Source organism: Coregonus clupeaformis, chromosome 20 (genome assembly GCF_020615455.1).
Source record: "Coregonus clupeaformis isolate EN_2021a chromosome 20, ASM2061545v1, whole genome shotgun sequence".
NCBI lineage: Eukaryota > Metazoa > Chordata > Actinopteri > Salmoniformes > Salmonidae > Coregonus > Coregonus clupeaformis.
Genome location: NC_059211.1, coordinates 53560134 through 53704312, shown reverse-complemented (window position 1 = coordinate 53704312; position 144179 = coordinate 53560134). Strand labels below are relative to the sequence as shown.

General features: G+C 42.9%; 3 protein-coding genes across 4 annotated transcripts; all 3 read right to left on the bottom strand.

Moving 5' to 3' along the window:
• Nucleotides 1–7963: 7963 nt before the first annotated feature.
• Nucleotides 7964–17866, bottom strand: LOC121533926 (volume-regulated anion channel subunit LRRC8D). The gene is made up of 2 exons (XM_041840289.2): nt 17123–17866; nt 7964–11024 (listed from the first exon to the last, which is right to left on the bottom strand). Coding segments are annotated over exons 1-2 (2544 nt in total). The 5' UTR covers nt 17124–17866; the 3' UTR covers nt 7964–8481.
• A 64129-nt stretch (nt 17867–81995) lies between these two features.
• On the bottom strand, nt 81996–98738 carry LOC121533927 (volume-regulated anion channel subunit LRRC8C). The gene is made up of 7 exons (XM_041840290.1): nt 98581–98738; nt 93374–93519; nt 89045–89434; nt 86157–86764; nt 85587–85908; nt 85141–85503; nt 81996–84882 (listed from the first exon to the last, which is right to left on the bottom strand). The coding sequence occupies exons 2-7, from the start codon at nt 93509–93511 to the stop codon at nt 84316–84318; spliced, it is 2388 nt and encodes a 795-aa protein (XP_041696224.1). The 5' UTR covers nt 93512–93519; nt 98581–98738; the 3' UTR covers nt 81996–84315.
• Nucleotides 98739–124535: 25797 nt separating this feature from the next.
• Nucleotides 124536–141312, bottom strand: LOC121533929 (volume-regulated anion channel subunit LRRC8C-like). Of its 2 annotated transcripts, none has more exons than XM_041840291.2 (6): nt 141173–141312; nt 136489–136872; nt 135700–136307; nt 134961–135282; nt 129438–129800; nt 124536–129228 (listed from the first exon to the last, which is right to left on the bottom strand). In XM_041840291.2, exons 1-6 carry the CDS (start codon nt 141308–141310, stop codon nt 128662–128664), a joined length of 2382 nt encoding a protein of 793 aa, XP_041696225.1. In that variant the 5' UTR covers nt 141311–141312; the 3' UTR covers nt 124536–128661. The 2 variants fall into 2 exon arrangements, with proteins under 2 accessions (XP_041696225.1, XP_041696226.1); XM_041840292.2 differs by having other exon boundaries at nt 136498–136872.
• Between the last annotated feature and the right edge of the window lie 2867 nt (nt 141313–144179).

Genomic DNA, 144179 nt, shown 5'->3' with positions numbered 1-144179 from the left:
GAGAGACATTGGATGTAAAGGCAACAAGAAGAGAAGCCATAATATCTGAAAAGTTTACTCAAAGAAATCCCACATACCATACAGGTACTTGGTGAATGGTCAGTCACACATCACTTCATGACAGCATATTCTGTAGAGATTACAAAATAATGTGTCCAGTAATATAGATTCCCTGGAACCACAAAGCAATCACACACTTATAAATATGCACTGATATAGACAACAACATTTGTGAATGTATTTATAATCAAAATTATCTTTAAAGTAACTGTACAGTGTTTCCAGATTTCTATGAAATATGACCTATAATTAATTACACAATATGAGTGAAATAGTTTTCCTTCTGATTTTTTATTGATTAAGTATGTTAAAAAGCAGCTTTTCTGTGTTGGAATGGTGTGGGCATACCCCAACAATAGGATGGTGTGGGCATATAAAAATATGAATGCGAGTAGATCGCTGATTGGCTAGCTCATCCTCCTCAGGAGGATGACATCATCCTCTATAAGGAAATAGCAAGCATTTTTGAAACGGTCTGTTTGAGATACAAGTTTGAGGTGGGGGAGTTTTCTCCAATTTATGCTTTGGCCACAAGTACGAGTATAGGGTGAGTCAACAACATCATTAGTTTAAAGAATATGAACTTTTAAAAGGGCGATTTTCACTGGACAGTTACTTTTAAGCGCATCCATACAGTGCTTGTTTTGTTTTGACAGAAACCTGAGCACAGCATACAGTAGGTGAAACATGATGTGCTCAGCCCTTATACGTCCTCCAGTTGTACCTCCTCTGCAATGTGCCGAGCCTCATCTTGATCTGGGTCTCCTTCATTGGCGCTGTTTTCCTCCTGGTCTTCACTCAACAGCTCCTCCTCCTTCCCTCACGTCAGTATCAAATGGATCCTCTCCCTGGAAATACAGCACCAATATTTTCTATGAACAGAAATTCAGCTCATACTGGTAAATGTTGTAGACCTGAAACCATTTGAGCCGAGCCCTGTTAAGTGAAGGACAACAACTGGAGTAAAGTGTAAAAAGTGAGTAGTTTATCTTCATGTATTTCTCATAACGGGCTTTTACACTGGCACTGTTGAGGATGCTGTTGGCAGCAAATACACTCTCCCTCTTCAACTGCTCTTTGTATACCTTGGAGAAAAGAGAAATAAAAAAATGAATTTCTTGTTACAGTACATTACTATCAATTCCAGTAATCTAGAAGTAGTTATGACTGCTCAAAAACATTATAAAAGGGTCAACATGTCACTAGATCACAAGGCATATGAGGTACTGTTTATAATGTGCTATATTTTATGAAAAATATTAATATTGTGCAAACGGGGGTTAAAACTAGTTATAAACTGGGTGGCTCGAGCCCTGAATGCTGATTGGCTGACAGCTGTGGTATATTAGACCGTATACCATTGGTATGACAAAACATTTTATTGCTCTAATTACGTTGGTAACCAGTTTATAATAGCAATAAGGCACCTCGGGGGTTTGTAGTATATGGCCAATATACCAAGGCTAAGGGCTGTGTCCAGGCACTCATGTTGCGTCGTGCATAAAAACAGCCATTAGCTTGGTATATTGGCCATATACCACACCTCCTCGGGCCTTATTGCTTAAACATACCACTTTGTTCTGTATGTGGCTGGAGGACTTGAGTTGGTGCTGGACAAAAGACAGGACTGCAGGGAGGTGAGTTTCACAGGCAGCACAGTGGACCATCTCGATCTTTCTCAAGTAGTCTTCCTCTGTCACCCTTTGTAGAGGCTGACTGTGATCAGAGCGACTGACTGACTGGATTGTGAATGGGGGACATTCGCCAGAGGAGGCTGGAGGGAGGAGCTATAGGAGGATGGGCTCATTGTAATGGTTGGAATGGTATTCATGGAACGGTGTTGAACACATCAAACATATGGAAACCACATGTTGACTCCGTTCCATTTATTCCATTCCAGCCATTACAATGAGCCTGTCCTCCCACCAGCCTCCTCTGGCATTCACAATCCAGGGCATTTTGGGTATTCTGAAGAAAAGCCATACCTTTCATGACTTCTTTTGGGAGCTCCTCTTTGCGAGACACTATCTTTTGAAATGTACTCAACATGAACTCCTGTGGTCAGATGACGCAGATGCTAAGCTACAGGACTGTTTTGCTAGCACAGACTGGAACATGTTCCGGGATTCTTCAGACAGCATTGAGGAGTACACCACATCAGTCACTGGCTTCATCAATAAGGGCATCGATGATGTCGTCCCCACAGTGACCGTACGTACATACCCCAACCAGAAGCCATGGATTACAGGAAACATCCGCACTGAGCTAAAGGGTAGAGCTGCCGCTTTCAAGGAACGGGACTCTAACCCGGACGCTTATAAGAAATCCCGCTATGACCTCCGACGAACCATCAAACAGGCAAAGAGTCAATACAGGTCTAAGATTGAATCATACTACACTGGCTCTGACGCTCGTCGGATGTGGCAGGGCTTGAAAACTATTACAGACTACAAAGGGAAGCACAGCCGCGAGCTGCCCAGTGACACAAGCCTACCAGACGAGCTAAACCACTTCTATGCTCGCCGAGGCAAGCAACACTGAAGCATGCATGAGAGCACCAGCTGTTCCGGACGACTATGTGATCACGCTCTCCGTAGCCGATGTGAGTAAGACTTTTAAGCAGGTCAACATTCACAAGGCCGCAGGGCCAGACGGATTACCAGGACGTGTACTCCGAGCATGTGCTGACCAACTGGCAAGTGTCTTCACTGACATTTTCAACATGTCCCTGACTGAGTCTGTAATACCAACATGTTTCAAGCAGACCACCATAGTCCCCGTGCCCAAGAACTCTAAGATAACCTGCCTAAATGACTACCGACCCGTGGCACTGACGTCTGTAGCCATGAAGTGCTTTGAAAGACTGGTCATGGCTCACATCAACAGCATAATCCCAGAAACCCTAGACCCACTCCAATTTGCATACCGCCCCAACAGATCCACAGATGATGCAATCTCTATCGCACTCCACACTGCCCTTTCCCACCTGGACAAGAGGAACACCTACGTGAGAATGCTATTCATTGACTACAGCTCAGCATTCAACACCATAGTGCCCTCAAAGCTCATCACTAAGCTAAGGATCCTGGGACTAAACACCTCCCTCTGCAACTGGATCCTGGACTTCCTGACGGGCCGCCCCCCAGGTGGTAAGGGTAGGTAACAACACATCTGCCACACTGATCCTCAACACGGGGGCCCCTCAGGGGTGCGTGCTCAGTCCCCTCCTGTACTCTCTGTTCACCCATGACTGCATGGCCAGGCACGACTCCAACACCATCATTAAGTTTGCCGACGACACAACAGTGGTAGGCCTGATCACCGACAACGATGAGACAGCCTATAGGGGAGGAGGTCAGAGATCTGGCCGTGTGGTGCCAGGACAACAACCTCTCCCTCAACGTGACCAAGACAAAGGAGATGATTGTGGACTACAGGAAAAAAAAGAGGACTGAGCACGCCCCCCATTCTCATCGACGGGGCTGTAGTGGAACAGGTTGAGAGCTTCAAGTTCCTTGGTGTCCACATCACCAACGAACTATCATGGTCCAAACACACCAAGACAGTCGTGAAGAGGGCACGACAAAGCCTATTCCCCCTCAGGAGACTAAAAAGATTTGGCATGGGTCCTCAGATCCTCAAAAAATTCTACAGCTGCACCATCGAGAGCATCCTGACTGGTTGCATCACCGCCTGGTATGGCAACTGCTTGGCCTCTGACCGCAAGGCACTACAGAGGGTAGTGCGTACGGCCCAGTACATCACAGGGGCAAAGCTCCCTGCCATCCAGGACCTCTATACCAGGCGGTGTCAGAGGAAGGCCCTCAAAATTGTCAAAGACTCCAGTCACCCTAGTCATAGACTGTTCTCTCTGCTACCGCACGGCAAGCGGTACCGGAGTGCCAAGTCTAGGTCCAAAAGACTTCTCAACAGCTTCTACCCCCAAGCCATAAGACTCCTGAACAGCTAATCATGGCTACCCGGACTATTTGCACTGCCCCCCACCCCATACTTTTTACGCTGCTGCTACTCTGTTAAGTATTTATGCATAGTCACTTTAACTCTACCCACATGTACATATTACCTCAACTACCTCAACTAGCCGGTGCCCCCGCACATTGACTATGCAACGGTACCCCCCTGTATATATAGCCTCCCTACTGTCACTTTATTCTATTGTATATATAGCCTCCCTACTGTCACTTTATTTTTACTTCTGCTCTTTTTTTCTCAACACTTTTTTGTTGTTGTTTTATTCTTACTTTTTTGTTTAAAATAAATGCTCTGTTGGTTAAGGGCTGTAAGTAAGCATTTCACTGTAATGTCTGCACCTGTTGTATTCGGCGCATGTGACCAATAAAATTTGATTTGATTTGATTTGTACAGAAAACATGAACAAAGAAATCCCCAATGAATACTAGGCCTAAGGTTGACATTCAGGTGCACAGAATTGTCAATCCAAATTCTATTCAATCGTTGGAGAACCCTGGATTTACATGCGAAAACGTAATTACTCACTCTTCATATTTGGCTTGCTTCCGGATATAGTCCAGTGTTTCATGATGAGAGGCCCCTCCAAAGTGTGTCTCAATATCTTAATAAAAAATATTTGTGTCACTATTTTTGATGACGAAATTAACTCTGTGATGATTTGAATAGTACCAGTCAAATAGCCTAACTATGATGAAACACGCTAATTGCCTAAATTAGGCTACATGCGTACCCAGCAACTGGGCTGATTGACACAACTGAACACCTGTGGGGGAGGGCGGGACCCCGCGTATTTTTGACTGCATTATTTGCTATATGGACTAAAAACAACCAATTACGTTTTATTTGAAGAGAAACATATCTAAATAACAGTAGTGTCAGTGAAGTAAGATTTTAAAAAATATTAGAAAGTTCGCGGTTTTGCCATGTAAATAGGCCTTTCTACGAGGAAATAACCTGTATTAACGTTATCTGCCCACACGGTGGCAGTCCGAGACCACTAGGCCTACGCTCCATCAGGGACTCTAATAGACTTTTCATATGTTGCATCCTCATTCCCAAGAGAAAGCAGAAGTGCACATCTGAGAACCCCATTCAAAACAGATCGATAAACGGATAATTAATTGAAATAATAAAAAGTAATATTGGTATCTACTGTAAGTGTCAAAGATAAAACAGGTCCAAAATATATTTCATTGTGTTTATTGTTCATCGAAAAAAATATCTTGCCTGTAATACATGATCTGAAAATTAAATTGACAGGTAGGCCTAACCAGGAGGAATTTGATCAGGAGTGGTTTGAAAGTGCTGCAGGGATTACATTGTTATCTTCCATCATAATGGCATTAATCGTTGTCAGGTACACAGTGTGGTTGGTATAATAATAATATTACACAATGTACAGTTGTCAACACAAATAGGATTGCATAACCTGGAATGGTCTGTTAGGAAGGAAGTATGTAGTTGTACCTAATATATTTTTGGTGGTGGTGTAGCTTGTGTTAGTTTAACAGATATAGAAGAGAAACATTAGAATATCATATGGTTAAAAGACAAAATATTATATTCAAATGTTTAAAATAATAATTTCAAAAACTAAAATGCAATTGTTGTAATTCAGCAACTGTGGAAATACTCCCTGTTTAAAACTATACAGTACTAAACAAAAACAAAAGGACAAGGGCTTCATATGAGACCCCCTTATTATATCTGTTGTTTCCAAAAAAAATCATATTATTTGTATTGGAACTTAATCAAGTAATCATTCCTTGCCAAACACACACACACACGTGCACATACACACACAAGCACGCCTAATTTACGGATTGTCAAACATTACAAGTCAGAAATCAAGCTTTGATCCCTCATTCTAACCTTTTGGTTAGACAGTCTCTCTACACATTATTCTCATGACTTTAAATATAAATACCTTGGTAAAAACATGTTCTACAAAATGATACAATATAAAACAAGGAACAAACATTTATCTTAAACAAGTTTCAAAATACAATCATGGAGAGAAAATAATAAGAATAATTTGGAAATGGTAATGTCATCACATTATGCCATATTAACATTCTTAAAATGTATTGCAGTTCATCAATAATGCATCAAATATGTTCATGCTTATATTCTATCATTCTAATCTTTCGATCGTCCACATTGTGATTGATACATTTTGATTTGGGGCTCCAATAATTGAAATCTATACTTTGCAAGTGCAATCTACTCATAACCCCATGACCTTGTCATCAAATCCATGCAAGACTTGACACAGTTGGTTTGCTTCGCAATTCCTTTATTGAGTTGCAATTGTCATACCTTAACATTCAAAATCGTTGAACTATATGAGACTGAACACTGCAGCACTTGAGATGGCAGCATTTTTCACTGGTTGAACAAAAGTTCAAATTAAAGGGAAAGTTCACCCAAAAGTCTAAGTTTGTCAGATGATTCCATGCAACAAAAAAGTGGTATTATGTTGAGGTGAATCCATATTTAACAGCATCTGTAGTGTAGATCAGCCTAAATGCATTAGGAGATATCTGCAGGTCTGAATCCCAAATTAATGGAAAAGATACGCGCCATATAACTAAAAGTGTGCCACCAATGGAATGCAGGAAAATAAGAAACTTTTGACTTATTGAAAGGTGCAAAACAATTAAAACTGACCTGGCATGGCCTGCATCACGCTCTTGTTGCATACAACCATATCAGTGGTTGTAGGCTAGTTGAAATGCTTCAAACATATTGTGAAATTCATTCGGGACATGGTTTTATTTGAGTATGAATGCGTCATAGGAGAACGAACGTGTTGAAAATGTCTGTTGAAAGAGTTAAATACTTTACTGACACATTTATGAGCATAAGACTAGGATAGTAAACATACACATGCACAGTTATTTAGTTAGCAGCCAAGGCCATATTACAGATACATAGGGGTTGTCACATCAAGGGTGCACATTTTGTTTTTTGCCCTAACACTACACAGCCAATTCAAATGATCAAAGCTTGATGATTAGTTGATTATTTGAATCAGCTGTGTAGTGCTAGGGCAAAAACCAAAACGTGAACCCCTTGGGATCCCGAGGACCGAGTTTGGGAAACCCTGCAATAGTGTTTTATAATCATCCTTGTTGATGGACTCTTCAGTCTGTTAATTGAGTGTGGTTCTGACAGTACAGTATTAACACAGTAGGGGCATAGGCAGGCTTGTTGACTGGGTTGTCGCATTTGTCGGAGAGTTTGGTTGTTCCTTTCACACAGCTGCAGGTAATATACTGTATGAAATATACATAACAAGATATCAAAGTATAAATCGTGAGAGGAATCCCTAAACTGCTACATATCGTTGCTGTCTGATGAAAACCTTTTTTTAAAAACATTTATTGAAAGCACTAACTCCCCTCAATGTACTCTGAACCTGTCATGACAAGACAATGTATTCAAAATAGCTTATGAAGTTTCATAATTGTATGTTCGTTATTGGGAAAATAGGGTCATTCTTTCTATTCCCTGAAAAGTGTGTTTTGGAGATAAGAGGTTTTCATCAGACAGCAACGATATGGACTTTCCTGGATTCAGGTAAAAAGTCGAGAAATGTTGCTATAAAACAAAAGAACACAAAGATAAAATCTCATCAGAACATATATCCCTGGCATCTATAAATTATACACCACCATTCACTGTTCCGTTATTATTAAGAGGAGCATCCATTTTCCTCAGAACATTGACTAATCATTTAGTGGTCTAACACAAACATTGTCGTCATTCTAGAACTAGCCGTCACTCTGGAACCAGACCCTCATTCTGGAACTAGCCCGATTCTGGAACCAGGGGCGTAGTCATTACGCCGATTCTGTTGCAAAACATTTCTTAAACGGAAGCAAACGGAACGAAACGGGGGAGGACCTACATTAATTGTCCAATAGAAACTCTAGTTTTAGTTGCAAAACGTTCTGTTTTGGACTAATGATTACACCCCAGTCCATCATTCTGGAACTAGCCTGTCATTCTGGAACTAGCCCATCACTCTGGAACCACCAAATCATTCTGGAACCAGCCCATCATTCTGGAACCAGACCATCACTCTTCAACCAGACCACTCTTCAACCAGACCATCACTCTTGAACCAGACCATCACTCTGGAACCAGGCCATAACTCTGGAACTAACCTACCATTCTTGTACTAGACCATAATTATGGCTTTTTCCACAGTCCCTGGAATCTTCTTTCATAATGAGTGAGCACAGTGCCATTTTCTACCAGTTTAAAACATAATCTGTTCTTTCATGATGAGTCAGCCCTGAGCAAAAACCTTTCTTTCAGTTCACATGTTGAAATTAAAAACATTGACAGTGGACAGTTGTTGTCTCATTTTTGTAATCCCACTCCTGTATGGGTAAAGTGACTGTCACTGTCCTTCCACACTCACACCCCATTAGCAAAGGGTACGTTGACTTCCTGATTGATACTCTCCTTGATCTCTAGGGGGAGTGAGTCAAACAGGTGGTCCTCCACCACCAGGCAGTTCCTGCGGAGGAGGTGACACTGGCCTAGCTGGGGCGGCAGGCGGTCCAGACAGTTTCCCTTCAGCTCCAGGTTTGTTAGCTGCACCAGATTGCTGATCTTCTCTGGAAGGATGGCGATACAGTTGTGTCCCAGACATAGTGTCCTCAGTTTGGTGCACTTAAACAGTTGCTTGGGTACTACCTCCACCTTGTTGCCTGTAATGGCAAAGTGCTGGAGGTTCTGCATGAAACCAATCTCCAGCGGAATCACCACTATGGAGTTGTGGCTAATGTCCAGATACCTCAGCTTGAGCAGGTTAAACAAGGGTACAGGCAGAGATTCAAGTTTATTGTGCGAAAGATAGAGGGACTCAAGGTTTTTGACATGGCTTATGGACAATGGAATGGTAATTATTTTATTGTGCCACAGTTTGAGGCAGATCAGCCTCTTGAGGTGCTGGAAGCTGATGACCTCCTCAATGGTGCGAATGTTGTTGGATTTCAGGTCCAGCTCCTGCAGGTTGGTCAAACTGAAAATAGCATGGGGTATCCTCTCCAGTTCACAGTTGTGAAGCTCCAGTTCAGCTAGGTTCATCATTTTCTTCAAACTGTTCAGTACCAGGAGTTTAGTACCGTCATTGTGTACCACCAGCTTGAGCAGGTGTGGAGAGAGATCTGTTATGTTGGTCGGAACCTTCGTCAAATTGCTTTTTAAATGCAGAATCTTTAGATGCCTCAGGTCTCTGAGAGATTCTAAGCCTATCATCTTGTTGTTTTCAGAATTCAGATTCCCGACCAAGTACAGCTCCCTCAGACTTTTCAACAGGTACACCCAAGTGGGGATCTCGGCTACGTCCGTAAACTTGACATGAAGGCACCGGAGGTGGTCACGAAGGAAACTGAACGCAGTCTGCTCGACTTTGGCAGGACAGTGGTAGAAGTGCAGCTCCTGAATGTTGATCATCTGGGAGATCTTAGCTGTTATCCTGGCCTCTGGGATCAGCTCCAGCTTCAGGATCTCCAGATCGGTCAGGTCAAAGACAGCGTCTGGCAGACCTGACAGCATGAAGAGATGGAGCTCCAGTTTGTCCTGAGCGTTGCGGGTTACATGCTGTCTCAGTTTCTCGAATGTCCACTCGTGATTCAAGCTGATCTCCCGCAGCTTGTTCTCACTGACTTCAGAGAGGAAGACGCCAAAACGCTTAGAGTACAGCTGGTCGTACTGATCGACCATGTGCAAGAGAAACGCAAAGTCGTTCTTCACGTCAGGAATGTCACTGAAGCTACTCTCCTCTCTGACTTTCTCAAAAGAGTACTCCTTGAGAGGTCGTCGAAAGAGCCAGAAGAGAGTGTATATACAGATGAGGCCGTATATACAGACAAGGGAAATATAGCTGACAAGCAGCTTCCTTAACATGAATGCCATGTTATGTGTGCATTGGAATTTAGTGTACCCAGTTAAATGTTTTATGTCAGGCTCACACACATGGTCAAAGTCAATGGCAGCAACAAACGTCATTGTGTAACACAAGATCAAAATGAACTTCACCGTTTTGATCACTGTTTGGGCAACGTAGAGCTTGTAGATCAAATCACTGTCTTCCACGTGGGTACGGAACTTCCTAACCTTTTCAAATAGGGCTTTGGCCTGCTCTCCATCTTTATTGTCTAGTATGTTCATGCATGGGACTTCAATGACAGGTTTATCAGCAGTGAACTTCACCCCAGACTTAGCCAGCATCGGGGTGGACTGGTTAGGACTTCCCTCTTCACTGCTGGTTGAGAAATGTTTTGGCAGGGAAGGGGCACCAGTGAGCCTTTGCTTATTCTCCTCTGAGTCCTCACACGCCGTCTCAGATAAAGCCTTGGTTGTCCAAGGAGACTCAAAACACTTCCCCAGAATCCCCACAAAATGCTCTATTTTCGAACAAGTCTTTGGATATTTGAACCAGAAGTTACTGCTGACCATGAGGACGATGGTGTGTATGAGAGCAAGGTATGGGAAGTATTTAGAATACCACGGCAGGGCGACATGGTAGCACATCTGATTGACAAAAACATACTGCTGAAAGTCCAGGTTTGTCCTGACGCCTGTTGGAGGAGGCGGCTGTCTAACACCACCAGACTGTGTAAAGTGGATCTGATGAACAACACTATCCGGTAGATCTTTAGTCATTAGTGGAGCGGCAGCTAGCGTCACCCTGCTTCCTCCGTTCCCTGACCCAGAACCAGACCCCTCCGCTGGCTGCGGTGTCGTGAAGCCGCTGGGGTCCTCTGAAGCTTGTTCCAGGATGGGAAGGCAAACCACCTGGTCTTTGGTTAACTGCATGGTTCCAGAAAATATGGCCAGCATCAGCATGACGACGCCCAGGTAGTCCATAAAGACGTCCCACCATGGTTTCAGGATCCGATAGGTTGGCTGGATGTCATTCAGGGCAGCTACCTCTGTAAGAGTAAACATCACTGCAACAGAAAGCAGACGTTTTAATTAAACAGTGGCAAACAGAATATACACATGATTTAACAAAAAAAGTGCAATTAAATACCTTCCGAAAATTAATTAAGCCCACATTCTTTATTTTTATTTTTTTTATCAGTGGGAATTACATTACATTACATGTCTTGATTAGATTATGTATCGCTATGGGTCCTAATTTGACTACATGCAATTTGGAAAATCAGTCATCACTGATCAACTCAGATTTTGGCATTAAAAATGCAGAACACACGTCATTGAAGAAAAGAACAGTACATCTTCATCAACATGTACAATTAGCCTACGTTGAATATGGCAACATGCCCTCTTCTGACTAATATTTTTATGACATAACCTCTAGGCTATCTGCCAATCATTTCTTTCATTACTACATGAACATTAGGGTTGGGAATTGCCAGGGACCTCAAAATATGATATTATCACGAAACTTAGGTGCCAATACGATATGTATTGCAATTTTCAAGATTCTATACAGTACCAGTCAAAAGTTTGGAAACACCTACTCATTCAAGGGTTTTTCTTTATTTTTAATATTTTCTACATTGTAGAATAACAGTAAAGACATCAAAACTATGAAATAACACATATGGAATCATGTAGTAACCAAAAAAGTGTTAAACACTTCAAATAGCCACCCTTTGCCTTGATGACAGCTTTGCACACCTCAACCAGCTTCATAAGGTAGTCACCTGGAATGCTTTTCCAACAGTCTTGAAGGAATTCCCACATATGCTGAGCACTTGTTGGCTGCTTTTCCTTCACTCTGCGGTCCAACTCATCCCAAACCATCTCAATTGGGTTGAGGTCGGGGACTGTGGAGGCCAGGTCATCTGATGCAGCACTCCATCACTGTCCTTCTTGGTAAAATAGCCCTTACACAGTCTGGAGGTGTGTTGGGTCATTGTCCTGTTGAAAACAAATGATGGTCCCGCTAAGCCCAAACCAGATGGGATGGCGTATCGCTGCAGAATGCTGTGGTAGGCTTGCTGGTTAAGTGTGTCTTGATTTCTAAATAATAGTGTCACCAGCAAAGCACCCCCACACCTCCTCCTCCATGCTTCACGGTGGGAACCACACATGCGGAGATCATCCGTTCACCTACTCTGCGTCTCACAAAGACATGGCAGTTGGAACCAAAAATCTCAACGGACACATTTCCACCGGTCTAATGTCCATTGCTCGTGTTTCTTGGCCCAAGCATGTCTCTTCTTCTTATTGGTGTCCTTTAGTAGTGGTTCTTTGCAGCAATTCGACCATGAAGGCCTGATTCACGCAGTCTCCTCTGAACAGTTGATGTTGAGATGTGTCTGTTACTTGAACTCTGTGAAGCATTTATTTGGGCTGCAATCTGATGTGCAGTTAATTGCCGATTTCTGAGACTGGCAACTCTAATGAACTTATCCTCTGCAGCAGAGGTAACTCTGGGTCTTCCATTCCTGTGGTGGTCCTCATGAGAGCCAGTTTCATCATAGCGCTTGATGGTTTACGACTGCACTTGAAGAAACTTTCAAAGTTCTTGACATTTTCCGGATTGACTGACCTTCATGTCTTAAAGTAATGATGGACTGTCATTTCTCTTTGCTTATTTGAGCTATTCTTGACATAATATGTACTTGGTCTTTACCAAATAGGGCTATCTTCTGTATACCACCCCTACCTTGTCACCTTGGCTCAAACGCATTAAGAAGGAAACAAATTCCACAAATTAACTTTTAACAAGGCACACCTGTTAATTGAAATGCATTCCAGGTGACTACCTCATGAAGCTGGTTGAGAGAATGCCAACAGTGTGCAAAGCTGTCATCAAGGCAAAGGGTGGCTACTTTGAAGAATCACAAATATAAAATATATTTTGATTTCTTTAACACTTTTTTGGTTACTACATGATTCCATGTCTAATTTCATAGTTTTGAAGTCGTCACTATTATTCTACAATGTAGAAAATAATAAAAAAATTAAGAAAAATCTTTGAATGAGTAGGTGTGTCCAAACTTTTGACTGGTACTGTATGTATTGCGATTCGATACTGTGATTTTATTGCAATTCGATGTGCCAAACATATTGCTCACCATACAGTGCATTCAGAAAGTATTCAGACCCCTTCACATTTTCCACATTTTGTTACGTTACAGCCTTATTCTAAAATTGATTAAATTACTTTGGTGGTGGCAGATGTTTTTCAGCGGCTAGTCAGGATCGAGGGAAAGATGAACGGAGCAAAGTACAGAGAGATCCTTGATGAAAACCTGCTCCAGAGCGCTCAGGACCTCAGACTGGGTCGAAGGTTCGACTTCCAACAGGACAACGACCCTAAGCACACAGCCAAGACAATACAGGAGTGGCTTCGGGACAAGTCTCTGAATGTCCTTGAGTGGCCCAGCCTGAGCCCGGACTTGAACCCGATCTAACATCTGTGGAGAGACCTGAAAATAGCTGTGCAGCGACGCTCCCATCCAACCTGACAGAGCTTGAGATGATCTGCAGAGAAGAATGGGAGAAACTCCCTAAATACAGGTGTGCCAACCTTGTAGCGTCATTCCCAAGAACATGCGAGGCTGTAATCGCTGCCAAAGGTGCTTTAACAAAGTACTGAGTAAAGGGTCTGAATACTTATGTAAATGTAATATTTCTTGGTTATTTTTATTTTTATTTGCTAACATTTCTAAAAACCTGTTTTTGCTTTGTCATAATGGGGTATTGTGTGTGGGTTGATCAGGGGGGAGGGAAACAATTTAATCAGTTTTAGAATAAGGCTGTAACGTAACAAAATGTGGAAAAAGTCAAGGGGTCTGAATACTTTCTGAATGCACTGTATGTCTGCTGCAGAGGGACAAGAGAGAGCCATGAAAAAACAAGTTTTGATCAGTCATGGAAATTAAAGTGCTGAAAACAAATTGGCTTCCTATTTAAAAAATAAGATGGAGAACAAGCTATGAAGAAAAAATACTGGAGTTTTGGTGCAGGTACAACCAACTAGCGCAAAAATAATATTGTTATATTGTCAAAACAATACGATAGTTTGATAAAAAATATCTTGATATGTAACTGTATCGATTTTTCCCCATCACTATCCGCAACTCTAAAACAATCTACATTTTGTGTGAGTGGAAAGACCTTGCACACCATACAGACCAGAAGAACAGCAGGGCTTTGCATATTTTCCACTTTCTAAAGCTTATCGACATGGGCTTAGTCATGACATGTTCCACCTAAAACTCTATTTTATATTATCTAATCAAAAACTGCTTAAGTCATTCCTGTCTTTGTCTTTGCTTGTCTTGATAATCTCTAGATTTATACCTACCCTTCATCATATGAAACTTATTTTGGCTTTGATGTGACTAACTCACGCGTTAAGAACAAACCCAAAGCCTTACTAAAACCTGACAGCCAGACAGAAAAGATGGCAGGGGAGTTAAGAATGTCTGCCTCTACAAAGAGAACTGCAAAAAAAACAAAGGGTGGTCCTTAATTTTGTCCTTTGAATAGAGAACTGGAAAGTGAAGTGAACAGCCAGACAATCAGTCACACGTTTGCTACAGGCAGAGTACTCTGTAGCTCATTTGTAATTATGTGCATTTAAGCTAATTGCGGCCTCAAACATCTTGTCTAATTCAAAATGATATGCATTAGGGTACATATTGTCTTCAAACAAATAAATGCTTCAATATATTCACTATATCATCTGAGATCCTTAAATTCGGATACCCTATATGATAATTCAACATTCATTCTCAAATGTCATTATTGGGTACCGTCATCTTTTAACCTTTATATATATACAGTTTAGTCTCACAGTTAAAATCTCTTTTGCAAGAGAAACCTGTCCAAGATGGCAGTAGTCTTGGAAGTGAACTGAATATACTCTCATTCATAATACTGTAGCAAACGGCAGGGCAGGAAAGCAAACACCCTACGCATCATGCTAATAAGGTTAACCCCCTTGCTGGGAATTGTAACATGGCTAATAGAGCGAGGATCGCTACACTGCCCCCTCCCAATGGGAATGCATATCCCCGTGCTTCAACTACTCAGCCCCCTCACACGTCCGGGAAGTGCGTTCCGATGGCCTCACAGCCGCCATCCCACTTCTGGGAATTGTAACATGGCCCATTTAGCAAGGATCCATATAATGCATTCCTCTGACCTGCTGTCCAGAGTGATGCACACTTGGCCCATGTTATCACCTTCAGTGGTTCATCACTCATTCATCCAGAGGGTAACCAATTGACACAGCCTACAGAAATAGCATGCAACATGTAGATGCAAACGTCCATCTTCCACATCCAAATCTGCTCAGACAAAATGCTGAAATACAATGGAAATCAACTGGTACAAGTTTCTGTATTTCAGAGGCAGTGCAAGTTGGGGATCAAGTTGCCACCCTATTCCCTACACACTACATAGGGAATAAGGTGACATTTGGGACGCAGCCCTAGCCTTGCATAACCACACTGAGGCCCAGATGTTGGCGTTGCTTTAAGATGGAACTGAACTCCTGAGTGAGCAGAAATGTAGACTTAGTAGACAGTACACTGTGTACTTGTCCCAGCTTCAAGATTTGGTGATGCATGTGTTATCGTTTACCTTTAAACATTGGTTGAGAACACTTATGTTGTTATAAATGTGCAATTAACCATTTTGCAAATAAAGCAGACATATATTCCAAGTTCAAATAAACCACTATGCCAACTCTATATTTCCAGCTATATAGCCAGCTGTGCACAAGAGGGTTAAGACTAGAACAGCAGCTGTGAGGGTTATGCCTAGTTATGTAGAATATGGCTGGCATACTGACTGAAGGCCTAAGCTAACCTCAGTATGGACCTTTTCCAAAGTAGGTCAAGTACTGAAAAGCTATGCAAGAGTCACTCTCATTTGTCAACAGATAATGATTGGCATCTAAAGCATCCAATCAGAGCACTCAGTAGACCCATGGACATAAAATTAACCATATGCTTTCCCAATGATGAGCATTATCACACAGAGGAAGGCTATGATTTGCTGGGCAGATCACTACTCTACCCAGCCTCCTGGTGTCAAGACTAGGCTACTGTGTTGTGCAACATGCCCATATTTTAAACTGAGCAAGCATATGCACTTGATTGTTGCATGTAATTGGTTTATTCGGATCCCCATTAGCTTTTGCTGAAGCATCAGCTATTCTTCCTGGGGTCCACACAAAAACATACAACACGACAAGTAACAAAACACTGATACACTGATAGACAAGAACAGTCACACAAACAAAATGAAAATCTGTTCAATGCCTGAGTAGGTGTGAGGGGAAATTGACATTTGAACTTTAGAGACAGTGAAATATTCATATTAGGCTTACCATAGATCCAATGTCTTATCCTGAATAAAAATAGAACTCCATGTCAACTCCTATTTAGTGGTAATTATAAACTGGGTGTTCGAGCCCTGAATGCTGATTGGCTGACAGCCGTGGTAAATCAGACCATTTACCACTGGTATGACAAAACATTTATTTTTACTACTCTAATTACGTTGGTAACCAGTTTATAATAGCAATAAGGCACCTCAGGGGTTTGTTGTTTATGGCCAATATACCAAGGCTAAGGGCTGTGTCCAGACACTCCGTGATGCGTTGTGCGTAAGAACAGCCCTTAGAAGTGGTATATTGGCCATATAACACACCCCCTCGTGCCTTATTGCTTAAATATAACATAGGCAGTCTAATGCTGATGTAGTTTTCAAAAATATGGGACATGCAAAGCAGTGATAGAGGTAGCCTATAGCGTTTAAACATCAGTTTGTCCCACTGTTCCAATTCCACAGCATCCCACAATCAAAAGTGGCGATGTTTGTGGTAGCTACCATGTTAGCTAGGTTTCTCAACACATCCTAGTTGAGAAAAACTCGGCTACACTACTGTAGGCTACTGTATTCACAAGCTGCTGGTCCACATGCAAGTGCAGTAGTCTGAGATTTTAAATAGGCCTTGTTTACATTGCCATATGACAGAAAAGGCTAAACACTGCGTTATATATATCAGCTAGGTTATATGGTTCCTATATTATGAAGAGCTTCGGCTACTTACTGTGTTCCAAAATGGGTTCAGTACGCCGACAACTGAAATTATATTGGCTACCCACCACATCCTCCTACATAGAACATTATGTCCACCAGTGCTACTGTAGGCTACATAGATTGAAATAAAAGTCCAGTGGCTGTATGTGCCTATGTCGATTTTAAAAAGGTTATAACACATAGCGTGGTAAAGACATCGCCGGTTTAGTCGCCCAGACTAGATACATCCCACTACATCATCGATGGCGCACTGGGCGCATGCATGGCTCAGACTGGCTGTCACGCGATGCTCGTGAGTGGCCTCCAAATGTGACACAGCATTATTCCTCTTCACTATAGCCTATTGATAGTACTGCGAATGGATGTGGTCCTATCCAGCGTCTTTTAACTATATCCAAATAGCACAGTTCAATGCACATTGTCCAAGGTATTAGGATAACATCCAAAAACTATTTCTGCGCGGATTCGTTTCCCCAAAAATCCTACAGCCCAATAGCGAATGTACGGAATTGCTCAATGCCCGCTTGGGAAATAAATCTCTTGACATTGAAAGTCCTGTTTGTGAGTGAAATGGTTAAACAACATGTGTTCTATATTACATTTCGAATTTATCATGTGTGCTTCACACGAGGTAGCCTACTGGGGATCCACTATTGCGCGCCTGAATCCGCATTGATATAATTTCGGACAGGGCGAAGACAGTCTGGCTGAAACACTTCGAAGTACAGCTCTCCTTGCCCTGTGAGACACTTGGGTCCTGCCAGCAACGTTAGCGCGGACAACGTTGCAGATAGAAATCGCTTTAGCTTACCAAAAATGGTGGAAAAATTAAGATAGTTCACTCAGTCCGTTTACCATTGAATAAAATAGTAAGTTCCGGTCTACTTAACGGGGTGGGTCTCCCATAGACATCAATGCAAAAGCAGCTAGTTCTGGTCTACATAGTAGTTCATTGACTTTAATTGAACCAGAAAAAACAGCGAGTGGAGTATCTCGCTTCCTCTTCCGTCTCTGAACCTAACACTAGAGCGTATAGGCCAGGGGTAGGCAACTACATTCAGCCGCGGGATAATATTTGTCGGAGCGGATGGTTGGGGGGCTGGAAAAATAATTTATCCAGGGGTAGGCAACTAGATTCAGACGCGGTCTGATTTTTGTCGGAGCGGATGGTTGGCGAGCCGGTGGAATACGACGATACGAGCGCATATTTCAGAGAGCGCTCCGTAAGCCACGCCCCAGTGGGCAGAGCTAGGCATGTTGGACTGGGACACCAAAGATTTGTATAACTAAACCGAGATACACCACAGCCTGACGTTTCCAATATGAACAAATGAGTCAAAGTGGGCAGAACAAGCAAGGAGGTGGGCAGAGCAAAGCACGAGCTAGCTTGATCCTATTGGCGCGATCTAGCAACATCTGCATATTTCCGTAAGGGAACGCCTTCTCTGAAGTGCGAGTGTGCAATAAATCAATTCGCCTTTGCGATTTTTCAAAACTTTTGCAAAGGGTAAAGTCTACAAAACTCTGTCCACTCTGTTCATAACAGATTTTAGTTTTAGGAACAGAAAACTGTATTGAGATCAACTGTTTCATCGATGAGAAAATGTGCAGAATGTCGGCCAAAATCCATCTCGTTCCATCTTCTGCCGGCCAGTGGACTTCCTCTCCAAGCGGATGCTTCACATTTATACATCCGGTGAAATATCTGTCTCATTGTTCTATCTGCGGGAACACGTTTTAATACAATAAAAAGGCTCTCATTTTACAGTGGATCCGCCATGGCTCTGTGTAGCCTAGTTTATTTGAGACCAGTGTATCGCAGTTAATTTCGTTTTTGACTTAATAAGTAAAATATATTTGAGTAGTAAACTGGGAAACAACGAGTCCCAGACAGTTCGCAATAGAACATACCAGAAGGTGCATCGTTTACTAGGCTACTTAAATTATTGGGATCGTCTGCTTACCACAAGTCCTTGGAATAGGGTCTTGAAGTGTGAGTACTTTCTCTATAGTTACTATGGATATTGTCTGAGCCTGCTGGCCATTAATACTGGTAATGCCCTCTCCTTATTGAAATGGGGAATAAAGGAAGACTATGCTTTCATTTTCAAAAACACATTGAAGACATTGCTAGATTGAATGTATGCTTTTATAATGTCTGTATTACAGCAAATCAAATAAAGATTAGTACAAACTGGATATGTGACTTCTTTCCCCAATGATTTCCTAAGGCTGAGGTACTTTGTCAATTATCAGTTATTCTCTACCAACGCTAGCTGAGTCTGAATGGCAACAACACCACACACAACTGCAATGCAACTAATTCATCTCATTGGTACATGACTGTTCAGTCTGTTTGAATATTTCATCAATGAAAATATGGATTTCTTGGCTGAATAAAGGTTTTTATTAAACCTTCAAAGGGGACACACATACACAATAAAGGGTGTTTATCAAATACAGTCATTGACAGGAACAGTAATTTACTGCATCACTTATAGTCACAGCCTCTCCCCTTCATTTGCTTAACTGGGGGAATGAGATGGAGAAATGGTTAACAATAGGCAGGGTGGGGCTCTTGGCTACATCGAGCCATGACTACACATCAAGTAACTCATGCAAGCAGTAAAATCAGATTAAAAAAAATACAAAAAGACACCTTATGCAACAGCAGGGACTGTGAAGAGACACACACATAGGCACAGACACATGCATACACACACACGATAACATACACATGGACTTTGTGCTGTAGATATGTGGTAGGAGAGTAGTGGCTTGAGGGCACACACTTAAAGGACAATTCCACCCTAAAACTATATTTTGGTATTTGTTTCATTAGTCCATTGTTGATATAGTCCCAAAATGTTTTGCTTGTCAGCAATCAAGATATGTAACTTTCAAAATACAGAAATATGAAATGTAATGTCATGTTTTTAATGGTTGGCAGCCATTAATGGGGATTCGTAATAAATACAAATACAACCGGCAGAATGCGTCCCAAGGGCACCCTATTCCCTATAACTTTTCCCTGTATAATGCACTACTTTTGACCAGAGCCCTGGTCAGATGGAAAGATGGCTTTTCATAAAGACCTCATGGTAAGTAATGGAATGCAAGTTTCTCTGTGTGTGTGTGTGTGGCCACACCTGTTTGACCTCGCTGTGATACTGTAGGCCTACATATGTTACTTTTCTGAGTCAATTCAGGTACCATTAAATGTCCTGTGTTATTATTTTAAAGAAACACAATTTATTTCAATCTCTAGTTGAGTAAAATGTACCCAATTAATTATGAAAAGAAATGTACTTGATAGGTCGATGTCCTCGTTGTGGTTTTACAGATGTGTTTAATACGTTTTATGTACACACTTTATTAGAATAATCTTGTCTGCTACGTGAGCTAAAGGACTGGAGACTCATTAACACTGCACATGAATCAGAGCAAATAACTACTCTGCCTGGCTTAATTTCCTCCACCCACTGCAAGGCCAACAGTATGGCCATCAGCTCCGCCGTATATACAGCCAGATGATCTGTAATACGTTTCCTGACTCCACCCCACATTCCTGCACTACAAATGCTGAACCAGTACGTCCTGTCCTTGGATCTTTTGAACCATCTGTGTAAATGGCCACAAAATCCTGATACACATTATCCAGAAGTCTCTTAAACGAATCAGATGGATCAACACTCTCCCTATCTTTCTGTAGTCTCGCCAACACTTTTAGATCAACTACTGGAGGCGGGAGTAGCCATGGTGGATTTACAGGAATAGCTACCGTTGGACTAAACTCCCTTCCATATAGTCCCATTGTCATGCCCTGGCTCTGGGGACTCTTTAATGTTGAGCCAGGGTGTGTAGGTTTATTGTTTAGTTTTCTATGTGTTTCATTCTAGATCATTTATTTCTATGTTGGCCATGGTGGTTCCCAATCAGAGACAGCTGTAGCTCGTTGTCTCTGATTGGGGTCCATACTTAGGCAGCCTTTTGGCATGTATGTTTTGTGGGATCTTGATCCGTAAGGTTTGTTTGTTGTATGACCTAGGACTTCACGTATCGTTTTGGTTCGTGTTGTGTACTTTAATAAAAGTATGTACGCATATCACGCTGCGCCTTGGTCCGCTTCATCTAACGACGATCGTGACAGAAGATCCCACCATAAAAGGACCAAGCAGCTTGCCCAGGAGGAGAAGCTGGCGATGGCTCAGGTGGGCGAATGGTGGTCATGGGAGGACATATTCGCGGGCAGAGGGCCCTGGGCAAAGGTACAGGCCCTGGCAAGAGAGGAGAAACGGCGCCAACCGTGCCGACGACGGACACGCGAGAGGCAACCCCAAGACATTTTTTTTGGGGGGGCACACGGCATGGACGACGGGGCTGCTGGAGGCAGCTACAGGGCGCATCAGCGATTTAGGAGAGGAGGCCACCAGGTTTGGGGGGCTGGAAGGGTGGTTGGCGGAGCCTGGAGGTAGAGCAGAGCCAACTCCCCGTACTCAGGCTAGGCAGCGTGAGACCAGGCAGGTTCCGAGTTATGCGGAGCCACGTACTGTGCCGCGAGTGTTCCGGCACAGTCCTGTATGTCCTGTGCTAGCACCACGCACGTGTCGTACTAAGGTGGGCATGCAGCCAGGACGGAGTGTGCCGGCTCAACGCTCGTGGCCTCCAGTACCCCTCCTCGGTCCCGGATATCCTGCGCCAGTGCCACGTGCTGTAGTGTCAGTACGAGTGCACAGCCCTGTACGTCCTGTGCTGATGCCTCACACAGAGTGTGTGGAAATAGGCATTCAGCCAGGACGGGTTGTGTCAGCTCTCCGTTCCAGACCTCCAGTCCGTCTCCACAGTCCAGCCCGGCCCGTTCCTGCTCCCCGCACCAAGCCAGTGGTGCGCGTTGTAAGCCCGGTCCGGCCTGTTCCTGTCCCTCGCACCAAGCCTGTGGTGCACGTCGCCAGCCCGGTCCGGCCTGTTCCTGTCCCTCGCACCAAACCAGTGGTGCGCGTCGCCAGCCCGGTCCGGCCTGTTCCTGCTCCCCGCACCAAGCCAGTGGTGCGCGTCGTCAGCCCGGTCCGGCCCGTTCCTGTCCCCCGCACCAAGCCTGTGGTGCGCGTCGCCAGCCCGGTCCGGTCTGTTCCTGCTCCCCGCACCAAGCCTGTGGTGCGCGTCGCCAGCCCGGTCCGGCCTGTTCCTGCTCCCCGCACCAAGCCAGTGGTGCGCGTCGTCAGCCCGGTCCGGCCCGTTCCTGCTCCCCGCACCAAGCCAGTGGTGCGTGTCGCCAGCCCGGTCCAGCCCGTTCCTGCTCCCCGCACCAAGCCAGTGGTGCGCGTCGTCAGCCCGGTCCGGCCCGTTCCTGCTCCCCGCACCAAGCCAGTGGTGCGCGTCTTCAGCCCGGTCCGGCCCGTTCCTGCTCCCCGCACCAAGCCCAGTGGTGCACGTCATCAGTCCGGCACGGCCCGTGCCTGTTCCACCGGTGCCTGAGCAATCCGCTCCACCGGTGTCCAGTCCAGCTCCGGCCAGCGGGGCCAGACCAGACCAGGGGCGCTACGGGGGGGTAGAAAGAGAGTGGTGGTCACGCCCGGAGCCGGATCCGCCGCCGAGGCGGAATGCCCACCCGGCCCCTCCCCTGTTGTGTTTGGTTGGCGCGGTCACAGTCCGCGCCTTTGGGGGGGGGGGTACTGTCACGCCCTGGCTCTGGGGACTCTTTAATGTTGAGCCAGGGTGTGTAGGTTTATTGTTTAGTTTTCTATGTGTTTCATTCTAGATCGTTTATTTCTATGTTGGCCAGGGTGGTTCCCAATCAGAGACAGCTGTAGCTCGTTGTCTCTGATTGGGGACCATACTTAGGCAGCCTTTTGGCATGTATGTTTTGTGGGATCTTGATCCGTAAGGTTTGTTTGTTGTATGACCTAGGACTTCACGTATCGTTTTGTTGTTTTGGTTTGTGTTGTGTACTTTAAGAAAAGTATGTACGCATATCACGCTGCGCCTTGGTCCGCTTCATCTAATGACGATCGTGACACCCATCTCCTTCGCCTGGGTATTACACACCCACCCAAAGCTTGTGTTCTGTCTTCGCTCATGTTCCCAGCATGCCTGTAAAATCCCTTTCGCAGGATGAGACACCCCATGTCCCTCTAGGTTGACCCAATAATTCATTGCCAGCTGCTGTCTCCTAATCTGCAATGCCATATCCCCCAGGCCCATATTTTCAAAGAAAACACAATTTAATTATATCTCTATTTGAGCAAAATAAGTAGTTTTGTTGTGTTCACAAGAACATCTTAATAATTCAGGAAAAGATCCCCACAGTCAGGCAGACAAATCTAAATGTTCTATCATAAAGTGAGAACAATTAGCTTCCCTGGCTGATATGGCTTCTACTTAGAAATACTATAAGAGTAAATTAATAGATGACATTCACTGCTGTAAACCTGTCTCCAATATAAATCGCATAATTTACACAGACCCACCGCGGACCTTTAAAAGGCGTTCCATGGTCTGTTTTGTCAACGAGCTCAATGTTTTCCAAAGACTTGTGGTAAATAGATGATCCCAATAATTTAGGTAGCCTTGTAAACGATTCCCCTCTGGTATGTTCTATTGCGAACTGTCTGGGACTCCTTGTTGTTTCCCTGTTTACTACTCAAAGATATTTTACTTATTAAGTCAAAGATGAAATTATCTGCAATACACTGGTCTCAAATATATTAGCATAACTAAGCTACACAAAACCATGGCGGACCAACTGTAAAATGTGAGGCTTTTTATCGTATTAAAATGTGTCCCGAGTGGTGCAGTGGTCTAACATGCTGACCACACCGCCCGCTTCGCGTGCGCGAGCGTTGCAAAATAAATGTACACATACATGTTATTCAAACATTGCAACCACACTGCTCGCGTGCGTCAACAATCGTTTGCGTAGCCAGATGCTAAAATAGAACTTGGTTCGCTGCAAGTCCCGTCTCTTCCATCTCCTCATTGGTTTTCAAAAGCATATACCCATGTGGGTGATCGAAAGATTAACTGAGGTCCACACTCCAGTCCAGTTGGTGGTGGTAATACACCTTAAACTTGGTTGCCAACCGCCATATAAAGTCCAAAGAAGATGAAGAAGCCTGAAGGAGGAGAGATTAGTAGAAACGAACTCGGTTTACCCTTTTATCTGTGGATTAATTGTTGGAGCAGAGGACCTTGTGCATTTCAGGTAAAATAACAACCCAATGTTTATATCCCAGGACAAATTAGCTATCAACAGCAAGCTAACTAGCGAAATTGCCATAAATGTTTAATGCTTTTCGACCTGTCCCCAAATTAATATAGTTGGTTCAGAGTTTGTTTTGAAATTGTAACCTGCGTGTACTGATCACATCTGTTATGGATGGACAAAATCAACATGCACGCAATGGTGCACGTGGAGGCACGCGCGTGCCCGGTCTAGTCAGGATGCAAGGCACTGCATGGCAGTGTTTGAGGCATCACTACAGACCCGTGTGTGACCGGGAGTCCCATAGGGCGGCGCACAATTTTGTTCTATGAGATAATATCAGTCTGTTAACATGACCTTTATGAATTATGAAGCCTTTATTTGCATGTTTTGATTAGATAAACGCTTCAAAATTCACAAAATGTGACGTTAGCTGATGAAGATTATCTCATAGAACAAAACATATGAGATCTGCTAAGCCTGTGTTTACCACAGACCTTATTTTAGGCGTTTATCCAAAAACCCTCCAAAAAACCCATTAATTTCCCCATAGGCTTTGGCCAACAAGCCATGGCGGCGTTAGTGACTACAAAAAGACGCCATAACTATTGCTCTTTGTTCGTATCACATGATTTAGCCAACAGTACAATCTTTGTAAGTAGGCCAAGATTTGCGGCTATAGGCCTATATTATATTATATAATAATAGTATTACTATATGCAATGTTACGGATATTTACACTTTGTAACATTTAATTTGGCTACTTATCCTATTTAGGCTAGGCGTAAAGCAGGCTGTGTATTCAATTCTTGATCGGTACCGTCAGTAGTCTACACCTCCAGGCAGCATCCCTTTATTTTCAGCAACAGGAATTTAACAAAGTGTGCATGTTGCCGGTTAGAAGAACTGGCAACCCTGTGTCATCACAGCATCACCACGAGTCTTTGTTAATCAAATCATCAAATCAAATGTTATTTCTCACATGCCTCGTAAACAACAGGTGTGGACTAACAGTGAAATGCTTACTTACAGGCCCTTCCCAACAATGCAGAGAGAAATAAAATAGAGAAATAATAGAAAAGTAAAACACGTAATAATAGATACACAATGAGTAACGATAACTTGGCTATATACAAGGGGTACCTGTACCGAGTCGATGTGCAGGGGTATGAGGTAATTGAGGTAGATATGTACAGTACATATACTGTAACTAGAAATAAAGTGACAGGTAGTAAACAATAGCAGCAGCGTATGTGATGAGTCAAAAAAGTTAGTGCAAAAAGGGTCAATGCAGATAGTCCGGGTAGCTATTTGGTTAACTATTTAACTAACTATTTAGCAGTCTTATGGCTTGCAGGTAGAAGCTGTTCAGGGTCCTGTTGGTTCCAGACTTGGTGCATCAGTACAGCTTGCCATGCGGTAGCAGAGAGAACAGTCTTTCAATGGTGCAGCTGTAGAACATTTTGAGGATCTGAGGGCCCATGCCAAATCTTTTCAGCTTCCGGACGGGGAAGAGGCGTTGTCGTGCCCTTTTCACAAATGTGTTGGTGTGTTTGGACCATGATAGATCCTTAGTGTAGCTCCACTACAGCCCCATCGATGTGAATGGCGGCATGCTCGCCCCTCCGTTTCCTACAGTCCACGATCAGCTCCTTTGTCTTGCTAACGTTGAGGGAGAGGTTGTTGTCCTGGCGCCTCACTGACAAGCCTCTGACCTCCTCTCTATAGGCTGTCTGACCGTTGTCGGTGATCAGGCCTACTACCATCGTGTCATCTGCAAATGTAATGATGGTGTTGGAGATGTGCACGGCCACACAGTCGTGGGTGAACAGGGAGTACAGGAGGGGACTAAGCACGCAGCCATGAGGGGCCCCCGTGTTGAGGGTCAGTGTAGTGGATGTGTTTTTACCTACCCTCACCACCTGGGGGCGTCCCGTCAGGAAGTGCAGGATCCAGTCCCAGGGTCCTTAGGTTAATGATGAGCTTAGAGGGCACTATGGTGTTGAAAGCTGAGCTGTAGTCAAAGAACAGCATTCTCATGTAGGTGTACCTTTTGTCCAAGTGGGAAAGGGCAGTGTGGAGTGCAACAGAGATTGCGTTATCTGTGGATCTGTTGGGGTGGTATGCGAGTTGGAGTGGGTCCAGGGTGTCTGGGATGATGGCATTGATCTGAGCCATGACCAGGATTTCATGGCTACAGATGTGAGTGTTACGGGGCGATAGTCATTTAGACAGGTTACCTTGTCGTTCTTGGGTGCAGGGACTATGGTGGTCTGCTTGAAACATGTAGGTATTACAGACTTGGTCAGGGAGAGGTTGAAAATATTAGTCTCGTGTAGCCTATAACCTACGAATCCAGTCATTTGTGCTGCAGGTGCATAGGTCAATCGCCAAAATTGTGCAATGCAGACGCATGTTGCTGTTTGCCCTGGCACATCATTCGAATCAGAATTGGCCTGGCTATACAAAACCATTATTTAGGCTATTCCCACGGGGGGCCAGTATAAAAAAATATATATGTATTCACTAACTGTAAGTCGCTCTGGATAAGAGCGTCTGCTAAATATGTAAAATGTAAATGTAATGTCTCTATCATAATCCATTCAAAAGCTATTGGAGTTTTTACCCTTGTAGGATGGTCAGAATTAGGATGACTAAATCAATGGAAGCCAGAGGAAAAAAGTGGTCAAATATCTTTGAAATTGCATGAGGTCAGCTAGGCTGGATTATGTGTAAGAATTAAGGCTACTGGCTACCTGACAGGCTCACTTTCCCGTTGAACTCGTCATCTTTCTTCTCAAATCCACAGGACATAAAACAATATAGAGGTAAGATGGATATCGATTTTGAGACATGACATGTAGTATTTTCATATTTTAGTTCTTTTTCAAAGATTTCTCACAAAAATAAGCGTATCTCTGTGAAATATCAACGCAGCATTGAGCATATACCAATATTTTTATTTTCAAAGCATTTTACATTTACACTGAACAAAAATACAAATGCGACATGTAAAGTGTTGGTCCCATGTTTCATGAGCTGAAATAAAAGATCCCAGACATTTCTCATATGCACAAAAATCTTATTTCTCTAAAATGTTGTGCACAAATTTGATTACATCCCTGTTAGTGAGTATTTCTCCTTTGCCAAGATAAACCATCCACCTGACCGGTGTGGAATATCAAGAAGCTGTTTAAACAGCATGATCATTACACAGGTGCAGTGTAATTCAGCACGTGTCATGCTAATTTTGCATTGTGTTACCCGCAAACAACTCTGAGGATGATGACCACAAATTGTAAAATCCTCAGAAGAGAAACCTGCACCGCTATATCAACAGAGCTCGGTGCTTATTATTGGATGTACGAAAGCCGACTTTTTGGATAGAATGTTAATATGTTTGAGAAAGACCCCAGTGAACGATTAAGACCATGAGTAATCATATTTGTCTTGCTCAAATGTATTTCATAATAATAATAAGAGCAGCGCTGCCTTTCGATCCTATCCACTGCGTAAAATAGCCTGTTTCCGAGTGTATACATGTAAGTCAGAATATCTTTAATGATAAGAAGCAGAAGCTCAGCATTAAGAAGTCAGAATAAAAACAGAGCTTGACCAGTCTTGATTAGTCGGTTCTGGAAGGTCATGAATCTTTACACATGCTAATAGACCGTAACACGTTGTCTATTGTCTATTGTCCATTGTCCCAGTTCAGCTCAGCAGGCAATCTACTACAGACATTTATTTAGTAGGTCTATAACCTAGTTCATACATTTTTTTTTTTCTTAATGATAGACTAGAAAGTTAATGGCGTCTATATTCATGCAATCATCAATTAAATATCCTTTATCAAATCAAACTTAAATTCAAACTTTATTTGAATTGCCTTTAAAATAGAAACTAACTTAAAACAATACAATGAAAAAACAAGCACGGAAATAAGAGATCAAATGTTATCGAAGAACATAAAACACAAAGGCATCATTGATTAAAGGCCAAGCTACAGTGGGGAAAAAAAGTATTTAGTCAGCCACCAATTGTGCAAGTTCTCCCACTTAAAAATATGAGAGAGGCCTGTAATTTTCATCATAGGTACACGTCAACTATGACAGACAAATTAAGAAAAAAAAAATCCAGAAAATCACACTGTAGGATTTTTAATGAATTTATTAGCAGATTATGGTGGAAAATAAGTATTTGGTCACCTACAAACAAGCAAGATTTCTGGCTCTCACAGACCTGTAACTTCTTCTTTAAGAGGCTCCTCTGTCCTCCACTCGTTACCTGTATTAATAGCACCTGTTTGAACTTGTTATCAGTATAAAAGACACCTGTCCACAACCTCAAACAGTCACACTCCAAACTCCACTATGGCCAAGACCAAAGAGCTGTCAAAGGACACCAGAAACAAAATTGTAGACCTGCACCAGGCTGGGAAGACTGAATCTGCAATAGGTGAGCAGCTTGGTTTGAAGAAATCAACTGTGGGAGCAATTATTAGGAAATGGAATACATACAAGTCCACTGATAATCTCCCTCGATCTGGGGCTCCACGCAAGATCTCACCCCGTGGGGTCAAAATGATCACAAGAACGGTGAGCAAAAATCCCAGAACCACACAGGGGGACCTAGTGAATGACCTGCAGAGAGCTGGGACCAAAGTAACAAAGCCTACCATCAGTAACACACTACGCCGCCAGGGACTCAAATCCTGCAGTTCCAGACGTGTCCCCCTGCTTAAGCCAGTACATGTCCAGGCCCGTCTGAAGTTTGCTAGAGTGCATTTGGATGATCCAGAAGAGGATTGGGAGAATGTCATATGGTCAGATGAAACCAAAATATAACTTTTTGGTAAAAACTCAACTCGTCGTGTTTGGAGGACAAAGAATGCTGAGTTGCATCCAAAGAACACCATACCTACTGTGAAGCATGGGGGTGTAAACATCATGCTTTGGGGCTGTTTTTCTGCAAAGGGACCAGGACGACTGATCCGTGTAAAGGAAAGAATGATTGGGGCCATGTATCGTGAGATTTTGAGTGAAAACCTCCTTCCATCAGCAAGGGCATTGAAGATGAAACGTGGCTGGGTCTTTCAGCATGACAATGATCCCAAACACACTGCCCGGGCAACGAAGGAGTGGCTTCGTAAGAAGCATTTCAAGGTCCTGGAGTGGCCTAGCCAGTCTCCAGATCTCAACCCCATAGAAAATCTTTGAGGGGAGTTGAAAGTCCGTGTTGCCCAGCGACAGCCCCAAAACATCACTGCTCTAGAGGAGATCTGCATGGAGGAATGGGCCAAAATAGTGTGTGAAAACCTTGTGAAGACTTACAGAAAATGTTTGACCTGTGTCATGGCCAACAAAGGGTATATAACAAAGTATTGAGAAACTTTTGTTATTGACCAAATACTTATTTTCCACCATAATTTGCAAATAAAATCATAAAAAATCCTACAATGTGATTTTCTGGATTTTTTTTTCTCATTTTGTCTGTCATAGTTGACGTGTACCTATGATGAAAATTAAAGGCCTCTCTCATCTTTTTAAGTGGGAGAACTTGCACAATTGGTGGCTGACTAAATACTTTTTTTCCCCACTGTAAAAAGGCTGGTTTACAAATGGGATTTTAACACCTCAAGCAGTTTCACAGTACAATACAAAGTTCCATATAAAAAAAATAGAATAAAATGTATAAAAAGTATGATACACTTTATTCATCATTGTTTGTGTTATTTTATAATCAAATGTTTTTTACGCTACAATTTGTCATCTCTCTCATGACCGCCTGCTAACAAGTTTCTCATATCATCAAAGTCAGTTGGCCAGACCAGGCTCTTAACCACTTGGGCAGTTAAAACGTTTCTCATTAACTGAACTGAGAGGCTGTGATTGTTGGTCTTCTGTTTACCTATAAAACCATTTGCTCGCTCAAATGGAAAGCACCAGAAACCATATACTGGACCATAGTCCAAAACACATTTCTTCAAGTGGCTATGGTAGTGCATATTTGGTGTGCAATACTGTTTTCCATACAACCTTGCAAAGCTCTCACAGAACTGTTGCAAGTGGCGATGAACCTCTCCAACTCGTTCCATTGTGATACATCTTGTACATAAGATAGTACAGGCTTTGACAAAATGGGTCCAGCAATCATAATGGGCATCCTCCACAAGTCCCTTAAGATCGAATAAGGAGTAAACGCATGTCCAACTTTTCCATTCTTGTGCATTGAAATTAGAAAACCCTGATGAGATTTTTTGTGGGTAGATGGCCTATGTCTGCAGGTGCTTTCAGTGCACCAACTTTAAGCAGAATATTTCTTAGTATTCCATCATCCAGCACATCAATATTCTCCAGATGGTAAAAACGTGTTTCGCTATCCTCAGTAAAAGATTATGAATAGGGTCCACTACAGCCATGTCTATGGGCATGAAATATGGCAATTATTTAATGCCCAGCTCAGCGTATATTGTTTTCCTCTCTGCCTTGGTCTTCGCCCGTGTCCACATACTCCCTTGCATTTTGTGAACTTTATTCTGATGTTGCAGTACATGGTTGTTATTGTCCGTCCAGTCCATGATGGAGTAATCTGCTTTTTCACCCCATTTCCAGGAAATGTCTGTAGGCATTTGTTGCAATCTGTGTGAGCTTGACCTGGATCTGTGTTGTTGAACAGATGGTGGTGAAATCCCAAATAGGCTATATTAAAAGTTAAAAACATCACACTAACAAAAAACGTTTCTAAGAAAAGTTTCACATAGAATGACTTTGAAAATAAACAGGGGCCTGAAAGGCCCGGCAATAAAGTAGCCAACTTTATAAATTGTTATAATATATTATCGATTTACACTAGTTGTAGTTGGAGAATAAGCTACTGGTGGACAGGATTATTGCTTTTACAGAGTAGAAACAAACAACGTTGTAATAATAAACACACAAGTACAGTATATTCATCCTACCAAAATAACTCCTGGGTCTGTTCTTGCTGCAATGGCAATTCCTCGGGAAAGGTGGCTGTGTCTTGCCGTTCAACTGTCCATTGATGAGTGAATTTATCATAGAACTTAGCTTTGTGTTCATAGTATGCTGTCTTTCCCAAAGTCTGTGGCAGTGGCCACACTCTTTCATGGGCCAAGTCCTGGGTTTGAGTTCATATGCTTTGCACTTTGACATGATAGCGACATTAAATCTATTCTTACAGCCAATCGTCAATAAATAATATGTGAGGCAGAGATATTCTATGTAGAATTACCGATACAGGCTTTGAGCGAAGTCTTGTTGATCTGTGCACATAGAGCCAAAGATGGTGGATAAATGAATATGTCTTACTCAGGCCGTTTACCATTGAAAACATTGTCAAGAGTTCTAGTCTACTTAAGGGGTGGCTCTCCCATAGACAACAATGCGATAGCAGCTGGGTCTGGTCTACTTGTATGTGAACCAGAAAAAGATTGCCAATGAGATGTCTCGCGTCCTCTTCAGTCTTCTTCTTTGGTATTATGGCTGTCCGCAAACAAATGCAGGTGCATGCCGCCACCTACTGTATTGGCTGTGTATCAGCCTACTATTCTGTAGTATTACTTCATTTGGCCCTGTCTGATCCTACTCCAAGCCAGCAGGCTGGGAGGACGAGACACTATCGTTCTAAACATCTTGTAACTCTTCTGCAGTAAAATATCGTACTCCTAAGTACTTCTCTGCAGCAGCCACCACAACATCTATCTTCTGTGATTTACGTTCCATTCCTGCGTTACAATTGACAACAATGGCCATGAACGCCAAAATATCTACCTTACTGAAGCACATGTTATTCTTATCACTCTCTACTGGCCTCGACCTAATCACAGGGATCCTCTTAGGATCCCTCACCCTGGACCCATCTTCCTCTACTACTCTCTTCACAGCCTCAGCATACTACACCTTCTGCACTACTCTAATTCTGGCAACCTCAACCTGACTTTCTCTCACCAGACACCTCTGATCTCCAACACCATGGGTACCACTACAGTTTACACACACAACTCTTTCCACCAATACTACACATTCCTTTGTCTCATGTCCTCCTGCACACTTCTCACATCTAGGAATCTCCCTTCTACACACTGCTGCCACATCACCATAAGCTTGACACCTAAAACACCATAATGGATTCGGGACAAAAGCTCTCACGGGATAAATTACACATCCTAAATTGATGTTTATCTGGTAAAGACTATGCATCAAAACTCAGTAGTACAGACTGTCTTCTCTGTTTCACCACGCTCTCCACCAAACGGCGGGCGTCAAAGACACAGGGAATCTTCAACTTCAGTTGATCCTCCAAAACACTTAACGCCACTCCAGTTATTACTCCTTTCAACGGCGCCCTGCTCCGGAGAGGAAAGCAAAGTCACAGTTCTTGTCCCCAGTCGCGTGTTGCGGAAGACGGCAGAAACGCAAAAAATCATCATGATTCCACTTCGAGTCACTTTCACTGACCCAACATTCCCCAACCTCTTCTCCACCCAACCTGACACCACATATAGATCAGCCAGAAGGCAAGGATCCATTCTCTCCAAATATCTCACTCACACTGGGCCAAAATCATCTTTATCACCATCGGGACGAGGCTCAAACTCGGCGGTCGTCACCGCACCAGCCACTGCAGTTAATTCATCCTCACTCTCGTCCTGTTCAATTTCCTTCTCCAGCAATCCATAATTACACTTAAAATGTTCCACTTTCTTTCTTTTTTTCCTGCCCGCATTCTTACCGACCTCTACGGGTTCCCGACTCCATCTCCAAATCCGACAACCATTTGGGCGTACCTGCCATCTTGTCCCAAACCTCATTACATTCTCCCACCAAACCTTCCTCTTCCGTCTCTGCTGGAGCGACCATTTACAGTCTTAGGGAGCGACGCACTTGTATCACAGACTTTCTGTTTTGATGGGACAGGAAGTGTATTTTCATGAAACACCAGCACAAACTTATCAGCCAATCAAATGCATGGGAATAGAAGGGCGGGTGTAGTGATTGAAAGGTAAATAATCTAATCAAATGAACAAAACCAGAAGTGAGGGTGTAACGGTTGAAAATGACCAATCAAATGAACGCGATTTGAAAACTCTGCCATAGATACACACGGCAAGGCATGACGTGACCATGCCCCTGAGTTTGGTTCAGCCGTAGGGTATTCCCTTTACTCCCATGTTAAATTGCCCATTTTACTCATAACCCGACAATGGCTGCATTCTTTTTTTTATCATTCTATAAACATTTTGGATGTCCTTGGTTGGTTGTTTTTAACATACTTCCATGTCGTCTTAATCAACAAACTACATCATACCCAAAAACACTTGGATTCTAAACGTTAAAATGTTAGCATGAACAGATACTGTCACATGGAATGTATGTCACGATTATCAGCCAAAGAGACGATTCCAATGGACTTACTTCAGCTAGCTAACGTTAGCTAACTAACCCTGATTTTATAGCTAAGATGTCGAAATGCTGTTGCATACTGTTTTGTTTGAACAATTACATTTCATCAACTGCCCAAGGACCAGGTTAGACGAACCTCATTGTTTCAGGCTATACGCCGCTATGATGATGGAAAGCTGTGAGTTCCGGTTACTCAATACATTTGTGTGTTCGAAGCATTTCATTCATGGTAAGTCACTAACTAACACTTGTTTGTATCTAACTAGCTATGTGTATTGGCTGTGTAAACCTGGAGATTCCACAAAGTAGATGTAGATATCGCCATAGGCTACTCTGGGCCATTTGGTAGGGTTGTCTGCACAGCTGGTCTCTGGCAAGTTGAAAGTACATATAGGCAAGCCAACAAGAATCAACTTTTCTAAATACCTAGACCGTTCAAGGGCAGACAAAGACTGGAAGTAGTTACGCAGCATATCTAAGACTAGCATATTAGATCGAGATGAACTTATCTCACTAGCCAGCCAGCTAACATCAGTTAACTGGCAAAACAGCTAGGGGTAAACAAACTGAGACGTATGTTAATAACACAAATGTCTGCTGCTCTCCCCAAACACAACATCAGGAGGGAGAAGCGAGGTGCAGCGGAAAAAAGGACATCTGGTAACCCAGAACAGAAAGGAGGACTGGTCTGCCTTTTATGAGGTGGAGAGCATCGATGCAAAGGTTCAACTCCTGCATTCAAACTGCACTTGATGAATGCATGCCAATCAGAAATAAGAAAACAACAACACTGGACAAGCCCTGGATGACTGAACAAATAAAGGCTGCCATCAGGAAAAGACAGAAGACTTTCAACAGATGAGGGAAACAATGAAATGGAGAAAATACAGAAACACAGTGCAAATGCTTATCAAGGAAGCAAAGAAAAACTACTATAAAACTGAAATCCAGGACCTAAAGAAGAAAAACCCCAAGGAATGGTCAGAATTCATTAACATAGGACTGGGATGAAAGAAAACATCAGGAGGGAGAATACAGGTCGAGGGAGTTGAAGACGACGACGTGCCTGATGTTTTGAATGGTTTCTTTGCTGAGGCATGGACAAGCACCACACCTCTCGCCACCTTCCCCATGCCCATGCCTACAAGGCAGGTTGGGCTGTGCAGCACTTTGACCAGACTCAGCCCATGTAAAGCATGTGGGCCTGATGGCATTCCAGCCTGGCTAATAAAAGAGCATGCAGAAGACCTAGCCCCTGTCATCACACACATAGTTAACATCTCCTACTGGCTGAGGACTGTTCCTGCTGCCTGGAAGATTGCCAATGTGTGTCCCATACCTAAAGTGTCAAACCCATGTACAATGAGTGACTGGAGGCCCATCTCTCTAACTTCATGCCTTGGAAAAATCCAGGAGAGCTTCATCATGAAGAAATTCATGCCAACAGTCCTCTCTGAGTGCACAAATCAATGTGTCTACCTCCCAAAGTCCAGCACTACTACTGCCCTTGTGAAAGCCACACACTCCTGGCTGACAGCTACAGACTCCAGAAAACCAACAATGGTGAGGGTGTTACTTGCTGACATGTCCAAAGCCTATGATCGAGTAGATCACGCAAAGCTCCTGCAACATCTGTCTGACATTGAACTGTGACCAATCCAAGGTTACTAGTCTGGCTCCACAGCTACACCACCGGAAGAAGGCAGAGGGTGGTGGCGAAAGGCACATTTAGCCGTTGTTAGAGGTGACCTCTGGTGTGCCACAAGGGGGCGTGGTCTCACCATATCTGTTTCTCCTTCACATGTCCACCCGAAAAGTTGTCTTCAGTGACACTGGGTATGCAGACGATGTAGGGCTGTTTCGAGCCAAAGAGTGGAAGCTGGAAGAGTGGGCCACATCCAACAACATGCTCCTGAATGGGAAAAAGTATGTGGAAATACGCATATGTTTTTCAAGAGACCCTCCACAACCTTCACCACTCATCCTAGGGGGACAAGAAGTACCAGTGCTAACAATGACCAAGTATCTTGGTTTTCATTTAGACCCATGACACACATGTGGAGCACAGTGAGGAAGGCCTCAAAACACCTGCACATTTTGACTGTTCTTGCCAGAAATGTCCTATCCACTGAAGATCTGGTCACAGTATACACTACACTTGTCAGGCCTTGTCTGGAATACGGTGGAGTGCTGTTAGTTGTATGCAGCAAAAAGCAGCAGGCCTGCCCAACTGGACAGGGTTCAGAGGAAGGCCCTGAGGATCAACTCCAGAGATGGAACAGTTCAATCACAGCTCCCGTCACTGAAGAGCAGGCAAGAGCTGGCTGCAGTGCACCTGGTGAAGGACATGCACACTCTTGACCACCCACTGAATGACCTGCTCCCTTCAAAAAGAGGCAACTGCACCATCAGGATCCTGAGAAACAGCCACGAAATGTGCTGTATAACTGCCTGTATGAACCGCCTCACATAGTTCTACATCTTACAATGTTCTGCCTATAACCTTGAACCTATATTTGTTATGCCTTTAACCTTGAAAGAAAAAGCGCCATCAGAATAAAAACCAGAGCAAACGTCCACATCCACTGCAGCCCTACCCAGAACATCTGATTGTGCAAAAGACCACAGACAATCACCTGCAACTTAGACTATTTTCACTGACTCTTCACACCTGCTTCTCAATACTTTTTGCACCGCCCACCCTTATATATATATACAGTGGGGGAAAAAAGTATTTAGTCAGCCACCAATTGTGCAAGTTCTCCCACTTAAAAAGACGAGAGAGGCCTGTAATTTTCATCATAGGTACACGTCAACTATGACAGACAAATTGAGGGAAAAAAATCCAGAAAATCACATTGTAGGATTTTTTATGAATTTATTTGCAAATTATGGTGGAAAATAAGTATTTGATCACCTACAAACAAGCAAGATTTCTGGCTCAAACAGACCTGTAACTTCTTCTTTAAGAGGCTCCTCTGTCCTCCACTCGTTACCTGTATTAATGGCACCTGTTTGAACTTGTTATCAGTATAAAAGACACCTGTCCACAACCTCAAACAGTCACACTCCAAACTCCACTATGGCCAAGACCAAAGAGCTGTCAAAGGACACCAGAAACAAAATTGTAGACCTGCACCAGGCTGGGAAGACTGAATCTGCAATAGGTAAGCAGCTTGGTTTCAAGAAATCAACTGTGGGAGCAATTATTAGGAAATGGAAGACATACAAGACCACTGATAATCTCCCTCGATCTGGGGCTCCACGCAAGATCTCACCCCGTGGGGTCAAAATGATCACAAGAACGGTGAGCAAAAATCCCAGAACCACACGGGGGGGACCTAGTGAATTACCTGCAGAGAGCTGGGACCAAAGTAACAAAGCCTACCATCAGTAACACACTACGCCGCCAGGGACTCAAATCCTGCAGTGCAAGACGTGTCCCCCTGCTTAAGCCAGTACATGTCCAGGCCCGTCTGAAGTTTGCTAGAGTGCATTTGGATGATCCAGAAGAGGATTGGGAGAATGTCATATGGTCAGAAGAAACCAAAATATAACTTTTTGGTAAAAACTCAACTCGTCGTGTTTGGAGGACAAAGAATGCTGAGTTGCATCCAAAGAACACCATACCTACTGTGAAGCATGGGGGTGGAAACATCATGCTTTGGGGCTGTTTTTCTGCAAAGGGACCAGGACGACTGATCCGTGTAAAGGAAAGAATGAATGGGGCCATGTATCGTGAGATTTTGAGTGAAAACCATCAGCAAGGGCATTGAAGATGAAACGTGGCTGGGTCTTTCAGCATGACAATGATCCCAAACACACCGCCCGGGCAACGAAGGAGTGGCTTCGTAAGAAGCATTTCAAGGTCCTGGAGTGGCCTAGCCAGTCTCCAGATCTCAACCCCATAGAAAATCTTTGGAGGGAGTTGAAAGTCCGTGTTGCCCAGCGACAGCCCCAAAACATCACTGCTCTAGAGGAGATCTGCATGGAGGAATGGGCCAAAATACCAGCAACAGTGTGTGAAAACCTTGTGAAGACTTACAGAAAACGTTTGACCTGTGTCATTGCCACAAAGGGTATATAACAAAGTATTGAGAAACTTTTGTTATTCACCAAATACTTATTTTCCACCATAATTTGCAAATAAATTCATAAAAAATCCTACAATGTGATTTTCTGGATATTTTTTTCTCATTTTGTCTGTCATAGTTGACGTGTACCTATGATGAAAATTACAGGCCTCTCTCATCTTTTTAAGTGGGAGAACTTGCACAATTGGTGGCTGACTAAATACTTTTTTTCCCCACTGTATATACAGTTGAAGTCGAAAGTTTACATACACTTAGGTTGGAGTCATTAAAACTCATTTTACAACCACTCCACAACATTTCTTGTTAACAAACTATAGTTTTGGCAAGTCGGTTAGGACATCTACATTGTGCATGACACAAGTAATTTTTCCAACAATTCTTTACAGACAGATTATTTCACTTATAATTCACTGTATCACAATTCCAGTGGGTCAGAAGTTTACAAACATTAAGTTTACTGTGTCTTTATAAACAGCTTGGAAAATTCCAGAAAATGATGTCATGGCTTTAGAAGCTTCTGATAGGCTAGTTGACATAATTTCAGTCAATTGGAGGTGTACCTGTGGATGTATTTCAAGGCCTACCTTCAAACTCAGTGCCTCTTTGCTTGACATCATGAGAAAATCAAAAGAAATCAGCCAAGACCTTAGTAAAAAAATTGTAGACCTCCACAAGTCTGGTTCATCCTTGGGAGCAATTTCCAAACGCCTGAAGGTACCACGTTCATCTGTACAAACAATAGTATGCAAGTATAAACACCATGGGACCACGCAGCCGTCATACCGCTCAGGAAGGAGACGCGTTCTGTCTCCTAGAGATTAACGTACTTTGGTGCGAAAAGTGCAAATCAATCCCAGAACAACAGCAAATGACCTTGTGAAGATGCTGGAGGAAACAGGTACAAACGTATCTATATCCACAGTAAAACGAGTCATATATCGACATAACCTGAAAGGCCGCTCAGCAAGGAAGAAGCCACTGCTCCAAAACCTCCATAAAAAAGCCACACTACGGTTTGCAACTGCACATGGAGACAAAGATCGTAGTTTTTGGAGAAATATCCTCTGGTCTGATGAAACAAAAATAGAACTGTTTGGCCATAATGACCATTGTTATGTTTGGAGGAAAAAGGGGGTGCTTGCACGCCGAAGAACACCATCCCAACTGTGAAGCACGGGGGTGGCAGCATCAAGCTGTGGGGGGGTCCTTTGCTGCAGGAGGGACTGGTGCACTTCATAAAATAGATGGCATCATGAGGAAGGACAATTATGTGGATATATTGAAGCAATCTCAAGACATCAGTCAGGAAGTTAAAGCTTGGTCGCAAATGGGTCTTCCAAATGGACAATGACCCCAAGCATACTTCCATTCCAAAGTTGTGGCAAAATGGCTTAAGGACAACAAAGTCAAGGTATGAGTGGCCATCACAAAGCCCTGACCTCAATCCTATAGAACATTTGTGGGCAGAACTGAAAAAGCGTGTGCGAGCAAGGAGGCCTACAAACCTGACTCAGTTACACCAGCTCTGTCAGGAGGAATGGGCCAAAATTCACCCAACTTATTGTGGGAAGCTTGTGGTAGGCTACCCGAAACGTTTGACCCAAGTTAAACAATTTAAAGGCAATGCTACCAAATACTAATTGAGTGTATTTAAACTTCTGACCCACTGGAAATGTGATTTTTTTAAAAAGCGGAAATAAATCATTCTCTTGTCACGCCCTGACTCAGGGGACTCTTATATGTTGAGTCAGGGTGTGAATATTCTATGTTAGTAGTTCTATGTTTTCATTCTAGGATTGTATGTCTATGTTTGGCCGGGTGTGATTCCCAATCAGAGACAGCTGTCGCTCGTTGTCTCTGATTGGGGATCATACTTAGGCAGCCTATTGGCACTCGTTAGTTGTGGGATCTTGTTCCGTGTATAGGTTTGTTGTGTGTTCAACCTTAGGACTTCATGTTTAGTTTGTTTATTGTTTTGTCGTGTGTTTATCATTTAAATAAACATGTACGCATTTCACGCTGCGCCTTGGTCTGACCCATCCTTAAACGAACGTGACATCTCTCTACCATTATTCTGACATTTCACATTCTTAAAATAAAGTGGTGATCCTAACTGACCTAAGACAGGGAAATTTTACTACGATTAAATGACAGGAATTGTGAAAAACTGAGTTTAAATGTATTTGGCTAAGGTGTATGTAAACTTCCAACTTCAACTGTATGTATACAGCAGTGGCTTCTTCCTTGCTGAGCGGCCTTTCAGGTTATGTCGATATAGGACTTGTTTTACTGTGGATATAGATACTTTTGTACCTGTTTCCTCTAGCATCTTCACAAGGTCCTTTGCTGTTGTGCTGGGATTGATTTGCACTTTTCGCACCAAAGTACGTTAATCTCTAGGAAACAGAACGCGTCTCCTTCCTGAGCGGTATGACGGCTGCGTGGTCCCATGGTGTTTATACAGTGGGGGAAAAAAGTATTTAGTCAGCCACCAATTGTGCAAGTTCTCCCATTTTAAAAGATGAGAGAGGCCTGTAATTTTCATGAGAAAAACAAATCCAGAAAATCACATTGTAGGATTTTTAATGAATTTATTTGCAAATTATGGTGGAAAATAAGTATTTGGTCAATAATAAAAGTTTCTCAATACTTTTTTATATACCCTTTGTTGGCAATGCAGAGGTCAAACGTTTTCTGTAAGTCTTCACAAGGTTTTCACACACTGTTGCTGGTATTTTGGCCCATTCCTCCATGCAGATCTCCTCTAGAGCAGTGATGTTTTGGGGCTGTCGCTGGGCAACACGGACTTTCAACTCCCTCCAAAGATTTTCTATGGGGTTGAGATCTGGAGACTGGCTAGGCCACTCCAGGACCTTGAAATGCTTCTTACGAAGCCACTCCTTCATTGCCCGGGCGGTGTGTTTGGGATCATTGTCATGCTGAAAGACCCAGCCACGTTTCATCTTCAATGCCCTTGCTGATGGAAGGAGGTTTTCACTCAAAATCTCACGATACATGGCCCCATTCATTCTTTCCTTTACACGGATCAGTCGTCCTGGTCCCTTTGCAGAAAAACAGCCCCAAAGCATGATGTTTCCACCCCCATGCTTCATGGTAGGTATGGTGTTCTTTGGATGCAACTCAGCATTCTTTGTCCTCCAAACACGACGAGTTGAGTTTTTACCAAAAAGTTCCATTTTGGTTTCATCTGACCATATGACATTCTCCCAATTCTCTTCTGGATCATCCAAATGCACTCTAGCAAACTTCAGATGGGCCTGGACATGTACTGGCTTAAGCAGGGGGACACGTCTGGCACTGCAGGATTTGAGTCCCTGGCGGCGTAGTGTGTTACTGATGGTAGGCTTTGTTACTTTGGTCCCAGCTCTCTGCAGGTCATTCACTAGGTCCCCTCGTGTGGTTCTGGGATTTTTGCTCACCGTTCTTGTGATCATTTTGACCCCACCTGGTGAGATCTTGCGTGGAGCCCCAGATCGAGGGAGATTATCAGTGGTCTTGTATGTCTTCCATTTCCTAATAATTGCTCCCACAGTTGATTTCTTCAAACCAAGCTGCTTACCTATTGCAGATTCAGTCTTCCCAGCCTGGTGCAGGTCTACAATTTTGTTTCTGGTGTCCTTTGACAGCTCTTTGGTCTTGGCCATAGTGGAGTTTGGAGTGTGACTGTTTGAGGTTGTGGACAGGTGTCTTTTATACTGATAACAAGTTCAAACAGGTGCCATTAATACAGGTAACAAGTGGAGGACAGAGGAGCCTCTTAAAGAAGAAGTTACAGGTCTGTGAGAGCCATAAATCTTGCTTGTTTGTAGGTGACCATATACTTATTTTCCACCATAATTTGCAAATAAATTCATAAAAAATCCTACAATGTGATTTTCTGGATTTATTTTTCTCAATTTGTCTGTCATAGTTGACGTGTACCTATGATGAAAATTACAGGCCTCTCTCATCTTTTTAAGTGGGAGAACTTGCACAATTGGTGGCTGACTAAATACTTTTTTTCCTCACTGTACTTGCGTACTATTGTTTGTACAGATAAATGTGGTACCTTCAGCCATTTTGAAATTGCTCCCAAGGATGAACCAGACTTGTGGAGGTCTACCATTTTTTTTCCTGAGGTCTTGGCTGATTCTTTTCGATTTTCCCATGATGTCAAGCAAAGAGGCACTGAATTTGAAGGTAGGCCTTGAAATACATCCACAGGTACACCTCCAATTGACTCAAATTATGTCTATTAGCCTATCAGAAGCTTCTAAAGCCATGACATAATTTTCTGGAATTTTCCAAGCTGTTTAAAGGCACAGTCAATTTAGTGTATGTAAACTTCTGACCCACTGGAATTGTGATACAGTGAATTATAAGTGAAATAATCTGTCTGTAAACAATTGTTGGGAAAATTACTTGTGTCATGCACAAAGTAACCGACTTGCCAAAACTATAGTTTGTTAACAAGACATTTGTGGAGTGGTTGAAAAACGAGTTTTCATGATTCCAACCTAAGTGTATGTAAACTTCCGACTTCAACTGTATATATTGTCAAAGTCGTGTCAATTCAAATCTGGTATTAGGAACAAAAGAGGTCAACACGACTTCTAAGATATACTAGTTATTTTAATTAATGCAAAAACCTTCAATGGTAAATATGATGTTTCGTATATACGGGCTCTCTGAGATACCTCGCAGGGCACCCCAGAGAACTAACCCATTGTTCTGGGTTCTTGCTCAAATACTCTGACAGAGGGAGTTTCCCACCTCTCTGCTGACCAATTAGAGTAGAGACTTGAGCGTGGTTTAGACTTACTCAGTCAATCCGTTGATGCATCTCTGTTACCAGGCATATGTCCATATCATAACAACCTGTCATAGTGAGAAGAGCCAGCTCCCTTAGACACCATTCCTACGTCCAAGGAAGGCTCACAGATCACAAAGAACCAGTATAGTCTAGCATTTGGAGACACAAATCCTTATCTCACTTTACCCCCTAAAACAGCTCTTCACATCAATCACAGCTTGCCAGGTGTCACAGCCTACATTAGCCCAGTCAAGAATGCATTCTTTCTAAGTTAGTCATCCCATCAATCCAATTATTTAGAAAATAGAACCTAACAATCCCTCTTTTGACACCCTCTAGGGTGTCACTCATCAAAATACAATACAAACAAAAATAATCACACTTTTATTAATAGGCCATAATGATACTAAAAAAATTAAAACCCTCAGTCCATCTACACCCAACTTGCAAATTGTTACCAGTCATCAAAAAACTTCAAACCATCACATAAGGAAAGACAAACATTCACATGGTTAACTTGATTAATAAAGCATAAAACACAGGATTAATAGAACACAAAACATATGACTATTAAAACATAAAACACAAACAGAGAAGTATATTTTGGCCCCCTTTAGACACCCTCTAGTGTCACTCCACCAAGCCTGGTAGGTCATATCCTCCATTCCTAGGTTGGAGTCCAGGATTGGGCCGTATCTCACCATCTGTTGGGAAATCACCTTCTCCATCTCCTTTCTCACCAAACCTCAGACACAGGAAATAAGACAACATCCACAAAGAACAAGTATACCCACAGAAGCTATAACTTCACCCAGAATAGTTACAACAATAGTTTTCCATTTACCAAATATGTTATCAAACCAACCGTTTATGGAGCTATCAATACCAGAGTTCTCAGCCAGTTCATTCACCAGCGTAGTTACTCCCCTGAATCTCTTTTGTCCCGGACCCGTCCGGTGCTATATTGTTTGAGGATGAAAATACAGCACATAGATCCAAACAGAACACAAACTCCGCCCCGCTCAGCCAAAAGCATATCTAAAGCTATTCTATTCTGCCATGTCATTAAGCTAGTTGCCGCTGTCTGCTCAGCTAATCCCTTTATTGCATCACGAGTGTGGTTTATAAATCTTTGCTGGTTATAGTAAATATAATTTATCCAATCTACGTTTTTTAAATTGTTGACCACCAGAAAATACTTGATTCAAACCCAGCTACGATCTGATTCCTAGCTTTGAATTGTTCTGGAACCCCTCGAGGTACTCCTATCCCATCAAAGGATCCTTTCATCAAAGGATCCCGGGAGGAGGTCCTACTTTCTACGTGACAACTCACCAGTCTCTGACACGTTTGATTATTTGCATATGTAGGTGAATTCACAATCAGTTATCACCACACAACCATCAGATGTCAGCACGGGCCTGGTTTTGGTTCCTAAAATCCTCTGGCTGCAACAAAGAGGAGAGATTAGTCATGTTCTCTTTTAGTTGTGACATTCTCTGTGTAGGAGCAGGTGCTAAGATGCCCTACTCTGTATCCTATCTTACTAGTCTTAGAAAAACAAATAGAATCCCCTGAGACTTCAAACGTAGGCAACCTAGGTCGGAATGACTTTGTTATCGGGGGATACAGATAGTTCAAGTTACTACAAGACTCTTTCACCACATTCCCAGCTGCATGGAGGATAAATCTGTTTTTGCGTACTTCAGACTTTCAGACAGTACCTACCCTTCTATGGGTCGCACTGCCATTTCTGGTAATTCCCTACTTTCACAATACTACACCTGTCCCTAAACTGTGTATGGAGATTTATATATCCCCCACTCGGTATGAGCAACTACATAATCCCAGGATGTACATGGTGTCATACATATGGTGATGTCCTCCCCTAAAGTCCCTAGTGCTTCCCCTTTCCCTACGTCTAGCTGTCTCCTATGCCTTCGTAGACTGTGCTCAGGTATTATTTTATCAACTTGTTTTAGGTTAACTACTACTTTTGGCTGATCAGAAGGGTTTGAGTGTGTTAGGAATATGGCCCCCACAATCAGACAGCTACCTACCATCAGGAGACCTGTGAATCCCCACCCTCGCCCTGAGAACATGTCAGACGCCAACCCATTGCTTCACCCAACTCACACAGGGATGATCAGACAGGGTAAGGGAATCTTCGTTAAGGAGCCAACCCCCGAGCCCTAGTGGTGATCGGTTCTTTCTCTTAACTCTGTGTTTGTTCATCAGGTGTAACTGGGTTTACCTTTTTGCAGTGTGTGACATGCACCCAGGTGGATCTAATAGGACTTGATAGGGCCCTTCCCAACAGGCCTGCTTCCAGTTTTTCTTCTTTTAGGGACTGGATCCACACCCAGTCTCCTGGTGAGATAGAGTGGGTCACCTTCTCCTTTAGTTCACCTGTGGGGCACAAAACCTCTGACATACAGGTGTGGTTAATAAACTATCTTCACACATACATGTTGAGCTCTCAATTTCTATTGTTGTGTTTTTTCTTTTTAAGTATTTTTTTATTTAATCCTATCATTATTATTTAATCCTATCACTCCCCCTTTTTGACACATGATTTGCCCATGTGTCAATATTACCACCTTTCTAAACCATCCCTTAGGTAATTTATCATCCAATTGCCATGCCTTACATTTTTGAGATTGTCTATTGATTCTTTATTGCTCCTCCCACTTCCTTTTTCTTTTATGGCAGCTAAATTCGACTTTCATCCAGTTCAGAATCAATTAGTAATCCAATCATCAATCTCTTATCTTGTAAAAACACTCATGTTTACTTCAAACTCTGTTCTACCCAGGCTCTCCCAGGCTTGACCTGAAGACTAATTGTTGGACATGACAAGTATATTCTTAGGTCACCTAAGTCTTCTGTCTAGCAACAAAGAATAAAAATCTCTATGTTCATGATTAACCCAGTTATATCTAATAGCCCACCAAAAAACCTCATCATCTTTAAATCACGACCAATGTCATATCCCTCGTTACTCTCTACCATTTGGATAACATCCCTGATGTATGTATGCCTCCTTAGAGTTCCAAATTACTTTACCATGGGCTGCCATTGCCTTCCCATAGATAAGATCACTTAATTTACCCGTATGCAGTACATAATGGAGTACCCAAGCTTTACAGCAGTTTATCATTACCAAAAAGCTCATCATTTATTTTTTGCTTTAACGGTTTTGGCGCTTCAAATATAGCAGTTTTCCTGGATGAGTTTAACATTCGCCCCTCCTGTGTTATAGTGTGTCCTAGGTAAATCACCTCGCTTTGCCAAAGTTGAAGTTTCTTTTTGCTCACTTTGTGTCCCTGTTCTGCCAGGAAGGTTAACAATTTGATTGTATCCCTCTTACATCCCTCCTGAGTGGGATTAGCCAATAGAATATCATCTACATAAACTAACATTTGCTTCCTTCCCTAGGTTCAAACTTTCCCAAATTCCTAGTTATAGCCTGGACAAAGATTGTAAGACTTTCCGAGTAGCCTTGAGGCATCCTAGCGTGAGTCCATTTCCTTCCCTGAAAAGTAAAGCCAAACCACCCCTGACTATCCGGATGAACTTGGATACTAAAGAAAGCATTAGCTAAATCTATCACTGTAAAATAGGAGTTCTCTGGTTTCAATTGGTTCAGCAATGTATGTGGATCTGGTACACATGGAACTCTGGGAATCATATTTCTATTAACCCCCTGCAAGTCCATTACCATCCTCCAGTCGGCGCTAGGTGCCGCCTTTTTAACAGGAAATACTGGAGAGTTGCATTGTGCCTCATCTCCAGGAATGATCACCCCTCCCTTAAGTAAATGCTGAAATGTAGGTGTTATCCCTTTTATTGCTTCTGGTTTCATAGTATATTGCTTTTGGTATGGTCTATTATCGGATCGAGGAATCACTTGTACTGGAGCTACCCCCTTAATTAGTCCTACATCTGCTGTCCTTGTGACCATAATTTGAACGGAATTGCTGCTAACTGGGCTGGGTTTTTGCTCTCCAATTTAACTGTATTCTATATCTCCCAGTGGAGTGGCCATACAGATCCCCATTTGGTGTATTCTGCCAGTCAGTAATGTTTTCCCCCTGTTTTATCCATTTACCTAGTGATAACCATTCCTCTGATTACTGCAGCTTATTCCATTAATTTAGGTTCAAATATCCCCCAACAAACCGTTCCATCCTACAGCATAGTAAACACCACCCATGATCTGTTGAAAATCCCCTAAATTCAACATAACAACCCTTTATAAACATCATGCTGGGTGTGTTTTTTTATTTATTTGAAAAACCCAATTGAAAAATAACAATCAGAGATAGTTAGGCTCAATGTAATTTGGTAGCTCCTTCTTTTGACCTAAATACTGCCTAACTGAGATGAGCTAATCTCTTTCTCCTGGTTAGTACACACAAAACATGATTGTCACACCCTGGCTCTGGGACTCTATATGTTGAGCCAGGGTGTGTTCATTCTATGTGTTCTGTTTCTATGTTGGGAGTTCTAGTTTGTTTATTTCTATGTTGGCCTGAGTGACTCCCAATCAGAGGCAACGAGTGTCAGCTGTGGCTGGTTGTCTCTGATTGGGAGCCATATTTAAACTGTCTGTTTTCCCTTTGTGTTTGTGGGTTCTTGTTCCAGTTGGTTGTGTTTGTACCGTGGACTTCACGAGTCGTTTGTTGTTTTGTTGGTTGTCCGTATTTATCACTAAAGATAAATAAACATGTTCGTTCATCACGCTGCGCCTTGGTCTACTTCCTATGATGAACGTGACAATGATAGATATATCCCCAGTCTTAACCCATCAATAATTGTTTGTATCAATCTAATTGCTCATAACTAATCCATAAAACCACTCAAAATTCCTTGAGTATACAATGATTATTTAATTGATTACCCTAACTCTGCTACATGTGATCTCATCTCAAATGATCCATTATCAATTATTTGTTCAACCCCCTAGGAAATTCTGTCTCCCCTTCTATTGTTCCTGTCCCCCCTGTTTTACCAATCCAGGACCCACCACAGGCTGGCGCTATTTCTCCAGCACAACAGCCAATGCATACTTGCATCCTAACCAAAATAAATTATCGTTCTAAAATTGTCCAACTATTTTGTATTTTCCCGCTAACCCATTTCAGTTCGCTATTCAATTTCTTTAACTGTTCTCTCTGATTAGGCCCTAATTAATAAAACAAATACTTGCTATCGTTTATCAGCATACGCTTAATGACATTCCTACCATCTGAACTATGTCCTGTCTCTTACATCTCCTCCCCCTCTCCTGCTCCTTACTGCATTATGGGGGAGGCGCGGGAAATGTCCCTACAATCTTCCTTCTTAGGAAATAATGTCATTCGTACTTGTAACATATTTTCATAGACCTATCTTATGCAACTTTTAATACACATAAAAACTCTCTCTCTCCACCCATTCCCTATTGAATAAGTGAGTTTTTTCTATTTAACCCCAAAACACGCTACAAATAGTCCATTCAACATTACCAAACCAACTACTCCATCGTACCCATTCGATCAACACATCAGCAGTGGAATTTACACTCATAAATGCAGATTGTTACTCCATGCCTTGAAATGATAAATAGATCTCCACCAATAGCATATTACTGATTTCTCATTTTACCCTCTGACACAAAATGAAGTTCCCTCACTGTACTACGTTTGCTCTACCATTATAATTAGTTCAATTGAACCCTCCATCTGCTTTGTACTATATTATACATTACGTCTAAAACAACATTACTTATGGTCAGTTTATTCCAATCACATTATCCAACAACGCCACAATCTTAAACTCATATGGGGCGGCAGGCAGTTTAGTGACCAATAGCGCCGCGCCAACAACCGAGAGGTCACCGGTTACAATCCCCGAGCCGACCAGGCGAAAAATCTGCCGATGTGCCCTCGAGCAAGGCACTCAACCCCAATTGCTCCCATAAATCGCTCTAGACAAGAGCGTCTGCCAAATTACCAAAAATGCAAATGTAAACATTCTCTACTTTCTCACCCATGACGCACGTCTGCGCTCGGGTGAGCAAGTTCAGAACATTCTCTCGTCAGAAACCCACATGCACCTCTCAAATAATCACCCCGTGGTGTTCCCAGCCAACTTCCAGTCTTTCATGGCTCCAAAAGCCACACTTTCGCTCTCTCCAGCCCCTCCCCTCGCAACTCTACTTTTTGAGGAGCTGTGAGGAGCTGTTTCTCGTTTTAGCGCGTTTCCAATATTCTGCCGTTATTAAAAGTACTTTAGTCTATTTATTTAAATCAAATAATTCCCACCTAATTAGTTAAAGTCGGTGCATATCTATATCTCAACGATAAACCGAATTATTTCGGTCTAATTGTTTAACCAGTATTTTGCACGGTCAAACATCAAACGTTAAATCAAATAATAAACCAAATAGCCCAAACCAAGCACCTAAAACCAGTATTATGCTATGTCAAACATCAAACATCAAATCAAATAATAAACCGAATTGCTTCGACACAACTATTCAAAAGCAGTATTCTGCTATGTCAAACACCAAACAGCACAGTTCAAACATATCAGCTCAACCGTTTCAGTTCAGTCACACAATTCATCACTTTAGCTTTATGTTCCCAATTGTTTTTAACGGGTTATATGGTTTAAGCAACCACAAACCCAACAGTTATCCCCAAATTATACAGTTTGGACAGCCACAGATGTCTTAATATACAGGTTTATTATTTTTAATAACCCCTATTCACTATTTTATTTCGTCTGTGATCATTCGCGCACTCATGCATACAACAACACCCAGTGTCCCCCTGACTCTAACCGTATCTAGCCTTCTGATACGTGTCAGTAGCGTAACACTATCTAAAATTTAAGTGGCCATTATGATCCTAGCCATATCTCAGTGGATATGTGCCACAACGTTACACTTTGATAAATTAATCCCTGTATCTCACAGTTCCACCATTTGTGGTCCAGAGACTTCAGTATCTTCCTTGATCCTAGCCATATCTCTCTGGATATGTGTCAAAGAAACAATACTCAACAAAAATTTTGGCGCTCCTCTGATCCTAGCCATATCTCGATGGATATGTGTCAGTAGCCAACGCCCTTAGCCAATAATTCCCTGTGTCCACAGTTCTCACCCCTGGTGATCCTAGCCTGGGGACTTCAGTATTTTCTCAGAACCTAGCCATATCTCTCTGGATATGTGTCAAAGAAACAATACTCAACTAAAATTTTGGCGCTCCTCTGATCCTAGCCATATCTCGATGGATATGTGTCAGTAGCCAACGCCCTTAGCCAATAATTCCCTGTATCTCCGAACCTTAGCCGTATCCTCGCAGTTACGGACCTTGCCGGTAGATGTCAGCATTGTCTCCTGAACCTAGCCGTATCCATAGTTACGGACCTTGCCGGTAGATCAATACTCTCTGGTACCATGGTTTAACATCACATTTATCACAGGTTTGCATGTCACAATATTGTGCTTATCTACTCCTAATAGTTTCATAATTTAGTTCACTTACATCAGACAGGTGTTTCACAAAATTAATTTGAATAAAGCCAATGTGCAGATCTTTTGTTATTTAACAATAGGTATCTGCTTACCTTCTTTAAGTTTGTCCGGACTTTTTGTGAAACAGAGTCCAATGAAAGAGATGACCAATGGGCCGGACATTACAGCGAAGTCCCTTCTACCAGATCGCGTCGGAGTGTCACCAATTGTCAAAGTCGCGTCAATTCAAATCTGGTATTAGGAACAAAAGAGGTCAACACGACTTCTAAGATATACCAGTTATTTTAATTAATGCAAAAACCTTCAATGGTAAATATGATGTTTCGTATATACGGGCTCTCTGAGATACCTCGCAGGGCACCCCAGAGAACTAACCCATTGTTCTGGGTTCTTGCTCAAATACTCTGACAGAGGGAGTTTCCCACCTCTCTGCTGACCAATTAGAGTAGAGACTTGAGCGTGGTTTAGACTTACTCAGTCAATCCGTTGATGCATCTCTGTTACCAGGCATATGTCCATATCATAACAACCTGTCATAGTGAGAAGAGCCAGCTCCCTTAGACACCATTCCTACGTCCAAGGAAGGCTCACAGATCACAAAGAACCAGTATAGTCTAGCATTTGGAGACACAAATCCTTATCTCACTTTACCCCCTAAAACAGCTCTTCACATCAATCACAGCTTGCCAGGTGTCACAGCCTACATTAGCCCAGTCAAGAATGCATTCTTTCTAAGTTAGTCATCCCATCAATCCAATTATTTAGAAAATAGAACCTAACAAAATATATATATATATATATATATATATATATATATATATATATATATATATATATATATATATATATATATTACGCACACACAAACAGAACATTACCCTCTTCTCTTTTCTACTCTGTGATGAATGGGTTCATTCATATTGTTACTTGTGCGCATGCGCTAGAGCATGAGGGCAGTTGGGAACATTGCTTCTTAGCATTCAGTCACATGTCATTTGTTACTTGGCATTTATGTTATTAAATGTGGTAACACATTGAAAAGAACCTACGGATAAAAGTATCTTATACTTAAATATAACCAAGGTCATTACATGGTGTCAGAAGTAGACTTTCTGTAGCCGACCATCAAATCTAACGACGAGGACAACGAAATGCCCAAGTTCAACCCGCCAAAGCATTTCAAGTTTGAAAGCCCCGCAGAATGGCCGGAGTGGAGACAGAGATTCCGCCGTTTCAGGACTGCTACAAAACTGGACAAAGATGATCGAGTCGTCCAGGTCAGTTCGCTAATCTACGCGCTGGGCAATAAGGCATAGAAAATACTCTGCTCATTTCAATTAGCTCAAGAGGATAAAACAAACTTTGATATAGTGTTGGAAAAGTTTGACGACTACTTCATTCTACAACGGAATCTCATTCACGAGCGGGCATGTTTTTACCAACGCAGCCAAAGAGAGAGAGAAAAGGCAGAAATGTACATCAGAGCTCTTTATGAGAGCTGAGAACTGTGATTTTGTTCCTAAAAGGGCCGAACATATCCGAGACCGTTTAGTAGTGGGCATCACAGTCAAAGAACTCTCTCAAAAGTTGCAGACATTGACATTAGCACAGGCTATTCAACAAGTGTGGCAGTCTGAGGATGTTGTTAGGCAGATTAGCTTGCAGACGGGGGAACCGCAGTACGGGCTAATACAGTATGTAGATAGCAGCAGTTCCGCTAGGACGAGAGAGGGCTATGGGGAGAAAAAGGATACGAGTCAAGGAAATGGCGGCGCTAAAACAAGCCGCAATGCAAGGAACTGTGAAAGATGTGGTAAAGCAGGCATGCTAACGAGGAAAGATGCCCAGCATTCAAAAGCACTTGCAACAAGTGTAATAAGAAAGGACATTGGGAACGTGTGTGTAAAAGTAAACCACAATCAGTGAGGGAGATGGATAGATCAAATCAAATTTCTGGGCGCAGTTAGCAAGGAGGCTAGCGATTAAATACTGGACTGTACTGCTCAACATAGGGGACTCCCCTACAAGCTTTAAAATAGACACAGGCGCAGACGCAAGCATTATTAGTGAAGAGAACAAGGGACAACAGCACCGTTTTCTTGTGTACGTGATACCAGGAGGGGGTGTCAACAATCTGCTTAGCCGTGTAACTGCTGCAGATATGGGCCTGGTTAAGCGCATAAACGAGGTCAGTGATGTTTTTGTGTCCTACGGGTAGCTAAAAACTGAACCAGTGAAAATAGTCCTATAAGAGGATGCCCAGCCATACGCAGTACATGCAGCCAGGCGAGTACCGCTGCCGCTAATGGCTAAAGTGAAAATGGAGCTACATCACATGGAAAACGAGGACATAGCGGTAAAAGTAACAGAGCCGACAGAATGGTGTGCAGCTATGGTGCCAGTGCTAAAGCCAAATGGTAACGTCCGAATTTGTGTCGATCTATAACCACTGAACAAAGTAGTGAAAAGGGAAAAGTACATTCCTCCCACGATGGAGGAAATTGTGTCGAAACTGTCAGGAGCCAAAGTGTTCACCTCGCTAGATGCAGCTAGTGGGTTCTACCAAATCCCTCTACTACTTTCATCACCCCTTTTGGGAGATACCGCTTCAAACGTCTCCCGTTCCGGATAACCAGTGCCCCTGAGATTTTTCAGGAAAATGATGGAAACTCTGCAAGGGCTCAAGGGTGTGGCTATATACATGGACGGTGTACTGATCTATGCCAACTCTGAGCAGGAACATGGCAAGCGCCTGGTAAACGTGCTCAACGTCATTGAAGCAACAGGCCTCAAGCTCAACAAGGACAAGTGTAAGTTCAAACAAAGCCCGCTTCGCTTCCTGGGGCACATCATTGATGCAAACGTTGTCAGGCCAGATCCGGAAAAGGTCATGGGATAAGCAACTTCCCCAACCCCAGAACGTCAGCGAGCTGAAGCATTTCCTCGGGATGGTACAGTATCTAAGGAAATACATTCCGGAGCTATCCACTGTGGGGCAGCCACTCTACAAGCTCCTCAAAACAAAGGTAGAGTGGGACTGAGGACACACACAGGAGGCAGTATTTCAGAGACTTAAACACTCACTAACCACTGCTCCAGTGTTAACTCATTATGATTCCAGGAACCCAACAGCAGTGTCAGCTAATGCCAGCACTGCTGGATCTTTGAAATTGTTGAAAAACAAACAAACTGCTGTGAATGGGTCAGAGATGGTAGGAGATAGTGATAGTGAGGAAAGTGAAGCAAGTATGGAACATAGTGGTACAAATAAAGGAGGGAGTAAGAAAGAGAAAAAGAAAGCGGGAGAGAAAGGGAGTAGGGGTATGAAGGGGAGCGAGAGGTCTACGGAGGTAGAGAGGAGGCAGAAAAGGAAGTTTGAGGAGAGCAACCTAGCTTCCAACGCTAGCGGATATTTGGAGGTAGAAAGTGCAGAGGAAGGGCAAGATAAGACACGAGAGGAACATGGAGGTGAGGAGGAGCATAAAGTGATTATAAAGTTTAGGGAGGAAGGGGGAGTTGGGGCGATGAGTCCGATAAGGTTGACGGCTGTGATAAGAGTTGATTGGGGAAGTTGTTAATGCTAAAGTGTTAAGAGATGGGAGATTGTTGGTGTGCTGTAAGGACATGGCGCAGAGGGAAAAAGCTATCGGAGTGAAGCAAATAGGGAAGTGTAAGGTGGAGTCGAGCAGCTGGACTGATCAAGCAGGGAAGCAGTGGAGTAAAGGGGTGATAACAGGAGTGCCTGTGAGTGTTAGCACTAAAGAGGTAAGGGAAATTTGAGAGGAGGCGTTCTAGTGAATGTACACAGATTGCAAGCAACAAGGGGTGGTGATAGGGTAGATAGCACGTCTATTCTGTTACATTTTAAGGACCGGGTACTGCCAAATAAGGTAACAATAGCATATATTAGTTATTATGTGAGGGCTTATGTACCGAAGCCTTTAAGATGTTATAAATGCCAGAGGTTTGGGCATGTGGCAACAGTCTGTAAAGAGAAAAAGAGGTGTGCCAGGTGTGGAGGAGAGCATGAGTATGGGAAGTGTGGAGATGGTGTACAACCAAAGTGCTGCAACTGTGGGGGTGCTCATTGTGTGGCATATAGTTGGTGTGAGGCTATGAAGAAGGCAGTGGAGGTGCAACAAGTGAGAGCGGAGAGAAGGGTGTCATATGCTGAGGCAGTGAGGGTGGTCCAGGAGAGAAGGGTGTCATATGCTGAGGCAGCAAGGGTGGTCCAGGTCCAGGGAGATACAGGTTCAAGGGAGAGATGGGTAGGAGCATCTAGAACGGGGATTGTGGGGCAGGTGGGCAGCGATATGGTATACATAGAAAAGAGAAAGCTGGTGACGTTCATAGCAGGAGATATCAATAGCACTGATAAAGTAGAGTCTAAAACGGAGAGGATTAAACTAATAGTGAAAGCTGCTGGGAGACATTTGAGTATGACAGGGTTGACAGGGGAAGAGGTTCGAGATTACCTCAATCAGCCGATGGTGGAGTCATGTATTACTGGATCTTAGTTATGGTGGTAGTACTACAATGGAATGCTCGAAGCCTGTTGGCTAATGGGCAGGAATTCAAGCAGTTCATTGTTGATATGATAGCTAAGCCTGATGTGATTTGTGTGCAGGAAACATGGCTCAAACCAAATGTGGAGTTTATCATACAGGGATATGTAGTGGTTCGTAGGGACAGAGATATAGGGGGGGGATGATAGGCAAAGGTATTGAACAGGAGTATGTGGTGTTGGAGGTGTGGATGAGAGGAGGAGTGCTAGTGGTAGTGAATTACTATAATCCGTGTCAGATATTGGAAATGGAAGTGCTGGAGAGGGTGGAGGGCCAGGAAAGAAGTAAGGTAATGTGGTATGGGGATTTTAACGCCCACAATACGCTTTGGTGGGGGACGGATGGATGGAAATGGCCAAGTGATGGACATGTGATAGAACATAAAGATCTGGTGTGCCTGAATGATGGCGGAGGGACCAGGTTTGATGTAGCCACAGGGAAAGAGTCTGCCTTGGACTTCACTCTGGTATCTAGTGCGATGGCAGGAATATGTGAGTGGGAGATATGGGAGGAGTCGACAGTAGGGAGTGATCATTACCCCATTGTATGTACAGTAGGCCGGAGGGAGGAGGATGTGTTAGTGGATGGAGAAGGCAGGTGGGTGTTTGGAAGGGCAAAGTGGGATCAGTTTCAGGAGCTGAGTGAGCAGGTGGTGGCTCGGGTGGATATGAGAGGGGATGTAGATAGTATGAATAACTGGGTGAGAACAGCGTTAGTGGGGGCAGCTACTGAGGCTATACCTAAGAGTTCAGGGAGGAGGAGGAGGAAAGCAGTCCCATGGTGGACGGAGGAATGTGGGGCAATGGTGAGGATTAGGAACAGGGCATTTAGAGTACTGAAAAGGATGCATAACTTCCAACATCTGATTCAGTATAAGCAGGCCCAGGCCATGGTGAGGAGAACTATCCGTCAGGCAAAGAGGTCATGTTGGCATCGTTTCTGTGACACCATTGGAAGGGCGACACCTGTGGGAGAAGTGTGGGGGATGATTAAGAGGATGAGTGGGATCAGAAGGGAGTGGGATTATCCAGTGTTGACGAGTGGGGAGGATGTGGCAGTAACGGATGAGGAAAAAGCAGAGATGATGGCCAAAGCATTTGTCCAAGTGCATAGCTCCGCAAATCTGTCAGAGGAGGGGCAGATGGGGAGAGAGAACACGAGAGAGGAGCATCCTGGAGTGCTAGAAAGGAGGGATGATGTAAATGAGCGTTGAGTGCACCATTTACCAGGGCAGAGGTGAAAAGAGCAATAGGTAAGGGTGGGTTAACTTCACCTGGGAAAGATGAGGTGTGCTATGTTATGTTGGCCCATCTTAGTGATGAGGCACTGGATAAGGTATTGGTGTTGTACAACAGAGTGTGGAAGGAGGGGTAACTACCAGGCAGTTGGAAGGAGGCAGTAGTGGTACCAATCTGGAAGCCCGGGAAGGATCCAACGAAGCCAACAAGCTATCGGCCAATAGCTTTAACATCACATGAATGTAAGATTATGAAACTTATGATTACGGAGAGGCTAATTTACTTCCTGGAGAGCAGAGGGCTAGTAACACCATATCAGAGTGGGTTCAGGAAGGGTAGGGGAACTATGGATCCAGTGCTCTGCTTAGAAGCAGAGGTCAGGAAGGCTCAGGTGAACAAGGAAACTGTTGTAGCTGTCGTTTTTGATGTGGAGAAGGCGTATGATATGATGTGGAAGGAGCGGTTGTTAATCAAGCTTGATATTATGGGGGTAGGAGGAAGAATGTACAACTGGATAAAGGACTTCCTGTTTGGAAGGTCTATCCAGGTGAGGGTGGGGAAGTCTTTATCAGGCAGCTACTTGGTGGATAATGGTACACCGCAGGGGAGCGTGATTAGTCCTCTGTTGTTCTCAATCATGATCAATGATGTTTACTCTCAGGTACAGCCGGATATAGGGAGGTCGTTATTTGCAGATGATGGTGACTTATGGAAAAGGGGAAGAAATGTGCCATACATAGTCAGGAAGGTACAGGAAGCAATTGATGAGGTAGAGCGGTGGACATTCATGTGGGGATTCAGGTTCTCTGTAGAGAAAACTCAAACAGTGTTCTTTACCAGGAGGAAGGTGGGAGATGAGGTATGCTTGAGGTTATATGGGAGAAACTTGGAGAGGGTGGGGGCCTTCAGGTTCCTTGGGGTATACTTTGATACTAGACTGACCTGGGCAGAACACATTGAGAGAGTGGTGGGAAAGTGTAAGAAGGTGCTAAATGTGATGCGCTGTCTGACAGGGAAGGAGAGGGGGGCTGGGCGTTCCTCATTAAAGACCATGTGTGTTGCATTGATCCGATCTGTAATAGACTATGGAAGTATAGCATATGGTTCGGCAGACCGGACCTCACTGGAAAGGCTAGATGTCATACAGGGGCAAGGACTCAGAATATGTAGTGGGGCGTTTTGGACGTCCCCAGTGGCTGCATTACAGGTGGAGATGGGGGATATGCCACTGCAGATTAGGAGACAGCAGCTGGCAATGAATTATTGGGTCAACCTACAAGGACATGGGGTGTCTCATCCTGCGAAAGGGATTTTACAGGCATGCTGGGAACATGAGCGAAGACCGGACACAAGCTTTGGGTGGATGGGTAATACCCAGGCGAAGGAGATGGGACTGTATGGAACAGAGTTTAGTTCAACCGTAGTTATTCCTGTAAATCCACCATGGCTACTCCCGCCTCCAGTAGTTGATCTAGAAGTGTTGGAGAGACTACAGAAAGATAGGGAGGGGATTGATCCAGCTGGTTTCTTTAAGAGACATCTGGAAACTGTGTATCAGGATTTTGTGGCCATTTACACAGATGGTTCAAAAAGGACAGGACGTACTGGGTCAGCATTTGTAGTGTAGTAGTGTGGGGTGGAAGTCAGGAAACGTATTACAGATCATCTGGCTGTATATACGGTGGAGCTGATGGCCATACTGTTGGCCTTGCAGTGGGTGGAGGAAGTTAAGCCAGACAGAATAGTTATTTGCTCTGACTCAAGTGCAGTGAGTGTTAATGAGTCTCCAGTCCTTTAGCTCATGTAGCAGACAAGACCTGCTTTATGAGGTGCTACAAACCCATGGCAGGATTAAACATATGGGTATTCAGATAAGATTTACTTGGGTTCCAGCCCATGTGGGGGTGGAGGGGAACGAGGCAGTAGATGAACAGGCTAAACAAGCACTTAGTAGTGGGGATGTTGATGTTGAAGTGTCAATGAGCAAGGCAGAGGCAAAAAGACTGATATATACAGTGATGGTGCAGAGATGGCAGGAGCAGTGGAATATAAATAATAAGGGAAGGCATTTATTTCAGGTACAGACGAAAGTCGGGGAGGGGAGGACGGCAGGAAGGGACAGAAGAGAGGAGGCTATTTTTACAAGATTAAGGGTGGGACACAGCCAGTTGAATAAAACATTAAACGTGATAGGAAAGCATCCATCAGGAAAGTGTGATTATTCTCAGGAAATAGAGACTGTGGAGCATGTATTGCTACAGTGTGGGCAGTATAAGAGGAAAAGAGAGAGGATGAGATTTAGTATGAGGGAGAAGGGGATACAGTAAATTAGTTTAAAGAGTATATTGAGCAGAATGTCATTAGATATAGTCTCAAATATTTTGTTATATTTTTTAAGAGAAACGGGGTTGGCAGGTAGGATTTAGTTTCTCCCTGTCTCTGGCCCACATTCCAGTACGGTAGGTGGCGGTAATGCACCATAATGTTGGATGCCAACCGCCAATAAACCCCACTGAAGAAGAAGAAGATTACCGGAGTCTACGCAGACCGGAGCGCCATTGCCAATCAGAGCTACAGTAGGCCTTTACGCAAATAATTAATTTTGTCACATGGGCCTGCAATCATTCACTTTGAACTGGACTGTGTGTTGTTTACAGGCAGTAGCCACAGCGCGACTTTAGATCATTAGAAAGTATTCACCAAAAGCCACATGAATGGATTTCTGTAAACATGTAAATACCACGGGAGTCCTCTTACATTTGGGACTTTACAGTCCTATTGATCAAACAACCGTGAAAAGGTAGGCTCTCTCTCCCTCAGTTATGCACATCAACAACAAGATCAAAATCTAACTAGGGAACATTAGATAAACCTTCTCAAACGTTTTCATCAATAAGGCACAATAGGCAGTGCTGTATCATGAATACAGTCATAGGTAAATGGCGTTGTTCGGCCCCACGTGATAGCCCGGGAAAACAACATTCAAATAACAATGAATTACATTTTTCCATTGAAACGTTATTTAGATAAGTAAATTCATACAATTTTATCATTCCACCAGAAAATATGGCCCGGACAAAAATGTGGTTGTTAGTTCTTTTGGTCCTGTCCCTACAGACCCGACCTAGTCGTTAATTATTTTTGCCTAGTTGCTATGCAAAAGGACTGGTCGTCTGTTCTAAACAAAATTGTTGCTATGCAGGCTGAATAATAATAAATAAAAATAATATGCCATTTAGCAGACGCTTTTATCCAAAGCGACTTACAGTCATGCGTGCATACATTTTTTTTTTGTGTATGGGTGGTCCCGGGGATCGAACCCACTACCTTGGCGTTACAAGCGCCGTGCTCTACCAGCTGAGCTACAGAGGACCACATAACGTTCTTGTCACTTGCTAACTAGCTAGCCAACTTCAGCTAACTCAGTCACATCAAACATTGAACATGGAATGACTGGCTGCATTTTGGTTTGTTGAGCTTTTTTTTCTATTGGCATTTACTTGGATATGTCCATGAAGAAAAAGTTGTCTTCTTCTTCTTCTATGATATCATGGCGGTCCGCAAACAGTCGTTTAAGTGAATGCCGCCAGGTTCTGTGCTGGAATGTACGATCAATCATGATCTGCCCAATTCTGTACTAACATGGAAATCAAATAAAAATTAAATAAATCCCTACTAACTTCTACCACACCCTCCCCCAAAAAACCCTCACCAATCCCCCTAATCCATTCAACTTTATATCATGCTGAAACACTCCACCCTTAGGATTGTTCAGCATGTCAACAACCATTTCAACAGTAACATCTGTCACCCCCAATATCTCTTTTGCCGTCTCCACAATAACCTTCAACCTGGCATTTCTGCTTTCCACAACCCGAGTCGTATTGATGACCTTACCAATAAAAGCTATGAAGTCAACTTTATTCATTATCAAAGTGTCCTATGACACCGCACATTCATGAGCGCAACATTTCTGAACAGGCCTCGAAACCATGCCAGGACCAGCAGAAACACCAGTACAGGAGCTTTTACATTTTAGTAATTTAGCAGACGCTCTTATCCAGAGGGACTTACAGTTAGTGAGTGCATACATTATTTTAATTGTTCATACTGGCCCCCCGTGGGAATCGAACCCACAACCCTGGCATTGCAAACGCCATGCTCTACCAACTGAGCTACATCAGCCATGGAAGCTCCATAATTATACACTGTAGTTCCACCAATTTGTCTTACAGCCTCTGCATACGATACATCATGACTAATTATACATCTCTGAGGCTCTCTAGCCTCTCTCTGCACCTGGCATCCACCAAATGCTGCACTATGTTCCTCCCCACAATTACAACACTTAACCTTCACATTGCTCCCACATTCACGTAATCATTTACATTTACATTTACGTCATTTAGCAGACGCTCTTATCCAGAGCGACTTACAAATAGGTGCATTCACCTTATAGCCAGTGGGATAACCACTTTACAATGTTTTTTTTTTTTTTTTGGGGGGGGGGGGGGTTGGAGTAAAGGGGGGGGTAGAAGGATTACTTTATCCTATCCCAGTTATTCCTTAAAGATGTGGGGTTTCAAATGTCTCCGGAAGGTGGTGAGTGACTCCGCTGTCCTGGCGTCGTGAGGGAGCTTGTTCCACCATTGGGGTGCCAGAGCAGCGAACAGTTTTGACTGGGCTGAGCGGGAACTATGCTTCCGCAGAGGTAGGGGAGCCAGCAGGCCAGAGGTGGATGAACGCAGTGCCCTCGTTTGGGTGTAGGGACTGATCAGAGCCTGAAGGTACAGAGGTGCCGTTCCCCTCACAGCTCCATAGGCAAGCACCATGGTCTTGTAGCAGATGCGAGCTTCAACTGGAAGCCAGTGGAGTGTGCGGAGGAGCGGGGTGACGTGAGAGAACTTGGGAAGGTTTAACACCAGACGGGCTGCGGCATTCTGGATGAGTTGTAGGGGTTTAATGGCACAGGCAGGGAGCCCGGCCAACAGCGAGTTGCAGTAATCCAGACGGGAGATGACAAGTGCCTGGATTAGGACCTGTGCCGCTTCCTGTGTAAGGCAGGGTCGTACTCTCCAAATGTTGTAGAGCATGAACCTACAGGATCGGGTCACCGCCTTGATGTTAGCGGAGAACGACAGGGTGTTGTCCAGGGTCACGCCAAGGCTCTTCGAACTCTGGGAGGAGGACACAACGGAGTTGTCAACCGTGATGGCGAGATCATGGAACGGGCAGTCCTTCCCCGGGAGGAAGAGCAGCTCCGTCTTGCCGAGGTTCAGCTTGAGGTGGTGATCCGTCATCCATACTGATATGTCTGCCAGACATGCAGAGATGCGATTCGCCACCTGGTTATCAGAAGGGGGAAAGGAGAAGATTAGTTGTGTGTCATCAGCGTAGCAATGATAGGAGAGGCCATGTGAGGATATGACAGAGCCAAGTGAGTTGGTGTATAGCGAGAATAGGAGAGGGCCTAGAACTGAGCCCTGGGGGACACCAGTGGTGAGAGCACGTGGTGCGGAGACAGCTTCTTGCCACGCCACTTGGTAGGAGCGACCGGTCAGGTAGGACGCAATCCAAGAGTGAGCCGCGCCGGAGATGCCCAGCTCGGAGAGGGTGGAGAGGAGGATCTGATGGTTCACAGTATCAAAGGCAGCAGACAGGTCTAGAAGGACAAGAGCAGAGGAGAGAGAGTTAGCTTTAGCAGTGCGGAGAGCCTCTGTGACACAGAGAAGAGCAGTCTCAGTTGAATGACCAGTCTTGAAACCTGACTGGTTTGGATCAAGAAGGTCATTCTGAGAGAGATAGCAAGAGAGTTGGCTAAAGACGGCACGCTCAATAGTTTTGGAGAGAAAAGAAAGAAGGGATACTGGTCTGTAGTTGTTGACATCGGAGGGATCGAGTGTTGGTTTTTTGAGAAGGGGGTGCAACTCTCGCTCTCTTGAAGACGGAAGGGACATAGCCAGCGGTCAAGGATGAGTTGATCAGCGAGGTGAGGTAAGGGAGAAGGTCACCGGAGATGGTCTGGAGAAGAGAGGAGGGGATAGGGTCAAGCGGGCAGGTTGTTGGGCGGCCTGCCATCACAAGTCGCAAGATTTTATCTGGAGAGAGAGGGGAGAAAGAAGTCAAAGCATAGGGTAGGGCAGTGTGAGCAGGACCAGCAGTGTCATTTGACTTAACAAACGAGGATCGGATGTCGTCAACCTTCTTTTCAAAATGGTTGACGAAGTCATCCACAGAGAGGGAGGAGGGGGGGGGGGGCAAAGAGCTTCCTAGGGTTAGAGGCGGATGCTTGGAATTTAGAGTGGTAGAAAGTGGCCTTAGCAGCAGAAACAGATGAAGAAAATGTAGAGAGGAGGGAGTGAAAAGATGCCAGGTCTGCAGGGAGTCTAGTTTTCTTCCATTTCCGCTCAGCTGCCCGGAGCTCTGTTCTGTGAGCTCGCAATGAGTCATCAAGCCACGGAGCTGGAGGGGGAGGACCGAGCCGGCCGGGAGGATAGGGGACATAGAGAGTCAAAGGATGCAGAAAGGGAGGAGAGGAGGGTTGAGGAGGCAGAATCAGGAGATTGGAGGGAGAAGGATTGAGCAGAGGGAAGAGATGATAGGATGGAAGAGGAGAGAGTAGCGGGAGAGAGAGAGCGAAGGTTGCGACGGCGCATTACCATCTGTGTAGGGGCAGAGTGAGTCGTGTTGGAGGAGAGGGAGAGAGAAAAGGATACAAAGTAGTGGTCGGAGACTTGGAGGGGAGTTGCAGTGAGATTAGTAGAAGAACAGCATCTAGTAAAGATGATGTCAAGCGTATTGCCTGCCTTGTGAGTAGGGGGGGACGGTGAGAGGGTGAGGTCAAAAGAGGAGAGGAGTGGAAAGAAGGAGGCAGAGAGAAATGAGTCAAATGTAGACGTAGGGAGGTTGAAATCCCCCAGAACTGTGAGGGGTGAGCCATCCTCAAGAAAGGAACTTATCAAGGCGTCAAGCTCATTGATGAACTCTCCAAGGGAACCTGGAGGGCGATAGATGACAAGGATATTAAGCTTAAATGGGCTAGTGACTGTGACAGCATGGAATTCAAATGAGGAGATAGACAGATGGGTCAGGGGAAAAATTGAGAATGTCCACTTAGGAGAGATGAGGATTCCTGTGCCACCACCCCGCTGACCAGATGCTCTCGGGGTATGCGAGAACACATGGTCAGACGAGGAGAGAGCAGCAGGAGTAGCAGTGTTTTCAGTGGTAATCCATGTTTCCGTCAGCGCCAAGAAGTCGAGGGACTGGAGGGTAGCATAGGCTGGGATGAAGTCTGCCTTGTTGGCAGCAGAACGGCAGTTCCAGAGGCTGCCTGAGACCTGGAACTCCACGTGGGTCGTGCGTGCAGGGACCACCAGGTTAGAGAGGCAGCAGCCACGCGGTGTGAGGCCTTTGTGTAGCCTGTGCGGAGAGGAGAGAACAGGGATAGGCAGAGGCATAGTTGACAGGCTGCAGCAGATGGCTACAATAATGCAGAGGAGATCGGAATAAAATGAACTAAACATCTGGGAAAGGAGAGAGCGGGGCCTCCCTCACCACAACTCCCAAATATAACTCTCCCAACTTCCACCTCAGAAACTATAATTGTTGTAAACTACAGCGGTTCAATGTTTTCTAGGAATAGACTAACCTAGTTTATTCAGCTAGCTAACTAGGTGCAGTATTATTCCGTGAAAAACGTCCGGGCACCTCGTCATAAGACGCCACAGCCAGCTAGCATGCCGGTCTCCAGCAGCAGGGTTTTGCGCCAATACTCAGCCACAACAGCCACCAGTGTATCAACACACAAGCAGATCGTTCGTGTCCGTGTCTAACGTTGTGGGTTAGTCCCGACAGCTTGAGCGAGTCCGTCGTCAACTTATTCAGCCAGTTAGTTAGCTAGAATAGTTAGCATACTAGCTAGCCATTGCTTTCAGACAAAGAAGAACCCCTCCTTTCACGGCACGAACACACAGAGAGAGCCAAACTAACGTTAACTAGTCACCCATGTCCCGAATTCCTTGAGCGACTCGGGCTATCAATATGTAAAAAACAAAACACAAGTGTAGGTTATGACTTACCCCTTGTTAGCTAGCCAAGTGCAAAGCTAGCCACTGAATTGACTCAGCCAGTTCGCGTCTGTTCGCTCGGTCGTTCCAGCTATTGTTTACAAGTAGCTATCCAGGTTGCAACAAGCTTGCTAATTTTCAAGCACAGTAGCCACTTGCTACCTAACGTTAACGGTTCAGACAATGAGGTTAGAAAACAGCTGAATGGTAGGCAGTTATTGTATGTAATTATTGTAGGCAGCCAGCTGGCGTAATTACAGGCACTCTCAGGCGTGAAACAACTATACCGTTGCTAATAGCTACTCGCCAGCTAGTCCAGGTGGCGAGTTAGCTAGCTAGCTAGCTTCGTGCTACACCCGGCACTGCCGAATACAAAACTAACCTACAATAATTACATACAACAACTACCTACAACAACCCACGATACCTACCTACAATACCTAACTACAATCTAAATACATAGTTTAAGCCTTACTCGACAAAGCCCAAGCTATGTATAAAGCCAAACTTACCCGACGACCTCCTCCCAGCTCCATATGTTCAGCAAGTAAAGCATAGCCTTCATTGCAATGGTGAATCATGGCACATCTTTTCCTTCCTTTACATTGAACAGCTACATGTCCCATTCTTTGGCATTTAAAACACCGCAATGGGGATGGGACAAATTCTCTGACATTGAAACTAAGGAATCCTATTTGTACTTTTCCAAGCAAAACCTTCTCAAACCTCAGCAGCACTGATAGGCTTTCACTTCTTTTACCCTCTTTCCTACTGATTAACCTTTTGGCCTCAATCTCTCTTACATTTTAGCAGACGCTCTTATCCAGAGCAACTAGAGTTAAGTGCCTTGCTCAAGGGCACATCGACAGATTTTTCACCTAGTCGGCTCGGGGATTAGAACCAGCGACCTTTCGGTTACTGGCACAACGCTCTTAACCACTAAGCTACCTCCCTTCACATTTTCTTATTTTCTTCTTGGGACCCCAGTGATGACTCCCCTCAATCTAGCATAAGCACCAGGGACATGGCTTTTAATCTTCTTCCAATTAAGCTTTTCCATTTTCAGAATCTTCTCTTGCTGAGCCTGGCTGCCACAAAATAGTAACAATCTACCATTTCCAATGAAAAGAGCTAATTTGACTTCACCTACCTCTTTCTCTATTGCATTAGTTAGTCGGATAGGGTGTAAATGAGGCACTGTGGTCTCATGAAACACCATCACCACTTTCCACTCCATCACATTATTACTATTGCTTCCTACCTTGGCCCTCTTAATGCCTTCTTTACTAGACACTCCACTGCTTTCTGTATCATGATCTCTCTTCTTCCATTGTCTTTCCACTACCGACCATTCCGGTCCTTGACCCTCATCCTCCCGCTCCATACCATCAGAACTGACACCCATGTTGTTCGCATTCAAGCACAGCTATTGCTTCACCAACTTTTTCTCAATTTCCTCCATTTCATCCGCACTACTCGTCGCCATTTCCGACTCTCCCCTCTACCTTTGTCTGACATTGACAGTCTGCGCACTAGGCTGTTATTGTTAAGGAAGCCCATCTTGTCTAGTCTGGGCACAGTTAACTCTATGTATGGTACTACAGAGATCGAAATTCAAAAGTGAAACATTGTTTCGAGGTCGGACAGGCAGACAGCGATGCTTATATTTACCCCAGCTGTATCAAACTAAATACTAGGCTGGAAGCAATGGGAAATAATGTTCTAGTTGAGATAAATACACTAGATGATTCGGAGAGCAACATGAACATGATATTCTTATGGAGGAGCAGTGATCATTTTCAGATGGAACTGTTAGCAGGCATAGGTGTGTCTTTGACGGCCAATACAGCACGGCTTGGAACGCGTCTCGTCTAATCAGCATCCAGGATCCAAACAACCAGTTTTATATTTAATGTTAGATAAGGCGTCAAATAAAATTATTGGCACCGTTGTGTAAGGGAGACTCGCATACACACCTTCAATTGTTTATGGGTCCCGCTGCCTCGATACTTCAGCTGAAAAATGCTGATTCTCTCTAGCTAAGTCCCAAGGTAAACAAAAAGGACATGCTTCACATTTAGTAAAAGGTCCGAGCAAAGCCCCCCCAATATGATTTTTTTTCTAATCTCATGCTGTTTTACACATTTTGCCATGAGGCTGAGAGAAAATGTTGCTGTTTTAGAGCTCAGGGATTCTTGAAAGACAGGCAATCTCAACTTTTTCCCAAAAAATATTTGTCTTAATTTGATCTAATTTCAAAATGTACATTTTGATAGACCAAAGTATCAGCTATCACACCATGTGAAGAAACATCCTCCTATTTTTTTTCCCTCCAAACTTTTTTTGGGTTTGTTTTATAGTACTATTAAATGCTCCAGGGCAAATTTCATTAGCATTTTGTTATGTTTTTTTCCCTTATATATTTAGAACATAAAACAACATGTATAAAGCAACATTATCCCTTAGGTCTACCACAGCAAATACTTCAATTGTTTAAGCACATGTTGCAGAACAGTGATTCAAATATTTTTTCAGAATATTGACCAAAAAATAATGACGCCATCTGTGACGGAGTTGGCAAGCCACTGACGGAGTTGACAACAGATACTCAAAACAGACACATTTTTGCCTCTAAAAATAAAAGTTCAATAAAAACATGGAATATGGAAAATGATTCATTTGAAAATCGGCAATAATAACAACCATTCTATCATATCTTTTAGCACTCTGGCGGAGTTGACTGTCACGATCGTCGGAAGGAGCGGACCAATACGCAGCGCGTGGAGTGAACATGATGACTTTATTAACTTAAAGCAACCACGAAGAAAACAACAAATGACGATCCGTGAAGTTCTATACTGAATACTACTAACAGCAACAAAGAAACAATAACCCACAACACAAAGTGAACTCACACAGTATAAATATGGCTCCCAATCAGAGATAACGAGCCGACAGCTGACACTCGTTACCTCCGATTGGGAGTCATACGACTAATCAAGAACAATTAACCAAACATAGAAAATGCACAACCAGAAATCCCCAACATAGAAATACACCCAAACAATGAAACTAAACAACCCTGGCTCAAATATCAAGGTCCGTGGAGCCAGAGTGTCACATTACCCCCTAAAGGTGCGACCTCCGGGCGCACCAGCATACAGTCTCGGGGAGGGTCTGGGTGGGCGTCTGTCCCTGGTGGCGGCTCTGGCCCAGGTCGTGGTCCCCACCCCACCTTAGTCACTATCCGCTTCCGTATTCCCTTCCTCATGACCACCCCCAACTAAACCCCACTGGATTAAGGGGGCGGCACCGGACTACGGGGCAGTACCGGACTAAGGGGCAGTACCTGACTAGATGGCGGATCCTGGCTGGCTGGCTCTGGCGGATCCTGGCGGGGACGGCTCTGGCGGATCCTGGCGGGACGGCTCTGGCGGATCCTGGCGGGACGGCTCTGGCGGATCCAGGCTGGACGGCTCTGGCGGATCCTGGCTGGACGGCTCTGGCGGATCCTGGCTGGACGGCTCTGGCGGATCCTGGCTGGACGGCCCTGGCGGATCCTGGCAGGACGGCTCTGGCGGATCCTGGCTGGCTGACGGATCTGGCGGATCCTGGCGGGCTGACGGATCTGGCTGCTCATGGCTGGCTGACGGATCTGGCTGCTCATGGCTGGCTGACGGATCTGGCTGCTCATGGCTGGCTGACGGATCTGGCTGCTCATGGCTGGCTGACGGGTCTGGCTGCTCATGGCTGGCTGACGGGTCTGGCTGCTCATGGCTGGCTGGACGGATCTGGCTGCTCGTGGCTGGCTGACGGATCTGGCTGCTCATGGCTGGCTGACGGATCTGGCTGCTCATGGCTGGCTGACGGATCTGGCTGCTCATGGCTGGCTGACGGATCTGGCTGCTCATAGCTGGCTGACGGATCTGGCTGCTCATAGCTGGCTGACGGATCTGGCTGCTCATGGCTGGCTGACGGGTCTGGCTGCTCATGGCTGGCGGAAGGCTCTGGCTGATCCTGTCTGGCGGAAGGCTCTGGCTGATCCGGTCTGGCGGAAGGCTCTGGCTGCTCCTGTCTGGCGGAAGGCTCTGGCTGCTCCTGTCTGGCGGAAGGCTCTGGCTGCTCCTGTCTGGCGGAGAGCTCTAGCGGCTCCGGTCTGGCGGACGGCTCTGAAGGCTCATGGCAGACGGGCGGCTTTGCAGGCTCAGTACAGACGGGCAGTTCAGACGGCGTTGGGCAGACGGACAGTTCAGACGGCGTTGGGCAGACGGGCAGTTCAGACGGCGTTGGGCAGACGGGCAGTTCAGACGCCGTTGGGCAGACGGGCAGTTCAGACGGCGTTGGGCAGACGGGCAGTTCAGACGGCGTTGGGCAGACGGGCAGTTCAGGCGCCGTTGGGCAGACGGCCAGTTCAGGCCGGCTGGCGACGCACATCGTGGACCTGGTGCGTGGAGTAGGAACAGGCCGGACCGTACCGGGAACACCCACCACTGGCCTTAACTGGGGATCAAGAACGGACCGGACCAGACTGGGAACACACTTCAGTCTCTCATGCCGTGCCACAACAACTTCCCTCCCTCTACTCGCCAATGGCTCCCGTAATCCGATAGCCTTTTCTCCTTTTCTCCCTGTGGCAGCCTCCTGCTGCCCAGGCGCCCAAGCCATGTGCCCCCCCCCAAAAATGTTTTTGGGAGTAACCACGGGCTTCCAGCCTCGACTCCGCGCTTCCTCTTCATACCACCTCCTCTCGGCTGCAGCTGCCTCCAGCTCTTCACGAGGGCGGTGATATTCCTCCTCAGACCACCTCCTCTCGGCTGCAGCTGCCTCCAGCTCTTCACGAGGGCGATGATGTTCCTCCGGTTGTGCCCAAGGACCCTTTCCAGCCCGAATCTCCTCCCATGTCCAAAAGTCCTTAGGAGGCATCCATAACTCCTGTGTCCAGACCCCTTGCTCCTGGACGCGCTGCTTGGTCCTTTTTTGGTGGGTTATTCTGTCACGATCGTCGGAAGGAGCGGACCAATACGCAGCGCGTGGAGTGAACATGATGACTTTATTAACTTAAAGCAACCACGAAGAAAACAACAAATGACGATCCGTGAAGTTCTATACTGAATACTACTAACAGCAACAAAGAAACAATAACCCACAACACAAAGTGAACTCACACAGTATAAATATGGCTCCCAATCAGAGATAACGAGCCGACAGCTGACACTCGTTACCTCCGATTGGGAGTCATACGACTAATCAAGAACAATTAACCAAACATAGAAAATGCACAACCAGAAATCCCCAACATAGAAATACACCCAAACAATGAAACTAAACAACCCTGGCTCAAATATCAAGGTCCGTGGAGCCAGAGTGTCACATTGACGTTAGAGAAAAATGGTAAATAATGTTATTGTAAATAAGAATAGAATATGTTTTGTAATCACTTCTACATTAATGTGGATGCTACCATGATTAAGGATAATCATTAATTAATTGTGAATAATGATGAGTGAGAAAGTTACAGAGACATAAAAATCATACCCCCCAAAGAATTGGAGAGTCACAGGCTTGATGTAGTCATTTGGTGCTAGGAATATGGAACCAAATACTACATTTACATTTACATCATTTAGCAGACACTCTTATCCAGAGCGACTTACAAATTACACTTTTGACTACTTTTAGTGAATTTGTCCAAATACTATTTTGGCACACATACACACAAACACAAACACACATACACACACACATACACACACACACACACACACACACACACACACACACACAAACACACACACACAGTTAAAGGTGCAATCCATAAAATGTCCTGCTGCAAATCCATCCCTTGATTGTAGACGACTTATAAACATTGTCAAACATTTTTTTAACAGAAAAGCTAATGTTGCATTGTTTGGTCTTCATAGGAGACTTTGTAAACAAAACATTATTTTAGGCCTATATACACTACCTTTCAAAAGTTTGGGGTCACTTAGAAATGTCCTTGTTTTCCATGAAAACATACATGAAATGAGTTTGAATAGGAAATATAGCAAAATGAATAGGAAATGTAGTCATTGAAAAGGTTAGAAATTATTATTTTTAATTGAAATAATAATTGTGTCCTTCAAACATTGCTTTCGTCAAAGAATCCTCCATTTGCAGCAATTACAGCCTTGCAGACCTTTGGCATTCTAGTTGTCAATTTGTTGAGGTAATCTGAAGAGATTTCACCCCATGCTTCCTGAAGCACCTCCCACAAGTTGGATTGGCTTGATGGGCACTTCTTACGTACCATATGGTCAAGCTGCTCCCACAACAGCTCAATAGGGTTGAGATCCGGTGACTGTGCTGGCCACTCTATTATAGACAGAATACCAGCTGACTGCTTCTTCCCTAACTAGTTCTTGCAGAGTTTGGAGCTGTGCTTTGGGTCATTGTCCTGTTGTAGGAGGAAATTGGCTCCAATCAAGCGCCATCCACAGGGTATGGCATGGCGTTGCAAAATGGAGTGATAGCCTTCCTTCTTCAAGATCCATTTTACCCTGTACAAATCTCCCACTTTACCACCTCCAAAGCACCCCCAGACCATCACATTGCCTCCACCATGCTTGACAGATGGCATCAAGCACTCCTCCAGCATCTTTTCATTTGGTCTGCGTCTCACAAATGTTTTTCTTTGTGATCCGAACACCTCAAACATTTTGAGCCTGTAATCGAACCCACAATTGCTGATGCTCCAGATACTCAACTAGTCTCAAAAAGGCCAGTTTTATTGCTTCTTTAATCAGCACAACAGTTTTCAGCTGTGCTAACATAATTGCAAAAGGGTTTTCTAATGATCAATTAGCCTTTTAAAATGATAAACTTGGATTAGCAAACACAACGTGCCATTGGAACACAGGACTGATGGTTGCTGATAATGGGCCTCTGTACGCCTATGTAGATATTCCATAAAAAAATCAGCTGTTTCCAGCTACAATAGCCATTTACAACATTAACAATGTCTTTCTGATCAATTTGATGTTATTTTAATGGACAAAAAAAATTGCTTTTCTTTCGAAAACAAAGACATTTCTAAGTGACCCCAAACTTTTCAACGGTAGTGTCGGTAAAGTAGCCTTCTCCACAGGATTATTTTGGTACACCACTCAAAATAAAATGTGCACTTCAGGCAGCTCTTATACACACAGATGCTCCACCGTGCTGCAGGGTAGGTCGATTCCTCAAGATCAAATGCACTGTCCCTAGGAGCTATGGCATCTGCCTTTTACCCTATCTACAGAGGACCTGGTTTACTGCTGCCGTGCTTACCAAGCCGTTAAACACATTAAATAATGCACAAACCCCAAGGACTCCACAGTAGACAGACTCAGAAAAGGCACAGATATGTAAATATAGAGCTATTCTTAAAACACCTGCAGCAGGTAGTGTTATGGTTGGTACATGTTTTGACAAGCAAAGAGGAATTTCAAGATTGTAGACTACTAGGGTATGGTGCCAAAACATTATGCAGCTGTATGTTTTCACAAGTTTAGCCTTGAAAATGACTGGCCAGGTAGCCTAATTAGCTACAATCAGTCCATGACAAGCCGTGACATTTCAAGGCATTATTTTCTTACATCAGTCTCATGTTACAATCAATGACCGTTTTGGTTCTTGACTTTTTTGCATCTTGACCAACCAATTGAGGTGTCTTTTGAGTCGCGACCCACCATAACGGTTGATCGGTTAAAAAAAAACATACACAGACCAAATAATAAATATAAAATATAAACTTGGCAGCAGAGAGAAAGGTTTCTGCAATTTCCTGCAATTCTACAAATTTTGCCATGGCGCTGAAATAAAATGTTGCAGTTTTTAAGCTAATTTCCTGCAATTCTACGCATTTTGGTATGGCTGATGCGGTGTTCTTACGCTGAACATTTTAATTTTATTTGGTTGATTGTAAATTCTCAAAGATTATAGGCTATTATCTTTTCAACATACTTTTTATTTGGTTTTAGTTGTTTAAGTTTACACTGAAAGCGTCTTCCCATCCCGAAAATATATTATAAATAAACATACAGTGCATTCGGAAAGTATTCAGACCCCTTGACTTTTTCTACATTTTGTTATGTTACAGCCATATTCTAAAATGGATTAAAAAATAAATAATCCCTCATCAATTGATACACAATACCCCATAATGACAAAGCAAAAACAGGTTTTTAGAAATGTTTGCAAACTTATATAAAAAACAACAACTGAAATATCACATTTACATAAGTATTCAGACCATTTACACAGTACTTTGTAGAAGCATCTTTGGCAGCGAGTACAGCCTTGAGTCTTCTTGGGTATGATGCTACAAGCTTGGCACACCTGTATTTGGGGAGTTTCACCCATTCTTCTCTGCAGATCCTCTCAAGCTCTGTCAGGTTGGATGGGGAGCATCGGTGCACAGCTATTTTTAGGTCTCTCCAGAGATGTTCGATCGGGTTCAAGTCCAGGCTCTGGCTTGGCCACTCAAAGACATTCAGAGACTTGTCCCGAAGCCACTCCTGCGTTGTCTTGGCTAGATTGATGAGAAGAAAAAAACAATTTCATCCATTTTAGAATAAGGCTATATCGTAACAAAATGTGGAAAAAGTCAAGGGGTCTGAAAACTTTCCGAAGGCACTGTATATACAGTACCAGACAAAAGTTTGGACACACCTACTCATTCCAGGGTTTTTCTTTATTTTAAATATTTTCTACATTATAGAATAATAGTGAACACATAAACTATGAAATAACACATATGGAATCATGTAGTAACCAAAAAAGTGTTAAACAAATCAAAATATATGTTATATTCTTCAAAGTAGCCACCCTTTACCTTGATGACAGCTTTGCACACTCTTGGCATTCTCTCAACCAGCTTCATGAAGTAGTCACCTGGATTGCATTTCCAACAGCCTTGAAGGAGTTCCCACATACAGTGCTATGAAAAAGTATTTGCCCCCTTTCTAATTTTCTCTACTTTTGCATATTTGTGATACTGAATGTTATGAGATCTTCAACCAAAACCTAATATTAGATAAAGGGAACATAAGTGAACAAATAACACAACAATTACATATTTATTTCATTTATTTCATAAACAAAGTTATGCAACACCCAATTCCCCTGTGTGAAAAAGAAATTGCCCCCTTACACTCAATAACTGGTTGTGCCACCTTTAGCTGCAATGACTCCAACCAAATGCTTCCTGTAGTTGTTGATCAGTCTCTCATGTCACTGTGGAGGAATTTTGGCCCACTCTTCCATGCAGAACTGCTTTAACTCAGTGACGTGTGGGTTTTCAAGCATGAACTGCTCGTTTCATCTCAATTGGGATTAGGTCTGGACTTTGACTAGGCCATTCCAAAACTTCCAATTTGTTGCTTTTTAGCAATTTTCATGTAGACTTGATTGTGTGTTTTGGATCATTGTCTTGCTGCATGACCCAGCTGCGCTTCAGCTTCAGCTCACAGACGGATGGTCTGACATTCTCCTGTAGAATTCTCTGATACAGAGCAGAATTCATGGTTCCTTCTATTAAGGCAAGTCGTCCAGGTCCTGAGGCAGCAAAGCATCCCCAAACCATCACACCACCACCACCATGCTTGACCTTTGGTATGATGTTCTTACTGTGGAATGCAGAGTTTGGTTTTCGCCAGGCATTACTGGAACCATGTCGTCCAAAAAGTTATACTTTTGAATCATCTGTCCATAGAACGTTCTTCCAAGAGTCTTGATGATCATCCAGGTGCTTTTTGGCAAACCTGAGTCAACTTTTTGGACGAGATGGGTCCCATTATGCCTGGCGAAAACCAAACACTGCATTCCACAGTAAGAACATCATACCAAAGGTCAAGCATGGTGGTGGTGGTGTGATGGTTTGGGGATGCTTTGCTGCCTCAGGACCTGGACGACTTGCCTTAATAGAAGGAACCATGAATTCTGCTCTGTATCAGAGAATTCTACAGGAGAATGTCAGACCATCCGTCTGTGAGCTGATGCTGAAGCGCAGCTGGGTCATGCAGCAAGACAATGATCCAAAACACACAATCAAGTCTACATGAAAATTGCTAAAAAAGCAACAAATTGGAAGTTTTGGAATGGCCTAGTCAAAGTCCAGACCTAATCCCAATTGAGATGTTGTGGCAGGACTTGAAACGAGCAGTTCATGCTTGAAAACCCACACGTCACTGAGTTAAAGCAGTTCTGCATGGAAGCATGGGCCAAAATTCCTCCACAGTGACGTGAGAGACTGATCAACAACTACAGGAAGCATTTGGTTGGAGTCATTGCAGCTAAAGGTGGCAAAACCAGTTATTGAGTGTAAGGGGGGCAATTACTTTTTCACACAGGGGAATAGGGTGTTGCATAACTTTGTTTATGAAATAAATAAAATACATATGTAATTGTTGTGTTATTTGTTCATTTATGTTCCCTTTATCTAATATTAGGTTTTGGTTGAAGATCTGATAACATTCAGTATCACAAATATGCAAAACTGGAGAAAATTAGAAAGGGGGCAAAAACGTTTTCATAGCACTGTATGCTGAGCACTTGTTGGCTGCTTTTCATTCACTCTGCGGTCCAACTCATCCCAAACCATCTCAATTGGGTTGAGGTCGGGTGATTGTGGAGGCCAGGTTATCTGATGCAGCACTCCATCACTCTCCTTCTTGGTCAAATAGCCCTTACACAGCCTGGGGGTGTGTTTCGGGTCATTGTCCTGTTGAAAAACAAATGATAGTCCCACTAAGCGCAAACCAGATGGGATGGCGTATCGCTGCAGAATGCTGTGGTAGCCATGCTGGTTAAGTGTGCCTTGAATTCTAAATAAATCACATTGTCACCAGCAAAGCACCCCCACACCATCACACCTCCTCCTCCATGCTTCACGGTGGGAACCACACATGCGGAGATCATCCTTTCACCTACTCTGCGTCTCACAAAGACACAGCGGTTGGAACCAATTTCAGATTACTCTGATGTTTTTCTTGCACAGTACCCAATGATTTATGAAAACTTGCATAGTGGGTCGATGTCCTCAGTGTGGTTTTACAAACGTTTTTAATACGTTTCATGTACAGACTGTATTAGAATATTTATGAAATGCACATTGTTATATTTGGTAGCACTTACTTGTTTTCCCTCGACTCCAACTCCGATGCGTGGAACAGATGTGGGTGGGGCTATGTCTACATAAGGGTGCTAATTAAAAAAAACTCACAAAAGCTCTGACGAAGGCCATGAGGCCGATACATAAAGCTTATTCAAGAGCAGTGTGCGGGTTTCTTCTTTTTTTCTCATCTTATTCAACTGTTACAATGCACCTGAAAAAAAGAAAGCTCAGATGTTTGAATTAAGAATCTCAAATATAGAATATATTTTGATTTGTTTAACACTTTTTTTGTTACTACATGATTCCATATGTGTTATTTCATAGTTTTGATGTCTTCACTATTATTCTACAATGTAGAAAATAGTAAAAAATAAAGAAAAACCCTTGAATGAGTAGGTGTTTCCAAACTTTTGACAGTTACAATGCACAAAAAATGTCATCCCGAGACCGACAGTTTGGGAACCACTGCTGTAACATAAAGTGGGGAAAGAAAGTATTTAGTCAGCCACCAATTGTGCAAGTTCTCCCATTTAAAAAGATGAGAGAGGCCTGTAATTTTCATCATAGGTACACGTCAACTATGACAGACAAATTGAGAAAAAAAATCCAGAAAATCACATTGTAGGATTTTTAATGAATTTATTTGCAAATTATGGTGGAAAATAAGTATTTGGTCACCTACAAACAAGCAAGATTTCTGGCTCTCACAGACCTGTAACTTCTTCTTTAAGAGGCTCCTCTGTCCTCCACTCGTTACCTGTATTAATGGCACCTGTTTGAACTTGTTATCAGTATAAAAGACACCTGTCCACAACCTCAAACAGACACACTCCAAACTCCACTATGGCCAAGACCAAAGAGCTGTCAAAGGACACCAGAAACAAAATTGTAGACCTGCACCAGGCTGGGAAGACTGAATCTGCAATAAGTAAGCAGCTTGGTTTGAAGAAATCAACTGTGGGAGCAATTATTAGGAAATGGAAGACATACAAGACCACTGATAATCTCCCTCGATCTGGGGCTCCACGCAAGATCTCACCCCGTGGGGTCAAAATGATCACAAGAACGGTGAGCAAAAATCCCAGAACCACACGGGGGGACCTAGTGAATGACCTGCAGAGAGCTGGGACCAAAGTAACACACTACGCCGCCAGGGACTCAAATCCTGCAGTGCCAGACGTGTCCCCCTGCTTAAGCCAGTACATGTCCAGGCCCGTCTGAAGTTTGCTAGAGTGCATTTGGATGATCCAGAAGAGGATTGGGAGAATGTCATATGGTCAGATGAAACCAAAATATAACTTTTTGGTAAAAACTCAACTCGTCGTGTTTGGAGGACAAATAATGCTGAGTTGCATCCAAAGAACACCATACCTACTGTGAAGCATGGGGGTGGAAACATCATGCTTTGGGGCTGTTTTTTCTGCAAAGGGACCAGGACGACTGATCCGTGTAAAGGAAAGAATGAATGGGTCCATGTATCGTGAGATTTTGAGTGAAAACCTCCTTCCATCAGCAAGGGCATTGAAGATGAAACGTGGCTGGGTCTTTCAGCATGACAATGATCCCAAACACACCGCCCGGGCAACGAAGGAGTGGCTTCGTAAGAAGCATTTCATGGTCCTGGAGTGGCCTAGCCAGTCTCCAGATCTCAACCCCATAGAAAATCTTTGGAGGGAGTTGAAAGTCCGTGTTGCCCAGCGACAGCCCCAAAACATCACTGCTCTAGAGGAGATCTGCATGGAGGAATGGGCCAAAATACCAGCAACAGTGTGTGAAAACCTTGTGAAGACTTACAGAAAACGTTTGACCTGTGTCATTGCCAACAAAGGGTATATAACAAAGTATTGAGAAACTTTTGTTATTGACCAAATACTTATTTTCCACCATCATTTGCAAATAAATTCATTAAAAATCCTACAATGTGATTTTCTGGAGAAAAAATTTCTCGTTTTGTCTGTCATAGTTGACGTGTACCTATGATGAAAATTACAGGCCTCTCTCATCTTTTTAAGTGGGAGAACTTGCACAATTGGTGGCTGACTAAATACTTTTTTCCCCCACTGTACCACTGCAGCTTTGCTTTACTTGCTGTGTAGTTTCTTGTGACCTGATGACAGACAAAACATTTGGTTTCTGGTGCCAAGATTTCTGGCATCATCAACATTACTGACATTGCATCATCAGCACATCATGTTGGCTTCAACATTTAACTTGTAATTTTGAAAACCATACATTCAAAGCGTTTTGAAGTATATGTTTGGGGATTTAAATTCTGTGTCTCTCAACATGTGGGAGGAGGGGGTGGTGTTTAGAAGACAGATTTCCCTTTCTAATAAAATGGAAAATAAAGTAGCTATCTATCCTGTGGATGATTATATTCTCAATACTGTGCCTATGTGCCATTCAGAATGGCACTATGTTCTCTGTAACATGCCCTTCATAGAACAAGCCGTGTTTGTGGGCCAAACAAATGCTGCATAGCACAAATATAGCCATTGTCTTGGACTAGGCAGCTTGCCAGGAACATGAAACAAAGAGAGGTTGGAGCACTTCTGTTGAATGAACAAAGGCCAAAGTTATGAATTATTATTTTATGTTGGATGATCATTAAGAGTATTCAGTACAGATGTAGGATCTTAATTTGAGCCAGTTTGCTGCAGCAGGAAAATAATCCTACAGCAACAGGAAATGTGAATTATTATGTGCATTATAATTAATGGACATTTATGTAGGATGTGATACATTTTTCGTAAGTGAAATTCAAGTCTGAAATTTCAAAGTGGAAATTACAAACTTCAAAAAGTCAAAATACACTACAAGTTAAAAATGTCCACGAGAGATTATACAGTGCATTCGGAAAGTATTCAGACCCCTTGACTTTTTCCACATTTTTTTACATTACAGCCTTATTCTAAAATGGATTAAATTGTTTTTTCCTCTCATCAATCTACACACAATACCCCATAATGACAAAGCAAAAACAGGTTTTATAAATCTTTCGAAATGTATTAAAAATAAAACACTGAAATATCACATTTACATAAGTATTCAGACCCTTTACTCAATACTTTGTTGAAGCACCTTTGGCAGCGATTACAGCCTCGCGTCTTATTGGGTATGACGCTACAAGCTTGGCACACCTGTATTTGGGGAGTTTCTCCCATTATTCTCTGCATATCCTCTCAAGCTCTGTCAGGTTTGATGGGGAGCGTCGCTGCAGAGCTATTTTCAGGTCTCTCCAGAGATGTTCGATCGGGTTCAAATCCGGGCTCTGGCTGGGCCACTCAAGGACATTCAGAGACTCCTGTGTTGTCTTGGCTGTGTGCTTAGGGTCGTTGTCCTGTTAGAAGGTGAACCTTTGCCCCAGTCTGAGGTCCTGAGCGCTCTGGAGCAGGTTTTCATCAAAGATCTCTCTGTACTTTGCTCCGTTCAGCTTTCCCTCGATCCTGATTAGTCTCCTAGTCCCTGCCTCTGAAAAACATCCCCACAGCATGATGCTGCCACCACCATGCTTCACCGTAGGGATGGTATGGCCAGGTGATGAGTGGTGCCTGGTTTCCTTCAAGTGTAACGCTTGGCATTCAGGCCAATGAGTTCAATCTTGGTTTCATCAGACTAGAGAATCTTGTTTCTCATGGTCTGAGAGTCCTTTAGGTGCCTTTTGGCAAACTCCAAGCAGGCTGTCATGTGCCTTTTACTGAGGAGTGGCTTCCGTCTGGCCACTCTACCATAAAGGCCTGATTGGTGGAGTGCTGCAAATATGGTTTTCCTTCTGGAAGGTTCTCCTATCTCCACAGAGGAACTCTGGAGCTCTGTCAGAGTGACCACCGGGTTCTTGATCACCTCCCTGACCAAGGTCCTTCTCCCCCGATTGCTTAGTTTGGCCGGGCGGCCAGCTCTAGGAAGAGTCTTGGTGCTTCCAAACTTCTTCCATTTAAGAATGATGGAGGCCACTGTGTTCTTGGGGACCTTCAATGCTACAGAAATTTTTTGGTACCCTTCCCAGATCTGTGCCTCAACACAATCCTGTCTCTGAGCTCTATGCACAATTCCTTTGACCTCTTGGCTTGGTTTCTGCTCTGACATGCACCGTCAACTGTGGGACCTTATCTGGACAGGTGTGTGCCTTTCCAGATCATGCTCAATCAATTTAATGTACCACAGGTGGACCCCAATCAAGTTGTAGAAACATCTGAAGGATGATCAATGGAAACAGGATGCACCTGAACTCAATTTCGAGTCTCATAGCAAAGGGTCTGAATACTTATGTAAATGTGTAGAATTGCAGGAAATTAGCTTTAAAACAGTTTGAACAGTTTGGGGTTGCATATGTTGTGAGGTGGGGGTTTGTTACTACACTGAAAAATGACAATATTAATCCGAACCTTTGCCACCTAGGAAGTTTGTGTGACCGGACCTTCTCAAATAGTAGTTGAGTACCCCTGTAGTAGAGAATTTCCCTCAAGACACTTGAAGATGGCAGTATTCAAAGCACAACACTGCCATCTAGGGTGCCACTTTGATTCCACACACAACAATACACTTGGGTTTACTTTCTCTGAGGGAAACCAGGACTGCAGCTATACATGAAATGGGATGCAACATGGTCTATAGGGATAGGATAACACAGAGACTACAAAATATTTGTGCCACATACAGTATGTCTCATTTAAAGCAGCTGCCATCTGGTCGTTTTTATTCATCAACATGAAGAACCAAACAGAGCAAAGATGATCTGTTAAAAAAACATGTACAAAAGATATGCCTTTTTATTATCTTTCTCTCATCACCATCTGTATTAATTTAGTTGGAATATTTAGCATTAGAATTTAACGCCCTAAATACTGTAGCGGTACTGTTTTTATACATAAAGATAGCAGCTGACCATGGCACCTTTGCAGTGATCTACAGCTCTGATTATGATACACTGTAATGTCTAAGGCGTGGACTTTATTGTCCGCTCTGAGGACAATAAAGTATCAATCTATCTATAAGGCGTGTGCAAGGTCTTTGTGGATTGTATAAGGATATGTTAATTACAACTTGGCTGGTCTTTTTTTTGTTTGTGTAAGCTGTGGACTAACTAAAACAAGCTAGCCCTCCTGATAAATATGGTCTTGCCACAGGCTATTGACGAACAGTTACAGCTGAGTCCACATTTCACTTGTAGCCAACTACACTGTTATATAAAGCACTTTCATTATCCAAGTACAACATAATATAGAGACTAGCTGAGTAGAGAAGTAACAGTAGTGGATCAGATTCAATATTTCCCTTTATAGTGTTTCTGTAATCTCAAAAAGTAACAGATGGGTTGAAATGATCAAACTTGTGGTAATTGACATGATCAAATAATATTGATGAAGCTTTGAGCTTAAGATAATACAATGGAATGTTCACAAGTTTCTAGTGTATGGAGTATACAATTTGTGATGGTAATATAATGAATATTGTAAAAAGTATGTGGTGCAAAATGTGATTGGTTGCCTTCATTGTTATTTCAAAAACCATTTTAGTATATCTATTTAGAATATATATTTGGACAGTAAATTAAGTCCAAATATGAGGCGCTTCAGGATAATACATTCAATATTTCCACTCTAGTATATATTCAATCTTTCTGATTATAGGCCTACATTCTATCCAGTGTATGTTGATTGAAGCTTGTGCTAGACACTGCATAATACAGTATAACAGTGTAATAAATAACAATATCAACAATACAAGAACAAGTAATCCTGTTGTTGATTTCCTCTGATAGACCGTATACCTTAGCCTGGCCCCAGATCTGTTTGTACTATCATTCCACTCCTTGCCACCCCATGTCAAACATTATGTTTGCCATATGACACAGAGTACAAGGAGTCAAATATTAGCACAAATGGACTGGTACCCAGGCTAAGTATTAGTGATGCGCGGGTTGAATCATAACCCGCAGTCCCCGCGGTTATATCCGCGGGCTTGCAGGTTTAGGGTTATTCAATATTGTGCGGATGAAGGGCAGGTGGGTGACAGGCGGGTTGAATACCTTAAAAAACAATACCTTAGAAAATCCATAAATGTAGCCTATCATTCTTGTGAAATATATATCTGTAGGCTACATTGACGTTTTCTTTCATTATTTTAGGCTATCTGGCATTAGTGCGTAAGCTTTATCTTTAGGGCCTAACTGTACATGCTCCAAATAGCCTACACGCCAAACTCCAAAATGCATTTGGGAATGGGCAGAAAAAAGTGACCGTCTATCCATGGAGGCAAAAAGGACAATGTCGGACTTTAATTCGATAAGAGAAAAGCTGCGAAATGGAGAATTGAAAATAAAGAGAAGAGAGGGCCAGAAAAGTAATGTTTGGGAAAGATTTGGTGAAGTGGTAAAAGAGGATGATAGCAGTGTTGTGTGTGATGATTGTGAGGCGCTATACCAATTAGACAGTCACAAGACGGACTTCAAATAGGCCTATGGCATGTCAAGGGAACTGTAGCCTACTGTTCAAATGAGTTAAATGGAAACTGAAATCTGGACACTGATTGTAAGTCTATAACCTCTCACACAGCCTTAATATGAACTCCTGCAGAATTAAGCATTTCTTTAAGTAAAATGATACACCAAATGTAAGCTACATTTTGACTCGGGAACAGGAGTGGAGAAATTCGATTTCTTTCTTTCAGCATCTTGAGAGAATGCGAATGCGCAGTTAGATACCGTCTGTAGAGGTGCTATCTTTATCAGCATCATAAAAGCTTATAGTAAGCTATTTCAACCACATAAAATATGCATCCAAGCTGAACTGAAATCCTATCAGAAACATGTTGGGTCGATTTCACACCTTCCTATTTCCTTACAACCGGTCAAACTGATGTCATTTGGAAATTTTGCACAGAAAATCTTTCTATCCCCCCCACTCCTAAACACCTTTGCTCCAAGAAAGAAGCAGAGACAGGGAAAACTTTACCGATGTCAACTAGATTGAAGCATTCATTCTATCGATGTATGACATTATTCTGGTGAGCAAGGGTTTACTTAGTCTTCTAGGGCAACATTTGGCCTAGTGACATAAGAGAAGCTTCATGTATCTAATTATAGATAAGTTGACTAACAAATAGCCTACCAAAATGTTGGAAATTATAAGCAGAAACATATCTAAATCGGGCAAAAAAGATTCCTGCACCCCCTGTCAAATCGTTCTGCCGTCTCTCACTATCCTACAGCACATTTTCTATATTAGCAAGTTAGGGCCAGATTTTCACTTTATCACATATAGACGGGCGGTTGTGGATGGGTTATTAGCAATTGCGGGCAGACGCGGGTGAACAAACAGCTGACCCGCGCACCACTACAAAATATACATTTCCTGTGACTAATTATATTGTTAAGAACCATTTCATTACATCACAAAGCCATATTCCCTTCTGACATGAAGTAACACTTAGACATATTACTCAAAACATACACCCACACAGCAAATTGGCCAGTGTTATCTAGTGTTGATTTTTCAGTGTAACATTTCTAGTGTTGATTCAAGAGTTAAATGAACTCTGTAAGAGTGAAATTAACACTCAGTAGTGTAAAATAACCCCAGTGTTGGTGTTAATAACCAGTGTTAAGTGTGAGAATGTAATAGTGTCAGTTTTACTATGTGGAGAGGAAAACATTCCCATCAAAACCACGGCCATCAGATTTCCCAGCATGCTCTACTGCAGTTAGTCACTTTTAGGATTGTTTTTAATATCTGTGTTTTCGCATGTACATTGATTGATTGATTGATTGATTAATGTTATGGTACACAAATAACATTTTTAAATAACATACATTTTTCTCAACTAATCCAATCAGATAGTTAAATTTATTGCATCCATTACTGAAATGGCTGTTCCAGTTTAAATGGTTTAGGTCAGGGATGGGCAACTCTGGTCCCAGGGGGCCTGATTGGTGTCACAATTTTGCCCCAGCTAATTTAGAATTTAATTAGTTTAATCAGCTGTGTTTGCTAGGGATGGGGAAAAAGTGTGACACCACTTTGGCCCCTGAGGACTGGAGTTTCCCATCCCTGGTTTAGGTAGTCTCCTCACAATGTTCCTAACCCTGACAGTCATTCTGAATGATTAAAACTCTGGCTGGTTTCCTATAGGAATTACACATCACTTTGCAAGCCTGCATAATGTGACTTGCAGATGTGGCCTGTACACCAGGATGTTCCTAACACCACTGTGTTAGGGTGAAACTTGGCCATCAAAGTAAGGCCTTATATATTTAATGTATTGCCCTAAAGAGTTACATTTTAATGATAACATTCACCTCCAGTGGTAACTCACTCGGTGAAGTCCACAGGACTGAAAATGAATGAATTCAACAACCATGTCTCTGTCACTAACAAATACAGTCATGGGTGGTAAATCTACAATTCACTCGAAAAGGCAAGGCACTGGGAAATTATATTGGAGGTTTAGTAGGCTTAGTTGAGGCGTGGCTTTAAATTAGTTGTTTTTGGCCACCCATGAGTGGAAGTGTTGTACCAGTGTAAGTGGTCTATGGTTATACTTATTGAAGTTTAAATATGTCTGCTGCCAGTCCTGAAGTCTTTGTAAATGCTTACATAAGTGCATGTAGCATTAAATAGTTATTATTATTGTAACGTCCTTAATCCAACACCAGCGACCTTGTCAACAGATACGGACCTCTATGCGTAATGGTTAAAAATACTATATGAGGTGTAATTGCATAACACCATTAGTGTAAACTATATACACTTCCTAGTGTTAAAAATACTATATGAAGTGTTATTGCATAACACTAAAAGTGTTAATCGTGTGGTCCCTTATAGAAAACATTGTCACTGTCAGTGTTGATTTAACACTGGAGAATTTGCTGTGCATGAATATCACAATTTCCCCCCCAGAACAGTAGAGTGCTTAGAGTTTGATCATGATAAACTAAGTATACACTATGATTGTCAGATTGAGACAAAATTGGCATTTGCTTTTTGCACATATAAGTAATTTGCCTTGTCTGAGCCAGAATGGCCCATAGGGCAGGAGCCAATCTCCTGTTTATGTAGTGTGAGGCAGTTTGATGTACAAGTACACCCCCTGGACAGGACGCTAATGTATCGCAGGGCCTTTTGCACAGATACTGTAAGGCATTTCACTCAGCCTTCATTTTGTCTCTGATATCAGAAGGCAAGGTTTCAAACAGGACGTCCTCCACCACTAGGCCGCCACGCTTCAACGCCCGGCAGAACCGTAGCTCTGGAGGCAGGAGCTCAAAATGGTTGCCCTTCAGTTCCAGGTGTGTCAATAGAACCAGGTATGAGATCTTTGGTGAGAGCAATGACAGCGTATTCTTGCCCAGCTTGAGGGTTTTGAGCTTCTTGCAAAAGAAGAGCTCGTCTGGGAGGTTCTCGATCTTGTTGCACGTAACAGAGAAGTACTGAAGACTCTGTAGGACGCCGATCTCCGGCGGAATGAACCGGATGTCGTTGTTGGACAGGTCCAGGTAACGAAGCTTGTTGCATAAGAACAGGTGCGAGGGCAAGATCTCTATCTTGTTGTGGCTAAAGTATAGGCGCTCCAGGCTGCCCAGCTTTTTGATGTGCTCGGGGATGTAGCAGATACTATTGTGCCAGAGTTTCAGGCACGTCAGCTTGTGGAGGTGTTGGCAGCTGACTATCTCCTCAATGGAGTGCAGGTTGTTTTCCTTCAGGTCCAACTCCTGCAGAGTTAGAGTTATACAAATGTGTTTTAAGTGTCACTCCACAATATTACAGCAATTGGCAATACATAAGACATATTTGAGGTCAAGAAAACCACCCAGAACAGAGTTAGCTGGAGATACACCTTTAAGGCCCTTTGCTCAACTAGGAGCTGAAAAGAATAAGTCATTACATATTTAAAAACCACATTGTGGACCACTCAGTGTGGAGACACTGTAGGCAATCATAGCAGGCATTCAAAGTACGGCATATCATACCTGTAGGTTCGTGAGGCTGAAGACAGCATGTGGGATGCGTTCCAGGTCACAGTGAACCAGCTCCAGTTCAGTCAGGTTCACCATCTTCTTCAGGTTGTTGAGCATCACCAGCTTAGTGCCATCGTTGTAAACGTACAGCCTCTGCAGGTGGCTGGACACGTCCACGATGGACTGGGGGATCTTTGTAAAGTTACTTTTGAGCGACAGGGTCTTCAGATTCTTCAGCTCCCTCAGAGACTCCAGAACCACATTCTTAGAAGCGTCAGGACTCAGTGAGCCAATGAGGTAGAGCTCCTCTAGATTCCGCAGGTGGTACAGCCAATGAGGCAGCTCCCTGCTGTCATCAAACTTCACCCTGAGCACCTTAGATAAAGATAGATAGATACTTTATTAATAACAAATAAAAATAAAAACTGCCACACCAAAATACTACCAGAATAGCATACCTTAAGGTTCTCCTTGAGGAAGGAAGTGGCTGTGGTGTGGATCTTTAAACAACACTGATACAGAGACAGCTCCTGGAGGTTTTCCAGCTGGGCGATGGAGGCTGGGATGGTTACGTTGTTGATGATCTCTAGCTTCAGGGACTGGAGCTCTGTCACCTCGAAGATGGTGTCCGGGAGCCCAGACAGCATGAAGAGCTGCAGCTCCAGTCTGTTGTTGTGGTTGGTCAGCAGTCTCTGACGTAGCTTCTCTGGTGTCCACTCGTGGTTCAGGTTCAACTGTTTCAGTTTGTTCTCACTGACCTCAGACAGGAACACTGCGAACCTGAGAGAGAGAGAAAGCGAGAAGAATAATACTTTAATGTCCAATGTAGAAAGATGTGCCATGGCAACTTCTGCTTTTGTGTTCTGCTTTATTCCAACCCCTTCGAACGGATGGAGCACAGGGCAGCCATACAACGGCACCCGAATGGTTTGTTTTACAATTGGAGGCATTACATACTTATCAACAGCAACGAAGAGCTAAATTACTTGAAACAATTTACCATTTTCTAATTAAAAATAACTTTGCACCTCTTGGAGTACAGTGGGTCGTACTGGTCGATCATGTGCAGCATGAAGGCAAAGTCATTCTTCACGTCTGGGATGTCATCGATTCCCGTTTCTTGCCGCACGTATTCAAAGGAGTACTCCTTCAGAGAGCGGTAGAAGAGCCAGTAGGAAGTGTAGAGGCAGGTGAATCCGTACACAGCCACGAAGCACAGGTAACAGTATGACAACTTAGAGAACAGGTGGGCCATGGTGTGATTACAGGAGAAATGCTTATATCCCGTCATGTCCTGTATGTCCACACTGCACTTCACTGTGATCTGCACCTCAGAGACTAAAGCACTATTATACGCGATGATGAGGAGGAACTTGAACACCTTGAGAACAGTCTGGCGAACATACATAACATAGAGGATGTCCCCTTCCTCGACGTGCAGGCGGAACTTCTTCACCTTCTCAAACAGAGCTTTGGCTTGTTCTCCTTCTTTCTTATCCAGGGCGCTGGCTGTGGGCTTGTCCACTACGATCTTCTCTGGGATGGATTTGAGGGACTGGGTCTTCTCCAGGTTGTCCAGGTTCCCCTCTACAGACACGTTGAGGATCGCTCTGCTGGCACTGTTCTTCTTGTTGTCCTTTTATGAATAAATGAATTAATGAATTAATTAATGCATTTTATTTTAAATATTTTAAATATATACAATATAGGGCGGTTTCCCAGATACAGATTGAGCTTAGTCCTGGACAAAAAAGAATTTTGGAAGGAGATCCTCCATTGAGTCTACTGTTCAGTCCAGGCCTAGGCTTTATCTGTCTCCATGAAACCACCCCATAGAGTTTCCTCAGCCATTTGACTACAACAATACATACATACATACATACACTGCGTGTACAAAACATTATAAACACGTGCTCTTTTCAAGACATAGACTGACCAGGTGAATCCAGGTGAAAGCTATGATCGCTTATTGATGTCACTTGTTAAATCCACTTCAATCTGTGTAGATGAAGGGGAGGAGACCAATTAAAGAAGGATTTTTAAGCCTTGAGACAATTGAGACATGGATTGTGCATGTGTGCCATTCAGAGGGTGAATGGGCAATACAAAAGAGTTAAGTGCCTTTGAACAGGGTATGGTAGTAGGTGCCAGGCGCACCGGTTTGTGTCAAGAACTGCAACACTGCTGGGTTTTTCACGCTCAACAGTTTCCTGTGTGTATCAAGAATGGTCCACAACCCAAAGGACATCCAGCCAACTTGAGACAACTGTGGGAAGCATTGGAGTCAACATGGGCAAGCATTCCTGTGGAGGGGTGGGTGCAACTCAATATTAGGAAGGTGTTCTTAATGTTTAGTACACTCAGTGTACATACAAACATACATACATACAGTACCAGTCAAAAGTTTGGACACACCTACTCATTCAAGGGTTGTTCTTTATTTTTTTACTATTTTATACATTGTAGAATAATAGTGAAGACATCAAAACTATAAAATAACACATATGGAATCATGTAGTAACCAAAAAATTGTTAAACAAATCAAAATAGATTTTAGATTTTAGATTATTCAAAGCAGCCACCCTTTGCCTTGATGACAACTTTGCACACTCTTGGCATTCTCTCAACCAGCTTCACCTGGAATGCTTTTCCAACAGTCTTGAAGGAGTTCCCACATATGCTGAGCACTTGTTGGCTGCTTTTCCTTCACTCTGTGGTTCAACTCATCCCAAACAATCTCAATTGGGTTGAGGTTGGGTGATTGTGGAGATCAGGTCATCTGATGCAGCACTCCATGACTCTCCTTCTTGGTCAAATAGCCCTTACACAGCCTGGAGGTGTGTTTTGGGTCATTGTCCTGTTGAAAAACAAATGATAGTCCCACTAAGCGCAAACCAGATGGGATGGCGTATCGCTGCAGAATGTTGTGGTAGCCATGCTGGTTAAGTGTGCCTTGAATTCTAAATAAATCACAGACAGTGTCACCAGCAAAGAACCCCCACACCATCACACCTCCTCCTCCATGCTTCACGGTGAGAACCACACATGCAGAGATCATCTGTTCACCTACTCTGCGTCTCACAAAGACACGGCGGAACCAAAAATCTCTAATCTGGACTCATCAGACAAAGGACAGATTTCCACCGGTCTAATGTCCATTGCTCGTGTTTCTTGGCCCAAGCAAGTCTCTTCTTCTTGTTGGTGTCCTTTAGTAGTGGTTTCTTTGCAGCAATTCGACCATGAAGGCCTGATTCACGCAGTCTCCTCTGAACAGTTGATGTTGAGATGTGTCTGTTACTTGAACTCTGTGAAGCATTAATTTGGGCTGCAATCTGATATACAGTTAACTCTAATGAACTTATCCTCTGCAGCAGAGGTAACTCTAGGTCTTCCTTTCCTGTGGCGGTCCTCATGAGAGCCAGTTTCTTCATAGCGCTTGATGGTTTTTGCGACTGCACTTGAAGAAACTTTCAAAGTTCTTGACATTTTCCGGGTATCTTCTGTATACCACCCCTACCTTGTCACAACACAACTGATTGGCTCAAATGCATTAAGAAGCAAAGGAATTCCACAAATTAACTTTTAACAAGGCACACCTGTTAATTGAAATGCATTCCAGGTGACTACCTCATGAAGCTTGTTGAGAGAATACCAAGAGTGTGCAAAGCTGTCATCAAGGCAAAGGGTGGCTACTTTGAAGAATCTCAAATATTTTGACTTGTTTAACACTTTTTTGGTTACTACATGATTCCATATGTGTTATTTAATAGTTTTGATGACTTCACTATTATTCTACAATGTAGAAAATAGTAAAAATAAAGAAAAACCCTGGAATGAGTAGGTGTGTCCAAACCTTTGACTGGTACTGTACATTCATACATACAGTACATACTGTACAAACACATACCAACAATACCTTCTCCTCTGGGTTCTCTCCAGACACCTCAGACAGAGCTCTGGTAGTCCAGGGGGAGTCGAAGCACTTTCCCAAGATGGAGATGAAATGCTCTATCTTAGAGCTGGAGCCTGGGAACTTGAACCAGAAGTTGCTACACACCATGAAGATGAGGGTGTGTATGAGGACCAGGTAAGGGAAGTACTTGGCGTACCAGTGCAGGGCTTTCTCGTAGCACATCTGGTTTATGAAGCTGTACTGTTGAAGGTCCAGGTTGGTTTTCAGGCCCATCATCTCATGCACATCCTGCGACACAACAGGTGAGACCAGCTCGGTTTTATTTGGTAAGGCTATTGTTTGGTTCGCTATTGACGTTCTCTGTGGAAGGCAGATTATTTTGTCCTGCACCACCTGAAAGAAAATAAACGTGAAAAAAGACAATCACAATAAAGCAAGCAACCTTAATGTAAGGTCACAATACAACTGTCAAACGAGACCCAATGATGGCATACGACTAGGTGAAAAATCTGTCGATGTGCCCTTGAGCAAGGCACTTAACCCTAATTGCTCCTGTAAGTCGCTCTGGATAAGAGCGTCTGCTAAATGACATAAAATAAATAATAATATACACCACCACAATAACTGAGTAGTAAACAGTTCTGAAATATTGAAATAGTTGACTGATTGTAATATTCATAGGATTTTATTAGGCACATTTATTTTTGTGCTGTCTTTTATATATATTTTAATAACAACAGCTAACCCACTAGGCAATTACATTGAATCAACGTGGAATAGATGTTGACGTCTGTGCCCAGTGGGAAAGTGAGTACCATTTCCAATGTATTCATTACAATTGGCAAAAAAGTATATTACAGTAACTTAGATACAATGATAATACAAACACCAGAGGCGGATATCGGATGTTATTTCTCCTTTCCTGCTGTGACAACATTGGTAGGACTGTGACTCAGACAGGAAATGACCAATTAGTGTTTTAGCCACCATAGACTGAAGAGGGAGACAGACTCGCTGTAATACAATGCAATACTGTACCACCAAATTATATGTTATGCTTTGACATAGCATTGCACTTTTATAACACTTACAACATTACATATCTTTTCTATTGCAATTATAGATGAATCATGAATGTGGTGACGTATTTACAGTAAGATTTTTTTGTTGTTTTTCTTCAGCGTAAAGATGTGCTTTTCTTATGAGCCAGACCAATGACATAGCCTAAATATCATGTGATTCTTGAGGCAGAGGACTGTGTCTGGAAAATGTGTCTAAAGAAAATGCCTGATCAGCTGGAAAAGGGGGAGCCTCTCTCTCTTTTAATGCAGGACAGGAGAAATGAAAAGTCAGACCTGCTGAGTACAGTCTCTGGAGAGAAGATCAGCAGAATTCTACAGACCCTGGTCATCTCTCTCTCTCTCTCTCTCTCTCTCTCTCTCTCTCTCTCTCTCTCTCTCTCTCTCTCTCTCTCTCACACACACACTCTCTCAATCTCACACTCTCTTTCTCACTCTCCTGATCTCACTCGATCTTTCTCTTCTTTTACTTTCTTTCTCGCTCTCTCTCGCTCTCTCTCTCTCACCCTCCCCCCTTACCCTCCATCTACATGCGGTAGCTACACTTTTGTGTGTAAAGCTATTCATTGGCTTCTCCCAGTTTAAAAATGTCCCTTTGGCAGAGACAGTGTTTACCTCCACTACTGTAAACTGAGACACACAGTTCCATAATGCCAGGAAATGTATGAATTAGGCACAGTGCTGTCTGCTTTGACTAGGCTGCAGTACAGTTCACCATGTAAACTACTAATGTAAACTTATGAGAGTCATCAGATGGGTCGTGTTTGGAAATCACCCACTACTTACAAACTGTGAAAGCAGTTTTTCTAAACAGTCATTTTTTTTGTAGTGATCCTTCTCTTGGCTCAAGGGACAACATGGGATATTCCCACCCCGATAAACTAGTTCCTGTCAGTGGTGTTTTGGGTTTTTCTAAAAAAGAATTACTTATAATCTACAGGGGTTTATATAGGAGAAGAGCAGACAGCGGCTCGGGTTAACTCTTACAGAAAAAACACGTTTCACAGGTGGAAAAACACATGATTTCACATGTGTAGTTTCATATTATCACGTTACTTCACATGTTGTCACATGTTATCACATTAACTTCAGATAATATCACATGTGATCGCATCAAAATGTGTTTTTGGAACACGTGAAATTCATGTGGTTTTTCTGTCAGGGAGGGCTCCACCATCTCTATCTGCAGCTAGTCAGAGTGATGAGGGGAAGGGAAGTGACTGGTCGCTGGAATCATGGCTGTGTCCCAGATGGCTCTGGACAAAAGAAGTGCACTACGAACAGTACCAGTCAAAAGTTTGGACACACCTACTCATTCAAGGTTTTTTCTTTATATTTACTATTTTCTACATTGCAGAATAATAGTAAAGACATCGAAACTATGAAATAACACATATGGAGTCATGTAGTAACCAGAAAAGTGTTAAACAAGTTAAAATATGTGAGATTCTTCAAAGTAGCCACCCTTTGCCTTGATGACAGCTTTGCACACTCTTTGCATTCTCTCAATCAGCTTCATGAGGTAGTCACCTGGAATGCATTTCAATTAACAGGTGTGCCTTGTTAAAAGTTAATTTGTGGAATTCCTTTCCTTCTTAATGCATTTGAGCCAATCAGTTGTGTTGTGACAAGGTAGGGGTGGTATACAGAAGATCGCCCTATTTGGTAAAAGACAAGTCCATATTATGGCAAGAACAGCTCAAATAAGCAAAGAGAAATGACAGTCCATCATTACTTTAAGACATGAAGGTCAGTCAATCTGGAAAATGTAAAGAACTTTTAAAGTTTCTTCAAGTGCAGTCGCAAAAACCATCAAGCGCTATGATGAAACTGGCTCTCATGAGGACCGCCACAGGAAAGGATGACCCAGAGTTACCTCTGCTGCAGAGGATAAGTACATTAGAGTTAACTGCACATAAGATTGCAGCCCAAATAAATCATTCACAGAGTTCAAGTAACAGACACATCTCAACATCAACTGTTCAGAGGAGACTGCGTGAATCAGGCCTTCATGGTCGAATTTCTGCAAAGAAACTACTACTAAAGGACACCAATAAGAAGAAGAGACGCAGAGTAGGTGAACAGATGATCTCTGCATGTGTGGTTCCCACCGTGAAGCATGGAGGAGGAGGTGTGATGGTGCTTTGCTGGTGACACTGTCTGTGATTTATTTAGAATTCAAGGCACACTTAACCAGCATGGCTACCACAGCATTCTGCAGCGATACGCCATCCCATCTGTTTTGTGCCTAGTGGGACTATCATTTGTTTTTCAACAGGACAATGACCTGAAACACACCTCCAGTCTGTGTAAGGGCTATTTGACCAAGAAGGAGAGTGACAGAGTGCTGCATCAGATGACCTGGCCTCCACAATCACCGACCTCAACCCAATTGAGATGGTTTGGGATGTGTTGGACCGCAGAGTGAAGGAAAAGCAGCCAACAAGTGCTCAGCATATGTGGGAACTCCTTCAAGACTGTTGGAAAAGCATTCCAGGTAACTACCTCATGAAGCTGGTTGAGAGAATGTCAAGAGTGTGCAAAGCTGTCATCAAGGCAAAGGGTGGCTACATTGAAGAATCTAAAATCTACATGATTCCATATGTGTTATTTCATAGTTTTGATGTCTTCACTGTTATTCTACAATGTAAAAAAAAATTAAGAAAAAACCTTGAATGAGTAGGTGTGTCCAAACTTTTGACTGGTACTGTATATAGGGAATAGGGTCCCATTTCGGATGAAGCCCATGTGTTTATGAAGAGGCGGTGGGGCAGCCGGGGGGAACATTTTTGGTGCGCAGTGCAGTTTCTGTGTGTGTGTGCAGGAATGTCTTCCCCTTTCCGTTGGTAAACTCCCGCTATACTGTGCAGCTTACATGAACCCAACACTGGGCTGTTTGTGACTACAGGACAGGACACATTAGATCTACGGAGCAGTGAATCAGGAAGTTACTTTAAAGGCTAATATCTGCTATAACATCCTAACTACACAGCGCACAAGGCATACTGTGTGAACTACAACATATTTCTCATTATGACACCAATTCAACCACTTTTGCCCCCCTAGGTATAGGACTATGCTACAAGATAAAGTTATAATGTGTATACACCTTGTTCATTAGATAGTCAGGCCTTTTGGACACTCTGAGGCAGAGAAAGCAGAGATTATGCGGTTTGAAGATACTGACCTTGTACTGTGCATCCGAACACTCAGATCATGAGCATGATGACAGAGAGGTAGTCTGTGTACTAACCTGTAGGGTGCATCCGAACACTCCGATCATTAGCATGACCACAGAGAGGTAGTCTGTGAACACATCCCACCAGGGCTTCAGAACCCGGAATGCTGGCTCCTGCTCTGAGAATTGCCGGAACTCCGTCACAGGAATCATGGCTCCCGCTGGGACAGAGATTTAGGGATTGTTTGCAAACAATGTATTTATAAACAATGTATAGCTTCAAAATATGTTTAGTCCTTATATGTGCCAATCATTACGACCATAGCTCCATTTATGAATTTAAAAGTGGTAAAATTTCTCCATCCCCATCCATTAGCTTTATAGCAAACCAAGTGGCAGGGCTGCCTTTTGGTTGAAAAAACGAATGAAGGATTGTGCCTTTAAGCCTCCATTTAAATTGCCTTGTTACTTTCCTGGAGGATGCTGACCTACTGTATATGTTCAATATGGCCAGCTTTCAGACTAGTTAAACACGCAGGGGGAATTGTAGAGGGAAACATAGCTAGCCTTCACAAGACGATACTTGGAACTAATTAGGGCTACACTCACACTGACAACCCAATCATACACTCCAGAATCATATCTATCATGGTAAGCATCACCTTCCGTATAACCAGTCTGTCTCTTGTTTGTCAAACAAACTAGCTCTGCCAAAATATAGCAGGCCCCAATATGGCCGTACATGAACATGTGTGTCAATTTGTACTGTAACTGTAAGGGTGTATAATTCCCTTGGTGATACTGTTAATGATTTGACTGTACAACAATAAACCGAGGCATGATAAAGCCTAGATTTTGGCAGTTGGTCTAGATTACAATTTCATGGCTGACATACACTAAACAATCTGCCTGTTAGGATGGATAACTGAATCACAACAGAGTCTAACATAATATATAGAGCCATGCTAGTAGCATCATCAAGGCCTTATAAGCGTATGCCTGTCATGTCTACAATGACTCATCATTTACTATCCCTGATGTTGCTCTTCTCTCTCTCTGTCTCTCTCTCTCGTCTATCTCTTTTCCTCTTTTCCTTCCCCCTTTCTCTCTTTGTCCCTTTCTCGCTCTGTCACGCTCTCTCTTCCTCCCTCCTTCCCTCTCTCTCTCTCTCTCTCTTCCTTCCTCCCTCCCTCCCTTCTACCCTTCTCTCTCTCTCTCTCTCTCTCTCGCTCCGTCTCTCTCTCTTTCTCTCTCTCTCTCGGTGTCTCTCTCTCTTTCTCCCTCCCCCGCTCTCTTGTCATCTTTAGCAATCTGCTTACTACGGGTATCCTCTTCCTGTTGTCTCACTCTGAGCTCTATCCAAATGATGAAGTATAACAGCAATGTTTTTCAAACACAAATAGGGCTACCGTATAATGCACAATTTACTGCATAAAGTCCATCACGTCAGAGTGTGCTAAGTTTTAGCTTAACAGTGGAAAATGCCATATACAACTGACTAATGGTCTAGTAGACAGGACAGGAGTACCATAAAAATGGAATCACTATTTCTAATCACTATTGTGATTCTATTTCTGTGAGGAGTACCATCCACAACCACAGGATGCCCTCCTAATGATCCTCAACATCTGAGTCAGAGAGGAACATTCTTCAACATTAAGACAAAAGGATGTCAAATGTTTTTCCAACGATAGTCTCTTTCTTTGGAAAGTTATTTCTCACAGCATGAGTATGATTCTACTCTGTTTGCACATTAATGCAAATGTAAAACAATGCAACCAGAATAGTAACCCACTGGGAACCAACGGTTAAATCAAAACTGATTAAATTTACAAAAAATCTTCAAGGTAAAGGAATATCAGGAATTTGTGTCTTGTTTTCACCCAACTTTTACCCTAAATCCAATAAGATGGTTAACATTTTTGTTGATTTCACTTTGTCTTCACGGTAGTTGACAACTCCATCAAATGTAAACCAAAACTAGACATTGAACTGACGTCTGTGCCCAGTGGGAAGCATTTACATTAGTTGGCCTATATAGTTTACTCTGTAAAATGTCACATTTACATGATATAAGTAGGTATATAGGCTACTTATGTATAAATATATGTATGTGTATAAGTATGTATAGAATGTATAAGGAGACAACTGAAGAATTAATAGATATATCATATTCTATTCTAACCGGGGGTTTCTTCGGATGGGGCCACAGTGTCTCCGGACCGCTCCTGTCTCAGCCTCCAGTATTTATGCTGCAGTAGTTTATGTGTCGGGGGGCTGGGGTTAGTTGGTTATACCTGGAGTACTTCTCCTGTCTTATCCAGTGTCCTGTGTGAATTTAAGTATGCTCTCTCTAATTCTCTCGTTCTCTCTTTCTCTCTGAGAACCTGAGCCCTAGGACCATACGTCAGGACTACCGGGCATGATGACACCTTGCTGTCCCCAGTCCGCCTGGCCTTGCTGCTATTCCAGTTTCAACTGTTCTGCCTGCGGCTACGAAACCCCTACCTGTCCCAGACCTGCTGTTTTCAACTCTTTAATGATCGGCTATGAAAAGCCAACTGAGAGACCTGAGCCCTAGGACCATACGTCGGGACTACCGGCCGTGGTGACTCCTTGCTGTCCCCAGTCCGCCTGGCCTTGCTGCTATTCCAGTTTCAACTGTTCTGCCTGCGGTTATGGAACCCCTACCTGTCCCAGACCTGCTGTTTTCAACTCTTAATGATCGGCTATGAAAAGCCAACTGAGATTTATTCCTGATTATTATTTGACCATGCTTGTCACTTATGAACATTTTTGAACATCTTGGCATGGTTCTGTTATAATCTCCACCCGGCACAGCCAGAAGAGGACTGGCCACCCCTCATAGCCTGGTTCCTCTCTAGGTTTCTTCCTAGGCTTTCGCCTTTCTAGGGAGTTTTTCCTAGCCACCGTGCTTCTACACCTGCATTACTAGCTGTTTGGGGTTTTAGGCTGGGTTTCTGTACAGCACTTCGAGATATTAGCTGATGTAAGAAGGGCTATATAAAATAAAATTGATTGATTGATTGATCATATTCTAGAAGAAGTTAGATAGATATACTTGACTGTGTTTGTTTGGCGATGGTTTTCATTTTGTTCTAAATTAATGTATATACAGTCTTCAGCACTAAACAACCACACAAGTGTATAGTCTATCAAAACATGTCTCAAGAGAGCTACAGCTAAATATGTTAGGCTTTTAATAACACAGTTGCACTGTTTTAAATAGACCACCATGCCAGAAACAAACAACCATCTTTAACCAGAGTCGGAAAGCTTAACACTTTGTCTCAAAGTCACAGATATACTGATTTCACTCTATAACTAGGCCTATAGTTTCATCTCTATTGTCCTTCATACAATTGAACACACCGTTTCCTTGAGGAGTTCATGAGATCATGGAAATAATGCATTTATGTAACTTGACATGAAGGATGGAAGATAGTTCAGGTTCAATAAAATGAGTTTTACATGACTCATAACTTGTATTAATGCAACTGTACACTGAGTATACCAAACATTAGGAACACCTTCCTAATATTGAGTTGCCCCCCTTTTGCAATCAGAACAGCCTCAATTCGTTGGGGCATGGACTCTACAAGGTGTCGAAAGCATTCCACAGGAATGCTGGCCCATGTTGACTCCAATGCTTCCCACAGTTGTGTCAAGTTGGCTGGATGTCCTCTGAATGGCACACATACACAATCCATGTCTCAATTGTCTCAAGGCTTAAAACTCCTTCTTTAACCTGTCACTTCCCCTTCATCTACACTGATTTAAGTGAATTTAACAAGTGACATCAATAAGGGATCATAGCTTTCACTTGGTCAGTCAACATCGTGGAAAGCACAGGTGTTCTTAATGTTTTGTATACTCAGTGTATATTGTATAATACAAATGTATATGAAGTTCCAATGGGTATAAGGCATTAATAAACACTCTGTATCAGTTTGACTCCAATCAACTATAGCGGGAAGAACTGTACAAGGTGTTTTAACTACAGAGCCTTTTATCATTTTTAGAAAATGGTTCCTCCCTAGCCTAGATGAGTTGTTTGCTTTGTCAACTCAGTGAGCTGGCCTGGATGTCCGGGCGGCCCAGGTTTTATCCTATGCCTGGCTCTTCCTGACAGGAAACTCTGCAAATCTCCAACACAGACTTACTGGGAGTGCCCAAAACAGACTATGAATGTGTCCCAAATGGCACCCTATACCCTATATAGTGCACTACTTTTGACCAGAGCCCTGTCGGGCTACAATATATGGGGAATAGGGTAGCATTTGGGACAGACATGAATGTCTGGATAGATCACACCCAGTCCCCAGTCAGTCCCCAGGATAACACATCCTGTCCAAGATGGGTTTATTAATTAGGAGGGCCATGGAAAAACTATGTAGAAAATATTAGACTCCAGGGTCACTTTGAGAGAATAGGGGGGTGAACTTGTAACAATAGGTCTTAAATGATAACAATAACGTCAGACTTATGTAAGTGACTTGGGACATATTTTAACAATAACTTGTACAATGAAAACCCAAAATATCTTATACTACCGGTAAAGTATTATTCAACTACATACTGTAAACTGCTGAGCCTATTGGCTGACCTTAGAGCCGACTGTTCTCCTAGTTCACCTTCAAACCACATAATAGAAGGTAACAACATTGCATCTCTAGATATGATTAAAGAACAACATAAACCATCCCCTCTACACAGGATATTGACAAACTCAAGGGTTTAGTATTAGGCTATACAGTATAAGACTAATATATTATTAGGCTATACAGTATAAGACTAATATATGGTGTGAATTCTCTGCCTTGCATAAATAGGCACTCATACTGCTAACCAGAATAATATTTAATAACTATTTTTCCTCTTCTTTCCTTTTTGGGAAGAGGGGATGGGGGAATAGGTGATCTCATCATCCAAACTTGAGAAATCCCCACCACTTTTCCTATTTCTTTAAACAAAAGAATATCTAATTGAGATACAGTATGTATATGCCTAACTCAATATTAGCATTATTCAGAGGCAGTGTCAGCTAGTGCAGGAGGCTCGGGTTACATGGGCTATAGACAAGCCAAAGTTAAAATGTATATCTATATCGCTATGTAAACATGGCAACAATGCAATAGCAACAATATGTAGGCTAATTTACAGTAAAATACAGACACAGACAATGTAACGAAATATGCGCAATGGTAACAACATGGACCATCATCAATCATGTAAGAATACAATAACAAAATGTGCCTTACCCTAGTGATATCCGTCTGGCAGTCTAGATTCTATAGCAGTTTGTCGGTGGGTGTTTTGTAGGGCAGCGGCGGCAATCATGTCCTTGTGGATCTGGTGTGGTCCTCAGATTTCCGTTATTTCTGACTGCAAGCTTGTTCAATGTTCCTGTTTGTGATGCACGAAGACTGTAGCCTACTGACTGACTGACGCGGTCAGGGCGGGGACTAGCCTACTTACGTTTTGGGCTCGTGAGAATATTGTAACGAATGGTTGGAACCGAAATTATTTTTCAATCATTTCGTTCCGAACATAACCACTGTTTCCGTTCTGTTCCCGTGTTCCGACCAGGACAATAAAGTTATGAACATAGAGATTTGTTTTCTAAAATTCTTGACCGTCTCAGTCTCTGGACTTGAACCGCATTGAAAACCTGTAGTTTGAATTGAAGAGGGCAGTCCATAAGCGCAGACGAAGGATATTAAAGATCTGGAAAGATTCTGTATGAGGGACGATCTAAGATCCCCCCCAATATGTTCTCCAATCTCATAAAGAGTTTAGCTCAGTGCCATTATCCTCGCAAGGTGAGGTATTGCAAGGTATTGAAAACAGGGGTGCCAATAATTTTGACCCCTATCTTTTTGAGAAATAAATATCACTTTGTAAACAAAATCTCTTTCTCTGAGCAATAGTATTAGTATAAAATAATATTATTTCCCCGTTTTTTGGAGCATACAATATAGCTCAGTATTTATATTTATGTTTATTTTTTGCTCATCTTTATCAAGGGTGCCAATACTTTTGGACTGACCGTGTAAACAGGGATGGAAAGAGTACTGAAATATTCTACTCAAGTAGAAGTACTGTTACTTTAATGAAATGTTACTCAAGTAGAAGCACTATTACTGGTGTAAAACAAACTACAAGTAAAAGTAGAAATTAGCTCATTTAAAAAGTAGAGTGAAAGTAATTGAGTTACTTTTAAAATAAAAACATGAACCTTGATAATTAGCAATTTTCGCTAAGGTTCCCTGAATGTTGTTATACATGATCTTTTCCATGCATTAAATTGGAAAAGGAAGAGAGGAAATTAATGTACAATAGGAACTACGTTTATTTATTTTATGAGTTGCAACAAGTCACATCTGTATGTAGAAAAACTAAGGATTTGTAAAAAATATATACTGTTAGCATTTGGAAGGAAAGGAAGCTAGGAAAGGAAAGGCGGAAATGGAGCTAGAGATGAAAGAAGGAAAGGAATCTAGAAAAGGAGGGAAGAAAAGGGAGCTAGGAAAGAAAACGAGGAAAGAAAACGAATCTCAGAAAGGATAGGAGGAAATGAAAGGGTGCTAGGAAAGGGGGAAAGGAAGCTAGGGAAGGAAAGGGATCATGGAAGGGAAGCTCAGAACAGATAGGGGGAAAGGAAAGGAGGAATGAAGATAGGAAAGGAAGCTAAGAAAGGAGGAAAGGAGCTAGGAAAGAAAATAAGGTAAGGGACCTTTGAAAGGAAAGGAAAGGGAGATAGGAAAGGAAGAAAGGGAGCCAGGAAAGCACAGTAGGGGAGGGGAGGAAAGGAAAGGGAGCTATCATTGGACGAAATGAAAGGGATCTAGGAAATAAAAGGAGGAAAGGGAACTATGAAAATATGAAAGGAAGTAGGAAAGGAAGCTAGGAAAGGAGGAACAAAGGGATCTTGGATAAAAGGAAAGAAAAGGAGGAAAGGGATCTAGGAAAGAAAAGGAGTTCACACATATGTGGTAGGGATTAACTATGGCCGGTAGATGGAGATAGTAGGCTATTGGTTTTAGTGAGAGGTGAATTTTATTTTTTATTTTAGAGTCTTCAAAGTAGCCACCCTTTGCCTTGATGACAGCTTTGCACACTCTTGGCATTCTCTCAACCAGCTTCATGAGGAATGCTTTTCCAACAGTCTTGAAGGAGTTACCACATATGCTGAGCACTTGTTGGCTGCTTTTCCTTCATTCTGCGGTCCAACTCATCCCAAACCTCTCAATTGGGTTGAGGTCGGGTCATTGTGGAGGCCAGGTCATCTGATGCAGCACTCATTACACTCCTTCTTGGTCAAATAACCCTTACACAGCCTGAAGGTGTGTTTTGGGTCATTGTCCTGTTGAAAAACAAATTATAGTCCCACTAAGAGCAAACCAGATGGGATGGCGTATCGCTGCAGAATGCTGTGGTAACCATGCTGGTTAAGTGTGCCTTGAATTCTAAATAAATCACAGACAGTGTCACCAGCAAAGCACCCCCACACCATCACACCTCCTCCATGCTTCACGATGAGAACCACACATGCGGAGATCATCCGTTTACCTACTCTGCGTCTCACAAAGACATGGCGGTTGGAACCAAAAATCTCAAATTTGGACTCATCAGACCAAAGGACACATTTCCACCAGTCTAATGTCCACTGCTCATGTTTCTTGGCCCAAGCAAGTCTCTTCTTATTATTGGTGTTCTTTAGTAGTAGTTTCTTTGCAGCAATTCAACCATGAAAGCCTGATTCACGCAGTCTCCTCTGAACAGTTGATGTTGAGATGTGTTTGTTACTTGAACTTTGTAAAACATTTATTTGGGCTGGAATCTGAGGTGCAGTTAACTCTAATGAACTTATCCTCTGCAGCAGCGGTAATTCTGGGTCTTCCTTTCCTGTGGCGGTCCTCATGAGAGCCAGTTTCATCATAACGCTTGGTGGTTTTTGCGACTGCAGTTGAAGAAACTTTCAATGTTCTTGAAATGTTCCAGATTGACTGACCTTCAAGCCTTAAAGTAATGATGGACTGTCGTTTCTCTTTGCTTATTTGAGCTGTTCTTGCCATAATATGGACTTGGTCTTTTACCAAATAGGGCTATCTTCTGTATACCACCCCTACCTTGTCACAACACAACTGATTGGCTCAAAGGCATTAAGAAGGGAAGAAATTCCGCAAATTAACTTTTAACAAGGCACAACTTTTAATTGAAATGCATTCCAGGTGACTACCTCATGAAGATGGTTGAGAGAATGCCAAGAGTGTGCAAAGCTGTCATCAAGGCAAAGGGTGGCTACTTTGAAGAATCTCAAATATAAAATAGTTTTAGATTTGTTTAACACTTTTCTGGTTACTACATGATTCCATATGTGTTATTTCATAGTTTTGATGTCTTCACTATTATTCTACAATGTGGAAAATAGTAAAAATTAAGAAAAACCCTGGAATGAGTAGGTGTGTCCAAACTTTTGACTGGTATGGCATATTTGGGCCATTTTATTGTGTTCTCCACACAACCTCAAACATTTTAAGCCATCATTGGGCATTATATAGCTATTTTCTCTGGAAATACAGCCATATGAATCCTGTCCTAAGATGGTTGGCGGCCATATTTGAAAACAGCTGCCCTACAGTGTAATAGATTAAATCTGCATTGACACTATACCTAGACATGTTGTGTCATCATAAAGGCATTTTGTTCAAATGGGTTACTTATCTCCCTGCTGGATATAATGCATTCCTAAAGGGATTTTACCTAGTGACATGTACAGGAAATATTTCCTGTCACATTTCCTCAAAGTGACACAGTATATAATATCATATTATATATCATTGTAACCTGTAGACTTCAGGGATGACTTATATATTATATATATATATATATATATATATATATATATATATATATATATATATATATATATATATATATATTTTGTATTTAATACACCACTTTGAAAGTGAGAGTATAACATTTTTACTGTGATTTCTGATGGTCTTTATCAGCAGTCAGTATGAAAATGTATGCACTCACTAACTGTAAGTCGCTCTGGATAAGAGCGTCTGCTAAATGACTAAAATGTAAATTTAATTGTTGCGATCATCAAGGTAAAAGCAAAGACCATGTGGTTTTGGTTGTTCCCCAAACCAATACAAACATTTAGCTACACTACATGGCCAAAAGTATATGGACACCCCTTCAAATGAGTGGATTCGGCTATTTCAGACACATCCGTTGCTGACAGGTGTATACAATAGAGCATACAGCCAAGCAATCTCCATAGACAAACATTGGCATTAGAATGTCCTGTACTGAAGAGTTAATGGGTTTCCATGGCCGAGCAGCCGGACACAAGTCTAAGATCACCATGCGCAATGCCAAGCATCGGATGGAGTGGTGTAAAGCTCACCGCCATTGGACTTTGGAGCAGTGGAAACGCGTTCTCTAGAGTGATGAATCACGCTTCACCATCTGGCAGTCCGACGGACTAATTATAATTATTATAATTATTTTATTTTTTCTGGGGGGGTAGATCAGCTTAATATTGCAGATAGATTGTAACTTCCATCAGACAAATTTTGGTTTGGCAGATACTAGGAGAACGCTACCTGCCTGAATGCATAGTGCCAACTGTAAAGTTTGGTGGAGGAAGAATAATGGGCTAGGCCCCTTAGTTCTTGTGAAGGGAAATCTTAACGCTACAGCATACAATGACATTCTAGACGATTCTGTGCTTCCAACTTTGTGGCAACAGTTTGGGGAAGGCCCTTTCCTGTTTCAGCATGACAATGCACCTGTGCACGAAGCGAGATCCATACAGAAATGGTTTGTCGAGATCGGTGTGGAAGAACTTGACTGGCCTGCACAGAGCCCTGACCTCAACCTCATAGCACACCTTTTGGATGAATTGCTCAACATCAGTGCCCGACCTCACTAATGCTCTTGTTGCTGAATGGAACCAAGTCCCCGCAGCAATGTTCCAACATCTAGTGGAAAGTCTTCCCAGAAGAGTGGAGGCTGTTATAGCAGCAAAGGGGGGACAAACTCCATATTAATGATTTTCGAATGAGATGTTCGATGAGCAAGTGTCCACATACTTTATTATACTTTTATAGTTATTTTGGGATCATGTAGATCCGTAAAAGCAGGCAAATGCATTTTCACCATTTACCTATAGGGAGCGCTACATGCCATCCTGAGGCTTGTTGAAATGGCACTATCAGGTTTTGTTCAGCGTGAGAAATGATACAAGTACGACAATTTTCGAACAATATGGCATTTTTGGGGAGTTTATTTACTGGATTATATATGGTCATAGGCAATGTTCCCTCTAAACTTTGCGCAGCTCCCCGGGACTGCAGTGCAGCAGAAATATCAGCCAGCGAAGAGAAACACGAGATTAAACTTCACTCAAATTTCTAGAGTTTTCCCACTTACTTAAAAATATCAACGTTTCCCTTTACTGTGTGATCGAATCAATTCAATATTAGCCATTTTCAATGCAACATACCGAAACAAAACGAACTATGCAAGATTTAGTATGGGAAACTAACTATGCAAGATATTTTGTTGTAGCAGAACGCATCGGAGTAGGATTCTATTGCATTGACATGCACGACTCAGCCATACTCTACATAGACCCGTGCAGAATAACCAAGAGGCGCTTGTTTTGAGATCAAAGCGCATATCCTGTTCATATCCTTTGCTAGTTAGTGAGTTATTAGCCAAGTTATATATTATTTGTAGTCAGTAATGGAAGAGTGATTGCTTCCTACAATAATTCAAAACGTGTACATTTCTATGTATCTTTAAAAAGCGAGTCTGGTTAAGAGCTTTTTTTTTTGTCTTAAAGGGGCAGTATTGTATTTTGAGACAGGCTTGAATAAGCTAAGTAGCCAATACGCAGAGGTAGCATATTAGCATAATTTGTCTAATTCTCTGTTATAATGGTATGGGAATAATAATGGTTTCTTGCATCAAACAACACAACATTCAGTCACCTCCTTGTCTGAATGACAAGTGGATAAACAGTTTAATGTCAAGCCCTGCATGCTTTTTTCTCTCCTCAAAAGTCATGCAATGTAGGGCTACATAAAAAAAAACATGTATTTCACCTTTATTTAACCAGGTAAGCCAGTTGTAAGTTCTCATTTACAACTGCGGCCTGGCCAAGATAAAGCAAAGCAGTGCGATAAAAACAACAACACAGAGTTACATATGGGGTAAAACAAAACATAAAGTCAAAAATACAACAGAAAATATATGTACAGTGTGTGCAAATGTAGCAAGTTATGGAGGTAAGGCAATAAATAGGCTATAGTGCAAAATAATTACAATTAGTATTAACACTGGAATGATAGATGTGCAAGAGATTATGTGCAAATAGAGATACTGGGGTGCAAATGAGCAAAATAAATAACAATATAGGGATGAGGTAGTTGGGTGGGCTAATTTCAGATGGGCTGTGTACAGGTGCAGTCATCGGTAAGGTGCTCTGACAAGTGATGCTTAAAGTTAGTGAGGGAGATACGAGTCTCCAGCTTCAGAGATTTTTGCAATTCGTTCCAGTCATTGGCAGCAGAGAACTGGAAGGAATGGCGGCCAAAGGAGGAGTTGGCTTTGGGGATGACCAGTGAGATATACCTGCTGGAGCGCATACTACGGGTGGGTGTTGCTATGGTGACCAATGAGCTAAGATAAGGCGGGGATTTGCCTAGCAGTGATTTATAGATGGCCTGGAGCCAGTGGGTTTGACGACGAACATGTAATGAGGCCAACAAGAGCGTACAGGTCACAGTGGTGGGTAGTGTATGGGGCTTTGGAGACAAAACGGATGGCACTGTGATAAACTACATCCAATTTGCTGAGTAGAGTGTTGGAGGCTATTTTGTAAATGACATCGCCGAAGTCAAGGATCGGTAGGATAGTCAGTTTTACGAGGGCATGTTTGGCAGCATGAGTGAAGGAGGCTTTGTTTGCGAAATAGGAAGCCGATTCTGGATTTTAACTTTGGATTGGAGATTCTTAATGTGAGTCTGGAAGGAGAGTTTACAGTCTAACCAGACACCTAGGTATTTGTAGTTGTCCACATACTCTAGGTCAGACCCGTCGAGAGTAGTGATTCTAGTCGGGTGGGCGGGTGCCAGCAGCGTTCGATTGAAGAGCATGCATTTAGTTTTACTAGAGTTTAAGAGCAGTTGGAGGCTACTGAAGGAGTGTTGTATGGCATTGAAGCTCGTTTGGAGGTTTGTTAACACAGTGTCCAATGAAGGGCCAGATGTATACAAAATGGTGTCGTCTGCGTAGAGGTGGATCTGAGAGTCGCCAGCAGCAAGAGCGACATCATTGATATACACAGAGAAAAGAGTCGGCCCAAGAATTGAACCCTGTGGCACCCCCATAGAGACTGCCATAGGTCCAGACAACAGGCCCTCCGATTTGACACATTGAACTCTATCTGAGAAGTAGTTGGTGAACCAGGCGAGGCAGTCATTTGAGAAACCAAGGCTATTTAGTCTGCCAATAAGAATGCGGTGGTTGACAGAGTCGAAAGCCTTGGCCAGGTCGATGAAGACGGCTGCACAGTACTGTCTATTATCGATCGCGGTTATAATATCGTTTAGGACCTTGAGCGTGGCTGAAGTGCACCCATGACCAGCTCGGAAACCGGATTGCATAGCGGAGAAGGTACGGTGGGATTCGAAATGGTCGGTGATCTGTTTGTTAACTTGGCTTTCAAAAACTTTCGAAAGGCAGGGCAGGATGGATATAGGTCTGTAACAGTTTGGATCTAGAGTGTCACCCCCTTTGAAGAGGGGGATGACCGCGGCAGCTTTCCAATCTCTGGGGATCTCAGACGTTACGAGAGAGAGGTTGAACAGGCTAGTAATAGGGGTTGCGACAATTTCGGCGGCTAGTTTTAGAAAGAAAGGGTCCAGATTGTCTAGCCCAGCTGATTTGTAGGGGTCCAGATTGTGCAGCTCTTTCAGAACATCAGCTGTCTGAATTTGTGTGAAGGAGAAGTGGAGGGGGCATGGGCAAGTTGCAGCGGAGGGTGCAGAGCTGTTGGCCGGGGTAGTGGTAGCCAGGTGGAACGCATGGCCAGCCGTAGCAAAATGCTTGTGGAATTCTCGATTATTGTAGATTTATCGGTGGTAATAGTGTTTCATAGCCTCAGTGCAGTGGGCAGCTGGGAGGAAGTGCTCCTATTCTCCATGGACTTTACAGTGTCCCAAAACTTTTTGGAGTTTGTCCTAAAGGATGCAAATTTCTGTTTGAAAATTGACCACCACACATTGGCTGCTATTGTAGGCTGAATGCTACAACAGCTATTCCCATGTTAAAATGTTATGGGATGCATTTTATCCATTATTTTTGATGGTAGGCCACTCTGGTAGGCCTACATTGTGATCAAATAGCCACAGTAGCCTATTTGACCACTGTCTGAAACTGTGGGTACAGCTTCAGTGTTCACAGTAAACGCGCACTGGAAGTTGCACAGAATTTTCACAATGTTGAAGTTTGCGCACAGCAGACTTGAAATTTGCTCAGTGCCAAAAACAATTATAGGGAAAATGGTCACAGGCTACTTGTAGTGATCGAGGCGTGAGCCTAATTTATGCATGAGTGAAACAGCTTTTCAGTATTCACCAACACCAGGGAAGGTAATTACTTGTGTGTGCAGATATGATGCAGATGTATGATGTCTGTCCTACGCACATTTTTCAAAATTAAAAGTTATTGCATGCTGCCATGGATCAAGGTAATTCATGACTTGTTTGGTATATTTCTTCTATAACCCAAAACGAATTAATTAATTTAAACACAAATCAGATTTATTTGACTTATTTGAATACTGTATTGGAGAAGTTTAGCATCTGAATCCATCTAGCCACCTTCCTCCAAAGTCAACATATGCCAATCTAAAGCAGATCAAAGTTAAGCAGTTTATGACTATTAATAATTAGAGCCTTGTCCCAATTAATCAGTAAAGTTGCCTTGTATAACTTTTTAGAAAATTCTAAGTGATAGAAATATTAATGTAAGTAGTATAATATACCAACTCAAGGATTCTATAAGATGCTCAACATAATGTATTTTCAGAGTCACTGAGATTACTGTCACATAAAAGCCATTGGCATTACCTGGACTGGGGGAGACAGTAATTCAGGCTTTAAAGGAAGGAGCATTGTTCACTGCAGTGATGTCAAACCAACATAGCATACGAAGAGATCACTTAGACCAGTCTTTTCAACATGAGTACAGCATGAGGTATTTTATTTCTGTCCTGCTATTCAAAACAATCAACGAGTGCTGCATCAGAGTAAGAATGGATTCAATCATATTCATTCCTCACATAAAACATAAAGCCCTGGCCTTATTATGTGCTGCCCTCTACAATAACTGTTTAAGACTATGGTGCATGGTATCTAAAAAACACACTTTCCCAAAGGGGTTTAATGAACTCTTGTCACGCAGAAATAGGCCAGGGCTATCATGTTTTATGTGAGGATGCCTAACCCAGTGCCCACCCAAACCTCAAACAAATATGGCCAGCACATTGTTCACCGATAGCCGTGTTTTGTTAATCTTGCTCCCCCTGGCAGTCCTCCACTGGCGCTGCAGGGTGATCTGGTATGCGTGGTCCCGGCCGGACTAAAACCCAAAACCCTGGTGTTGCTAACAACATGTTCAACCAACTGAGCTAAACAGGACAAAACTAAACAAATAAAAACATGGAGACATTTTCATATATCAAGTCAAAGGAGATTAAAACGATAGTCGACCCACTTTGCATTGTCAAGCAGAGAGCGGTGCCATAAAGAACTCAGTTGTTCTGTATTATGTTACCCCTACCTGCAACAAAATGAACATCTGGGGACAATACAGTTTGAGCCATTACACCTCCAAAACAACTAATAGTTTTATCCCATCTCATTTCAGAAAGGGCCCTACTGGATATTTGAGCCAAGGTGGTACTCAAAACCAATAGAATGAACTATAGGTTATGGGCCTAAGTTGTAAAGAGATTAGGCAATTCATAGTTCTCCTCTCTTGTTTTCTTCTTTAATGAAACATTAGCTCTGCGGAGTCAACACGGTTGCATAAGACTCCACCCAGTTAATTATATATGGCACCCAAGTCGTTTCCATGATGATTACTGTGTACTCTACTCCTTCCTGTTCGAGGCGTACGACTACGTGTCCTCGCTGAGAGGGCCTCGTCAAGCTCCAATCACAGCCTGGTATAGCCCCAGCTCCCCCACCTCCTGAACAACAAGCTCACCCACAAGCTCAGCCTGGACCACCTCCAAGAGTTCTTCGACACTGTAAAGACCTCCAGTGGCACTTAACTACTGTATTTGGAACTGGAGCCACTATAAATATATAATTTTACCGGCCGACTACTTGTTTTCTTTCCTGTTCTAAACAAATACCATCAAGACCTCCAGTGGTGTCAGGTTACATACCGACTGCTGTTGGTCCACTGTCCATCAGTTCACCTCAGCTTATAAGAGAATAGAGTTTCACATTTAACATTGCAACCCTGAAGGAATGGTGGAGGAGGCACTCTACTTTACACGAGTTACAAAGCAATAATATCCTAATAGAGTGGAATATTCCACAGCTAATCTTTTGGTATGTAATAACTGATAACTAATTATGAGCAGATATTTAACACAATGAAACTGTTTGAACCTCAGAACAGCCCCCCACTAGCCTGCCAGCTTCTAAGAAATACACACAAAATGTTAAAATACAATAGCTCAAGAATTTCTGCATTAAAATATCAGTCTGTTTGGCTGGGTGGCAATCAAGTGCCGATTGAGCAATTTCTGTTGTCCCCTCCAGAGAATGGACAGTTTGATGAGCTGGTGATCCCTCTTCTCTGCATCAGGGGGCATAGTGTACATCAACAGTGTACGGATATCATCAGCCTGAGGAAGGAGGAGGATGTGGTCAGAGGGAGAGTTACTGGGTGATAAGGGCTTTCCCTAGCCATGTGTGTCAAAATATATTTGATGGGAATTATTGTGAGCAGACTACATCATTGTCAGACAGTTGTGCAACTAGAAAAATTTAACACATGCATACATTCACTATGTCTACCATTCTGAGCAAAAAACTTATGAGAGCTCTCTTGTTTATGTTGAGAATCAGAGAATACTGATGGGAACACTTTTCATTTGACATCTTTATGTTATCTACTGTTAGCACTAGCAGAGGAAGGATGCGTATCGTGGCCAGGTCAAGTGCGGTCTGTCTCTCCTACTTCTTCATGATAGGGTCAGTTCCGTGGGCCAGCAGTAGAGCACTGTGACACTCTGGCTCCATGGACTTTGATTTTGAGCCAGGGTTGTTCATTTTTCATTTAGGGTGTATTTCTATGTTGGATCTAGTTGTTCATTTCTATGTTTGGTTTTGTTGTTGATTAGTCATATGACTCCCAATCGGAGGTAACGAGTGTCAGCTGTCGGCTCGTTATCTCTGATTGGGAGCCATATTTATACTGTGTGTTTTCACATTGTATTTGTGGGTTTTTGTTCCGTGTTCAGTCGTGTACTGTTGGACTTCACGTTTCGTCAGTGTTTATTGTTTTGGTTAGTGTACTTTATCTTAATAAAGTCATGTTCACTCAACGCGCTGCGTATTGGTCCGCTTCCTCAGACGATCGTGACAGAAAAACCCACCACAAAAGGACCAAGCAGCGCGTCCAGGAGCAAAGGGTCTGGACATGGGAGGAGGCGCCGGGTCAGGAGAGAACGTTGGTGGATGTCCTCCTCGGCTGGGGACATATTACCCAGGAGGAGGCCGTCCGGTACCGGAGGGCGATGAAGGGGGAGAACCTGGCAGGAGAGGAGCAACGGCATCGGCAGGGCCATCGTCGGAAGGACGGGAGGCAACCCCAAAAAGTTTTTTGGGGGGGGCACATGGCTTGGGCGGCTGGGCAGCAGGAGGCTGCCACAGGGCTGACGGAGGCAGAGAAGGGGCGAATTCAAAGGGCAACCAGGTTACGGGGGTCACTGGCCAAAGTAGGGAAAGGAGATGTAGAGGCACGGCGAGGGGTACTGGGGTGTATTACCAGTCCGGTCCGGCCCGTTCCAGTTCCCGGGGTAGAGCCAGTGGTGTGTGCCTCCAGTACGGTCCGGCCTGTTACGACCCCTCGCACCAAGTGTACGGTGCGCGTCTCCAGCCCGGCTCGGCCTGTTCCTGTTCCTCGCACCAGGGATACGGTGCGCGTCGCCAGCCCAGCCCGGCCTGTTCCTGCTCCACGCACCAGGGATACGGTGCGCTTCGCCAGCCCGGCCCGGCCTGTTCCGGCCACTCGCACCAGGGATACGGTGCGCGTCGCCAGCCCAGCCCGGCCTGTTCCTGCTCCACGCACCAGGGATACGGTGCGCTTCGCCAGCCCGGCCCGGCCTGTTCCGGCCACCCGCACCAGGGAGACGGTGCGCGTCGCCAGCCCAGCCCGGCCTGTTCCTGCTCTCCGCACTAGGCCTTATGTGCGTCCCCAGGGTCCAGCATGCCCTGTTGCTGCTCTCCGCACTAGGCCTTATGTGCGTCCCCCAGGGCCAAGCATGCCCTGTTGCTGCTTCCCGCACTAGCCCTGAGATGCGTGTCCTCAGCCCGGTACCTCCAGTTCCGGCACCACGCATCAGGCCTACGGTGCGTCCCCAGGGCCAAGCATGCCCTGTTGCTTCTCCCCGCACTAGCCCTGAGATGCGTGTCCTCAGCCCGGTACCTCCAGTTCCGGCACCACGCACCAGGCCTACGGTGCGCCTCAGACGGCCAGAGTCTGCCGTCTGCCCCTACGGGGCCTGAACTGTCCGTCTGCCCAACGCCGTCTGAACTGCCCGTCTGCCCAACGGCGCCTGAACTGTCCGTCTGCCCAACGCCGTCTGAACTGCCCGTCTGCCCAACGGCGCCTGAACTGCCCGTCTGCCCAACGCCGTCTGAACTGTCCGTCTGCCCAACGCCGTCTGAACTGCCCGTCTGTACTGAGCCTGCAAAGCCGCCCGTCTGCCATGAGCCTTCAGAGCCGTCCGCCAGACCGGAGCCGCTAGAGCTCTCCGCCAGACAGGATCAGCCAGAGCCTTCCGCCAGACAGGATCAGCCAGAGCCTTCCGCCAGACAGGATCAGCCAGAGCCTTCCGCCAGACAGGATCAGCCAGAGCCTTCCGCCAGACAGGATCAGCCAGAGCCTTCCGCCAGACAGGATCAGCCAGAGCCTTCTGCCAGACAGGATCAGCCAGAGCCGTCCGCCAGACAGGATCAGCCAGAGCCTTCCGCCAGACAGGATCAGCCAGAGCCTTCCGCCAGACAGGATCAGCCAGAGCCTTCTGCCAGACAGGATCAGCCAGAGCCTTCTGCCAGACAGGATCAGCCAGAGCCTTCTGCCAGACAGGATCAGCCAGAGCCTTCTGCCAGACAGGATCAGCCAGAGCCTTCTGCCAGACAGGATCAGCCAGAGCCTTCTGCCAGACAGGATCAGCCAGAGCCTTCCGCCAGCCAGGATCCGCCAGAGCCGTCCAGCCAGGATCCGCCAGAGCCGTCCAGCCAGGATCCGCCAGAGCCGTCCAGCCAGGATCCGCCAGAGCCAGCTAGTCAGGTACTGTCCCTTAGCCCGGTGCTGCCCCTTAGTCCGGTGCTGCCCCTTAGTCAGGTACTGTCCCTTAGCCCGGTGCTGCCCCTTAGTCCGGTGCTGCCCCTTAGTCCAGTGCTGCCCCTTAGTCCGGTGCTGCCCCTTAGTCCAGTGCTGCCCCTTAGTCCGGTGCCGCCCCTTAATCCAGTGGGGTTTAGTTGGGGGGTGGTCATGTGGAGGGGGCTACGGAAGCGGATAGTGACTAAGGTGGGGTGGGGACCACGACCTGGGCCAGAGCCGCCACCATGGACAGACGCCCACCCAGACCCTCCCCTAGACTGTATGCTGGTGCGCCCGGAGTTCGCACCTTTAGGGGGGGGTACTGTGACACTCTGGCTCCATGGACTTTGATTTTGAGCCAGGGTTGTTCATTTTTCATTTAGGGTGTATTTCTATGTTGGATCTAGTTGTTCATTTCTATGTTTGGTTTTGTTGTTGATTAGTCATATGACTCCCAATCGGAGGTAACGAGTGTCAGCTGTCGGCTCGTTATCTCTGATTGGGAGCCATATTTATACTGTGTGTTTTCACATTGTATTTGTGGGTTTTTGTTTCCGTTTCAGTCGTGTCACTGAGGACTTCATGATCGTGGTTTATTGTTTTTGTGTTCGTGTGCAGTACAAATAAAGTATGTACGCTCAATCCGCTGCGCTTTGGTCTGCTCCTTTCTACGATCGTGACAAGCACACAGCGGAGTACGGCCCTTCTGAGCCGCCTCGTGGAAAGGGGTGAAGGCCCACTTGTCTGTGGCTTTCACACACACACACACACGTTGAACTTGATCAGGAGGGCCGCAATGCCCACGTGCTGTAGAGGAGAGACAGAGGAGAAGTGACAGAGAAGAGAGGACTGGAAAGACAGGGGAGAAGTGACAGAGAAGAGAGGACTGGAAAGACAGAGGAGAGGAGTGACAGAGAGGAAAGGAGCGAGAGACGACATGATTTAACCTCATCATGACTTGCCCAAAAACTGATGACATCCAAGCTGTTACATATCTAGACTTTCCACAAGGTCACTTTCATCACATTGTGGGTGTTTTTCCATTATATGTGCTGTACGGTTTTCTGTAAGGTTTTGTAAACTAAACAATCATACAATGTCTTCTAAAGCCTGATGACACCTAAGCTGTTATATATCTTAGGCAACAAGGTCACAGCATAGGTATTCTGTGTGCATTGTCTATGTTATTAAAAACCTTATGGCAAACCGTACAGCATGTAAAACGTCTTCAAAGGCCTGATGTAATCTTTGTTGTGACTGACCCCATATTAGGCATCATTGTGAAAAGGGATGAGGCCTCCTTTGTCCTGTGCGTTGATGTCAGCCCTTTGCTCCAGGAGATACTCTGCCACCTCCAGGTTGTTGTAGCCAGCTGAGGTGGGAAACAAGAGGAATGCCAAAATAAAACTAACAGTCTGCCTAACAAAAAACCTTAACGCAAGATCTTTCTGTAATGGCCGTCAAAGTAAAAAAAAACCTCCACATTTCCCAAAGTCCCAGGGTTTGATGACCTGGCTGTCATCGTTTTATGCATTTCTGTTTGGGAGTAGGTGTCTAAAAAGGTATGTGTGCTGTCCACATTTGCCATGAAATTAATTGAAGTAAATTTTCAAAAAAAGAGTCCTCAGTAGTCTATTTTGATTATGAGTTTTGTTTTCACATACACATGAAATTACATCATGCATGACATATCCTAAGACATACTGTACAAAACAGTTATTGTTGAATAGGCGTAACTAAGCTATTCACAAGTTATAACATGGCTGGTTGTGTTATCTTCAGGTTATGTCAACCAGAGCTCTTTGAACGCAAATTCATTTTCATGATCCATCCAAATATAATAGCTGATGTTAATTGTCATGATCCAATTTGTGTCAGATAGAATGCACATTTCGTGGAATACTAGTGCCATGATGAAGTAGCAGTTTCTGGGGCAAAGAAGGCTAGTTTCGACATCTGACACTTTGGGTTCAGATACAGTAATGGTTTGGAGTGTTTATAATGTGGTTAGACATTTTCAGAATGTTCTATAGCAATGTTGACACAACAAAACATGGATGACAATTATGTCAATAACTGCAATAATCTATTTAAAAAATGACCTTGGAGAATCGACTACGATTAAGGAAAGAGTGATAAAGGGTCTACATTTCAAAACAGAGGATCAACTCTTTTAAATGGTACAACACTTAATAAAAAAAACAATTAAGTGAGTGCCCTGCCACAGAAAGTTGAGGTTACAAAAAGTGTAGGTTAGAGAAATGTTACTGTACTCAAATTCACAGAAAGGGCTCTGGATACAAGGATTGATAGTCTGACATGCAAATAGGAGTTATAAAGATATGTTGAATGCAATACATTTTGTATTTACAAATGTTTGTAAAGTCATAATCTAGTCTAGTCATAATCTATTACAATCAGTGGCTAATGGCTATATCATAAATGAAGGCCCTACAAAACCTTCCTTAGTAGTCTATTTTGATTATGAGTTTTGTTTTCACATACACATGAAATTACCATGCATGACATTGCCTATGACATACTGTACACAACAATTATTCATGTTGAATAGGCGTAAACTTTTTCATCAATGCTTATGCATTCATATTTACTCACATGCATCACAAGTTATAGCTAATACATGGCTGATTGTGCTATTTTCACGTAATAGCAACCAGAGCTCTATGAACGTGAAAACATTTTCTTGATTAATCTAAATATATTAGCTGACGTTAGTTGTTGTAGTATATAGTACCGCACACTTATACCACCATTGACAAGCGCGTAGTAATACGGGGTTGTCATGCAGTCGGAAAGTGGTTCTGGTCTTGAAGCTATCGATGAATGAATATGTAATCTGCGGTCCACTAATAAACTTAATTTGGTCCTCTGTAGCTCCGTTTTTCTTTTATTTTTTCTTTTATTAGTTTCTTTTCATTTTTTAAAATTATTATTATTATTATTATTTTAGTCATTTAGCAGACGCGACTTAGTTAGTGAGTGCATACATTTTTTCATACTGGCCCCCCATGGGAATCCATCCCACAACCCTGGTGTTGCAAGCGCCATGCTCTACCAACTGAGCTACACGGGACCAGTTGGTAGAGCCTGGCGCTTGCAATGCCAGGATAGTGAGTTTGATTCTCGGCACCACCCATACGTAAAAATGTATGCAAGCATGACTAAGTCACTTTGGATAAAAGCGTCTTGTTATATTGTTATTTTGTATTTAAAGTCAAGCTTCATTAGTCATCTATATACAGTGGGGGAAAAAAGGCCTGTAATTTTCATCATATGTACACGTCAACTATGACAGACAAAATGAGAAAGAAAAATCCAGAAAATCACATTGTAGGATTTTAAATGAATTTTTTTGCAAATTGTGGTGGAAAATAAGTATTTGGTCACCTACAAATAAGCAAGATTTCTGGCTCTCACAGACCTGTAACTTCTTCTTTAAGAGGCTCCTCTGTCCCCCACTCGTTACCTGTATTAATGGCACCTGTTTGAACTTGTTATCAGTATAAAAGACACCTGTCCACAACCTCAAACAGTCACACTCCAAACTCCACTATGGCCAAGACCAAAGAAATGTCAAAGGACACCAGAAACAAAATTGTAGACCTGCACCAGGCTGGGAAGACTGAATCTGCATTGGTTTGAAGAAATCAACTGTGGGAGCAATTATTAGGAAATGGAAGACATACAAGACCACTGATAATCTCCCTCGATCTGGGGCTCCACGCAAGATCTGACCCCGTGGGGTCAAAATGATCACAAGAACGGTGAGCAAAAATCCCAGAACCACACGGGGGGACCTAGTGAATGACCTGCAGAGAGCTGGGACCAAAGTAACAAAGCCAACCATCAGTAACACACTACGCCGCCAGGGACTCAAATCCTGCAGTGCCAGACGTGTCCCCCTGCTTAAGCCAGTACATGTCCAGGCCCGTCTGAAGTTTGCTAGAGTGCATTTGGATGATCCAGAAGAGGATTGGGAGAATGTCATATGGTCAGATGAAACCAAAATATAACTTTCTGGTAAAAACTAAACTCGTCGTGTTTGGAGGACAAAGAATGCTGAGTTGCATCCAAAGAACACCATACCTACTGTGAAGCATGGGGGTGGAAACATCATGCTTTGGGGCTGTTTTTCTGCAAAGGGACCAGGACGACTGATCCGTGTAAAGGAAAGAATGAATGGGGCCATTTATCGTGAGATTTTGAGTAAAAACCTCCTTCCATCAGCAAGGGCATTGGAGATGAAACGTGGCTGGGTCTTTCAGCATGACAATGATCCCAAACACATCACCCGGGCAATGAAGGAGTGGCTTCGTAAGAAGCATTTCAAGGTCCTGGAGTGGCCTAGCCAGTCTCCAGATCTCAACCCCATAGAAAATCTTTGGAGGGAGTTGAAAGTCTGTGTTGCCCAGCGACAGCCCCAAAACATCACTGCTCTAGAGGAGATCTGCATGGAGGAATGGGCCAAAATACCAGCAACAGTGTGTGAAAACCTTGTGAAGACTTACAGAAAACGTTTGACCTGTGTTATTGCCAACAAAGGGTATATAACAAAGTATTGAGAAACTTTTGTTATTGACCAAATACTTATTTTCCACCATAATTTGCAAATAAATTCATAAAAAATCCTACAATGTGATTTTCTGGATTTTTCTTTCTCATTTTGTCTGTCATAGTTGACGTGTACATATGATGAAAATTACAGGCCTCTCTCATCTTTTTAAGTGGGAGAACTTGCACAATTGGTGGCTGACTAAATACTTTTTTCCCCACTGTACCTACCTAGTCAATGAGTCCTCCAGTCATAAGAATCCACAACATGGTCCGGTTTCATCATTTTGTCGAGCACAAACAATAGAGTTAACGTTAGCATAAAAACAGGTGCCAAGCTAGGGGAGAGGCTATAGGGACACGCCTGGTGCCCAAATTGATGACGTATGTCGAATGGATTCGGTTCAGTCAATTGTCCTGATGAGCCCTTCTCAGCTAACTAGTTTATGCTGGGTAGCCGGCAACAACGGCATGGCGCGAGTTAAAACTTGTAAAAGAAAGTGTACTATTGGTCACCATCTGGAATCTGGATGTCACAGTACTGCTGCTCAAAGGGGAGTATTTGCGCTGCAAGCCGGAAACACAACAACACGGGGCACAGTGTGTCCTTCGCACCCAAGTCCCGCTTGCCGAGCACTGCTGTCCTGCAGGAAATTAACAGGGAAGTAGCTAGGTAGTGTGAAGCTAGACAAAGAGTCCTCACTGCTGTGTACATGCAACACTCCATGGGGAAGATACAGGGTCAAATGCCTACCCTTCAGGATCAAATCATCGAGAGAAGTGTTCCAGCAACACAACTGTGACACATTCAGAGACATCGAAGGTGTTCACACCATCGCAGATGACAAGATCATCGCTGCAGCCACAGAGCAGGAACATGACAAGATAATACAAAATGTGATGGAAAGAGCTGAGCAGGTCAACGTGAAGTTCAACAAGGAGAAGATACAGTACAAGGTGAGCATGGTCAAGTTCATGGGCCACGTGATCACACCAGATGGCATGAAAGCAGATGAAGGGAAGGTGTGAGCAATAGCTGAAATGCAGCCACCTGCTGTCAAAGCAGCACTGCAACGACTGCTGGGCATGACAAAGTATCTGACAGTACATCCCTGGTGAAGCATCACTCACAGCACCACTACGACAGCTGCAACGCAAAGACATGGCCTGGCAATGGCAGTACGAGCACCAGGAAGCTCTGAAGAAGCTCAAAACAGCTCTGATCCATGCTCCAACACTGAAGTTCTTCGATCCACAGAAACAACTCGTCATACAGACTGACGCATCCAAAGATTGAGTAGGGGTGTGTCTACTACAAGAGGGACGACCGATCGCCTACGCGTCAAGAGCACTGACAGAAACAGAACACAACTATGCCCAAATAGAAAAGGAGCTGTTAGCCATTGTGTTCTCTGCCAAAAGGTTTCACCAGTATGTGTACGGGGTGAAAGTGAACGTACAATCCGACCACAAGCCGCTAGAGTCCATACTCAAGACGTCACTGGGTATATCACCATCCAGACTCCAGAGGATGCTCCTACAGCTGTAGAGGTATGACCTGAACGTATCCTATACACCTGTGAAAGACATACTGATCGCCGACACGAGTGGTCGTGGAGAGTCAACATACAGAGACTGATGAATTCACAGACAAGAAAATAATCTACACTCTGGAGGTAACAGACACCCTGTGTGAAGACATGCTGAAACAGCTCAGTGAGTCAATACAGAAAGACAACACATTACAACTGCTACAAGAGGTCCACAGCAAAGGTTGGCCACAACAGAGAAATCAGCTCGACCCAAGACTGCATCAATACTGGTCATTCAGACACACATCGGCAGTACAAAAATGAGTTCTGCTTGCAGGAGTCAGAATCATCATTCCCAAAACAATGAGAACAGTCATGCTACAGAAGCTTCACGTCGCTCATCAAGGAATGTAGTGCACAAAAGCTCATGCCAGGAAACACCTGTATTGGCCTGGGATGACAAGAGACATTGAATAAATGGTTGAAACGTGCACCACATGCCAACAGTATCAGCCCAAGAATCAGAAAGAGCCCCTACTCTCACATGACATTCCAGAGCTCCATTGGCTGAAAGTGGCTGTAGATATCTTCGAGACCAGGGGTCAGTCTTACCTGTTGATTGTTGATTACATGTCCAAGTATCCTGAAGTGATGAAAATTAAAGACAAAACAGCACACACAGCCAATCAGCAGAATTAAAGCAGTGTTCGCTAGAAATGGCATACCAAGAAAACTTGTGTGCGACCACGTTTCATTCGCAAGCACTACAATTAGAAGCTTTGCAACAGCCTGGGGCATTAAACTGACTCATTCAAGCCTTGGCTATGCACAATCTAATGGACTGGCTCTCCCCAGCACAGATCCTCATGGGCAGAGTACTTATGAGCACTCTTCCAAGCTCCAGCAGAGTCCACCAACATACAATACCACACCACAAGGTATCCAGACAACGCTGCAGCATATACTGTGCAAGAGTGGCAAGACAATCTCTTAGAAAAAATATAAACTATTGGAACCAAGACTTTAAAATAACTGATACTGGCACAAGATGGAGGGAATGTTGGAACATAACTAACGGAATTTCAGTTAACTAAAATGTACTGTTAATCCAGTATAAACGAATGTTAAGAATTTATTACACGAGACAAAAGAACACAGAGTTAAATGAAATATCTGTTTATGTTTCACGCTGAATAGAAACATTAAGTTAGTATGTTCTCTTTTTATGAAATTATATTTGACAGTTTCAGTCATTTGTTTATTCAGCAACAATTATATTTTTCATGAATGTTTATTGATATCCTTAAGAGTGAAAAGGGGGTGTAGTACCGCACATTTATCCTACTAGTGGCAAGCGCAAAGTAATACTGGGTTGGCATGCAGTCAGAAAGTGGTTCCGGTCTTGAAGCTATCGATGAATGAAAATGTAATCAGTTTGTGTCAGATAGAATGCACATTTCGTGGAATAATAGTGCCATGAAGTAGCGGTTTCTGAGGCAAAGGCTAGTATGTCTGACACATGCAAACCATTAATGTTAGCACTTAGCTGGCTAGTTCCAGTTCACAGGAGCCAACATTTATAACATAAATGTAGACTAGAAACAGGCCAAGTCCTGGCCATTCTGCTGCCCTAGGCGAGACCGCCCTCCTCCTACACGACCGGCCAAACGAAAATAATTCTAGTAAGCAAACAATGATGCTGAAAATACATCTAAAAGGCATATATTCCACACAAAAGGGCTTTATTGCAGACAGAAATACTCCTCAGTTTCATCAGCTGTCCAGGTGGCTGGTTTCAGACGATCCCGCAGGTGAAGAAGCCGGAAGTGGAGGTCTTGGGCTGGCATAGTTACACGTGGTCTGCGGTTGTGAGGCCGGTTGGACGTACTGCCAAATTCTCTAAAACGATGTTGGCTTATGGTAGAGAAATTAACATTCAATTCTCTGGCAACAGCTCTGGTGGACATTCCTGCAGTCAGCATGCTAAATGCACATTCCCTCAAAACTTGAGATATCTGTGGCATTGTGTTGTGTGACAAAACTGCACATTTTAGAGTGGCCTTTTATTGTCCCCAGCACAAGGTGCACCTGTAATATAATATAATATAATAATAATATAATAATATAATATAATAATATATAATAATATAATATATAACCTGTGTAATGATCATGCTGTTTAATCAGCTTCTTGATATGCCACACCTGTCAGGTGGATGGATTATCTTGGCAACTGAGAAATGCTCACTAACAGGGATGTAAACAAATTTGTGCACAACATTTGAGAGAAATAAGCTTTATGTGCGTATGGAAAATGTCTGGGATCTTTTATTTCAGCACATGAAACATGGGACCAACACTTTACATGTTGCGTTTATATTTTTGTTCAGTATATTTTTCCAGACGTTGAAATCAGGTTCATTTCCGGTTCTGAATAAAAGTTGAAAAGACATATTGAGTAGAGTACATTAGAGTAAAGTAGGGTACAAATACGACCCATGGGGTGGCCCAGCGTCGTCCAGGGTAGGGGAGGGAATGGCCGGCAGGGATGTAGCTCAGTTGATAGAGTATGGCGTTTGCAACGCTCGGAGAGTACGACCCTGCCTTACACGGGAAGCGGCACAGGTCCTAATCCAGGCACTTGTCATCTCCCGTCTGGATTACTGCAACTCGCTGTTGGCTGGGCTCCCTGCCTGTGCCATTAAACCCCTACAACTCATCCAGAATGCCGCAGCCCCTCTGGTGTTCAACCTTCCCAAGTTCTCTCACGTCACCCCGCTCCTCCGCACACTCCACTGGCTTCCAGTTGAAGCTCGCATCTGTTACAAGACCATGGTGCTTGCCTATGGAGCTGTGAGGGGAACGGCACCTCCGTACCTTCAGGCTCTGATCAGTCCCTACACCCAAACGAGGGCATTGCGTTCATCCACCTCTGGCCTGCTGGCTCCCCTTCCTCTGCGGAAGCATAGTTCCCCCTCAGCCCAGTCAAAACTGTTCGCTGCTCTGGCACCCCAATGGTGGAACAAGCTCCCTCACGACGCCAGGACAGCGGAGTCACTCACCACCTTCCGGAGACATTTGAAACCCCACCTCTTTAAGGAATACCTGGGATAGGATAAAGTAATCCTTCTACCCCCCCCAAAAAATTTTTTTTTTAATAATAATAATTGTAAAGTGGTTATGCCACTGGCTATAAGGTGAATGCACCAATTTGTAAGTCGCTCTGGATAAGAGCGTCTGCTAAATGACGTAAATGTAAAATGTAAATGTTGTGGGTTCGATTCCCACAGGGGGTATGAAAAAAATAAAATAAAATAAAAATAATGTAAGTCGCTCTGGATAAGAGCGTCTGCTAAATGACTAAAATGTAAAAAATGGAAAATGTACAATACAGTCAATGACTGTATATATGAATGGACAAAGCCATCGATCACGTGACACCATTCACTTCTATGTGAAGACTCAATAGTTCATTGAAGCCAAATTAAAGTTGGTTAAGATGGCGTCTCATAGAAACATAACATGCGTAGTTTGAGCTACATCAGGAAGTGATGTTGCAGGCTAGCTCAGTGCTGCCCCCTCTCATTGAGTAACTCAAGTTAAAGGTCGACTGGGGTACTGCAGGCTGCCATTAGCAACTAAATTATCCTTACATTTTCTGTGTGAGATTTTAAAATAATCGGTTCAAGGACATTAATCGGATTAGATTAGATTAGTTTATTAGTCACATGCACAAGATGTAATTGCAGGGTACAGTGAAATTCTTACGCTCCAAGCTCCAACAGTGCAGGTCAAAAAGCGAATCTGGTGTATCAGAATAAATTATTGGTCCCATGATTGTCTTCCAAAATTGTTTTTATTTACACAAAGATTGACCACGAAGATTGATATTTTTCCATTCACTATAATGGGGGATCCTGTTTTCTGCTAACAATGTCTGCAGTACCGCAGTCTACCTTGAACGTCTGTGGTTTCAATGAGAGGGGGCAGTTGCTCTCCCCCGAATACAGTACATTAAACTGTACTATAATCTACTGTTCTGGACTGTTGTAATATACTGTACATGAACTATACTTTTCTTTACATTACTGTAATGTACTCTGATGTGCTGTACTTTGCTGTCCAAACTTGTGAAACATACAGTGAGGGAAAAAAGTATTTGATCCCCTGCTGATTTTGTACGTTTGCCCACTGACAAAGAAATGATCAGTCTATAATTTTAACGGTAGATTTATTTGAACAGTGAGAGACAGAATAACAACAAAAAAATCCAGAAAAATGCATGTCAAAAATGTTATACATTTATTTGCATTTTAATTAGGGAAATAAGTATTTGACCCCCTCTCAATCAGAAAGATTTCTGGCTCCCAGGTGTCTTTTATACAGGTAACGAGCTGAGATTAGGAGCACACTCTTAAAGGGAGTGCTCCTAATCTCAGTTTGTTACTTGTATAAAAGACACCTGTCCACAGAAGCAATCAATCAATCAGATTCCAAACTCTCCACCATGGCCAAGACCAAAGAGCTCTCCAAGGATGTCAGGGACAAGATTGTAGACCTACACAAGGATGGAATGGGCTACAAGACCATCGCCAAGCAGCTTGGTGAGAAGGTGACAACAGTTAGTGTGATTATTCGCAAATGGAAGAAACACAAAATAACTGTCAATCTCCCTCGGCCTGGGGCTCCATGCAAGATCTCACCTCGTGGAGTTGCAATGATCATGAGAACGGTGAGGAATCAGCCCAGAACTACACGGGAGGATCTTGTCAATGATCTCAAGGCAGCTGGGACCATAGTCACCAAGAAAACAATTTGTAACACACTACGCCGTGAAGGACTGAAATCCTGCAGCGCCCGCAAGGTCCCCCTGCTCAAGAAAGCACATATACATGCCCGTGTGAAGTTTGCCAATGAACATCTGAATGATTCAGAGGAGAACTGGGTGAAAGTGTTGTGGTCAGATGAGACCAAAATGGAGCTCTTTGGCATCAACTCAACTCGGCGTGTTTGGAGGAAGAGGAATGCTGCCTATGACCCCAAGAACACCATCCCCACCGTCAAACATGGAGGTGGAAACATTATGCTTTGGGGGTGTTTTTCTGCTAAGGGGACAGGCCAACTTCACCTCATCAAAGGGACGATGGACGGGGCCATGTACCGTCAAATCTTGGGTGAGAACCTCCTTCCCTCAGCCAGGGCATTGAAAATGTGTCGTGGATGGGTATTCCAGCATGACAATGACCCAAAACACACGGCCAAGGCAACAAAGGAGTGCCTCAAGAAGAAGCACATTCTCAAGAAGAAGTACATTAAGGTCCTGGAGTGGCCTAGCCAGTCACCAGACCTTAATCCCATAGATTGGACATGGAGGGAGCTGAAGGTTCGAGTTGCCAAACATCAGCCTCGAAACCGTAATGACTTGGAGAAGATCTGCAAAGAGGAGTGGAACAAAATCCCTCCTGAGATGTGTGCAAACCTGGTGGCCAACTACAAGAAACGTCTGACCTCTGTGATTGCCAACAAGGGTTTTGCCACCAAGTACTAAGTCATGTTTTGCAGAGGGGTCAAATACTTATTTCCCTCATTAAAATGCAAATCAATTTATAACATTTTTGACATGCGTTTTTCTGGATTTTGTTGTTGTTATTCTGTCTCTCACTGTTCAAATAAACCTACCTTTAAAATTATAGACTGATCATGTCTTTGTCAGTGGGCAAATGTACAAAATCAGCAGGGGATCAAATACTTTTTTCCCTCACTGTACACTACCGTTCAAAAGTTTGGGGTCACTTAGAAATGTCCTTGTTTTCGAAAGAAAAGGTATTTTTTTGTCCATTAAAATAACATAAAATTGATCAGAAATACAGTGTAGACATTGTTAATGTTGTAAATGGCTATTGTAGCTGGAAACGGCTGATTTTTAATGGAATATCTACATAGGCGTATAGAGGCCCATTATCAGCAACCATCAGTCCTGTGTTCCAATGGCATGTTGTGTTTGCTAATCCAAGTTTGTCATTTTAAAAGGCTAATTAATCATTAGAAAACCGTTTTGCAATTACGTTAGCACAGTGTAGATGTCTATGATTGGTTCATATTTGGTCCGGTCAAATGTTTGGGCTAAATCAAGATCGGTCCGGACAGGACACACCCAAGAAATACCCACATCAAACCACACCCCAAAGCCAACTCACGTTTGGCTTCTGTCGTGGGCTGCCAGCATTTCTTGACAAGCAAGCCAAATAAACAAAGCCAAATAAGCAGGTGAAGTTCCCCGTCAACCTTTTACTGCAGTGGGTTGAATCAGGGTCACACAGAGTGTTTCTTGGTAGTCTTAAACAAATCTACTTTGAAACAAAACTATACACCTCACACACATGGTTATGGGCTTTAAAAAAGAAGACAACTGTACCATGTCAGATATAGAGTTGAAATTTATTACATTTTGAGTTTGTTTATATACATCACAGAAGACTGAAATATAACAAAACCGTTTGACATAGAAACACCGGATTTCCAGCGGGTTTTTAAAATAATGTTGATTAATGTTGAGAAATATTAATAACATTCCACCCATGGAGGCCACTAGGTCATTTGACTGCAGGTAGATTCTACAGCTAATTTCCTGCAATTCTACACATTTTGCCATAGGGTGGAGAGAAATGTTTGCAGTTTTTTAATATGATATCAGTCGAGAGTAACTAACAAAATCAATGGGGCGGTAATTCGACCATGATTACTACAAGTTTAGGTAGCTGGTTAGACTAACTTACCAATCGAAAATATTTTAGCCGACATGGGCTAATTGAGTGACTTCCAATGACTGACATAACATGAAAAGACTGCTGATGCACAACCAAATTTCGAAATTGCACCTTGTGTATTCTACTATTCTAACTCTCAACATTAAGTTGAGACCCTGAATGAGATCTGCGGGCCTGCCCATCCCTGATATAGAACAAGACAAAAACAGCAATGCCTCTCCAATGGGCCTGAAAAATGGTCTTAGGCACCTGTATGTATTTATTTATACCATAAATAGCCATTCTTCTGAAAAAGTGTAAAGTAATTGCGAAAGAGGACCAGAACCTATGATATGAATTTAAAAAATAAAAAAATAAAAAATATGTTTAAAAAAATATAATATAATAATCAAGGATTTGGGGTAATAAGGTTCTATCTGCAAAATGTATGGTTTTGAGATAGAGTATTTTTAAAGTCCCAGATCTTAGAACTGCTTTGTGATGTCTTCCTCTTTCATGATTCAAAAAGTACATCACCTTACATACAATTTTTTTTTATTGACAACCCAGCATTGTGTGATTGGATTGCAGATAGAACCGTATAGCACCAAGTTCAAAGGTGTCTGCGCAGATAGAACTTTCTGGTTTATATTGTTTTTAATCGTAAATTTACTTTTTCACAAATCTGACATATCTCAAGTGAAGGACCTCTAAAATAGCAACTCTATGTGAATAATTATTTTTAACAAAATGCCAGTTAGAACCTTATAGTCCCGAGGTCTCGAGTTGTTGGTACGTAGGTATGTGTGGTTTATCTACAAAGGAAAGGTACAAATAATAGCACGCAATAATGTGCATAATTAATTGGCTGTTAACTTGTATAATATGAATATCAATGCAATGACAATATACAAATACAATGTAAATGAGTAAAACTATACATAAATATAGCAGCAACACAACAAATCTAATGGCAAAGAGGTTGAAATAGCATGTGGCATAGAAGGCCAAAGCTAGAGTAGTCTAGCGGTGGCTACATAGCATAGCATATGGCAGGCAAACAAACAATATAAAGCTCATGAAAAGTATTCACGCAGCAATACAATAGCCATAAAAAACAGGCCTTTATTAGCATAATATAAGAAAACGCTTAAAAGGTGTGAACAGTGATTCAAATCTGTCAATTAGCAACTACATGTAACAGAAAAAAACTGATCAATTATTCAAAATGGCTACTTGACTTGATATTGGTACCATACAGATAGTTAGAGGACGAAACATTGTATACAGTATGTCCCATTACGGCGTCTTAGTTTTCTAGAATCAATGCTCATTTATACTCCTGTTTTAGTAGGGTCTGCTCTTTGCACAAATTGAGGAGACATAAAAAGGTTATTAAGGGTTAAGGTTCTCCTCTATTGCAGTAAAATAATGTCTCAAAGCATTTTGGTGTCCATATGACCGGTTCTGTTGGACCAAAAATCTAATGCAAATAGTGAGTTGAAACTGCTTGTTGTCAGAGAGGAAGTGATCTTTCGTCTTTGTTGTTGTGAGTGACAGGGGCTTGTTGTCTGTGTGCGAGTGGGAAGGTGCACAGTGCACCCAGCACAGAAGGAGCGAAGGAGACGAGACCAAAAAGACAAACACTCATAAAAAATTACTTGCTTCTTGTGATACAGGAACATTGCGCTAAAACATTAATTTGAATTAATCTAATTAATCCGATATATCGCTCAGCCCTACTTGAAGTGAGTTGGTAAACAAACTGAAAGGTTGCATACTGCCACCTATAGTGTGTTGTTTTAACAGGTATAAAGCCAAGGTTGGTGATTTACTCCCACCTGCAGTTATGGAATATTTTCTCAAGAGTAAAATTAGGGGTTCACAGCAAAGCGGTGAAACCTATTGTTATTTTTAGATTTGTTTCTTTCTTGACATGGTCAAATAATTCAAGCATAAATTGTTACATTTTTTCTAATTTGGCAGACATATCCCTCATATCCGCTGCCCCGTTTGACCTAGAGACTTGAAACTTTCTACGTAGGTGTCGTTTCTCATGCTAAACAATTTGCCTTAAGAACCCATAAGATCCGTCAGGATAGATTTCCCTCCCTCTTGGAAATTTTGGAGAACACGGTACATCTCTTAACTTAGGTTGAGAAAAGCTAAGGGATTGGTTTGGAGATGTGTGAGTAAATAAATTATGTGTCCGTCCATTTAAATCCTTTGTAAATGCACTTCACAATGGCCTATCAACTTAAAACTTTTTAGGGTCATCAAAGACATTACCATGAAGAACCATGTTAAGTTTGACATTTATATCTTAAACAATAAGGAAACTATTAACAATTAACTATGTAACACTGATCATAAAAAAAATATTCTCATGGCCTTAAAGTCAGATTCACTCCAATGATTCACTCCAATAGTCCCTAAAGAGTTAACATTGATGCATTCAAAGATATCCACACTATACCAGTAGATTCATATTAGCACATACGTTAATATGCTGAAATATGCTAAAAATACTTTAAGCATGCTTTCCCGTGTGAGCTCACTGCCTCAATAATATCTGGCATGCTCACAAGAAAGAAGGAACAGCTGTCGCCTTCCCACTTGCTCCACCCACCCCGACCAGAAAAAAATGAGCCAGTGAGATATCTCCTTTCCCTACAGTCTCTGGGGCACCCCCTTCCGTGGGGTGGGGGCAATAAGTAGACCAGAGTGGCTCCGCCCTGATCAGAAAAAATTAGGGAGTGGGATTTCTCGCTTTCTATATCGTCTCTGCCCGAATAGAAAGGAGGTGCCCTCAAACCAGCCTGTTTTTGTCCCTGGCCATAGAGCTGGTTAGAGGTCACACCTGCCACGAGTGCCTTCTCCCACTTATACCCCACAGACTACAGAACTCTTAACAATTTCCATTCTAGTGTACATTCTATCTTTGTAATTATAAGCCTACATTCTATCCAGTTTATGATGAATGAAGCTTGTGCTCGACAAACTGCATAATACAGTACAGTGTAATAAATAACAGTATCGACAATACAAAAACAAGCAATCTAGTAATTGATATCCTGATGGACAGTATACCTTTGCTTGGTCCCAGATCTGTTTGTGCTATCATTCCACTCCTTGCCACTCCATGTCATGCAAAACATTATGAGTACAAGCAGTCGAATATTAGCACAAATAAATGACTGTATATATGAATGGACAAAGCCATCGATCACATGACACCATTCATTCCTACATGAAGATGAAATAGCGCATTGACCACGAAGATTTACATTTTTCCATTCACTATAATGGGGATCCTGTTTTCTGCTAATAATGCCTGCAGAACCGCAGTCAGCCATGAACTTCCGTGGCTTCAATGAGAGGGGCTGTTGTTCTCCCCTGGCACAAACAGACTGGTACCAGGGCTAAGTATACCTTGCCTGTGACTAATTATATTGTTAAGAACCATTTAATTACAACACAAAGCCATATTTCCTTCTGTCATAAAGTAACACAGACATAATACTCAAAAACATACACCCATGAATATCACAACTGTTCCCTTGAACGAACTAAGGGTTAGTGCTTAGAGTTTGATCATGATAAGCTAAGTATACAGTAAAATCTAGTATTTTGTTAGACTATGATTGTCAGATTAAGACAAAATTGGCATTTTCTTTTTGCACAGACATGTAAGTTGGCTTGTCCAAGCCAGAATGGCCCATAGGGCAGGAGCCAATCTCCTGTTTATCGAGTGTGAGGCAGCTTGATGTACAAGTACACCCCCTGGACAGGACGCTAGTGTATCGCAGGGCCTTTTGCACAGATACTGTAAAGCATTTCACTCAGCCTTAATTTTGTCTCTGATATCAGAAGGCAAGGTTTCAAACAAGACGTCCTCCACCACTAGGCCGCCACGCTTCAACGCCCGGCAGAACCGCAGCTCTGGAGGCAGGAGCTCAAAATGGTTGCCCTTCAGTTCCAGGTGTGTCAATAGAACCAGGTATGAGATCTTTGGTGAGAGCAACGACAGCATATTCTTGCCCAGCTTGAGGGTTTTGAGCTTCTTGCAAAAGAAGAGCTCGTCTGGAAGGTTCTCGATCTTGTTGCACGTGACAGAGAAATACTGAAGACTCTGTAGGACGCCGATCTCCGGCGGAATGAACCGGATGTCGTTGTTGGACAGGTCCAGGTAACGAAGCTTGTTGCATAAGAACAGGTGCGGGGACAAGATCTCTATCTTGTTGTGGCTGAAGTAGAGGCGCTCCAGGCTTCCCAGCTTCTTGATGTGTTCTGGGATGTAGCAGATATTGTTGTGCCAGAGTTTCAGGCACGTCAGTTTGCGAAGGTGCTGGCAGCTGACTATCTCCTCAATGGAGTGCAGGTTGTTTTCCTTCAGATCCAACTCCTGTAGAGTTAAGAGTTAAATGTTTTTATTTTAAGTGGCATTCCACAATATTACAGCAATTGGCAATACATTTTTGCAACCCTAGTTTTGAGACACTGTATGCAATCATAGCAGCCAGTTACAGTAACTCATACCTGTAGGCTGACTACTCAGAGTTTTGAGACACTGTAGGCGATCATAGCAGGCACTCAAAGTACGGCATATCATACCTGTAGGTTCGTGAGGCTGAAGACAGCATGTGGGATGCGTTCCAGGTCACAGTGCACCAGCTCCAGTTCAGTCAGGTTCACCATCTTCTTCAGGTTGTTGAGCATCACCAGCTTGGTTCCATCATTGTAGATGTACAGCTTCTGCAGGTGGCTGGACACATCCACGATGGACTGGGGGATCTTTGTAAAGTTACTTTTGAGCGAGAGGATCTTCAGATGCTTCAGCTCCCTCAGGGACTCCAGAACCACATTCTTCGAAGAGTCAGGACTCAGTGAGCCAATGAGGTAGAGCTCCTCTAGATTCCGCAGGTGGTACAGCCAATGAGGCAGCTCCCTGCTGTCATCAAACTTCACCCTGAGCACCTTAGATAGAGATAGATGGATAGATGGATGGCTAGATATATAGATATTTTGTTAATCCCAGCCGGGAAATGTAATGTCAATAACAACAGCAGACAAAATACACATGGGTCGTTCCCAAAAATATGTGTGCCTTTTGAGTACCTTTGATATTTTAAGTAGAAATTGTGCACAAATGTGGAATTTTAAAAGCCTGTTATATTAAATGCCCCCACATGGAAAATTCGATAAACCCGGTTTTTAATATGGATATGTCGCTCTGTGTATCCTCTGTGACTTCTAGGAAGATTTTTAACCTTAACCCCCAAATGTTTTCACCATCATTGTAAAGCCCTAGTTATTTTGTTGCTTTGACAAAATCATTTCTGAAGATTATTATTTATTTTATGTTGTTAGTGATTCATTTTAAGGAAGAAAAAAAAACCTGTCCCTCATTTTACATCTTAAGGTCAACCCTGTTACGTGAACAGAACTCTCGTTTTAATATGGTGAAACTATTCCTTTAAAAAATAAATTCTAAAGAAATATTGAACATCAAATAGTCATATCAAAGCACGTGAGCTGGTTCTATTGTTTTTGGCAATTGTCTGGTGTTTTGTTGTGGAATACTGAGTGGGTCGAGCATAACACGTTTTGTTGTGTTGTTTGATGTAAGAAAACACTTTACAAAATAAAATGCAATATTATTCCCATACCATTATCACAGAGAATCAGACATATTATGTTACCCTCTGCTTATTGGCCACCTAGCTAATTCAAGCCTGTCTCAAAATACAACACTGCCCCTTTCAGACATAAAAAAAGCTCTTTATCTGACTCTTTACCTGACTTCAAAGATGGCTAGAAATGTTCACGTTTTGTGCTCTTGTAGGAAGCAATCACTCCCACATTTCTGACTACAAATTAGCTATAACTGGGCTAATAACTCACTAACTAGCAAAGAATATGAACAGATTTGCACACGTGGCTACATGCAGCTCTCGCTTTGATCTCAAAACAAGCGCATAATAATCACGACCACTCCAGTTCAAAGTGAATGGCACAAATCCATATATGTCAATGGCCCCATGTAGCTCAGTTGGTAGAGCATGGCGCTTGCAACGCCAGGGTTGTGGGTTCGTTTCCCACGGGGGGCCAGTATGAAAATGTATCCACTCACTAACTGTAAGTCGCTCTGGATAAGAGCTTCTGCTAAATGACTAAAATGTAAATGTAAAATGTCTATTTGCATATAGGCCTACAGCAACTCTGATTGGTTATGGAGCACCAGTCTGTGTAGAGTACTGGCCTGATTCGTGCCTGTCAATACAATAGAATCCTACTTCGATGCGCTCTGCTTACAACAAAATCGCTTGCATAGTTCGTTTTGTTTCGGTATGTTGCATTGAAAGTGGCTAATATTGCGTTGATTCGTTCACAATTCCCACAGTAAAGGGCAACGTTGACAGTGTTAACTAATGGGGAAAACTCTACAAAGTTGAGTGAAGTTCAATCTCGTGCTTCTCTGCGCAGGCTGATATTTCTTCTGCACGTCAGTCCCGTGGGAGCTGCCAGCAGCATAGAGGGAACATTGCTTGCAAGTTGCTGGTTTTGTTTGGTGGCCTTTCATTTGTTTTTTAGTCTTTAGTTTGGGCATACCTTTTGTATTTCTCCTTTTTGTACATATTTATGTTTCCTCACCATCTGAACAAATTATAAATCGCTAGGACTGGCTGACCAGGAGGTCAAGAGAGACAGAGTTGGCCCTGGACCAAAGTAAGGTTGCTGTCTCCCTGGGCATACAGTGCCTTGCAAAAGTATTCATTCCCCTTGGCATTTTTCCTATTTTGTTGCATTTCAACCTGTAATTGAAATTGATTTTTTTTGGGATTTCATGTAATGGACATACACAAAATATCTAAGTGTCACATTATCTGTCACATGATCTCAGTATATATACACCTGTTCTGCAACACCACTAAGCAAATGGCACCACCAAGCGAGCGGCACCATGAAGGCCAAGGAGCTCTCCAAACAGGTCAGGGACAAAGTTGTGGAGAAGTACAGATCAGGGTTGGGTTATAAAGAAATATCAGAAACTTTGAACATCCCACGGAGCACCATTAAATCCATTATAAAATAAATGGAAAGATTATGGCACCACAACAAACCTGCCAAGAGAGGGCCGCCCACCAAAACTCACGGACCAGGCAAAGGGGGAATTAATCAGAGAGGCAACAAAGAGACCAAAGATAACCCTGAAGGAGCTGCAAAGCTCCACAGCAGAGATTGGAGTATCTGTCCATAGGACCATTTTAAGTTGTACACTTTATGGAAGAGTGGCCAGAAAAAAGCCATTGCTTAAAGAAAATAATAAGCAAACACATTTGGTGTTCGCCAAAAGGAATGTGGGAGACTCCACAAACATATGGAAGAAGGTACTCTGGTCAGATGAGACTAAAATTGAGTTTTTTGGCCATCAAGGAAAACCCTATGTCTGGCGCAAACCCAACACCTCTCATCACCCCGAGAACACCATCCCCACAGTGAAGCATGGTGGTGGCAGCATCATGCTGTGGGGATGTTTTTCATTGGCAGGGGCTGGGAAACTGGTCAGAATTGAAGGAATGATGGATGGCGCTAAATACAGGGAAATTCATGAGAGAAACATGTTTCAATCTTCCAGAGATTTGAGACTGGGACGGAGGTTCACCTTCCAGCAGGACAATGACCATAAGCATACTGCTAAAGCAACACTTGAGTGGTTTAAGGGGAAACATTTAAATGTCTTGGAATGGCCTAATCAAAGCCCAGACCTCAATCCAATTGAGAATCTGTGGTATGACTTAAAGATTGCTGTACACCAGCGGAACCCATCCAACTTGAAGGAGCTGGAGCAGTTTTGCCTTGAAGAATGGGCAAAGATCCCAGTGGCTAGATGTGACACACTTATAAAGACATACCCCAAGAGACTTGCAGCTGTCATTGCTGCAAAAGGTGGCTCTACAAAGTATTGACATTCAACACCTAGGCGCATTTGCTGATTACTCACAGATGCACACATTCCTTCAGGTTACAGACCATGTACAGTGCCTTCAGAAAGTATTCACACCCCTTGACTTTTTCCACATTTTGTTGTGTTACAGCCTGAATATAAAATGTATTAAATTGAGATTTTTTTTGTCACTGGCATACACACAATACCCCATAATGTCAAAGTGAAATTATGTTCTAAATTAATAAAAAACTGAAAAGCTGAAATGTCTTGAGTCAATAAGTATGTATCCCCTTTGTTATGGCAAACCTTAATAAATTCAGGATAAAAAATTAGCATAACAAGTCACATAATAAGTTGCATGGACTCACACTGTGACTCACATAGTGCATGGACTCACATAGTGTTTAACATGATTTTCTAATGACTACCTCATCTCTGTACCCCACACTTACAATTATCTGTAAGGTCCCTCAGTCAAGCAGTGAATTTCAAACACAGATTCAACCAGAAAGACCAGGGAGGTTTTCCAATGCCTCACAAAGAAGGGCACCTATTGGTAAAAATAAAAAAGGCAGACATTAAATATCCCTTTGAGCATGGTGAAGTTATCAATTACACTTTGGATGGCGTATCAATACATCCAGTTACTACAAAGATACAGGCGTCCTTCCTAACTGAGTTGCCGGAGAGGAAGGAAACCGCTCAATGGTGACTTTAAAACAGTTACAGAGTTTAATGGCTGTAATTGGAGAAAACTGAGGATGGTTCAACAACATTGTAGTTACTCCACAATACTAACCTAATTCACAGAGTGAAAAGAAGTAAGCCTGTACAGAATACAAATATTCCAAAACATGCATCCTGTTTGCAACAAGGCATTAAAGTAATACTGCAAAAAATGTGGCAAAGCAATTCACTTTTTTATATTTGGGGCAAATCCAATGCAACACATTACTGAGTACCACTCTCCATGTTTTCAAGCAGAGTGGTGGCTGCATCATGTTATGGGTATGTTTGTAATCGTTAAAGACTGGGGAGTTTTTCAGGATAAAAAAGAAACAGAGTGGAGCTAAGCACAGGCACTGGGAGATTAATTCACCTTTCAGCAGGACAATAACCTAAAACACAAGGCCACACCTACACTATAGTTGCTTACCAATAAGACAGTGAATGTTCCTCAGTGCCCGAGTTACAGTTTTTGCTTAAAAATCTATGGCAAGACCTGAAAATGGTTGTCTAGCAATGACCAACAACCAATTTGACAGAGCTTGAATTTTGAAAAGAATAATGGACAAATGTTGCACAATCCAGATGTGAAATTGTCTTAGAGACTTACCCAGAAAGACTCACAGCCGTAATCGCTGCCAAAGGTGATTATAACATGTATTGACTCAGGGGGTTGAATACTTATCTAATCAAGATAGATTAGTGTTTTATTTTTCATTATTTATTTTAACAAATGTTATAATTTTTCTTCCATCACGACATTACAGAGTATTTAGTGTAGACCATTGACAAAATATGACAATTAAATCCATTTTAATCCCACTTTGTAACACAACAAAATGTGGAAAATATCAAGGGGTGTGAATACCTTTTTGAAGGCTCTGTAACTAGGCCTAGGACCTCTCGACAAAGCGAATGCATCAATATCCATAGGCTAGTTTTTGGGTTCATAACAATACTTGACTCCAAAAACACTACAGTAAATACTACAGTAATGTCAGCAAAAACACTACAGTCCACAAAACACTACAGTAATTACTATAGTATACACTACAGTATACTATAGTAAACTGTAAATACTACAATATACTACAGTCATGTCCACAACACTACAGTAAAACTACATTCCGCAAAAACACTACAGTGAAGGCTACTACTTTACTATGGTATTTTTTCATGTGGGCTGTTACTTTATTTGGCACTTAATAGGCACTTATTTTTCATTTAACCTCTTGAGATGGGAAAACTGTTTTTTTATTAAGTTGAACATTTGCTCTTTATGGCAGAATGTTACAATTAGGTGAAATCAAATGTGTTTTTAAGACCAAGTTATACTTCTCAAAACGCACCGAATTGGTGGAAATACCCACAAACTGTACGAGACATAAACAGATTATAGAATACAAAGTCAAGAGCCATAAAAAAACATGCCACACCAAAAGACTACCAGAATAGCATACCTTGAGTTTCTCCTTGAGGAAGAAAGTGGCTGTGGTGTGGATCTTTAAACAACACTGATACAGAGACAGCTCCTGGAGGTTTTCCAGCTGGGCGATGGAGGCTGGGATGGTTACGTTGTTGATGATCTCTAGCTTCAGGGACTGGAGCTCTGTCACCTCGAAGATGGTGTCCGGGAGCCCAGACAGCATGAAGAGCTGCAGCTCCAGTCTGTTGTTGTGGTTGGTCAGCAGTCTCTGACGTAGCTTCTCTGGTGTCCACTCGTGGTTCAGGTTTAGCTGTTTCAGTTTGTTCTCGCTGACCTCAGACAGGAACACTGCGAACCTGAGAGAGAGACAGAAAGAAAGAGAGAATAAGAAGATTACTTTATTGTCCAAAAAACTATGTAAAAGGATGTGCAACAGAAACTTGTCTTCTGTTTATTCAAATCAAATCAAATTATATTTGTCACATGCGCTGAATTCAACAGGTGTAGACCTTTCAGTGAAATGCTTACTTACGAGCCCTTAACCAACAATGCAGAGTATTTAAAAAGTAAGTTAGAAAAATGTGCTAAATAAACTAAAGGAAAAATAGTAACACAATAACCCCTTCGAAGGGTTGGAGCAGATGGCAGCCATACTACGGCATGTGAATGGTTTATTTTACAATTGGAGGCATTACATACTTATCAATAACAACGAAGAGCTGAATTATTTGAAACAATTTACAATTGTCTAATTTTAAAAAGAAAATCCGCACCTCTTGGAGTACAGTGGGTCGTACTGGTCGATCATGTGCAGCATGAAGGCAAAGTCATTCTTCACGTCTGGGATGTCATCGATTCCCGTTTCTTGCCGCACGTATTCAAAGGAGTACTCCTTCAGAGAGCGGTAGAAGAGCCAATAGGAAGTGTAGAGGCAGGTGAATCCGTACACAGCCACAAAGCACAGGTAACAGTATGACAACTTAGAGAACAGGTGGGCCATGGTGTGATTACAGGAGAAATGCTTATATCCCGTCATGTCCTGTATGTCCACACTGCACTTCACTGTGAACTGCACCTCAGAGACTAAAGCACTATTATACGCGATGATGAGGAGGAACTTGAACACCTTGAGAACAGTCTGGCGAACATACATAACATAGAGGATGTCCCCCTCCTCGACGTGCAGGCGGAACTTCTTCACCTTCTCAAACAGAGCTTTGGCTTGTTCTCCTTCCTTCTTATCCAGGGCGCTGGCTGTGGGCTTGTCCACTACGATCTTCTCTGGGATGGATTTGAGGGACTGGGTCTTCTCCAGGTTGTCCAGGTTCCCCTCTACAGACACGTTAAGGATCGCTCTACTGGCTCTGCTCTTCTTGTTGTCCTTGAATTAATTCATGAATGAATGAATGAATGAATGAATGAATGCATTTTATTTAAAATATTTAAAATATATACAATATAGGGCCAGTTTCTGGGATACAGATTGAGCCTAGTCCAGGACAAAACATAATTTTACGCACGCACACAGTAAATACATACATACAGTACATACAAACACATACCAACAATACCTTCTCCTCTGGGTTCTCTCCAGACACCTCAGACAGAGCTCTGGTAGTCCAGGGGGAGTCAAAGCACTTTCCCAAGATGGAGATGAAATGCTCTATCTTAGAGCTGGAGCCTGGGAACTTGAACCAGAAGTTGCTACACACCATGAAGATGAGGGTGTGGATGAGGACCAGGTAAGGGAAGTACTTGGCGTACCAGTGCAGGGCTTTCTCGTAGCACATCTGGTTGATGAAGCTGTACTGCTGGAAGTCCAGGTTGGTTTTCCGGCCCATCATCTCGTGCACGTCCGGCGGCACAGCAGTTTTATTTGGTAAGAGTATTGTTTGGTTGGGCATGGACATTTTTTGGGGAAGGCAGATGATTTTGTCCTGCCTCACCTGAAATAAAACAAAGAACAAACAATAACTCAGCAAACCAAAATTGTTTCTGTGAAAGTTCCCAGAACATTCGTTAGGTTGCGACAAATGTTCTCATAACACAAAAACTGTCCAGTTGTGCTGATTATACAATGTTTGTATAAAACATTTGCCTGATGTTGCAAGAATGTTGACAGAACGTTGCTCTCACATTTTGTTGCAGCAGTATGTTCTAAAACATTACTGGTACATTGTGTTATTACATTACCTGGAAACCTAATGAGCACGTTTGGGGAATGTTCTGTGGTGCTTGTTACAAATGTTGTGCACAACATTTTAGTGAATGTTAGGAGAATATTCCAAGGATATTTCATTTTGTTTTTAATCTGAAAGAAAAATACATTTTGCTATCAAAAACATTCCTTAAATGTTCTTGGGATGTTATCATCCTAATGTTAGATAAAACCCTAACTAGAACTTCATGGGAACCTTAACTAATGTTATTGGAATGTTCCCGGTTTGCTGGGAAGAATCAAGCAAGCAACACAGCAACATCAAAACTTAAAACTTGAAACTAGTCTATTACATAAAGTTAGTTAGATACAGTGATAATACAAACAACGGGGGGAATATCTGATGATCTGGCCTGGTTTCCCAAAAGTTCATCATTAGAACCTCTGTAGGAGCATCGCTAAATCTCTGAGCTGTTTCCAAAAACCATAGTTACTAAAGTTGCACTTGAAAACACTTGTTATTTACAGACTGCCTCAGATCACTTGTAGAACAGCTAAGTGCATTGTTAGATGCTTTTTTGCCCTTCTTCAACACTTTATTCACAGAAGACTTCCGCTAAACATAGGATCAAGATGTTTATCTGTCTGAAAGTGATGCTGATAACTTAAATTGTTACAAACAAGTGAAGGATACAAATATGCTTCAAATGAAAGCCGAGATGACTGCAATAAAATATAAATAGGCTAAATGGGCCTATATATTTCAATCATATTGAAATAAATTCTACAGTATGTTCAATCAATTTAGTTTTATTTTGATAATAGGCTATTGTTTGTAATTTGACTCAATATATTGCATGTGTAACAACAGGTGCACGATGATGTCCCCAATCGGTAATTTAGTACATTATTATTGGGTAAGCATTATAAGCCACCTGAATATTTGAAGCCATAGGTGGTAATATCTCTAGGAGCTGATCCGTCATCAGTATTGTGGTGTAATTCTAATGTTAAGGTAAGATTTGAATGGAGAAAGATGATCCGAGAGCAGCGCTGCTTTTCGTTTGATCTTATCAGTATCGACACATGGTCTAACGACACATTTAGCGAACGTTTCCTCTACGTGGTGTTTTGGGAAACGCATGTTACATCTTTGACTGTTGAAGGAATGATGCACCATTATAACACTAGTAAGCCTAAGTTCCATTGCTATCGGGAAACCTTGCCCTGTCTCAATTTCTGCTCTGACTTCACTGGTAAACATGTGACTCAGACAGGAAATAACCAATTAGTGCTTTAACAAATCGCAGACTGAAGAGGGAGACACTCACTCTAATGCCATGCAATACTGTACCAGAAAATAATTTGTTATGCTTTTTATAACACGTAAAACAATATATATGTTTTACTATTTATATAGATGAATCATGGACCCAAGTTGTGGTGATGTATTTACAGTGAGAAAAAATAGATATCATTTTTTTCTTCTTCAGCTTCGTAAAGATGTACTTTTCTTGCTATGATCCAGACCAGTGACATGGTTTATGGGGCAGAGGAAATTAGGCTCATGGTTGTGCTCAGGGGTGCGCTGCAGCAGTACAGGGCAGGACAGGAGAAACGCAGTCAGACTTGCTGAGTAGTCTCTCGAGAGAGGATCAGCAGAATTATATCTCTCTATATATCCTCTCTCTCTCTGAACCTCTCCTCTTGCTCTCTCACTCTCCCTATCTCTCTCACTCTCTCCTCTCTCACTCTTTCTCCTGCTCTGTCTCTCTCTGCCCTCCCAACTCCTCTCCCTATATGCAGTAGCTAGTGTGTAGAGCTATTCATTGGCTTCTATCTGTTAAAATGTCCCTTTGGTAGAGCCAGTGTTAATCTTCACAAATCTAAACTCAGACACACAGTCCCATAAAGCCAGGAAATGTATTAATTTGAGCTAGTACACTGCTTTGCTTTGACAAGGCTGCAGTTCGCCCATATAAACTAATGGAAGTCATCAGATGGGTGGTGTTTTGACAACCTAGTCCCAGGGCAGTTCGTAGGATTTGGTAAGTGAATCTGTTCCCTCCATTTACTATGATATATTACGTTAGATTTCATTATGAATGGAATAGCGATCGTACAATTTAATACGAATTTGAGGACGTATAGTATCATACGTCTTACCCGGTCGTACAATAGCATACGAATTGGATGATTTAATGTAACATACATCTTGGAGTATGTATAGTATCATACGTCTTTCTCTGAGACCAGGTTGCTTGTTGTGTCCTAACAACAAAGGAGAGTTGCAGGTAGAATTTACATTGGTGTTTAGGAGAAATAACGACAAAGGTTAGGATAATTTATGCAGCAGGTTAGGTAAATTGGGTTATGGTTAGAGGGTTAGGGGAAGCTTAAATGCTAGTTGTCCCTGACGTGGCTCGAACGCGCAACCTTTCAATTGCTAGACGGTTGTGGTATACGCCCACCCATCCTCCCTGACCAACTTCCCTACTGTTGTTTTCTGTCTAAAGTAACTAACCTTTAGTGCATATCACATGTCTTCGAGGTGCTCAGAAATACGTATAGTATGTTTCATATGGCTCTGACGCCAGGCTGGTTTTGAAATTGCCCACAATTAACAAACAGTGAAAGCACCTATTCTAAACACTCATTCTGTCTTTTTGTAGAGATCCTTCCCCTCAGCTCAAGTGGACAACAGGGGATATTCCTACCCTAATAAATAGTTCCTATCAATGGTGTTTGGGGGTTTCAAAAAATAATTAGTCATAATCTACAGGGGTTTATATATAGATGGAGCCCTTATGGGCACTGGTCAAAAGTAGGCCACTACATAGGGAATAGGGTTCATTTGGGATGCAGCCCAGAATCAGCAGATCGAACTCCACCATCTTCAATTGGTCAGAGTGGTGAAGAGAAGTGAAGTGACAGGTCATGGGCTGCTGGAATCATGACTATGTCCCAAATGGCCTCCTATTCTGTATTTATTGCACTACTTTTGACCAGTGCACTATAGGGAATAGGGTGCCATTTTGGACAAGTCCCATTTGTTTATGAAGAGGGGGTGGGGCAGGCAGGGGGCCATTTTTGGTGCACGGTGCAGTGTGTGTGTTTCCCATGTGTTCCCCATGTGTTTATGAAGAGGGGGGTGGGGCAGGTGGGGGGCCATTTTTGGTGTGTGGTGTGTGTGTTTCTGTATGTCTGTGTGTGGAGTGCAGGAATGTCTTTCCCTTCCGCTGGTAAACTCCCGTCAGATTGCAGCTTACATTAACCTAACCTTGTCCCCAGGCTCGAATTGATGGGACTTTGAAATGTTTTGAAAATCACCCATCAAAAGAAATGTTCACAGCGACCATATTATTTTTGCAGAGACCAATTCATTCTTAGTTCAGGCATATAAAGTTTATATTTGAAAACTTTCTGATTTCCCAAACTCACTTCCTTGTTTAGCCCATTACTTGCTATGCTAGCGCATTGAAATCCACAAAGAGGGGGAGATGCTGGATGGTGCAGGAGTGAAAGATCAGCCAATTAAAACCTGCAGATGTTTACTCCGCTCCTACCATTGACTGCCATTCAAGTAGCGTTCTGAGGTGCTCTGAAACCAGACGTCTCGACAGAGAGAGAGCGAGATTAACATGAACCCAACATTGGGTTGTTTGTCACTGCAGGACAGGCCACACTAAAGTTCTAGAGCTGTGTCCCTAATTACTTTAACATTTATTTTAATATCTGCTATTCAGCAAGTCACTTTAAAGACTTGATTCAAGCATTTCAACATATCTTTAATTATATCTAGGTGGTAGTAGCAGATAAAGTAAACATAATATATGCTATAAAAACATGACTGTACTGTACACAGAAAACAAGGCAGACTATGTGAACTACAAGAGTAAAACTTAAAATTACATAATTACAACCAGAAATCTGAAACATAACATAATTTCAACCAGTCTTGCCCTCTGGGTATAGGCTTATGCTACAAAATGTTTAGAATATGTATGCACCTCATAGAAACAATTGCTTGTTCATAGATACTCAGGCTTTTTATGGAAGAGATTTTGAAGCTGTTTGATGCTACTGACCTGTAGGGTGCATCCGAACACCCCGATCATTAGCATGACCACAGAGAGGTAGTCTGTGAACACATCCCACCAGGGCTTCAGAACCCGGAACTGTGGCTGCTGCTCTGAGAACTGCCGGAACTCCGTCACAGGAATCATGGCTCCTGCTGGGACAGAGATGACATTGGGATTGTTTGCAAACAATGTATTTGTGAACAAACAATGTATAGCTTCAAAATACACTGCTCAAAAAAATAAAGGGAACACTTAAACAACACAATGTAACTCCAAGTCAATCACACTTCTGTGAAATCAAACTGTCCACTTAGGAAGCAACACTGATTGACAATAAATTTCACATGCTGTTGTGCAAATGGAATAGACAACAGGTGGAAATTATAGGCAATTAGCAAGACACCCCCAATAAAGGACTGATTTTGCAGGTGGTGACCACAGACCACTTCTCAGTTCCTATGCTTCCTGGCTGATGTTTTGGTCACTTTTGAATGCTGGCGGTGCTTTCACTCTAGTGGTAGCATGAGACGGAGTCTACAACCCACACAAGTGGCTCAGGTAGCGCAGCTCATCCAGGATGGCACATCAATGCGAGCTGTGGCAAGAAGGTTTGCTGTGTCTGTCAACGTAGTGTCCAGAGCATGGAGGCGCTACCAGGAGACAGGCCAGTACATCAGGAGATGTGGAGGAGGCCGTAGGAGGGCAACAACCCAGCAGCAGGACTGCTACCTCCGCCTTTGTGCAAGGAGGAGCACTGCCAGAGCCCTGCAAAATGACCTCCAGCAGGCCACAAATGTGTATGTGCCTGCTTAAACGGTCAGAAACAGACTCCATGAGGGTGGTATGAGGGCCCGACGTCCACAGGTGGGGGTTGTGCTTACAGCCCAACACCGTGCAGGACGTTTGGCATTTGCCAGAGAACACCAAGATTGGCAAATTTGCCACTGGCGCCCTGTGCTCTTCACAGATGAAAGCAGGTTCACACTGAGCACATGTGACAGACGTGACAGAGTCTGGAGACGCCGTGGAGAACGTTCTGCTGCCTGCAACATCCTCCAGCATGACCGGTTTGGCGGTGGGTCAGTCATGGTGTGGGGTGGCATTTCTTTGGGGGGCCGCAAAGCCCTCCATGTTCTCGCCAGAGGTAGCCTGACTGCCATTAGGTACCGAGATGAGATCCTCAGACCCCTTGTGAGACCATATGCTGGTGCGGTTGACCCTGGGTTCCTCCTAATGCAAGACAATGCTAGACCTCATGTGGCTGGAGTGTGTCAGCAGTTCCTGCAAGAGGAAGGCATTGATGCTATGGACTGGCCCGCCCGTTCCCCAGACCTGAATCCAATTGAGCACATCTGGGACATCATGTCTCGCTCCATCCACCAACGCCACATTGCACCACAGACTGTCCATGAGTTGTCGGATGCTTTAGTCCAGGTCTGGGAGGAGATCCCTCAGGAGACCATCCGCCACCTCATCAGGAGCATGCCCAGGCGTTGTAGGGAGGTCATACAGGCACGTGGAGGCCACACACACTACTGAGCCTCATTTTGACTTGTTTTAAGGACATTACATCAAAGTTGGATCAGCCTGTAGTGTGGTTTTCCACTTTAATTTTGAGGGTGACTCCAAATCCAGACCTCCATGGGTTGATAAATTTGATTTCCATTGATAATTTTTGTGTGATTTTGTTGTCAGCACATTCAACTATGTAAAGAAAAAGGTATTTAATAAGATTATTTCATTCATTCAGATCTAGGATGTGTTATTTTAGTGTTCCCTTTATTTTTTTGAGCAGTGTATGTTTAGTCCTTATGTGCCAATCATTACGACCATAGCTCCATTTATGAATTTAAGCGTGGTGACAGTTCTCCATCTCCATCCCTTAGCTTTAGAGCAAACCAAGTGGCAGGGCTGCCTTTTTGTTGAAAAACGAATGAAGGATTGTGCCTTTAAGCCTCCATTTAAATCCCCTTGTCACTTTTCTTGAGGACGCTGACCTATATGTTCAATATGGCCAGCTTCCAGACTAGTTTGATAATGTTAAAGATTTAACTGTACAACAATCAAACTTAATAAACTGGTTTGATGTACCAATAAACCGAGGCATGATAATCGCCCACCTGAGGATCTGTCTTTTTCAGCCATCCATTTCCTGTGTTTGAGGGGTGCCAAATCCACTTGTCAGTTAAATCTCGCTGGATTGATTGCTTTCATTTTACTCCTGCGACTCTTTCATACTTTTGCTTGTGCCTGTCGTTTTTTCTCGTTAACATTATGACCTCGGAAATATTTGTAATGACCTGTCAAAAACACCCCGGTAATGGCTAAAATGGGCTAAATGGGATACACTGGCTTTCAGTTGAATCTATAAGAACGCTAAAGCTTAGTCGGGGATTTAACACACCATCTCAACACTTACTGTACATCACAAGAAAGAGAAGAAAGATAACTTTATTTTGATTGGTGTTCATTTTTTGTGGAATTGAAAAAAGTTATAATTTAATACAGTTGATACAGTATGTTTAACAAACTAGATGTGCTGAAATTAAAGCAACTTCTGAAAATGAACACTCGGATTATAGTGATATTATGCCTGATCTTGCAAACAATGTAAAGTATGTTTAGATAGGTGTAATCTAGCCAAGCATGTTGATTTTTAATCTGAGGGTATCCTGCTATTGACACACTTGATGAATTATGTAAGAGAACGTGACAACAACAGTAATTAATGAGGCAGTCTAGACAGCGCAGGTGAGTACAGGTAAGGCAGACAGAGCAAGTGTTTGGTAGTTGCAGCCAGGGACTTAGTGGAAGGAAAAACGCCAGTTACGCACCTTTTTATTTGTGAAATTGTGTTCACTCACCTTTTTATTTAGTTCATTATTGTTTACCCACTTATTATTGTGTTCCGAGCGTTTATCAACGGTCAGAACGCTAATATTATTGATCTGAGTTCTAATCACGCCTGCCTCTGCGAACGAATGGAATCATGATTCAGGTATGCTCGTTATGT

What these genes read in the sequence shown, in the direction of transcription:
- LOC121533929 (XM_041840291.2), bottom strand. Translation starts at nt 141,310, where the DNA reads ATGATTCCTGTGACGGAGTTCCGGCAGTTCTCAGAGCAGCAGCCACAG. An exon ending in CAGAGGAGAAGGTATTGTTG is followed by an intron (nt 136,308 to 136,488) that starts GTATGTGTTTGT and finishes AATTAATTCAAG; the next exon opens with GACAACAAGAAGAGCAGAGC. An exon ending in TCAGCCTCACGAACCTACAG is followed by an intron (nt 129,229 to 129,437) that starts GTATGATATGCC and finishes TTAACTCTACAG; the next exon opens with GAGTTGGATCTGAAGGAAAA.
- LOC121533927 (XM_041840290.1), bottom strand. Translation starts at nt 93,511, where the DNA reads ATGATTCCTGTGACGGAGTTCCGGCAATTCTCAGAGCAGGAGCCAGCA. An exon ending in TGTTCGGATGCACCCTACAG is followed by an intron (nt 89,435 to 93,373) that starts GTTAGTACACAG and finishes ATTTTCTTTCAG; the next exon opens with GTGGTGCAGGACAAAATAAT. An exon ending in TCCTCAAGGAGAACCTTAAG is followed by an intron (nt 85,504 to 85,586) that starts GTATGCTATTCT and finishes TCTTTATCTAAG; the next exon opens with GTGCTCAGGGTGAAGTTTGA.